The following is a 139,717-nucleotide window of genomic DNA, read 5'->3' as shown; positions in this document are numbered from 1 at the left end:
CGCTGGGCATGCTCTCTCTGTCCTGGAACAGAAGCTGCCGCTGGAACAGAAGCTGCCGCTGCAACAGAGGGTGAACGTGGACAATTTCCGGATCCACTATCTCGTACCAGTCCACTAACAGCCCGTTAGACAAATGGTCACGGGACGAGTCTGTTCCATCGGACTCTTCAAGAAGCTTGACGAGGATTTTTGAGCATGTCTTCAAGGGTAGAGACTGCTGCGGTGTCCATACCGCCGTATTCGAATCAGAATCTTTCTTAATTCTACTTGAAATAAGCGTTTTGGTGATGGCCTTAATGAAATCCTCGTAGAGCGGAGAGTTCGCTTCTTTAAGTTTCAAACAAGCTAGATTGAAGAGAAAAGGTTTCAAAATATGCAAATTTGCCAGCTTATCTTTGCCAAACAAAAGGAAAACAGGCAATTCAAGACTAACTCTAATCACCATTTCAATATGACTTTACATAAGTCAACTACTTAAAGGATATCACAAAGTTTATTAGCAGCTCTAACCTTTGACTGCCATCTCTTCATTGATAGAATCTGGCTTCACCGTGCGATGTTTACATGCAGACAGAAACTTTTTGACCAGAGAAGCATAATCAGCCTTTGCATTTGACGCAATTTGTTCGAGGACATTTCCAGCTAAAATACGGGTAAGAGGAAGAGAAAAAAAAAATGCCAATGAGATCAAGAAAAGTTTCTTTTACTATAGCCTTATCTGCCTAATGATTTTACTTAAGGAAATATGGGCAACCATGCGCGTTGTTTTCGCTGAGTATTGAAAGAAAAAGAAACCCCCAGAATTAAAATTTCTTGAATGTATTTTTCTTCTTTTGGCAACATCATCATCAGTTGAAACCCTGTAAATCTCTAACATGCACATGCAAACGTCCCGCTTATCACTGAATGTTTGAGAGTGGATGCCAAGCTGCTCCCACAAAAGTTGGTAATAACAAAGTGGAAAGCTCTGTTCTTACATGGTTGTGACTGTTCTTTAATTCCTAATTGTTTCTTGTACTGTGAAACAGCAGCACTTAGTGGCCCATCTAAAAAAGGAAAAAAGAATAAGTCCTGTTTATGTTTCATTTATTTCTGTTTTCCAACACAACTCATGTAGTTATACATCTAACACTTCCCTCCTGCACTGTTACAGTTTTCACGCGCTCGACGCTGATTATGTTTTATTTCATGATTGGCTGATTAGATGATTCGCCTTGTCGTGATTGGCCAGAGCAAAATTCGTTGAACTAATTGGTTGATCGTACATTTATTTCAAATCAATAACTCAAGTAGTAAATATGAATAACTTATAAGATCAAGTACAAATTAAGAGCGAGGATAAATTAAAATCACTCGTCAGTACGACTACCCCACAACAAGAACACCAATCGCTAGCCAATTGTTTCAACAAAAATTAAATACTTTGAGGTCAAGAATTCTTTGGACTTCTCTAATTGGAAAACGTCAGTGTTATTTTCTAAACCAGGTGCCAAACGGTCTGTTAACAAAAATTACTCAGAACCCAATTGAGTGCATGCAATCGACGTACACAGGTGTCCATAACAAAAACATCCAATCAATTACAAAAAAACTGTAATTAGAAACCAACGTTAATTGCGCCCACATCGTGAACAGAAGACGCGCGAATAACCAATCAGAATTGAGAAATTTGCCTTAAATAGCTGCCAATCATACTGACTAACCTGCAAGACTGTGGCGCGACAATTTACTGATGGTGTCAAAAAAACTACAATGAATTCCTTTCCTTGTCAATGCCATCTGGAAGACATCAAAAGTTAAATATCAGTAATAAGAATATAGACAGATGCGAGGAGCTGTAGCGGAAAGATTACAAACCTGTCTAGATCTTAAAAGCCTTAGAATGGAACAAGATAGAGCTGTCTTATTCAACATCCCATCCAGTAATCTCTGGCTATCATCAGAATCCAAAACCTACAAAGAGTACACAGGTCAGTATAACAAATACAGCTTCTTCCCATCTTAAAACATTTTGTCGACGCGATTAAGCATGGTAACACAGTTTTGAAACAGATAAAGAGTTTTTATGGAAGTTACAAAGAGCGTAAGAGAACACGAGAATTCAAGGGAAAAAGACTACTCGTATGCACATTAAAGGGAGTTGAGGGAGAAAACGGGAAACCTCACACAACAGACACACAGTAAGGAGAAAATGTACGCCAAGTCGTCGTTCGGGCTCAAATTGAAGAAAAGGGTGGTTGGAATGATTTATTATCCAAATACGACAGGTAAGGAATCTAAAGACACTTATCAACTGATTAAAAATGGGTCAAAGATGACAAAAATTGGACAAAAATTGAAAATATTATTACTGCGATAAACTTGTGCATGATTTGTTCCGCGAGTGAGTCCTCTGGAATTTCCCCTCGGTTTGAGTTAATCAGATCTTTGGTCAGTATCTGAGGGAGGAAGAAATAAATATCCAAAAACTTAGGCGAGGTTTACTCTTAACCTGGAACTATGTTTTAAGAAAGGATTACAACCTTTTTCCTCACAACTGTATCAATTTCAACAATTTAAAAATGTTGTAACTTTATCAAAGTCCTCGGTTGACTTAGGCGGTTTTGCGCGCTTGTTTCTTTGATGTGATCCATTTGCTGAAAATTGCTTTCTGATTGCCTGTAATTTTTTTAGGTAACAAGTAGACGAAATTCCTGCCAAGCATAGATTCAGGGTGACAATGATGACAAATACACACCATAGAGACACTCCCTTGTTGTCCGAACAGAGAAAACTTTCTTACCTTTTTAACACGAGTTTCAATGCTGTAATGTTCTTTTGAACTTTCGCTCTCGGGTGACAGAAAAATCTAAAAAATTTGAAGAAAAAAAAACCGAGTTTTGCATGTATTTTAGTACAAATGTTTTTCATCGTTGCCTGAAAATGCGAAGGCTTTCTGTTATTCTTACCTTGAACACCTCATCTGCAATCTGCTTGTTGGTAAAAGATTCGTCGCTACTAGGAACAAATACCAAAGAGTTATCAGAGGTGTGGCATATCTCTACTGATAAAACAATTATTCGAAGACCCGATTCGATATTCGTTACCAGTTGCGGAAAAAAAATTTGCAATATTTCCTTAAAGCTTGCATGCCGAGTAAAAGATGTATCATCAAACCTCATGTCTTCGTCTTTAGCGTGTGGTATCTCTGGCAGAGCAGCCAACGGTAATGGAGTGATTCCTCCATCGAGCGCTGCCAAATTACTGTCTGTGAGTGCAAAATGATAAGGTTACAAGGTAGTAATGACTAGGAGGGAAGATAGGGGAAAGTAAAGTTCAGTGAACCCACATTTCACCATCATTTTTCTTTCTAAAGGAGAAGTGGTTCACTACTAATATGCTGTAGAAAAAAATTCTTTCAAACCAAGTCGGTTCGAGAACTTACTTCCGTAGAATTTCCATGACACCCGTCACAATTCCCTTGTCATATTTATGTCAAGTCAACTGCACTAGTAAATACAGTCATTGGCAGGTTTCCCTTAAAAACTCTCCTTGATCAAAATTTGTTTGCCGTTTTTCGAGAAATGCGACTTAATCAGGAAAAACTTGTTGGTGATATCTTAAGAAAAGAAGCTTTAAGATAAAGGTATTAGTGTAAAACAGAGCTCAATAAGGCAGCTACTCGATAAAAATAAATAAATACTTACTGTCTTTCTTTTCTGGCGTTTCTCCGGTCAGTAAACAGCAAAACAAATCCCCACCTTTAGCTCCACGAAGTTGTTGAACCTCAACAAGCTGCACCATATAACCTGGTAGGGTAAGATACACTGTTAGTAGAGCGTTTGAACGTCCATGAGGATAGTCGAAGTCTTTTGACATAATGAGTTCAATAACTATCTGAAAGATTCCATGTAATTCTCAACCTTCTGTTCAGATCCATAATGACTTTTTGTATTAATTTCGAAGAAAAACGTGGCACGATGGCGATAAGCAAGTGTGTCACTGATTTTTCTGCTGTCCGTATTTTATTTCTTTTGTGATCTACTTGTGAACGCACCAAAACATGAAATTCAATGGCTTTGCGTTCTACAAACAAACAAATAACCAAAGAAGACATCGTAAACTTCTGTTCTCTGGGAGATCATTGGTACTTGCGGACCAATCACAACACGTGTACAGTTCATTAAATACGACACATGGCTTTGAAACAAAGGTACCGGGAACAAAGTCGGCATTAATTGGACATGCATAAGGTAGAAAAAATTAACATGAAAATAGAAAGTTGGTAATTCAAACCTTTATCCAGCACAGCTTCTTCTACACCGACAGGGTCCTCCTCAGTCGCCTTGTCCAGCTGTTGAAGAAGCTTGCTAAAATATAAAATGGGTGAGAAAAAGAAAGTTGAGGAACATCAGGACAAAGAATGTCATGCATATTCTTGAGAAATTTTTGTTTATATTTCCTTTCGGTTGCCAGCAAATTTAAGTATAGACCTGAACCCATTACTAATGGGCTCCTGGTATAGATTGTCTTTTTTCTCAATCAATAGTTTTGCTTTTACTTTTAGTTGTTCATTTTTTTGAAGCACTTGTATGGCGTGTCAGGGTCTCGGTCCGAATCATACGATAGGATATGGTATAACTTTTTCTTGCCTTACTTAGGGTCATTTGACCATTTCTGACCACATGTAATACATCATGGAACTGGAAAAGGCCGTTGTAAGACCCGTTGAATGGTTTATAAATTCTTTACAGCCCTCAGAGCGTAGCACGTGTTTGTGTTTCTCACCTCATGCTACTGACTGGGATTCCAAACGACTGAGCAAACAGCACAAGCTGCGATGGCACCAACTCACTTAAAGCTGAGAAATTACAAAGAAAAAAGACTATCACAACAAATTCCTGAAAAAGAACCAGTATTTCGGTTTCACGATCAACATTTTTTCATGAATTTGTCCACAGAATTTGGTCTTTCTGACGACATCACCCTCTCCCCCCCCCCCCTCTAGGTGCTAATTTTATCATTTAAGACCACTTGTTTAGTTGATATTGTCAGGAGTAATTACATGTGGATCACTCAAGGGCATTACGAAGGTTCAGGGTTTCTTGCTGTATCACGTGAGTTGGGCTCCTTGTCAAAAAAGGTAATGCTTACCGGCATCGACCACTCTGGAGACCTGGGACCTGATCATGCGCAGTCTGAGCCACTCCTGCAGCAGAATGGCCTCCTCTCCCGTGTCTGTCAGATAGACCTTGACCTGTCCATATTCAGGGCACCAGGCATTCAGTAAAGTGGTGTACAGACTTACATCTCCTGGAGAGACAAAAACTTCGACCGTTGATTCATTTGTGTTAAAATACGCCTTTAAATGTAAGATAACGTCAAAATCATAGTTTTAAAAAATATGATAATAATAAGCCGAAAAAGGTTCACGGATGGTAAAGGATGGCAAAAAGTTTATACGACCCTTAAAAGAGAAAAAAAAAATTGGCTACATTTTTCAAGATGAACAGACCATAATGTTGTCCCTTGTTTAAACTGAACTTATTGCATCGCGATAACTAGCATTTCTAGATGGAATATAAGTCTACTCCCCTATCTTTACTGTAGTTAAAAATTGTCAACCTTAACCTTAACACTTTGACAGCAAATTATCATCATCAGTGAAGGAAGGGAAATGAAAGTTAGGGGTCTTTGCCGAGTAAACGACACGAGGCTAACGACTTTATCTTGCCTTAAAGTCTCTCGATCAAAAAGCGCGAAATATCTTTTTGTTACATGTGTAACTCTAAAGTAAATCTGTCTGCATTAAGAGAATAATTTGTTGACTAACCTTGGGGTTCTCCGTAAGTCAGTAACACAATCATAGCGTGGATTACCAACACGTGTAGAGTAGCTGCCTTCCCAGAATACTCTGTGTCCTTGGACCACTGCACAAACAACTGGTCTTGTGTTTCCTGCTGCAAAAATACAAACCGTGAACCATAATTTTAATCTCATTCCCATCAAATGACATCTTATATAGTAGGCAGTTTACGACTACAATTATGAAGCTCTCTCGAGGACTAGCATCCCATAGAGGGGCAGTTTTTACAAGTAGTCACCTAGTGCTAAGCAGGCAGAGCTACTCGGCTCGTGTTTAGAAATAACTTGATTTTAAAGGCTAACCTTGTTCAAGCTTGTTAGCTTACCCAAGAGAAACTCCCTTCTTGCATATCAATGGCTTGTTGTAAGGCAATGGCATACAGCCTCAACAGTGCTTGGTAAGTTTCTTGTCCAGTGCGGCCTTCTCCGAGTACTGGAGTCATAATGGTCGGCCGCTCGATTATCAGCTGTGCAATGTCCTGAATTCAAAGGCAAAGGACACAATATTTTCATTATCAACTGTTAAGAAGCAGGTTTTCCTTGGTAAGCGCGCTTAATATGAAAATCTTTCTCTTTGTTCACTTTAGAAAAGACCACCGTGACTTATAAAGCGAAACTTCCTGGAATCAAATTTTGAATTTCTCTTCTACAACCATTCACAATTCCCTTGACATGTCTCCTCGTCAACCATATTCGATAGCAATTTTCGTCTCCAACAATTCTCCCTGTTTAAAGAAAGTGGATTTTGGACATAGGGAATTATCATATTTTTCTATCTGTACAGTCAAGAGAAACCTGACAGTGCTTGGACGAAAGACAAGACTTAACTGGGAATGCAACAGTACTATAGTAACTATGTGATTCAACAAGAACAAGATAACATAAGAAATAAAACAGACCAGGAAAATTCAACGACATGTTTAAAATAACAAAGTACTCACAATAACTGTGGCTAAGAACTCTTCCTCGCCATTGTCAGTGCAATGCTCGGCCAGGAACATCAGATATGCTTTTGTTCTCTCAGAGATAATCTCAACTTGACATGACTAGTGAGGGCAGAATCATGTGTTACACTTCTCATCATCTACTCCATCTACAAGTCGTCTTATTAGAAATAATTTAACAGTCACAACATTTTCTAAATATGTTGCGAGTGTTTCCCCTTTAATGGGGACGAAATAGTTTTACAAATCAGGGCTGAAAATACAGATCTTACTTCATAAAAGTAGAAGGCGGGAAAGCCTGAAATGTGTTTGACCCGACAAACAGAGCCGATCATAAGACAGCGCTAGTAGGTATTTACATGGATGAGCGCATCCCTCCTCAATATGGCATACATTTAATGACTGATATCGTTAAAAAAAAAGTTACAATGTTCCCCTCTTAGGCTGAAGAATAATATTCCCTATAGCTTACCTGTCTCAAAGCAAAACAGCAGGTGGCTCTGACAGTTTCAAAGTGCGGCAGACTGGGTAAATTCACCAACAGCCATTTATGAGTCTTGGTCATTGTGCTGGCTGTAGGAAATGGCGGCGAGAACAATTCTTCCATGGTGGTAATCATGGCATCACCCTCCAACTCCTCCTCGCACACCACAGTCACGTGATCTCCCACTTTAATTGAATCTTGGGATAGAACTAGCTCCAAGCCCTAAATTAATGGTTCAAACAACATTACAACAGTATTTTACCGCAATACCTGATAATCCGTTCTAAAGGTTCTCTTGCCGTTGAAAATGGCTTGCCTAACCATGCAGAACACTCGCATCATTGGTTCATTGTACAATTTATAAATCAAAGAAACTTCGCTTCAGTTTGTGTCTCACAAAGTAATGGAGCCATAACACTCGTTATAAAGAACAAGAAAACAAGTCTATTCTACCTTAACTGCTGAATCTCTTTCTGCTGTTTGTACAGATGACAATCTTCTCATGAAATATTCCAAAACTTCTCCTGTGGAGTCGGCATCAGCTTCAGAACCAAACAATAGTGATCTTAGGCGTCCTAAGACGTGACGCTGTATATCCTGAAACAAAAAAACCAACATACAGCAGCTCAGTGAAAAGGAATTCAAACAACTAAACACAACGAGATTCATGCAATTTTTTTCTATCCCAACCATAAGGGCTTTCATCACTGGTAGCTTTCTTGAAATGTCTATTATTTTCACTTAATAAACCCCATATGTCAGGTTGTAAATGTTTAGTGCTACAATTGTGTGTGCCCGTAAATCATCGAAACACAACATGTTGCGCTGGCTACTTACAACTCTCTTATCTTGCACTTCTTTGCTAGAACCTTCATCTTGTTCTTTGTTGTTCTCGCCTGTTTTTTCCAGGAGCAAAAATTCACACAGACATTGAACTGGAAGGACATCCAGTGAACCCTCTGAGGATTGAACAAGTTCTGCCAGCCATGGCATACTCTGTGATGTACCCTGAAATAACACAAGAATAACATGCAAAATATTGTCTGGGTTTGTATCTTTTAGTTGTCATAAAATTCCATGACTTTAGATGACCTTTTCAAGAACTTTTTCGATATTTTCCATGACCTGTGATCAAGAAGTCAGGCCATATTCTCCTAGATTACGAGTAGTCCCTCCTTTTCGGTGACGTCCGTCGCGAGTGTAAAAATAATCATAAATTGATGTTAGCACGCCGCGCGGAGGTCTAGGGAAGAGGCGCACAATGTAGCTTTTGGTAAGTAAGGTAAAGAGTAAATAATGCTTATTGCGCAATTCGACCACACAAAAATGGATTTCACAGAAAACAGTGTCTAACCTGTCTTTGGATGATTTCCAACAAAAAATCAGGCGAGCGACTGCGGCATAACATCTGACCAAGTTTGAGACTCTTGTTTGTTGCTTTTAGCTGGTCAATGACACTCTGCGGGGGACGTCGAGCAGGTCCTCTGAAGATAGAAAAAAACAAAACCCTCACCCTTCAAAATTGAGAAGTTTAACAGTTTTTGTTTGCTTGTAATTCTCTATTGCCGGTCTTGTGAAGCCGTTTCCTAAGTGTTACTCCTCTGAAAGAAAAGATTGACTTGTACTTACACAGGGTCCATGCTGATCAGCTGACTCAGTAACAGGCTGTTACTTTCCGTAATGGCCACTTTTGTTGTGGCTGCAGCCAAGTGCGACTCAAACAATAAGATCTCTTCTTTCTCTGCCTGTGCCAGCTACAAATACAGAAACAGAAATGCAGTGTATTACTTTATAGGTTATAGCTTCCATGACCCTCGCCTGCTTCTATAGAATGAAGCCAATTGCACTAAGGTTACTCGCCCTAACTGGAACGCAAATCTGTTGATAGTTACCCCCTCACTATCCCCCGTCGCCCCTAACCCCCACCCGTCCAACCCCATCCTTCCAGAATTGCATGGTGTTAAACCTCACAATCGTTTGATAGACGGAAATTGTACAGTAGTGTTTCTTCCGTAGCTAATGTAAAAGAAAGAATAAACTTTAACTCAGATCAAGCGGTTGGCTTTAAGTCCTTGTTGCATCAGGTTTAATTTTGAGAGTAAATCAAAATAATTGCTAGATCTGATGATGAAATGTTATTATGGCAAGTTCTCAAGGTAATACCTGAAGTTCTTGAGAGAGAATCTCGTCCTTTTCTTCGCTTGTCAGAGCAGCAGTTGGTGGTGGAAATGCAAAGTTGCTACAGAGCAAAACATTAACAATATTGTACATTGTACAACTCTATACGTAAATATGAGCTATTTAGAAGGGTTTTCATGTAACTTTTTCACTCCCTAGATCAAAATATAAATTCTCTGCACTGTCTCTAATACATTACTCTTGATTTTTGCTTTGGGAATTCCGTGCTCAATCAAACAAAATCGTTTCATTGATATTTTTCTTCCTTCTCATCACCCTTCTGCTTGAGAATGTGCTGATAAGGAAAGGAGAATTTGCTTTTTAGTCACTCGCGGGAGTTAGAGGATTAAACGTTGGTTTACTTACTTTGTCATCAATATTTCCATCAGGCATTTGAGCATCGGGAAGTTATCCCATCCAGATTGGCCTTCATGAAAAACAAAATAAAACAAAAATTGAAATTAAAAAAAAAACAAGATTAATGATAAAAATGTTAACAGTAAGGGTGGAGAGACGTGTAACATCACAGCTCAGGCTGCTGTAAATATTTATCAATTCATAGCTTGATAAGAACCATTAATCTTTAGGTAATTTGACTGATCTAAAATAAATGAGATTCATTAATACTCAGTGTTCTCCTTTTCAGGCAGTAAATAGTAAAATTTACCACATGTAGTACCTCCTTAACTGCCTAAAAATTGGAATTTCTTGGAATTCTTGAGAATTAAACAAAAGGATTGTTCAACTGGTTTGAAAATTTATTTGACCTTTCGTGTTTAAAACGAGGGAGACCACCCATAATACTTTAAAATACAGTTGCAAAACCCTCTGACCTATGCCCCTATGAAACCAACAATAAAAGTAACACAAATTATATTCCTAGGGATTATGTTTATGCTGTAGTATCTTTTTAAGTATCACACAATATATATTTTTCACATGATGCTTTCTCTGTGTTTTCTTTCTTTTAACAGACTAAATAAAGCTGAACCATATGTACCATTTACCTTACCATTTATTAGCTTACCTATTGAAGATGGATTGAGAGAAGCTACTATGGCAAGTAAGATCCAAGCTTTCCAGTAGAGATTAGCAATTGCTAATTTTGGAGCAGCATATCTATAAAATTGGCGAGACAATTGACTTATTTGAAAAGCAAATTGACCTCATAATATTTACAGTTCAAAAGATAACCTTTACATGTACACAAACTAACAAATGTATGGCAAATCTAGGCTTAGCTTGTACATAAGGTAATTTATTGTTATCAACTGAGTTGATAACATGGATCAATATCAGTATCTAGGCAACTGCCCGCCTACCCCTCCCCTAACCCAACATTAACTCTGACTTGTTATCAATAGACTGTTGTTGGGTTAGGGGAGGGGTAGGTGGGCAGTTGCCCAGATACTGATATCGATCCGATAACATAAATTGGCCACTGTGAAGAGTTTAAAAGCTGACGTTTCATTAGCCCTTTGTCAGAGCTCTGATGAAGGGCGAAAGCTTGAATGTCAGCCTTTAACCTCTTTGCAGTGGCCAACTATCAACTCAATTGATGATACTAAACTGCCCTGTTGTACTCTACCACCGATGCAGCACCACATTTTCTTTAGAAACTTAATCCCTTTATTCATTCAGCTTGAACATACCCTGAGGGAAGAATGATGTCCTTTGGATGGTGATAGGCACAAAGATTAAGAACAGCATCCAAGAGCTCCACACGATTCACAGATAGAGATGTGTCTCCTGATAGTGAAATATCAACCAATTGTTAAATTGTTGACCTCAAACTGACAATATCATTTAGCTAAAGGTACACTAAGAAAGAATACACACAAAGGATGGAAAAACTTGGAGGAATGAATCTCTATTAAGCAAAGAATCTCCACAGACCAGACTGTGATCCTTGCATCCAGGAAGATGGCAGCTTGATTGCTGCAACTCTCCTGACCAATGAATCTGCTATCTCCAGCGTCTCGGTTGGTGTTAGTGGCAGCTCATTAGAGAGGCCTATGATAATGGTCCTCATCAATGTATCTTCTTGTACAGGAACTTCACTGACAATACTCAGCAACAAACTAGAGAAAATACAGAAATAGAACACCTTTAGTTAATATGCATTTATTTTCCGATGGTGAGATACCAAAGAACTAACAGTCAAACTAACACACTTTCTAAACTACAAAAATAAATGGATAGAAATGAATGAACATCAGCAAATCACAACTTTCCATCCTTGACTCACTGGTCTTTCAGGAAAAAAGAAAAAAAAATTAACTCATGCTCATAGTCCAAGTTGTTTCAATTAGTAAAAATGACTGATTGAAACAACTCAATACATATCATACAACAGATACATGTACCTCAAGCTTGTAGCATTTATATATGAATGTTTTTTAAAAAGCTCTATAGATATTATTTAGTAGATATTCTTAGAAGATATTTTCACCTTCTGTCATTCTCTGGAGGCCAGTTGTCTTTTCCAGTGTAGCTCTCAGCAGAATCAAGGAAGAGCACTTTATTCATGCTTGAAAAAAATGACTCAAATTAGAAAATGAAAAGACGCAAATTAAAAAAAAATGGCTGCACCATGCATGTACAGTTACTAATTGATCACAACAAAGTTATGCTGAGATTAAAAAGATTTTAAGCATAATAAATTATATATTTGCCAGTGTATTTATTAAATTCTTCATTACTTATATATACACATGTACACCTTACCATGATAAGAAATCCTTTCCACTTGGAGTGAACATTTTAGGGACTACAATGTGCAACCACCAAACAGCGTCACGCTGGATTGTGGACACAGACTTTTGAAACTCCTCCAGTACTGATGCATCTACAATAAATTAACAACATATTACCAACAGTCAGTAAAAATAAACACTGCTGCAAAGTTTTATTGCACTTGAAAACATTGCAGCAAGGAACAAACAATTAAACTTGACCTCTCTTTTCCCCTCGTGCAGATGCACTGCTGAATGATTCCTTGACAGTGGGCGTTATACTGAGGAAAGTTGCCATAGTGATAAGATCTGCCAGGGAAAGTAGCATGCGTTCCTTGGAAGAAAAAATATAACATCAGTACAAGTTCATACATTCATGCAGCAAATTGCCTCTTCTATGAATGATTCACTGGTACAAGCCCAACTCCATTGCCCAGATGAGCACTTTTTCTTGCAACTTTTATAAAATTTCCAAACCTTGATGACAGCATCCAGATCCCTGAACTGAGTCTCCGTTCTTTCCTTCATGAATCCACGACACAATGCCACAAAGTCTATATCATGTCTGAGGGCTCTGACAACTTCTCTCAACAAGGCCCTTGAGGCTCTTAAATAATCTTCTCTGTAGATGGAAATAGAGGCAAAAACATCAAATCAAACAAAGATATATAGAGTTCAGTTGATTACGTTTGATTGCAGTTTCATGCAGTCAGTCAGTAATCAAAACCTGATATTGATGATATTTCCTGTCAACAATACATAATTGAAACAAGAACTAATGACTGCATAGACAAAGCCTGTGTTAATGACAATCACATTTCCAAACTGCTGCACAGTTCTGCCTAGAAGTTATTTTTTTTATTATTATCAATGATTACCAGTTGATGAGTCTAGAAGTACAGATCACAAACACTTCATTCTAAATTTATTTCACTTACTTGTTGGTAAGTAAGTCTTGAAACACCATAGCCAGCAACTGAAGAAAAATGCAAAAGGGTCTAAATAAAATTTTCAAATTTATTAAATTAAAAGGAGTGCTGCTAATAGAGTAACAGAACAAAATAAAATTACAGACCTTCGCCGCCTTCTCTTGGTTGCTCTGGAACAGAGTACTAAGCAAAACCATGTTGTTAGGATTGCGAACATTGGACAGTTCATTGTATATCACATGCTTCAACACTGTTCTTAAATTCTCTGTATGCTGGTTGGCTAACTCTCTACAAGAAAAAAAAGCCAAAGTTGGTATTTACAATGGGGTACTGCCAGTCAGAGGTGATTGCGTACAGGAGCTCACGATTGCCTGCTGTTAGTGTTAAATCTATAGAATTACCCCTTTAACTCTCATGAGTTAAAGGGTTAACTCATGGGAGTGTGATATCAATAAATATTGATAAATATCAATAAACACCAAGCAGACAAGTGATGAGAATAGAGAGAAATCTTAATTAGAGGATTAGAAGTTGATCCAATACCAAATTCTCCAAATTAACATCACAAAAACTATATGGCAAACAGTAAAGAGAATTAGTAATGAGAGCTTGGGAGTTAAAGGGCCAAGTGAGTAAGAATATTTTCCATGCCCCTGGATGGGATGTTAGTTCAGTGTTGCTCTAGTTACTCCAGCTCTTTTCCTCCCCCCCCTTCTCCTCCCCCCCATCTCCTCCCCCCCCTTCTCCTCCCCTCCCCCTCCCCTCCCCTCCCCCTCCCCTCCCCTCCCCCTCCCCCTCCCCTCCCCCTCCCCCCAGCCTGGCTCCTCCTATGCATTAAATAGGGTTTACACAGCAGTTTCTTAGTACATCTGGGTTGAGAAAATACTGCAAAAGTTACAACATATTGACAAATGAGTGACTAAGACTCAAAAACGAAGACTCCTCAATCTTTGATTCCCAAAATCTTGAATCTTGATTCTATCAAATCAAGTTGTGTCTTTTAAGCATGGCACAGATAGCATCTCCTATAAAACAACTCTACCACAGCCTTCCATATACTGCATTCAAGCACACTGTACTGAATATCAGCAAGGATATCTACATACTTGATACAGTTAATGTAGTGGTTTGCCAGCGGTTTTGTCTTCAGTCTCATTCTGACCAAGTTACTTATCACTTCAACATCTTCATTACTGTTTGTGTTACAGTTCAGTGCAAGAGACATCAGCAGCTCTTGAGCTGGACGAGTTAACTGATAATCAAGAAGACAATGTGATTAAATAAGAACAGCTGGAAGTTAAAATCCTGTTTGCAAATCATCTTAAGTTGTTGAACCAAATATTCATACATATTATCACTGACTTTCAACTTCACACTCCTCTAAATGACCTGACTGTTTCATCACCTAACTTAAAGTTTTTTTAGCATATACATGTTAAAAAAAAAAAATACTCTTAGCATGTCATATTCCTTGTAAGTGGCACACTTACTATGATAAGATGGCTGAGGAAGAGCATGGAACAAAGTTATCTCTGAAGGATACATGTACATATCAATACCATAATTGAGTTTAGTGCAAATGATAAACAATGTTACCAAGAACCCTAAAAACAATAAATTAGAAATAAATTCTATAGAGATATGGTTATTAAGCAGTATTCACAAACATTTGAAGCAAAAGCAAGGGTGTAATTTGGTGCCCAAATTAGTGATACACTTCAATGAGAACTTTGTCAACTTTTGTCATACTGTATTGTATTTATAGCTTTCCTCGGAACCCCATGTTCCCAACAATGCAGATTTACAGAAAAAAAGTTTTTAAGTATTTACTATATACATGTATCTCTGTGTATAAGTACTCTTTGTTGCTGGTATAGAGATATATTTAAGCATAGCCAGACTTTTTACCTTGGGATTCTGCAGCCACATCTCTAACCTCTGAGACACCAACAATCGGATATGATTGTAGCCACAAGTTACCGTCAGCAGCTTTAGAAGGTTACGTGTGACACTATCCAGTGTTTGCCGTCTTGTTAACTGATCTTGAACTAATTCTAGAATGTATGTGCGGATATTGTGCTCGACAGATGGTGACATAAACCTACAGATATATCAAGATCATGAGATTTACAATGTACAATGTAAATGAACATAAATTTTTAATCAGAATGATTAAAATCAATCATTTCATTTCACAAGATTATTCATTAAGATTGATCCTATAAAATCCTGAAGGTCAAAATCTTCATTTTACCTTGAAATAACTGGAATATCATCCTCTTCAAGTGATGTTGATGTTTCCATTTCCTCAACAACTTCTTCCTCATCTTTTGTCCCTCCAGCAGCAGTCTGTTCAGATGTCATTTGCTTTCCAGTGGGATCACTATGTTGCCGTGACAGTGTTCGTGGCACAGTTCTAGTCCCAAATGCTGTCCATATGTTCTCAACAAAACTGCGGCAATATTCATTGTCAACCCAGACCCTGTCTCCTAAAGCATCTTCAACATAAACTTTCACAAATGACTCTGGCCAGTCATCTTCCTCTTGGAAGGCATAAAGCAGGATGTTACATGCCATCATTGGTACTGAAGCATTTGATCCTTTGTTTGGTTTAATATTCAAGGAGCCACCCTCACGCTTTAAGATGCTTGTGAGTGCCTACAGTACACCACCATCTTAAGTTACATTTATAGTCTCACTAAGCATGATCATAACTTCACAATTATTATTATGCATATTTGATAGAAAGTATTTTGGTTGTACCTTGGAGTACATGCTGTTGAAATTTTGAATTTCATGTGGAAATACCCAATTCATTTTAAATGAAATTTTTCCCATCCTATGAGGGCTTATTAAAGTATGGTTGTGCCTACTGAGACCAGAAAAAAAAATTTCCCCTTTAACAAGTTGAATTAGTTATGATCATTCGGAGTTAGATCAAGATAAAAACTTCTATCTGATATCTTATTCTTGTTACCTGTTTGTTGGATATTGTATGGATATTATAAGGAGAAGTCACATGTTTAACACTTCCGAGAGTTTAAGGGTTAAGATAGATCTCTCATTTTAATCAGAATGGAATGCCAGTGGAAAATCTAGATCATGAAAATCATATATGCCTTAAAAAGGCATCAGCACGATGATGCATTTATAGGGTTGTCAAAGTCATGGTTTGCTAAATGTTTCAAAAAATTGTTCAAGTAACATGTGGTCTGGACATAGATACATATATGGGACAACTGCACTTTTATCAACTCACAAAAGAAGAAAAATGAAATATTGAACCAAGAGTAAAGTTTCACAATTAAATACTTAAAAAAAGGCTGAAACAAGTCAATCACGCCCACCTCAACAATTCTATTGGAGAGAAAATATTCAGGCCTGCTCTTTGCCAGATACATCAGATTCATGATCATGATTTGATCTGGTTTGGCTTTGTTTGATTTTAGATTCTTTATGGCCCCTAATAAAAGAGCATCTACTCTTGATTTGTTACCACTCGCATCTGCATCAAGGACCTGATCTTCAAGCTCTAATGCACTCACTGTAAGTAAAATAAACAAAATGAATATAAATTTATGTTAAAGTAAGGGTTCACTGTACATGTAATTGCAGAAGAAGAGAGTAAACTAACAAGTGAATATTCTCCAGGTCTGAATAAAACACTCATTTACTGTACATGTGGTTCAAGCTAACAAAACTTAGCTTAAAGATTCTGCAGAGTAGCCATGAATTTTTTTCAGTCTGACCTAAAGTTTCCTATACCTTATGGGGTGTAGCTTAAAGACCAGAATAAAATTTTAAAAAGGTGCAATATGCACATAATTCTAGAAAACTGATCCGGCAGAAATATCTGTTGTTATCAATTCATATAGAGAAAAATGAGGACTATACCTTCTATGGGTGTAACTTGCCCATGTGACATATATTGGACACTAGTTCCAGGTCTCTTGCTGGTCTCTCCATCTCCTCCTTTAAATGAATGAGGAGGATATGTGGGAGATGACAGCTTTGGCCTCTTAGCTCCACCCAGGGGAGCAAGAATACTAGAGGGCTCTCTCTTCCTGTCAGACACAGACGAACCAACTGGTTTCTTAGGAGGCAGAGCTTGTGATGGTTTCAGTGGCTGGAGAGGTTTCAGTGGCTGTAGAGGCTTAAGTTCACTTTCTGAGGTTCTGGAACCTCTGTTCCCTGTCAGAAACAAATATAGGAAGAAATATATATATTTCTTAAGAGTTATCTACACTTTTCTTGTAGCAATTTTAAAGGAAACTATAATACTATAGCCTTGGAGAATGGCTAAGTAAAGTAGTTAGAGGTCTTACCAAGGGCTATGAAGTCTCCTGGTGGAGGATGACCTGTAGAATCAAACATGAAAGTGCTTGCTCAGTATTCATTTCAAACTTTATTTCATACATACTTTATGTAAGGCGTGAAAAGGCAGCTGATGTTGACACGCAAATTAAAACAAATAATATTACTTTTCCATGTATTCTAAATAGATAAAAATCACCATTCTTTTTTTAAACACATAGATATGTGATGTTTGTAGCCTGTTGATTGAAAGATACTCCGGTCTCGAGCTCCATGGCTAAGTGAGTATTAAGTGCATCAAAGTTAAGAGGTAGAAGGTACATATGTTCAATTCCTGTGGGGATCACCCTGAATTTTTTCCACCAGGTCAGCTTGTAATTTTACGGTTTGAAATGAAAATGTTTTCGGATAAGATTGCAGAAATTAGCTCCCTGGCTCCTTTCGACGTCCATCGGCTTCAATCAATATGTTAGTTTGTGAGATGAATAATTGTCCAACCTCTTGGGCCTGTCTTAGGTCTTCTTGCTCCAGGTCCACCCTTATTCATCGTGACAAAGGCGAGATTCCTCAAACAACTTAACACTTCAACACCACAATAAATAACTCTAACATCGTCGTCATGTTTCTTTCGTAGCAAGCCCAGGCTTTTTGAAAGGAAAATGACTCTCCATTCTAATGAGCAGCGGTATCTCCTATTACACTACAATGTATCTTACATGAATGTTTACCTCGAAAAAAAAAAGATGGCGGACAAGTGGCGGAAAAGAGAACACAATTCCAAGTCTTCTTTCAAAGAGGATTTACCAATCAGGGATTATAGAAAAAGACTGGTACAGGAAGTGGAAGAAAATGAATTCCTAATCGTTGTCGGTGAGACAGGGAGTGGAAAAACAACCCAACTCCCACAATATCTTCTCAAAGCTGGTTTTACATCCAGAGGAAAAATGATCGGTGTAACGCAACCACGACGTATTGCAGCAATTTCAGTGGCCACGCGCGTTTCTGAAGAAATGAAATGTCATTTAGGAGGTGAGATTGTTATACTTAGCCATAAGATCTGGGAAACTGGATGGTTCATGAAGATAAATGTAGGATCCATTACACAATTCGATCAGGCTGTAAGCTAATAGTTTAATTGCTTAATGTTACATGTAGCTATAGCAGTCTACTTTAAGTGCAGGCTGGAAGTGTTCTGTATAATCTAGCCGAAGTATACAGATATATTCAAAGTTATTTGTATGAAGATTGCATTTATTATAATCTGCCATGATGGTGATGATGATGATTATTATTATCATCAATTTTATTACTTTTCTAGTTTTAATGACAGTGAATATATAAAAATCCTATATGTGAACTGCAGTTCAAGAAATAAATATGAGAGTACTCTTCGCAGTAGTGAAATTAAGGCCTGAAAAAAATTCATGCCTGAATGGGATTTGAACCCATGACCTCTGTGATACTAGAGCAGTGTTCTACCAACTGAGCTAACAAGCCAACTAGCACTGCATCAGAATTGCAGAGGTCATGGGTTCAAATCCCCTACAGGTCTGAATTTTTTTCAGGCCTTATTTTCTCTTCTGCTTAAAGTAAGTAGTGTTTATTACTGGGAAGATCGCTCTCATGTTAATTAGTTTAAATTGTTTTCTTAGTTTTAAATACTTAACTTTACCATGATATTGAATTAAGTAAATCAAGCTGTTGTCAAGTAGAGACAATATTTGTCTTACCATTGAAGACTTAAGGTTTTAATAACCTGATTCCTAAATGTAAAGGTACAAGAGTGATATACAAAAATGAATAAATAAGCTTAATAAACAAATAAACACAATAGACGTACAAGAAACTATTTTTACTAAAATTATGCAGATTCCAAGTTGGTAGCATGTCACTAAGAGAGTTCTTTGCACAAAGTGTTTTAATAGTACAGGGTATTTTCATTACAGTATTCAACACAAGCTATGATTAAGTAATAAATCCTTAATCAGCCAGTCATATATGTAGAAAGTCACAGATTAGCCAACTTTTTCTGAGTCTAGTGCATAATATAAACAAGTATCAACAATGTCCACTGAGACTTCCAGACACTTGTCCTACTTCATCAGAAATGGGAAAAATCCAGAAATAAATTGACAAAGGAAGGTGGCATTAGTGACACATGATCAAGCACCTTGTATTGTTGGTATATTTAGTTTCTATATTTCTTTGGTTTATGTCGGTTCCTTTAGAAACGGTTGGTTATCAAGTTCGGTTTGATGATAACACCAGTGATAAAACTCTGATTAAGTATATGACTGATGGCTGCCTTTTGCGGGAGTTCCTTGATGATTCTGCACTTAACAAATACAGTGTAATCATTCTGGATGAAGCTCATGAGAGAAGTTTGGATACAGTAAGTACAATGTTATAATTTATTAAAGTCCTAGTTGATTTGATTTTTTATATTGGAAAAGGTTTATTCATGCTCATTTAATTTTAACCTTTCCCTCAGAGTGATTGATGAGTAATTTGTTTTAATAAATATCAATACTTTGTCCAGGAGAAAAGTGATGAAATAAAGGGATATTTTATAATTAGCATTTACATGCACATTATTAAAGCTACAATTTTAAGACATGTATGGAGGACAGGAAAGAGAATTGATATCAAGACCTTGGGAGTGAAGGGTCACTGTGGAAAACCTAGAGGGTGCCTTTCTGCATGTTTCCTTGGACTGGATATAAGTAAATAGATATTCCCTTACAATACACTCAAAGGCACTGCAACTATTTTGAATAAATGATTTTGATTATTGCTTTAAGGTGCTTGTTACTCTTCTTTGTTTTGCAGGATATCTTATTTGGTTTAGTTAGGAAATTATTTCATGATCGGAGAAAAAATTTCAATGCAGAAGATAAACCTACAAGGCTCCCAAAAGTTATTATTATGTCAGCTACCTTAAATCATGAGAAGTTTTCAGAATTCCTTGATGGCTGTCCAGTCTTTGAAATTCCTGGGCGCTGCTTTCCTGTGAAAAATATCTTTTTGGACTATGTTGGTGTCAAGGACCTGCAGACACCAAGTTATCTGAAAAGGGTGAGTATGTAAAATTTATTCATGAAATGTACAATGGTCACTTACCTCCAATAAATTTGTTTCAGATATGATTCTTGTATCTCATGCAACACATGGTATGTAGGTTGAGTTTGCTTTTGATGGTCATGTTTAAGGCAAAATTTTTTCCATATTCTCCTGTCTTATTCCCTTCACAAAAAGTAACACTTTAAATTCCAATTTTTGACCTTGAAACTGCGAATGAAGAGCTGCCTACTTGATGTGCCTCTGATAAACTCAATTCAATATTTTGTAGGCTGTAGAGACAGTGATGAAGATTCATCTTGAGGAATGCCCAGGAGATATATTGGTTTTCCTAACAGGACAGGATGAAATTGAACATGCATGTGACAAACTGTATGAGTCAGCTGAGAAAATTGACTATAGCCACGATGTCCATTACCATGAAGTGGAAGCCATGTTGATTCTTCCCTTATATGGTTCCATGACAACTGGTTTGTGCAATTTTTTCATCTACTTAAGATTCCTTTAGTAAACTTCTCTGTGATGTTTGTTGATTTTACAATAAAACATATCTGTTTTGCAGAATTACAGAAAAGAGTGTTTGATCCTCCTAGTTCTTCTGTGAGGAAGGTAGTTGTAGCAACAAATATTGCAGCCACATCACTTACTATAGAAGGAATAAGGTAAACAGACAAAGTTAACAAATGTATAATCAGAATATTTACCTTACATATCTAATTACCAAAAAAAACAAATTTAAATTAGATTATAGGAAAAGTATAAATATTCAGAAAGTTTTATCATGTAGCTTTACATGTACAAGTTCATCATGTTGATTATTGTGTAATTTTTCTTGAATCAGATTTTGTCTGTCTTTTCTTGATAGCAACATTTGGTTCAAATTTTAGGGGTATCAGAACTACAATAATCAGACACATACATTGTGATATCACAAACCTTATAACATGTGAAAATATGAATAAGGAATAAAACTACCAACTACTCACTGTAGAAGGGCAATCCTGTGGCATGATGGTTAGTGCACTGGACTTTGGGTCATGAGGTGCAGCACCATTTTTTTAACTCGTGAATTGCGCGTATGCGCAAGAGCGAGTTATAGATACGATGTGGGGAATGGCATTCGCTCGCTCGATTGGTCGATTCCTGTAAAATTTTTTTAGATTTTAGGCTTTTGAGTGCATTTTATAGTTTTTGGCGAGCAATAAACAGACGAAATGGCGACCTTTGTTGCTAAGAATAGTGGTGGGGTGAAAAAGAAGCCAATGATAATCTTAAAAGAGTTTTTTTTTTCGTTTTAGTTTCAACAAGCGGCGCCAGCGACTGGCAGGCATGCAAGGATTCATACTGAAATAACAGAACAACCTTCGTTTTTCATAAAATTGTAATTTACAATCCTTGAACTTGAAAACAATCCGAAGATTCATTGAAAATATCACTTACTGCGAAGCGCTCGGAGTTTACAGATGTTCAAAAGCTTTTTCTGTTATAGCGTGAGATTGAGGACAAAATTGATCATTACGTTTCGTCGCGTGTGTTTTTCCTGTGTGAAGCAACAAAAGATGCCGGCGACTGACGAAATAACAAGTTAACACGAAAATCAGATAACACCTAAACAAACAATTTTAGCTACCGATTTTCAGTGAATTTTTAAAGAACAATTTTCTTTTAAGTTTCAAGACAATTTGAAGATTCAACATACATACAACGTACTAAAATGCGAAAGTTACACACCACAAAATTGATAAATAGGCCTGAAATGAAATTCTATCTTGTTATTGATCATACGTTGCCTAGCACGTGACCTAAATCTACCCAGGCGGAGATCCAAAATGACGGTGGCAGGCTTGGTTTAGTTATATCACTCAAAACTCGTTCCCGTTTGTCTCATTTGATAAAGAGGGAATCGTTAATGTTTTCATTAAGACAGTATTGCCTTGATTTTCTAATATTTACAACGAAAGACAGTAAATCTCACTTTTCACCCACATTTACTTCCAACCTTTTCTTTTGAACCAGAAACAAAAATGATAGACGTTTAAAACACATGACATCATCCACCTTGTCAAATGTAATAGCATGATTATTTCAATTGTAATGCCTTCTTATCCAAACGTTACTTTGTTTCTTTGCTACATTAGCGAACACTGAACTACTGCTCGTACTCTAGATATGACAATCAACCACAAAATTCCCTAAACCAGATAACATTAAACATATAATCTAAAAAATCATGTGTCAATTCACGAGTTTGCTCACAGAGCACTTTGATTATGTTCTCTGGGCACAACACTTAACTTTTGCAATGCTTCTCTCCACCCAGTGGTATGAGTAAGAACCAGGAAGAAAAGCCCAATGAAATATCTGGGGTAGCAACCTTGTTATGGGCTGGCATCCCATTCAGGAAGGAGTACATGTAGCTATACTCCTAGGTGTAGTTGCTTCATACTACATGGAAATAGAGATAAGTTGTAGCTGGGCAGGCCACCCAGTTCTAGTACAGACTCAACCTACATATTCCTTTACCTACTTGCTGTAATGTTATAGGTTGAAATTAAATTCAGGTTCAGTGGTTTTCAAAGGGGGTTAATCTGTAATTTTCTTTGTTTATCTTGACTTATGTTTAGATATGTTGTGGACAGTGGCTTTGTGAAGCAGTTATCATATAATCCACGCACAAGACTTGACTCCCTTACCGTTGTTTTGACATCAAGGTATTATTAGTAATGTACAATGTCATGTATTTTTAAACCTTGATTTTTAATTAATTTAATGTCTCTTCTTTGTTGTTGTAACAAAAGCTGTTTCCTTTCAGCCAGTTGATAATCAGTCACTTTGATAGTATTGTATCATGAAATGATGTATAATCTTTACATCATGTTTTTTTCTTTTTTCAGATCTGAAGCCATTCAAAGAGCAGGAAGGGCTGGTAGAACTGCACCAGGAAAATGCTTTCGACTTTATTCTAAGTAAGTAGATTTGATTATACAGTTTATGAACTAGCAATGTATAGTTGTCTGAGATTATTTTGTGTTTCTTTGTTTCAGGGAGGTCTATGAGATGGCCATGACAGAGGAAACAATTCCTGAAATTCAGAGAACAAGTTTGAGTCATGTGGTTCTCTATCTCAAGTCCATGGGAATACATGATGTTTTAGGGTAAGTACATTGTTACATCCTCTGTTAGGTCTGAAAACAAATGTTATATTTTCTCAGTTACAAGAAGATTGGAATTCAGTTTAAATACCAGAAGTTTTAGCCATGATTACTGGGATACCTGACTGTAACACTCCACAATCGCTCAATCACTCTGACGAAGGGCTAACGCTCGAAACGTCAGCTTTTTTACTCTTTACGGTGGCTAATTTACGTTTTCAACCCAGTTGTTAACACTAAATTACCTTGTAACACTCCACAATGTTGCAAGTTTACTCTGACATTCAGTGATCATCATCTAAGGACAACCTCACTTTCTCCAAACTCTCTGAGGAATGAGTGCAAAGGACTGGTAACAATCACAGATAGAGAAGGACTACTGTGAGGAGAAAGAAAACTTGTACCCCTGTTGAGTTTTCCCAAAGAAAAAGCTCTAAGGATAAACCAATCAAACAATACTGTGACCACAGGACCTTTTTTTATTGTTTGCATTTACTTTCTAACCTTTTGGATTTTGTGTTATGGCTTGGATAATTTGATTACTGGTAATCAGCAATTCACAGCAATGAAACTTTAACTGTGAATACAGATATTTTTATGTTTTCTTAGCTTTCAGTACATTGATCCACCAGAAGAGAGAATGATTCTAGAAGCATTAAAACAACTATATTATTTTGGAGCATTGGACAGGTAAATTGAATCTTCCGTCCAGAGCAGATTTTCAAGTCTGGTAATTTTTCATTAATCTTTGTATTTATGTGGCTCTGGGAACTTTTCCATTTAATAAGTCAGTGTGTGGAGAAGGGGATGGAAAGAGGGGAAGGGGTGGGAAGGAGAGAGGGAGAGGATAAAGGGGGAGGGGTGGGAAGGAGAGAGGGAGAGGATAAAGGGGGAGGGGTGGGAAGGAGAGAGGGAGAGGATAAAGGGGGAGGGGTGGGAAGGAGAGAGGGAGAGGATAAAGGGGGAGGGGTGGGAAGGAGAGAGGGAGAGGATAAAGGGGGAGGGGTGGGAAGGAGAGAGGGAGAGGATAAAGGGGGAGGGGTGGGAAGGAGAGAGGAAGAGGATAAAGGGGGAGGGGTGGGAAGGAGTGAGGGAGAGGATAAAGGGGGAGGGGTGGGAAGGAGAGAGGGAGAGGATAAAGGGGGAAGGGGAGGTGATGACCCACAAAAGACTGCCAGCCTATCAAAAGGGAAGTTGTAATACTCATTCCTTCTATGAGTGGACTCATTTGGTGAGTCTGAAAACAAGACATTGTTATGAACTCCAGTGAAAGACAAGGAAAAGGCTTTAAAATTTTCATATGTTGTGTAATTTTTTCTCGTATTGAAAAACGTAAATTTCAATTTTGTTTTCAGAGGTGGAAATGTCACCACACTAGGTCGTCAGATGACGGAATTTCCACTCTCCCCAGGCCTCTCCAGGACAGTAATATCCTCAGCTAGCCTTGGTTGTACAGAACTGGTACTTGCAGTGGCAGCCATGCTGTCTGTGGAGAATGTCTTTGTAACTCCGGGAGGGAAAAAGAATTTATCAACAGCTACACAGGTTCATAAAAAACTGGCGGAGGAAGCCGGTGGAACAAACGACTTTGCAACACTCCTGTTTGTCTACAGGCAGTGTCATTCTAGGTTAGTATTCCTGTGCTAAGTTGGTTTTTCTATGTACTATTATTAGCCAATAGTGTTAGATCCTTGTAGAGTTTTGTTCTCTCCTGTTTTTTGTAGTCCGTCACCTCCACGATGGTGTCGTGAACATTACATTCACTGGAGAGCACTGAAAATGGCGTACAACATACACCATCAGCTGGAAACCATCTTGCAAAGACAGGTGAAGAACCAACACTGATTTATCATATTCTACACTTTGTGTGCTTCCAAGAGTGAAATTGATACATGAGACATTTTATCAGATAGTTAATAAGCTTTTGTCGAATACTCTCCCGGTTCATTGCCAGCTCAAAGCTGAATACGGGCTCCTTTATTTTTGTCTTTTCAGCTTAGTAAAGACTCTGTTCCAAAGAGGAATACAGACAGTACAAAAATTAACTCGAAAGATCTGCTGAGGAGAGTATTGTGCAGTGGATATTTCTGCAATGTAGCGCGGAAGTAAGTCATCCTTTTTTCTTTGAAGTGTCCTTTACATTTCGATCGAGCAGTCTTCCTTCGATAAAACAATTCCTAATCGAATGTCAAAAGTAATTCATGATTCCATTAGTTTTGCTTTACTACGCTTTGTAATTGATCAGGAAAAGTCCCACCACTTTCCCTAACCAATAAGAAAAGACGCTAAAACAATCGTCAATTGCGCGTTTTACTGCGCCTGAAGAGTTTAAACTTTCATTCGTTCCTTAAAGCGCCTTACAATTTTATTTATTATTCGTACTGTCATGGCATCTTTTTGTGTCTTATCCTTTTTAGAAGCAGTTCGGGAAACAGTTTCCGCACTATGGACGGACATGGTACACAAGTTTATATTCACCCATCTTCAACGGTAGAGTTAGCTTTTTATATTCCGATCAACAATGGTGGTTTGCAGAGATGAAGAAGTTCAATTGAAGTTTCAATTTGCAATTGTAACTGAATCAGATGATGATTAAATTTTGACAACATGTCTGCATGCTAGGAAGGGACGTAGTGAGCGGTTTTATTAATCATTCTTTAGGATTATTGTTACACGGATGGTCGCGCTACACGATCGTAAAAAGAAAAGTGAGCTTAAAAAGTGCATAAGGTCATATGGAGCATTCACTCTCATTTATCTTCACTACTGCATTTATCTCATTGAAGAATGCCTACTGATCATTTGTATATTTTTTTAGCTATTTGGTTGCGAAGATCAGCTCGAGTGGATAATTTTTCATGACATCATCTGGACTTCAAAAATCTATGTCAGAACAGTTTGCCCAGTGAGTGTTAATTTTTTTCCTTGTCTTTCTTCTTTATTGTATGAAGAGTTTACTTTTAAAACTGAAATGTGTAGCTTACAAGATTCCTGATGACCAGCCACTTACAAAATCACGTTCGTCTTTAGATAAGGTATGAGTGGGTGGGAGAACTCCTGCCCAGGTTACATGAAGTAGACAGTTATTCCTTGTCTGGCTGGGCAGAGGGAAAAGTAACGGTCAGCAAGCATGACGGGAACTTACAAGACCAAAACGAAACCGAAACAGGTGTGTTTCTCTTTTTTGAGGACTCTGACACGTTTAGCCGTACTGTAATTTGTTCATTTTATAATTTCACCTCATTTTTGTTGGTTCAGGCACTGTTACAGACGTCGTTAAAATATCGAAACGGAACACACAAGAATCTCTCACGGCTGCTAGGCAACGCTTTCTGGAAAGAAAAAGAGCCCGCAAGAAGAACCAGGGCAGGTGACTGGATCGACAACGGCTGCCATCGTGGGATGCCCCTATGAGGAAAAACAGTGCTAAACACGTTGACAACACATGTCCTGACGCACTAGCCATAGCAAACGGCTATTTGTCACGTGAGCCTCACGTGAGACAGTTGTTTTCAAATGAAAAGCCAAATGAAAACAGGTGATGAGCGCAAAGCAGAGCGAGAACCACGTCCACAGGACGATATTATCATTTCATTATGTTCTGAAGAATTTGCTTACTAATCAGAACTGTTCATCTAGATCAGTCAATTTTTAAGTTACATCTTAAAATAAACAGGGGTTAGTGTTGAAGTAAGATCTTCCCCCACCCCCCCCCCCGAAAAGTTTATATTATTTTCTTACTCTTATTTATAAAGACCCATTTATATCTGCGCCGTTGTTCTCGACCGTTGGAAAGAGCTGTAAGTATAAGGTTGACACCTAAACGCAGTAGAGTCAGTGAAGGCTCTTCGATAAGAAGAAATTCGTTTATTTATTTTTGTTAAGTTAAGATGGTAATATTTCTGTAAAAATTATATTATGATTCAACAAAAAATGTTATATCAATTTTTAAAATTTACGTTGGTGAACTTGCTTTCATGAAAACGTTTTAACGTGGCGTGTTTCTTTTGTTAAATCATTACACGTTCTTTCTGACTAATTGCCCTTAGAGAGTCACAGCACAAACTACCGGTGGTGGAGAGAGAGCGGGACTTGAAGAGTAGAGCACTGAAAATTTACTCTCCCCAGATTCCTATCGACCAGGAACTCTTTGCAGCTTGACGGCAGCAAATTAAAGCCCTTTCGTAGAGGTACCACTCATTTTGGTATCGAATGTGAGATTTTTACATCATTTTCCTTTGGACTTAAATTATTGCGGTCATAAGGCAAAAAATTAAGGAATAATACAAATTTCCCCATAACGCGGTAAGAAAACAGCCGGGATGTCAACACTCTCACCTAACATCATGCATCAGTCTATTCAGGAAATATTTTGCAATCACGTTTGCAATCTTTTTAATTTTTAAACTGAATTGTACCAGTATGAATGTGTTTACGGAGAAATAGCCCGCTATAATCTCATTTAAGTAAAACTTGCTGTGTAGTGATGTGAACAGAAGAAGAGGGAAAAGAACGAGCGCAAGAATTGGAACCCTGCAGGGAAAAACATCCAAGAAATTACAAATGACCGAATTCTTCCGACACTGTTGTTATCCTGATCGTTTAAATGGAACCTTTAACGGTTGTCCCAATGGAAAAGCTTCCCATTGGTCGACTTGGATCCGTTAAGAATATTTCATTGAAAAAGAGGCTGAAGCGAACAAAAAATTAAGCGAGTTAACGCACTGCACACTCACCAAAAATTTCAAGTTTGATACAGGTCGAATAGGCATATCAGTCTCCCAGGTAGAGGGCGATTTCGATTGACTATTCGTACTAGAGCAGCCATTTCATGTGAAGAAAACAAGCAATAAGGAAAAATAAAACAAAACCAAAAACAATCAAAATGTCAATTAACAGACTGTTACTCTGATTTTAAGATCTAAGTGATGTATTTTCAGAGAAATTCGAATTTCGAGTCGTGCGGAAACTAAAATGCACTAACGGGTGCTTTTGTCTCGAAAATAAACTGAATAAAAAGGTTTTTATTGTCTATTGTTTTCTTAATTTAGTGGACTCAGCATATTAACATTTTATGCTTTTGATGAATACTTCAATTTATAAGAGCCACAAGACAGTCTTTCACACGATTTAGAGTTTTCAAGCGTGTCAAGTATATGGCAAAAAAACACTGTGATGATATTGAACAAGTGTCTTTTCTTAAAAGGGGCAATTAAAAAATTCAGGCCAATATATATCTTCACATCTCCAGATAAAAACAGTAAACATGAAAACAGCAAATCGGCTTTCGTCAGCATGTTTCATGAGTTTATTTCGTTCCTAAAAGAAAAGACACCGAGCGCCTCCCATCAAACTCAAATGTAGTCACCATTCCCCACAAATCGTGGTTAAATATAAGCGATATAAAAAACTATCAGCACCGCGAATATTGATAAGTTTTTTCCTTGTTTGTTTCCGTTAGGGCTCAAAAACTATTAATAGCGGGCCAATATCTTTCTTAAGCTTTGCCGAACCAAAACTTTGGTGAGTAACGGGTAGGTCTTTAAAATATGAAGCGTCTCACATACGTTCAAGACCTTTAGATCATGCTGTAATTTAATATTGTACTACTGTTTACCGAGTATCAGTGGTTATTTACTTGAATAAGAGGGTATAAATTCCTTGGTGGTCAAAGCACAAGCTCGGAATTGAAGCTGTCGACCGTAATCCTTACAAAGAGGATCAACAGATATGCGCAGAGTACAACAAAGATAAAGAAAAACGTCGATACAAGATGAGGATTTATGTCCGCGGAAAGCCAATAATAGGAATGACAGCTTTTTTTCTCGAGGACAGCATTTTTAGTCTCTAAGCGTCTGGAACTTGAAGGTAAGTCATGTAAGTGACTTGTTTGGTAACTAGAACACGCAGTTACATCGCAAAATCAGGCACATCCAAGTTTTCTTTGGAATTCTTATCATACTTTTGGCAAGGAGCTTGTCTTCCGTCTGTTTGTTTTCGGGCAAAACTCTTGAGCCCCGCTCTTGGCGGATGCAAAGCCTCGCTCGATGACGTTTTCTGTTAATTTTTTATATCCGCATGTCAGAATGGATTCGATTTCTTGAAGGTCACAAGCTTTCTCGCTAAGACAAAATAACGAGTGAACCAAACTAAAAGAAACTAAAGCTGGCATTTATTGAAAAAATCGCTGGACAAGATGAAAGGTTACAGGCGAAGCAAGTTGCTTCGCCTGTACACACAACGTAAAGTGCACGTCGGTTTGTTAATGACTCATCAATTCTTGTAAGAACACTCAACATTAATCGTCAAGAAAATGGCATTTGGCTTTCACCTGAGACAGAAAAGCTATGAAATTATCTGATTTAAGTTTTTTGTAAACTAATTAAAAGAAATGCAATCATTTTCCATATTGTTCCATTAATTCTTTTAATTTGGATTGATTTCCGATACTTGTTAGTATTGTTGAAGTCTAAGAGCACAGGGGGATTAAGTGATAATCGCTTGATGAAGTCGCTAATTAACTTTTGTGATGAAAGAACCAAAATTACCCCCCGTGGAAGAAAAAAATAGCTCTCTTAAGATTTGTGAATCTTGAACAGTCAATACTAATGTCTTTAAATGTCGTCATTTTTGTTCGTTTTTATCTTCTCTCTCACTAGCTGTCTAGGTTCCTTCTTGATTTATCGTTGCCTTTTATCTAGTAACGGCTTCCTTGTGCTGTAATTTTGCACGTCAAAAAATACAATTAATTAAAAGATAGAGGGAGAAAACACTCAAAACATGTTCATGTTAGGAGCCCATGGGCTCCTGTTTATGTAGATTCTTCAAGGCGGTTAGGTCTTTGTACACAGCTTTTCAGTAACGTGTAGTACGTTCTACACATTTAATGCGGCGGAGAGAATTAGATAATGAAAAGAAACCAAGACACCCGCGTTTGAGTAGTTTCGGTAAAGATTTCTTTTTTTCGCTTAGTACTTCTCTAAACTCCCTTCCACTTTTGCGCAACTGTTCATGTCATCATTATTTAGAGCTGGTTTTCTGTAACACAAACAAGTAATATTTATAGCCTATCATTAATTGTTTTGTTTTAATAGCCAGGTCATATGGAAGGAATAGGATCCATTCGGCATGTGCGATCAGCCGGCCGCATGGGCCAGCGGACCCATTCAGCAACAACTGTCGGTTCAACAGACGACAACATCTCTATAAGTTCGGGTTACTCTTCGAAACGTTTTTATGGATCAAAGACCAGTGCTGACTATTCGACCATTCGGGCAGCCGCCGGAATTTCCAGGATGAAGAATGCTCGTGGTCTTCGGAGAGGTTCCATATTTCCGAGTGATAACAATGGATCTTCGGAAACGTCGTCTGCGAAGGGACATCGATTGAGTATATACTCTTTGAGTGAACTAGCCGAAGTAGGGATCAAGATGCGCAGGCGTCGACGTAGTACCATGGACTCATGGGGAAAGAACAGGACACCGGGAGAAACGGAATACTTTGATAAGGTAAATATTTAGAACACAGCAGGGATGTAAGAGTGACATACAAAGATTGTAAACAGTGACGTAGAATAAAGGACACGCCTAAACAACTGGAAAGAGCTTTGTTGTGAGGCATGCAGAAACAAAGGAACCGCTTTTAATGACAGGGACCAGTTGTCTTTTCCGTGCTTTCTCTGTGGGTAGAGAGAACAGAGACGGCCGAGAACCTGTCAGTGACAGAAAAAATCCCGAATCATAAGCGGGGACAGAACTCTTTTCATCAAGTAAAGAGAAAGAGCAGTTCATCAACTTCCCGGCAACGCTAAACATTTTTACCATCTTGTTTTTCAAATAGCTTTTACCTCCATTGGAGTTATTTCGTCGAGCAGTGAAACTTGTCCAAATGACGGCATCACTATGTCAATACAAGTATGAAAAGTAAGTTGTCGTAAGAAGCGTTTGATGTAGTAACCCTTCTACTTCTAAGAAATACAATGTAAATGAAATATCGCTAAATTCAGTAACTCGAAGGGCTAAGTTTTAGAATGGTCTTTCGCACGAGAGAAAGGGTTATCAGTCAGAGTTTTGGAATTAAGTCTCAGCTCATTCAATATTCATTAAAAATAACAAGGAGCTTCCTTTCCTGAGGTATTTTTTCCGTTATGTCTGTTTTAAATTTAAGGGATAATGAAGAAGAGACCCAGATGACTCACACTGTTTTCACACAGTACATCAATGAACAAGAAAACCAAATGGAAGCGGAACTTGCTTTTGATGCTTCATTTTTCAAAGCTAACAGAAAGGTAAACTGACCTTATCCGAGTTCCATGTTCCTACCTCTTCAGTATTCGTTCTCTGTCTGTTACCCAGTCTCTATTCTTTATCGTCTGTGAAGTGTCAAAAACAAGCAATTTTGGAAAGAAGAGAAGAAGTAGGTTATTTCATTGATGTCCTTTTTCCTTTCCCAGATGCGGGTTGCCGCTGAGGTGAAGTTAATTTTATCAATTCAACCAGAACAGAGAACAGAACAGCAACTAGCAAAGGTATTTCTTTTACACCTTGCGTCGAACAGTATTGTGACAGTGTCTCGTCAAAACAAGTCACGTTAAACTACAGCAGTCTTTTCACTCGAATACTACTGACACAAACCGAATCAGAATCATCATGATTTTAAACGACCTCTAAAGAAAATACTGATGGCGTTCTTTAAGCAAAGCTTGTGCCCTTTCTAGCTATCGGTTGTTGACGAAAAAGCTTAACTTTTAAAAGAGTTTTTTTTTCATTTTGTCTCTCAGGTTCTCTTCTCCCTGCGATCAATTCGATCGTTTGCAGAATATCCTCAGAGAATTCAGCAAAAGCTCGTCAAAGTTGGTTGGTTTGAAACGTATGTGTCTGTTAATGTATATAGCAAGCAAATCATTTTTCCAATCAAAGATTTCGATTGCATTTGATTCATTTTCAGGCACCAGACAAAGAGAGCAATTCTAAGACAGGGTCACATACCACAAGCCTTCTACTTTGTTCTCTCTGGTTCAGGTCAGTTTACACTGATGTGAAGTTCAACATTCGGGGAAACTCTTCACTGTTATAAGATGAAGTGCAAGACGTCTATCTTGAAACGAGGACTCAAGGTCGGGAAAAGAAAGAAAAAAAAAGAAAAAAACGGAGAGAGACATCTACCCCAACCCTGAGTCTGCGTTTCACGGACACCCCATGTTGACTACACCATCTAAATAACATGTCGTTAAAGGTACACGATGTTAATAAGATCGCTTAAACAATCAATGGGAACAGACGAAAAGCATGAAATTTTACTTTTCAGCTGTGGTTACGGTACTGGGAGAAAATGAGAGCTTCGCAAGAACTGTTCATTTCCTCAGACGTGGTGATAGTTTTGGGGTAAGTACTTAGCTTTCATTATCAAACAACCTTCGGGGTGAAGACTTCGCAGAGCCTCTCTCCATGTCTCTCCGTGGAACGTGCCCCAAGAGAGAAATCAACAATTTGTTTGGATGTCCATATTTTCTCAGTTTTTGCGATAATTGAACTGTAGGCTAATATTTAGGTGCACTTTTTTTCCCAACCACAGGAGTTGGCTATTCTACACGACACTCGGCGCCAGTCCACCGTAATTTCGCGGGAACCTATTGAACTGTTGGTGATTTCTAAAGAGGTGCGCACAGCAAACATACGATATGTGAGATACAATTTGAAACATTTACGAGGATTTCTGACGTTTTGCCTTCAAAAATGTACATTATAGATTTAAAGGAAACCGGAATAAATTAGGGCTTTTTGGTATGTAGTTCCTTATTTTAAGGTACCACATGGATGTGATAAAGGGGATAAACACATGGTTTACTGACGAACGCGTTTTTATTTCTTTTTGCTTCTTATGTAGGACTTTGTGGACATCTTCATGTTAGCGGGTGGAATTAAGAACATAAACGACCCTGATCATCAAAAGTTCATCAAGTAAGGATAGGAAGCAATATCAGCCCTGCTGAACACGGTCATTTCTTCGCGTTTTCCAGTCGAGTAGAGTTAGGTGCGTGGCAAACGCGGAACGTGAATCACTTGCGAGAAGAGGCGCGGAATTCTCCTTCGTGCTCCCCCTACGTGTTCCTTGTGTTTTTCTCGCGTTCGCCTCGCGCTCTCCTCGTGCTTGCCTCGAACTACCTTATTTTCGCCTGAAAATCGCAAAATGAATGACACCTGTTCCGACGGCGCTGCGGCATCAAAATATCCGATCTTGTTTACCTTAATTCGTTTGTGGTTATTTTGAGTTCGCATACTAACTGATTCAAGTTCTGGCATGATTGGATGTGAAAATACATAGAAATTTTGGTCTCTAGTGTTGCGCGTACTAAATTCCAGACGACCTCTCACCCACAGCTATTCCATGTTTACTTCATAAAAACAATCATAGCCTGACTGACAAATATTTTCCGATCAGTATACAAGTCATTTTTTTCAACAGAGGCTGGAAATTCTAAAAGACTCTAAGTATTTCAGTCCACAAAAAAACCATGTCAGCAACATGTACCTAAATTGCTATAAATGACTATTATAATATTCATGTACAAATAACAAAGAAAAATTGAACACTTTTTAATGTAATCTTTCTTGCTTTAGGAGCATAGACTTCTTGAGGGGGTGGCCAGTAGAGCTTATGGCTTCAAACCCCAAAAAATGCCTTTTCCACTTTTTTAGGTGAGGAATATGCTTATATTTTGACAGATCCAACAGTGACGTGAAATCAGTGGTGAACCGTATTCCTTTCTGCTCTCAGTCAATAATTGCTCTTGTGTAACGTCTTCTGTCATCTCACCTCACGTTATAATTAACGGTGTTTTGCTCTCTTCCTCCAGGAGTGGCTCTGTCCTTGTTAGAGACAGCAATCATTCGGACTGGATATACATTATAAAATCGGTATTTGTAGTAGGTTCTTGGTTGCTGAAATTTCGAATTTGATTCGATGATTTGCAATATCACAAAACTATATCGTGTTCATTCTCCTTATTAAATACAGGGAAGCTGTCAGGTGTTGAAAAAACTAAGAGAAGTCAAGTCTTGTCTCACGCAGCACAACGACAGGGTTGTTGGATTTGAAAACGGTGATATGTCAACATTTCTCATTTCTCATATCTCATTTCATAATCTTTTCTTCTGCCTCTTTAAGAAACTACCTGGATATAAACAATGACATGAAAAATCTTTGAACATAGCCGTCTTTTTCCGCTCACAGTGAAGAGCCAGGTTCCTAAGGCCTCATCACGTGACAAGTTAGAACGTGTCAAAGCAAAGCTGTCCGTAGTTACGCTTTTGTTACCCAAGATGCGTCTCAGGTCTGGTATCATAACACACGAAAGTGACAACGATGATGACTCAGGAAACGAGGAAAAAACCGCTGATGTATTTGCAATTGATAAAGTAGCCGCGGCTCAGAATTCATTTGCAACAGGCAATAACGATAACAGCTATCGAAAACCTCCCGACGAGAAATCGATCAAGTCCGTGGGTTTTCAAGTAGCATCGCCTCCGATCTCTAGAAGAAAAGGAGTTGTTAGTGCTCCAAAGACGTCCCTCGTGAAATCAACCGATGAACAATCAAAAAATCTAAAAAATGTCATTGAATGGAAAAGAAAACTGTCAAGTGAACCCAGAGTAATTCAGAGAACTTCAAGTGAAACAAACCTTGTAGATGACGTACAATTGAGGAAACTGTCAAATACTACCATGGTATTACCTAGACGACTACAGAAACGCATGACTCCTGATTACAGAGACAAAAGCAGCAACATGCTTCCTTTACCAACAGTGGAAGAAGAAAACTCTTCTTCATCTTCGGTAAAAAACCTTGATACGGCTTCGGTACACACTGTTTTAGATTAGAATGTAATTTGACTGATTTGTAAGAGTTTCGGCCAAGTCTCTTGAAAACATAAGAACTATAGGAAGCATTCCTTTGATATCACCCGGGCAGTGTTCTAAAATTTAGATTATAACTAGATAAGTTAGATTTCTGATGTCACGAGTGAATGCCAAACCAATAAAACGCGAGAAAAATATTTTCGCGAATTTTTAAAATGTAAGCTTAATTTTTACAACATTCATGGTGCGTTTTTCTTAGTACAGCAAAGCCATGAACAAATCATATGTTTTCTTTTTTGCTAGGTGCCATCGACCCCTCCTCGTCAAAGAATCAGTTTGCAAGTTGATGCGGGTGATTACGAGCAGAGACCTAGGGCCGACTCTAACACACGACCCAGGACTCTCTCCAGCCCCTCGAGGCGTACGAGCAGAGTGAGAAAGTCCACTGTGATTCCTCCCTCTGGTAAGAATCAGCTGAAAAGTATCTCAAGTCTTTGACTAACCCTCTTTTCTTCGACGAATGAAATTTCCTTCCATGTGAGAGAAATCATAAAATAGTAGTTTGAATATGAAAAGAAAATACTAAAACATGATTCGAGGTAAATACTTCACATCAGTTTTTTAGAGACGACAGAGCATACAATAGTTCTTGTCCAACGCAGAGTCACAGAGACACCAGTTAGAGGGAGACTGACTGAATATCTTCGACTCGGTCAGAATTTGATTGTGCATTCTAAGAAACAAAAGGAAAAAAAAATTAAAAGAAAAACAAAACAGAACGTGAATCCAAAAAGACTTGACTCATTATTTGTCGAAATCAAAACTGACCAAAGTTATTGAAAACCAGTGTGTCGGACGTTTTATTATTATCTCCTTAATATAACGAGCATTTTCTCGTATTTCAGAAGAGCTGTCTGAAGAGGAAAAGAAACTTCCATTGCACAAAATTTCTGTTATTGACGAGGGGGAACAAAGGCCGGTTAGTTTATGGTATAAATTAGGTAGTTAGATCATCCATTGGGATTTTCAGTAAAGTAAACAGAGACTACTCGATAAAACTTATGACAATGAAAAAACAATTCTCTTAAAATACATCATTTGGCAGTGACTAGACCTTGTTCTCATTTCCTCTTTTTCAGACTGAGGTTCGTATCACAGAGGCAGATCTGCATCCAATGTTTGTCCAAGTTGCTCTTCTTTCAAAGGGAGATTGTTTTGTAAGGACATGACATTTTTCTTTTCTTAGTCCTCTAGTGTAGTCTCTTGTACTTTTGGGTGAATAACATACACATGTCGTAACAGTGATCTTTACCGACGTTTTTCTGGGAATCATAGGAAATTTTCTTCCATTGCGGGTTCTACTGCTTAACTGAACTCAAGTGCAAGTCGAGTAAATAGGCCGTTTAGTAATTTCTGCTTTCTTTAATGAGTAGGTAAGCAAGCCGTTTTGAGTACGACCATTTAAGTGTCTTCATCTGGGTGCAATCCTCAGTAATAATTCAAAAATGCATGATGGCAATGTTTCCTCGCTGGTCTTTTTTGTTTTTTCTCTTCAGGGTGTGTCTTCAATGGTGTTTGACGAGCAGCCCAGTCTTAGTCTGGTCAGTCGGTTAAAATGTTTTTATACACTTCGTTCATACACTTCGATCTATAAACAAACAGTTTATGCGTTTAAAGAAAGATGTTTTACCGTCTTGTCACGATCTGGGGACAAAGATGCAATTCTGAGTCCTCGTAAGGAATTGAATCTCTGACTTTTCGGACTCCACGCTCCGCGGCTCTACCATAGAGCCAAAGAGTCTCTTTGATGAGCAACTCGTAGGCCTTGACTAGGTTCATTAATGACACTCGTTCTGCATAGTGCGTGGACTACAATGAGTGGCGAATGAAGTTGGCACACCTTCCCTTAGAGTAGGTGGTCGACAACCCTGCACTCAACATTATAAACAGAAATCTACTAATTCATGTATAATAAGTGTCTTTAAAGTCCCATCTCTTTCCCAAAACAATGTTGCTTGGTTATCAGACTTACACCACTCATTGTAGCAATGTCTAAAACCTCGTTTGAGTAAATGAAATGGAGGGGAATGTTGATTTAAGCTTGATTATGAAATAAAGAAAAGTATATTTACGTCTGGTCAAGAGATTGACACAGTTGATGCACGACACTCATGCGTGCTGAATAATGAGCGTGCGCAGTAAAGATAGCCGCAAACAATGGGCGTTTTCGTTCTATGAATAACTTCATCCGTAGGGAACAAAAGGAGACTGAGGAAAAAAGAAACAATATATCCTGCTCACTTGCTTTTTGATAATTGCATCGAGTCACAGGAATCAAGCCTCAAAGAAAAGGTCCGAAAGAGTTGCTACCGAGAGAAACTTTTCCATAATTATCTGATTCCTGTTTATTTCTTTCACAGGTCAGCAATGGTGCAGAATGCATTATGATCTCTAAGAAATTTTACCTCGCTCATTGCACTGACGCCATGAAAAGAAGACTTCTTGTTACGGTAAGGGAAGCAACTCTGGGAAATCACGAGTGTCCAAGGTAAAAAAATAACAAGGGGAAAAGGTGTGTCTGGGCATCCTCGAATTTGCCACAAATGAAAAGTCACCTAACATAGCCGTTCAGGGTAATTTGGTGATACTTTTCTAGTCATAAATGACACTGTATGTCGGGTAACAGAGATACCATGCGCACTCTAATTGGTTAAAATGTATTGCTTATCGCGCTGGTAAACCTATAGCGTTTAATTGAAGCAACGGACTGCACTTTGTAAAACTTTTGAGTTCGGCCCCTGATTTCCAATCTCCTCGAGTGTTCCTCCAAAGTTCCAAGAGGCTTATCGAAGTAGTGTATAAAAAGAATGGGCGGTCTACTGCTTCAGGAAAGTTCCCCTCCCCCCTAATAGACAGAAACTGGCCAGAAAAACGACTCTTCCCTGTTTCCTGTTTGTAGGAAACACCTTATCCTAACGATGAATCACTGCAAAAGAGCCTACAAGACAAAGTAAATTGGGACGCATACCGCCGTAAAACGCTGAAAACTCACGTTCGTGAACTGCCAAGAAAACAAATGAGAATGGATGATCTATTGGTCCACAGGAGAACCAAGCGAGACATGTCCCTTGGGGAAGACTTGAAAGAAGCCCTTCGAAAAATCCAGAGGAAAGATGACGACACCTGCTGACGTCACGAAAGAGAAAAGGGTCTGGAGATGAGATTTTGGGAACGTGCAAAAATAAATGAACATTTGGGGAATAATTGATTCTAGAATTATTTAACTTGCAAATTTATTTAAGAAATAAAGTGAGTTTCTTGTCAGCAGGATGTTCTTTTGTTGGAATTGATGTTGCTAGTTGTCGTCTCCTTAGACTGGACCTTTTTCCTTCAGTAATATCCAAAGCCAATTTCTTCACGTTAAATCTGTTTGTCACGTGCGAGTGAGTACTAAAGCAGCTAAATAATTGTTGAAGGGGAGTCTGGTCAGCCAACCTCCTTCTCACCCCCACATCATCCAATCACTTTCCCTTACCCATTCGTTTTATTTATCAGTCCTCGTGCATTGCTCCTCACTTTCTTACTGTCAAGGGTTTACATGCAGCGAAAAAAGGATCAATTAATGGAGAGCAGATCCATGCAGTGCTCATGTGTTGCGGATTGTTTAATTCACTTTCTTGGGTGCTAACAAAACTTTTGGAACGACTCAGTTGGAGGAAAGGATTACATGAGAAACCTACAGCAATCACAGTTGGGGTAACTGTACCCTTATCATCTACCAGTTGAGATGACAGGTGCGTTTATTGAACTCGACTAGTCTAACGTTTACAGAACTCCTTGTGATAAACACGTAAGAAAGTTGATTAAGTTAAAGTAAATAGAAAACATTGCCTAAGTTACTTCGTGATTCATTTGACTATGTCTGTAATTGAAATATTAAAACGGAATTTTCAAGACGTTTAGTCTTTCATCTTAAGACATAAATAAACTTCGCATCGCAGGCGTTGTTAGGGACGTCACGCAACGCTCAACCCAAAGAAAGACATCCAAAGTACGTCTGCGAAGGAGAATTGGGTCTAACTTGGATGCATGAGAGTACACATGTACAGTTACGAACCCTATTGCTAAGAGACCATGTACAGGTGTCCGCTTTGCTGTTACTTAAGATAACCTTAATCTAGAAAAAGAGTGTATCAATAAAAACAGGATGAAGATACAGGATTTTCGTGTTTTAAACATTTGTGTTTGGGACTATTTTCTCACGTGAGATAACCACTTTCAAAACCAGAGAATCTTGATCCTTCAGTAAACCATGGCTTCTTGTATTAAGTCTTCTCGTTTCAATCGCCTAATTTGGTGGTTCTGAAGTCCGCTTATGTGACTAAAGTTTAAAGCTGAGGACTGAGGATGAGCTTAGACTGAAAGTAGAAGTCGCCATATTGGATCGATTGGTAACATCGACAAAGGCTTGGAGCGAGTTAAAAAAATTTGACTAAGAACCTAATGGTGAGACTAAGTAACAGCGAAACTAACTAACTAATGAAGAGGAAGGGGTTCGGCATGGAGAAGTGTTTCTTTTTATTTCTCCTTAGTCCTCCCTCCTCTCTCATTTCTTTGTTCCCCACTGAAGTGCCTCGATCTCACGCATGCAATATTGCTCCCTCAGTACTTGACCGGAATATTTATATTTCTGCTAGTTTAGCTTTCTTGTAGTTTATGTTAATTAGTCTTATATTGTGTGCTCCCTTTGTTTGATATGCCAGGTTTTATACTGCATTTTGCATGATTTGGGCTGAGTTAATTATTTTCCGCTAGTTCAGGTTTAGTTTGCGTCCATTGAAGTTGAATTCAGGTTTGGCTAAACTGCAGAATACCCGACCACTCATTTACATGTCATTGAATAAGAATAGCGTCTCTTGTGTTATGCCACGATCTCCAAAGCCTCCCGACACATGTTAGCTAGAAGGGAGCTTACATCTGGGAGTGGCTTATAATTGGATGTATTTTTCTGTTTTCAGTCATATGGGCGGGGGGGGGGGGCTTCTATGGGGCAATTTACGGTGTGCGTTTTTCTAGTTTGGCTTAATTATGTCCGAATGAGTTCAACGTATGGGGCCATGAAAGAAAGAAATGACAAGGACGCATCCAAACTTGTCGCAAGACACTTTAATCTCCCTAATCATTCTAAGCAGCATATAACAGTCTGCGGTCTTTCCCTACATCTAGGCAGTTAGTTCGGAAAGCCGGAAAACTCAAGAACAAAAATTTTTATTTCAAGTCGGCACTCTTAATCCCCACGGTATCATGAGGAGCGCCTTTCATTCAACTAATTATTCTTGTTTTCTCGTCACCATATTCCCATCAATAGCGTAGCTCAATTTTCTTCATATAAAAACAGACATTACCCACAATTCCTCCATTCACTTTGACGAAGGGTTAACGCTCGAAACGTCAACTTTTAAACTCTTTACGGTGGCCAATTTGCGTTATCAACTCAGTCGATAATACCAAATTACCCTGTTATAATCTCCCACCGACGCAACACTACAGTTTATTTCGAAACTTACCCCTTACCCGTTGAAGAAACTGGGTCACACTGGCTGTGTCATTAGTGAAAATCGATTTTGGTTTTGAGCTGACTAAGAAAAAAAGATTGACTGCATAATGGACCTTAACATGTATTCATTGACATTAAATACACAAGAATAAGAAGAGTTGACTTCACAACTGTTTCTCTACAAAATTATTACTTAGTCTTTATTGGCCATATGTTATTATTTGACCGATTATCACTAACCTCCCCCAATGCCCGCTATTTTAAGTCTAAACAATCCTGGCATTTTTATCTTCTTTATTCTATCAGCGAAAGTAATTTGTGGTTAACATTTTCCCTACCCTGAAAATTATAATCTATTATCTTGCCTCACCCTAACAGTGTATGCTTTTAACGTGCAAGAATTTGTGAATAAAAAGCTGGGATAATTTGTTGTTTATCACCTAAATATTCATGCATTCATTCATCTTTTTTTCACACGACCCCACAAGCTTTGAGCTTTAAACCCTGTCATGTTTAAATAAAGGATATTATTATTATTATTATTATTATTATTGTTATTATAATTATCATTACTACTGAGAACGTACGAGCCATGTTTAATTCATTACGCTGACGAAAATGGTTTCATTACCACCAAGCTTTCCCTGAACCTCCAGGAGTGAATACCTGGGAGTGAACCTCAAGGAGTGAACCTCTAGGAGTGAACCTCTAGGAGTGAACCTCTAGGAGTGAACCTCTGGGAGTGAACCTCTGTGAGTGAACCTCTGTGAGTGAACCTCTAGGAGTGAACCTCTGTGAGTGAACCTCTAGGAGTGAATACCTGGGAGTGGACCTCTAGGAGTGAACCTCTAGGAGTGAACCTCTAGGAGTGAACCTCTAGGAGTGAACCTCTAGGAGTGAACCTCTAGGAGTGAACCTCTGGGAGTGAACCTCTGTGAGTGAACCTCTAGGAGTGAACCTCTGTGAGTGAACCTCTAGGAGTGAACCTCTGTGAGTGAATCTCTAGGAGTGGAAATCTGGGATTGAACCTGTGGTAGGAACCTCTAGGAGTGAATCTCTGGGAGTGAACTTCTAGGAGTGAACCTTTAGGAGAGAACCTCTGGGAGTGAACCTCTGGAGATGAACCTTTAGGGGTGAATCTCTGGGAGTGAACCTATGGGAGTGAACCTCGGGGAGTGAACCTCTGGGTGTGAACCTCTAGGACTGAACCTTTGGGAGTGAACCTCTACGGCTGAATCTCTAGGAGTGAACCTCTAGGAGTGGAAATCTGGGAGTGAAACTCTGAGAGTGAACCTCTAGGAGTGAACCTTTGGTAATGAACTTGTGGTAGTGAACCTCCAGGAGTGAATCTTTGGGAGTAAACCTCTGGGAGTGAACCTCTGGAAGTGAACCTATTGGAGTGAACCTCTGAGAGTGTTAGCCGCTAAAAAGCTATGCTCATCATGCAGTACTTTCACTGAATTAATTCCTCTATTATCACAGACTGACAACCCTGTGGGTTTGAGGCAAAAAAACAAACATCAATTAGCGCTTCAAAACAGAATTACTACGACACGCTAAGGAAGGTGCTGCCATGCATTTCAGTGGAGAAATATTATGATCACTTTACCATGTCCAGCAGTTTTATAACAACATTCATTTTGCTGATTTGTTCCGTTGTTGAAAGAACCTCCCCCTCCTCCACAAGAATTATCTTTATTCGCACCTCCACTTCCCCCAGAGTACCCTCCACCTCCCCCAGGTAACTCATGGAGGTCAAGATATCCACCCCCACCTCCGAACCCACCCCGATGCATTCCACCCTCTCCTCCGTTTATAAATCCTTTACCTCCCTCTCCCTCTCCACAAGAATTCTTGGAGTTTTCTCCATTACTGTAGAAGCCGCCGCCACCACCACCTACAATCAAGAGATTTACAATTGACATTAGCAACTTAACATATCATGGCTTTTAGTAATTCTGAAAAAAATCCAAATTTGAGCAACAAGTACCATCTCTTTGTTTGAAATACTGATGGATGGCAGCAGAATGCAAAAAAAGTAATTCAGTATCCATAAGTGGGAAATTCTTCACCTACCAGAGTGCGGTTTATCAGTTTGTCCTCCTTCTCCGTTACTTCCTCCAGACAGGGGTGGCGAGTTATACCCTGCATTTCCTGTTGTGTTTATGGACGCATCACATCCTGAATATTGTTCTGTCATATTTGCAACTCCTCCTCCACCTCCGGCTATGATCAAAGGCTTTTTGTCTCCTCTTACTACAAATGTACCTCCTCCGCCTGAGCCAGTTTTTAACTCGTAAATTGCGCGCATGCGCAAGAGCGAGTTATAGGTACGATGTGGGGAATGGCATTCGCTCGCTCGCTCGCTCGCTCGCTCGATTGGTCGATTCCTGTAAACTTTTTTTAGATTTTAGGCTTTTGAGTGCATTTGATAGTTTTTGGCGAGCAATAAAAAGACGAAATGGCGACCTTTGTTGCTAAGAATAGTGGTGGGGTGAAAAAGAAGCCAATTATAATCTTTAAAGAGTTTTTTTTTTATGTTTTAGTTGCAACAAGCGGCGCCAGCGACTGGCAGGCATGCAAGGATACACACTGAAATAACAGAACAACCTTCGTTTTTCATAAAATTGTAATTTACAATCCTTGAACTTGAAAACAATCCGAAGATTCATTGAAAATATCACTTACTGCGAAGCGCTCGGAGTTTACAGATGTTCAAAAGCTTTTTCTGTTATAGCGTGAGATTGAGGACAAAATTAATCATTACGTTTCGTCGCGTGTGTTTTTCCTGTGTGAAGCAACAAAAGATGCCGGCGACTGACGAAATAACAAGTTAACACGAAAATCAAATAACACCTAAACAAACAGTTTTAGCTACCGATTTTCAGTGAATTTTAAAAGAACAATTTTCTTTTAAGTTTCAAGACAATTTGAAGATTCAACATTCATACAACGTACTAAAATGCGAAAGTTACCCACCACAAAATTGGTAAATAGGCCTGAAATGAAATTCTATCTTGTTATTGATTATACGTTGCCTAGCACGTGACTTAAATCTACCCAGGCGGAGATCCAAAATGACGGTGGCAGGCTTAGCTTAGTTATATCACTCAAAACTCGTTCCCGTTTGTCTCTTTTGATAAAGAGGGAATCGTTAATGTTTTCATTAAGACAGTATTGCCTTGATTTTCTAATATTTACAACGAAAGACAGTAAATCTCACTTTTCACTCACATTTACTTCCAACCTTTTCTCTTAAACCAGAAACAAAAATGATAGACGTTTAAAACACATGACATCATCCACCTTGTCAAATGTAATAGCATGACCATTTCAATGGTAATGCCTTCTTATCCCAACGTTACTTTGTTTCTTTGCTACATTAGCGAACACTGAACTACTGCTCGTACTCTAGATATGACAATCAACCACAAAATTCCCTAAACCAGATAACATTAAACATAATCTAAAAAATCATGTGTCAATTCACGAGTTTGCTCACAGAGCACTTTGATTTATTTTGTTATAATACGCTTTTTCCCCTCTTTGACCAACAAGTATGCTAATGTTCTCATCTTTGGTCAACATAAAGTTTCCAATCATCCGCGCCCCTCTCCCTCCGTTGATGACACTGTCCTCACTGTACCCCCCTGAGGCTCCTATTGTTTCTATTCTGTATTCACCAGTGTGTGGTACAGTCCACAGTTGAATACCGCTGGACACTGTGACTTGTCCGTCATGATCCTAACCTGTGTAGTGACTGCCAGCTGAGTCTGGACCCTGTGTTCCACTCTTACCAAGATTTGTAGAAACAACCGTAAATCCTTCGTAAAACACATACACAAAAAAATAAAAGTTATGATACTAATAAGAAATTGTCATAGTTACTTTTGTCTCTGCCAACACAGTAAAAACCCGCTTAAAAGAACAGGTTTTTTCGGGGTTCAGGCTGATTTTGTCCTTATACATTGGGTGTTTTCTGCAAAACCAACCTGAAAATGTTCTTAAGGTGTTCTTAAAATTGTTTTTAAAAATGAAATACTGCATAGATTCCCATAGATGAAATCAGTGTGCAAGCGCAACTTTTTCATTAATTCATGGGTGGAACTAACATTAACTGCATTAATTAATAATAATAATATTACATTAGGGGAGGGGTAGCATTTTTGGTGATAAAAAACTCGAAATTCAGCTAAAGTCAAGCAAATTCAAAATGCACCAGCTCCCCTCTCTCCCCCTTGCCTCCTTCCATGTAACTATTGACTGGTCCCCAATCCTACGAGCTAACTGAGAGAGCAAAATGTCAGCATTCAGTTTCCAGTCCAATTATCAGATCCGTTTAAATCTGATAATTTTCCAAACCTTGGGGGGAGATCTTTACATCATCAGAGCAATCTGCCTTTCGCGAACAGCCAGTTTTCTCACACAATCTCTCTGAAAAAAGGTCTCATCATTGCTTGACTCACTCTACCCCTCCCCAGTCCATTGGGTTATCAAGATCGTTATATCCTTTGCAGAAAGTCTATCCTGCCATTTATCGAGATTGTTCTCCTCTTCCAGCCATGTTTCCATTGCTGCACCAATTTTACTTTTCATCCTCTGACCACGTCCTGCATGAATGGGCTGGATCTTGTCAGTGTGGTTTTCAGGCAGCATGTAAATTATATGGTTGATCTGATTTCTGCTTGTTTCACGGAATTATTGAATTCGGAAGCTCACATTGTCTGCAAATAGAACTTTTTTCTTCTTTATCATTCCCAATTCCTGGAATGTGTGCCCTGGACTCATTGCATGTTGATTTCTTCCTCCATCCAGGCATTTTGCTGGAAATACACATCAACCCTCTTGTCATACTTTTCTTTCTCCTCAGTGGCCACACGCCCTTTTCCTCTGAAGATAGGAGCTGGCTTCACATTTTGTTCCCCATCAGCCCCAATACAAAGTAGTAAAGTAGCCTGTCGTTTATCAAAACCAGATGATGGTTGTGACTCGCACACTTGCTTAGCACCCAATGTATCGCAGGTTTTATCTTGCTCATTTACAAATGGGACAGAAACCTACCTGGTCGATATTGTATCTATTTTTAGGTATCCATCTTCCATACTTTGGGTCAACTGTATAGGACTTGTTTCTTCTCCTTTGTGTTTTCAAGGCTTTCCTCAAATCCCTGTGGAATTTCTGAATCGTATCCCGGCCATCATCTGCCCTGACGTTTTTCTTGTTGGTCCTTCTCCTCAGTAATATGTTGTGTCTTTCCTTGAATCTCTGGAGCCAGTTGCTGCTTCCTTCAAATTTTTCAGCTTCTTCTGCGCCATAGCATCTTCGATTTTCAATTTTTTTTTTTTTGAACCAAGGTCTGGACACATTGCTTCTTGCTGTTCTCCGTAGTTTAAACTCGGCGAGTAAAATATTGGAAGTCAGAGGATACTTATCAGTGCGTTGGAATCTGTTCTTAGCAATACTCCTTCTCTGTCTCATTGGCCCTGCACCACCTGTGTTCTTCGTTGCTTTGCTAAGAGTCAGTCCTGCAAGAAGTTTGCTTCTGTTTTTTTCACACTTAATCACCAGTGATCAGTTGACTCCTTGTTGCTTTCCAGCTGTGTTGTACTTATTAGTTGATGATTTCAGTGAATCCAAAACATCAGTGTTTTCTTTATGAAATCGACAGCGTAGGACTTTTGCTTGTTACTTCCCCTTCGATTGTTGCTTCGCCTTTGAGTTTGACCTTGCGCATGGAATACCAGCCGATTCACGTGGCACATCCTGAAGCTGTTGACTCTCAGCCATTCTGTGCATATTTGTTTCACCTGAGTGGTTGTTGATGTTTACAAAAAATGTCAATGTATTTATAGATGCTGAGCTGTTTCTGTTCTAGTTCTGTGGCTGTCCAGATATGGCTGACCTTTGAACTACCTGTCGCGGTGTTTACATGTCACTGTGGCGCTGCTCAGTTTAACTGTCTTTTCCAATGTCGACGTAATGTCCTACAGTCTGCCATCCTTCAACTCTACTGATTTTCGTAAACCACAATCGAATTAAGTACGATTCATCTTCCGCAACTCATCATAATTCCAACTAGAAGTCAATTGTTTTTCTCGCCCATGCAGTAATGTATCCCATAATACCTTGTTCATCTATTGTCTTAGAGACAATGACTGTTTTGCTGTACATCGGTTTTCTGTTTTCTTGAAAATTGTCTAGAAGTCATTTCGAGTGAGGGAAAGTGAAGCTTCCATCTTGAATTTCTCTTGGGAAAAGTCAGCTTTCTGCACAAATCAAACTATAAAATGGCAGATGAATACGAATTCTATGTTCAGGAAAGCTTGCGTGGGTACCACGCTTATTATGTAGATGCAGCGGTGTATATTGGAGAAGTTATGAATTGCGAGCAGGTGGACTCAGGCCATGTTTATTTTAACAGTCTTCCTTCGATTTAACACCGAAGTAGGTGTGCTAGGTGTAGTTTGGTGTAGTAAGTGTGGTTGATGAATGCTGGTGTAGTAGGTGTAGTTTGGTGTAGTAAGTGTGGTTGGTGAATGCTGGTGTAGTAGGTGTAGTTTGGTGTAGTAAGTGTAGTTGGTGAATGCTGGTGTAGTAGGTGTAGTTTGGTGTAGTTAGTGTAGTTGGTGAATGCTGGTGTAGTAGGTGTAGTTTGGTGTAGTAAGTGTAGTTGGTGAATGCTGGTGTAGTAGGTGTAGTTTGGTGTAGTAAGTGTAGTTGGTGAATACTGGTGTAGTAGGTGTAGTTTGGTGTAGTAAGTGTAGTTGGTGAATGCTGGTGTAGTAGGTGTAGTTTGGTGTAGTAAGTGTAGTTGGTGAATGCTGGTGTAGTAGGTGTAGTTTGGTGTAGTAAGTGTAGTTGGTGAATGCTGGTGTAGTAGGTGTAGTTTGGTGTAGTAAGTGTAGTTAGTGAATGGTGGTGCAGTAGGTGTAGTTGGTGTAGTAAGTGTAGTTAGTGAATGGTGGTGTAGTAGGTGTAGTTTGGTGTAGTAAGTGTAGTTGGTGAATGCTGGTGTAGTAGGTGTAGTTTGGTGTAGTTAGTGTAGTTGGTGAATGCTGGTGTAGTTTGGTGTAGTTTGGTGTAGTAAGTGTAGTTGGTGAATGCTGGTGTAGTAGGTGTAGTTGGTGTAGTAAGTGTAGTTGGTGAATGCTGGTGTAGTAGGTGTAGTTTGGTATGGTTTCGTGTGGTAGATGTAATTAGGCGTTGTTTGGTGCAGTAAGTGAAGTTTGGTGTAGTTTGATGTAGTAGGTACAGCTCGGTGTAGTTTGGTGCAATAGTCTTAGTAGGTCTACTTTGGGATAATGTCGCGAAGTTTGGTGTAATTCGGTGTAGTTTGGTGTAGTAGGTGTAGTTTGGTGTAGTAGATGTAGTTTGGTGTAGAAAGTGTAGTTTGGTACAGTAGGTTTTTTTTAGTGTAGTGGGTGTTTTTCAGTGTTGTGGGTGTTGTAAGTATAGTTTTGCATATTTGGTCTAGTAGGTGTCGCAAAACCCTACTTAGTTGCGCCAAACTCTTCTCAGTTTTCGCCAAACTCTCCTTAAGTGGCAAAGAACACTGGTAACTTTTCGTAAAACCCTCCTTCATTGTCGCCAAACTCTGCTCAGTTGTCGCGAAACCCTTCTTAGGTGTCGCCAAACCCTCTTTACCTGTCTGCGAACTCTCTATTGTCATCGCCAAACCCTCCTTAGCTGCCGCAATTAGTTTTCGCAAAACACTCCTTAGTTGTCGCCAAACTCTTTTTAGCTGTCGCAAACCACTTTAAAAAAATTTTTAGTTGTTGCAATACACTCCTTAGATGTGGCAAACCACTTCTTAGTTTTAGCAAAACCCTCCATAGTTGGCACCAAATTCTTCATAGTTGTCGCCAAACTCATTACACTCCCATCCCCCAACTGAATAAATGTATATCAATTTTTATTAAAAAAAATCTACCTTCCGGATATAAATTTAAAGATTTACTTTCCAAATGCATATCACAGTAAACCAGAATTCCCTTCCCAGTGCCAGATGGATCCAGCCAGTATTTGTTGCTCGCGGTGTCTTTCCCTTCGTTTGCTTTTATCTCTTGACATGAACGTGCTGGTAACTCCGGAATCGAACCCAAGGGAGCTGGTAAGGATAAAAATGTTGAAATTAAATATATGTGGGTGCACTAGTCGGAAGCCGAGAGTGAAAAACACGAGAGAATTAGAATGAGGATCTAATCCCATTCACTTAAATTTCCGCCTTTGAATGTGTTAAATTAAACGCTCTGTCAAGTACCCTTCTCTTGGGAAGTGGGCCCGCCTCACTTTTAAACCCTTCCTTTAGAGCCACCAGCTTTTTAAACTTCTTTCAAGACCCTAAGCTTTTTGCATCATTTTAAAGAAGAAATTGAAATAAATAATTTGTTGTCACTATTTCACACATGTATCAAAGCTGTTTTGTGAAGAAGTTAACTAAAAACTGAACTGAATAAAGGGGGTAAGTTTCTAAAGAAAGTGTGGTGCTGCGTTGGTGGGAGAGTATAGCAAAATAATTTGGTATTGTCAACCGAGTTGATAACGTAAGTTGGCCACCGTTCAGAGTTTCAAAGCTAACGTTTCGTTTCGTTTCCACAAGAATTGTGGGTTTTGTGTTTATCTGCAGAAGATGGAGCTACGTTATTGGTGGGAAACTACAAAGCAACTATTAAGAAAAGGGATAGAACTGATGTCGTTCATTATTAGAGTTGAGAAATGATAGAAAAATCGATACCGATGAGCGTGGGAGATCAGAAAACGCGGATTGTAAGCAAAGTCGGACGTATGATCAAAATATTGATAAGTATTATCAAACATGGCTGAATACTTACCTCTTGCGTTCAAACGGCGAATATAAAACCACGCTGGATCCGAGCGGAAGTTCTCGGGTCTTGCGTCCTTTGTGCGGTTGTTCAATTCACAGATCTGTTCTTTTCTGTTGAAATTGTAGCTCTGGCATATAATTTCCCTTTCACATAAGAAATCACAGATACGAGGAGCTGCTACCGTCATTCTCTTGAAAACGAAGCCTTTGAGAGTCATGCCACGAATGTTAATTTCTTTCCTGCATTGATCCTCGGCGGTTACAAGGTTGGTGAACGAAAGATAGACAAGAAAATAACGAAATATCCACATCATTTTTCCTGAAAAACAAAATTCATAGATAGGTAAGACGGCGTCAATGAATTACCCTTTTTTTTTTTTTTTCTCAAAGGCTGATTAAGAACAGCAGTTAATAAGAACAACTGTACCCCCCCCCCCCGGCTCTCTTCTGTAATTCTCCTTTTTAAAAGACATTTCACAAAACACACACACACACAAAAAAAACATTCAGCCTTCAAAATAAATTATGAAGAAAGTGACTGCAGGAGAAAATTCTTTCATTTCAGTGGTTCTCCGACAATTCATTTTTCCCGCTGTCTTTTTGCAGCAAAATTTGTAGTGCTTTTGTTGAGGGAAGCAGCGAATAACGAAATAAGAGCCAAATGGAAAACTATGTTTCTGTTATGGCTTCTGTGTGATTAATGTGAGGGACGATCTGGGTTAGTTTTGAATATTCACTAGGTTTCAAATGTCCACCTTATCGCATGATTTGTTTTTGAAATTTCGAAAACGATTTACACGAGAATTAACACACAAAAAAAGCAAACTTGTGGACAGCTGCATACTGAATTACGAGTCTGTTTTCAAGTTAGTAAATAAAGTCTTTTGGTTTGCAATGGGATTTCTTCACGACAGAGAATTGCATAAGTATTGAGTCAAGTCTCTCGATGTTAAAGTTTCTTCTCCCAGATGACTTTATCAGAGGTGGTGTCATTAGTGCGGATATCGGCCTGAATTTCAAAATGAGAGAACCTCTCGGCAAGGCACATCTAATCTACTCTGACACACAAAAATGTTTTGCATGGTGAGAGCATGGAACTGTAAAAACCTACCTGGCAAAAACATGTCGCATGAAGCAGCTTACATCGTCTTTGTTTGCTTTCGATTCCTCGGTAAACTCAGAGACAGATACCTAATTAATTATTTTGAATCAAACTTTCATTTTAGGCGTTTCGAAAAAACTATTTCCCTATTTACACCCGTTTGTAATCTTCTTATTGAAAAAAAGAATGGGTCCCAAAATGGGTCTCCCTGCTATGCCATAGCAGGGAGAGTAAGTAGACGAAATAACTCGTTCTACTTAATACCAAGAGAAGAATCCTGTGCGAATATTCCAAGGTTTAGTTATGTCAATAACGATAATATTCAGGTAAAAAATTGCCTCAGTAAACTTTAAAGTAGTACTAAGACTATAAGAAAGGCATCACTGTAGGAAAATCTTACCTTTTCCTTCTGGTATTATGGAAACCAAACCGGTGAGAACGAAGCAGTAGAATACAAAGAGCATGTTGTTAGAAAAAAAACCTTTATATTTCTAGCGAAAAGCGACTGTGAGATTTTTTAACTCTAAGGGAAATAACACGTAAATTAAGACAGCTGAAGTTTAATCTGCGCTCAAAACACGTCACCCTCTTTGTTAAATAATGAGTGTCTCAGCGATGGTCACGGCGGAATTAGATCCTCCTGGATTTAGTTGGTTTGTTAAACTCTATTATACTTAATGCAAAGGAAGATTTCCTCAACGTTTTTTTCTTTTTTTCTATGTGGCAAATTATTCAAAACAGTTTTTTAATAACTCGCATGTGATCTCTTCAGTGATGACAATTTAAAACTTGAATGCATGAGACTTGCCCACAGATGTTGTCTAAAAATGTATATATTTTTCTAATGTTACTTATTATAATAATACTGGCCCACGTAAATGTGTTTTATTCCGTTTACAACAAGGGATAAAAAAGTTTTTGGAATAGTTGCTTTTTTTTGTTCTTTTCTGTTTTATTTTTTTGTTCATTTTTTATTCTTTCTCGCGGTAAAACAAGTTTTTCAATCTGAACAAAGTCACAAGAAACAAGAAGCCCAAGCTATGCCTTGTTATCCTTGCGAAAAAATTAATCAGCACGAATTTTACAAAACTGATAATTACTCGCAGATAAAACGAAATGTTCTGCGTCCGAATTAATTATACATCTAGACATCTTGTCGATCTTCAGCGCACGAAGAAAACGTCAGGGTGTAAATGTTTATCTTATTTATAACTTGAAGGGTGCATCGACTCATATTAGTTATTGTTAATACTTTTATTGGTAAAATTAGAAATAACTGGAATACATAAATTGTCCTTTCTAGACTTTGAACGAACTTCAAGTCAACTTGAGAGCCAAATTTTGAATAAAAAGCCAGATTTCATTACACATGAAGGGTCCCACCCCATCGTGTGGTAACGAAAAGTAAAAAATGTTAATGGACAGCATTACAGAGACAGATACCTAATTAATTCTTTTGAATCAAACTTTCATTTTAGGCGTTTCGAAAAAACCATTTCCCTAATTACACCCGTTTGTAATCTTCTAATTGAGAAAAAAGAAAAAAATGGGTTGCAAAGTGGGTCTCCCTGCTATGCCATAGCTGGGAGAGTAAGTATTCAGACGAAATAACTCGTTATACTTAATGGTTAGAGAAGAATCCTGTGGGAATATTCCGGGGCTTAGTTATGTCAATAACGATAATATTTAGGTAAAAAATTGCCTCAGTAAACTTTAAAGTAGTACTAAGACTATAAAAAAGACATGACTGCAGGAAAATCTCACCTTGTCTTTTCAACCTTAAGTGAAATAATATCGTAACAAAACTGTAAAATGACGAACCGCGAATGTATTTACCGTACAAGAGTTTACTATAAGGCCGGGATGGCTCTTGAGAAAGACGATTTTAGAAGGGTTTCAGTCATCTGGGAATTTCGTATTACAGGAAATTGGGTCGCGGCGCGCTTAACAAAACTGTAAAATGACGAACCGTGAATGTATTTACCGTAAAACAGTTGACTATAAGGCCTGGATGGCTATTAAGAAAGACGATTTTAGAAGGGTTTCAGTAATCTGGGAATTTCGTGTTACTGGAAATTGGGTCGCGGCGCGCGTTGCGTCAAGGGTAAAAATGGGCCTTTAAATTGAAGTTAAATAAAGCCTTTTTCAATCAATGCTTTAGCTTAAGGGAAATAACACGCTAATTGAGACGGCTGAAGTCTCATCTATGCCCAAAACACGTCACCCTCTTTGTTAAATAATGAGTGTCTCGGCGATTGTCACAACAAATAGATAAATGTTCGAAACGGGACTGTGAAAAATACTCTGATGTTCGAAAAATCAGTCAGAGGTAATGTGCCCGTTTTTCAAAAAACGTGGTTGTCATGTTTCTGTCGTTCAAGCAAGCCACCACCGCGTGAAACAAATTGATCGAGCGCTACAAACGTCACAGAAAGAAAATACTAATCGCATTCCATTCACGTTCACATTTCACCCTCACAACCACGCAGTTAATTTACCTCAAAACGATTCAGAGACAGGTACTATCTTTCGCAACCTCCACTAACAGCCAACCCGCAACTTTCAAATGGGCTTGCGCTCGGTCTAAAAATTGTCCTTTCATTCATAGCGTTGAGAAAATATCGTGACCCAAAGACAAAAACCACTAAGTTTCAACCTTTGTGTATCATCATAATAAACTATCTACAAAATTGAGGAATGGATGCCAGATGCTAATGACTTTTTATCCTGAGTTAATAAGACTTTGTACAGTCTCAGCAAAAACTGTATGTATGTGTAGGTATGGAATACTGAGTGTCTAATTATAAATCGAAAATTTATCCGACACACAATTTCGAGTTCACCTGGCTGTTAGTAGGCTACACTTTAGGGTGCGATTTAATTAAATCTGTCTGATGAGTACGTAAGCACGAAACTCAGAGTTACAGGGAATCATGCGTGTTTCATTTTAGTCATTTTGAATTGTATATATATATATATATATATAACTAACTGCAGACAGTACTGTTTCGGCCTTCTGGGCCTCATCAGTGCAGTGCTGATGCTAGGATGGAGGTAAGGCTATATAGCCACCCCAAGTGATCTCACACGTGTGGTATCATCTAAGCCATGCCAGAGTGCTCAAACTAGATAAACTAGTGAGCATGCATAATGCAAGCAGCAATGACTCATCCTAGTAGAGTGCTCAATTTGGACATGAAAGCAAAGCTTTGTATGCCAAAGAGCTATATCTATATATATTCACTTTTAATTATATATACTAACATATATATATATATATATATGTTAGTATATATAATTAAAAGTGGCAGGAAGCTAATATCTATGATTTTTAGTTCTTGAGAGCAGAAACTCCTGATATCGATCGATGTCTTCTCACAAATTTTTGAGGTTCTTTTTGTGAAGATTGAAAATGTTATCACATATTCGGGAAAAAACTTTTCAGAAATTACACGAGTCGAAAAAACAATGCATTTTTCATGCTTTTATTTTAGAGAAGCCATTCTGAGAGATTTTAATTTCGTATTTGAACTACCCGAAACTACATATCTTCATGATGTCAATATGGAAGAACTTGAGTTGTTACTTTCACGACTCACATGGACATTACTTGAATGGCTTTAAAAGCGGGCCAGCAGATGATGAACCCCAGTTGTAACAGGAAGAGGAGACTTGGGATGTGCCCAGAAAATTACCTGCAATCAATTGAAACTTTTTGTGGGGTAAAATGACTTAATAGAAGCGGAGGGGGGATGCTCAAGAACTTTCGGGGACATCACTGTTTCTGCATTATTCCAAATTCTCCTAACGTTTGGAGCGTTAGCCCTTTGTCAGAGCGATTGGAGGAATTGTGGGTTGTGTGTGGGTTTATATGCAGCAAGTGGAGCTACGCTATTGGTGGGAGTATGGTGACGAGAAAACAAGAATAAATTAGTTGAATGAAAAGCGCTCGTTGATACCGTGCCGATTTGGAAGATAAATTTGTGTTCTAGTGTTGTGCGGCTTTCCGAACTGACTAGATGTAAGGAAAGGCCACAAAATGCATAAACTGTTGCCTTCAATTAAAATTTTGATGTTTAGAAAAGCTAAAGAAGTGTCGGAAATTGCTCAGGTGTATTTAAGAGCCGGGTGAAAGGAATTGACGGCGGTTATAAATTGACTGAGCTCCTCTCTGGTAGAGGAGGTAGCGCCGATGCAATCGTCAATGTAACGGCCGTAGAGTTCAGGTTTGGGGCCGTGGTACTGACTGAAAAATTGATGTTCGATAAAAACTGCGAAAGATTGGCGTAACCGGGGTCCCACTTTGATACCTATGGCCACGCCATTGAAGGCAACGGTTTATGCATTAGTGTTTCCTACAAACCTACAGATTCACATAGTTACTTGTTGTATTCATCTTCGCATCCATCACATTGTCGATCAATTTGTTGGTCACGTTTTTCGATAAACGTGGCTATCCTGTTTCTGTCGTTCAAGCAGGCCACCACTGTGCCCAACAAATTGATCGATAGTCAGCAATACAAATGGCTGAGAAGGGAAACACTTACCGCATTCCATTCACTATCACTTTTCACCCTCACAACCTTAAAACTTTAAATTACTCCAAAACGATTCAGAGACTGGTACTATCTTTTCGCAACTCCCACTTATTTCATTCAAACGTGAAAAAAACGAAGGTAACTCTTTGGTCAGAAGTTCATTTCAAATCAATTTTCAAATGCACTCGCTGACGATGCAAAACTTGTCCTTTCATTCGTAACGTAGAGAAAATAACGGGACCCAAGAGATCTATTAAGATCACTTTACGTGTACCTCCGCCAATGTTATTTACTGCATACCTTGTACTTAATTATTTCAATAAGTTATACATTGGTGAAACAGGAAGACGACTGGGTGACCGATTCCGAGAACACCTTCGCGATGTGGAAAGGAAATGATAAGGACGCATCCAAACCAGTCGCTAGACACTTAAATCGCCCTAATCATTCTAAGCAGCATACAGCAGTCTGTGGTCTTTCCCTACATCTAGGCATCTAGTTCGGAAAGCCGCAAAACTCAAGAAAAAAAATGTTTGTTTCAAATCGGCACTCTTAATCCCCACGGTATCAACGAGCGCTTTTCATTCAACTAATTAATTCTTGTTTTCTCGTCACCATATTCCCACCGATAGCTTAGCTCAATTTTCTTCCTATAAAAACAGTCACAACCCACAATTCCTCAACTTTTAAACTCTTTACGGTGGCCAATTCGCGTTATCAACTCAGTTGATAATACCAAATTGCCTTGTTATAATCTCCCACCGACGCAACACTACAGTTTCTCTGGAAACTTACCCCTTTATTTATCTGAAGAATTATGCGTTCTTAGAAATCAAATTGTGATTTCATTAGATGAAAAGCCTCGTCCAGGCTTCACTTCACCTCATATCTCACTACGTGTGAAACTTTCATGGCAAGGTATCTATCATTTCTGCTGGAAATTGTCACCATACAGCAACTGTCTCGATTCAATTGTTCTCATTTTGTGCAAGTGAATAATTAGCCTTATCTACAAGGATGAATTTTTATATAGCAACGCACAACCATTTCAGCGAATTTTACTTTGTACTTAATTGTACCTTTGTTGTTTTCCGCTGAAGTTAAGTTCAGTGAAAGAGACACTTGTAATGATCGACTAATGTCTTATCAAAAGTGTGCGTGAATTATTCATTTGATATCTTCCGATTGCTCAATCAGAAGTCCAATCAGAAACTGAGTTGGAAATCCTCAAACAATTCGCATAACTTTTTGTAGCCGTCTTTAGAAGTGTCCAGCTATACAAGGCTGTCACAGGAATAATTTGTTGTTCACTGTTTTCCATCACCTAAATATTCATGCATCATACAATTTACGATTACCCTGCAAAGACCTTTAGTCAAGGCTGGTTCCGTGTGCTGCGAAAAAACATCAAAGACAAGTTAAAATGATAAGTGAAGTTGTGGGATTCAGGAACTTTCCTGTAAGATACATGGTTATTTTTTCGTTCTTTTACAAATTAGCCTTGCTCTCAGTCGATGTGACTTACTAATTTAGGTTCAACTAACAAACGTGAAGAAAATACTGACAGCCAGATATCAATTTATTGAGTTTCACCAGAGTTTACTTTAAAATCTACACTATAGACCTACAATATAGAAAAGTGATTGCTCTTTTCTGTAACTCATAGAAACAATTCTTGGGAACTTTTAGTCAATCCACCAGCAACGAATGTTCTCGATATATTTCTATCTATTATTAAGCAGAATTGTTCTTTCCAACTACATGAAAATTACAGCGCTTTACTCCACTTTTAGTGAAAAATCACGAGAGCCTCCGGCAAAGATATTTCAGATGTTAGCAGAAAAACAAAAATATAACAAGTAAATAAAGTTTTGCGTTGACTTGAATACAGTCAGTGTTATGCGCAGCAAAATTTAGAAGGCCAACGGGCAAAAAAAATGAAGAAACTGAGTCACACTGGCTGTGTCATTAGTGAAAATCGATTTTGGTTTTGAACTGATCAAGAAAAAAACGATTGACTGCATAATAGACCTTTACATGTATTCATTGACATTAGATACACAAGAATATGAAGAGCTGAGTTCACAACTGTTTCTCTACAAAATGATTTCTCAGTTATTATTTTACCAATCATCACTAACTCCCCCCCCCCCAACCCCACATGCCCGCTACTTAAAGTCTAAACATTCCTGGCATTTGCATCTTCTTTATTCTATAAGCGAAAGCAATTTGTGGCTGACATGGTCCCCTGGATATTATTAACTGTAATCTTGCCTCACCATAACATTGTATGCTTTTAACGCGCAAGTATTTGTGTGAAGAAAGACGTGGGATAATTTGTTCATTCATCATACAACTAAGAACGTACGAGCCATGTTCCTTCCATTCTCCCCCATCCCCCCCTCCATCCCATCTTCCCTCGTTTGCATGTGACCACGGGCCTTGCTCTAAACTCTAAGCCTAAGAAAACATTACGCTTGCAAAAATGGTTTCATCACCATAAAGTTTCCCCTGAACCTCTGGGAGTGAACCTCTGGGAGTGAACCTCTGGGAGTGAACCTCTGGGAGTGAACCTCTGGGAGTGAACCTCTGGGAGTGAACCTCTGGGAGTGAACATCTGGGAGTGAACATCTGGGAGTGAACATCTGGGAGTGAACATCTGGGAGTTAACATCTGGGAGTGAACACCTGGGAGTGAACCTATGGGAGTGAACCTCTGGAAGTGAATCTCTAGGGGTGAACCTCTTGGGTGAACCTTTGAGAGTGAACCTCTGGGAGTGTTAGGCGCTAAAAAGCTATGTACGTCATGCAGTAATTTCACTGAAATAGCTTCTCTATTAGTAATGAATGCTAGTGTTCTTTGGTATCTTATCTTTGCATGTAGATGTTGAGAAGCCACTATGCTTTGAAGTGCAACGGGTTTTTGCGTTGATCTTAGATTTTTTACAATAGATAAGCAACTTTGTCCACAGCCAAAAAACTTTTAATTGGTCTCACGCTCTAAACCTTGCTTAAAACGCTTAAAGTAAAGACTTGTTTGAGTCCACTGAACTTGAGAGATGAATACAGAACTGTATGAACGGTCAAAAACATCTGATTATTTGCTCCGAAAAGAGCCGGAAAAAGAACAAATATTACAGCTTTTGCTGTCGAAAAATTTGTAAGGTCAGTAAAAATTCACAAACTCACCTGTTCTAGCAAATTTTGTTTGTGAATTTTAATTCTAACCTCAAATATAAACGCTTCTAGAACCACATGTTGCACTGTTTGTCTTACAGTAACACGGCTTAATAACAAAATCTAAATAATGATCCAAAAAAGTTAAACTATTGAGTTTAAAAACAGACATCAATTAGCGCTTCAAAACAGAATTACCACTAGACGCTAAGAAAAGTGCTGCCATGCATTTCAATGGAGAAATGTTATGATCACACTACCATGTCCAGCAGTATTATAACAACATTCATTTTGCTGATTTGTTCCGTTGTTGAAAGAACCTCCCCCTCCCCCACAGGAAATATTTTTATTCGCACCTCCACTTCCCCCAGAGTACCCTCCACCTCCCCCAGGTAACTCACTATCTAGACGATAACCACCCCCACCTCCAAACCCACCCCGATATGCCCCCCCCTCTCCCTTTTCCTTGGCTAGAAATCCTTTACCTCCCTTTCCCCCTCCCTCAGAAATATCTGTGTTTTCTCCACAACTGTAGAAGCCACCGCCACCACCGCCACCTACAATCAAGAGATTTACAGTTGACATTAGCTACTGAAAAGATCATGGCTTTTAGTAATTCTCAAAAAAATCCAAATTTAAGCGACCAGTACCACCTCTTTGTTCGAAATATAGATGGATGGCAGTAGAATGCAAAAAAAAAAACAAAACAACAAAAACAAAAACAAAAGCAAAAACAAAAAAATTCAGTAATTATAAATAGAAAATTGTTCACCTACCAGAGTTCGGTTCATCAGTTTGTCCTCCATATCCGTTCATTCCTCCTGACAGGAATGGCGAGTTATACCCTGCATTCCCTGTTGTGTTTAAGGACGCATCACATCCTGAATATTGTTCTGTCATATTTACAACTCCTCCTCCACCTCCGGCTATGATCAAAGGCTTGTTGTTTCCTCTTACTACAAATGTACCTCCTCCGCCTGAGCCAGTGTTTTTGTTAGCATACGCTTTTTGCCCTCTTTGACCAACAAGTATACTAATGTTCTCACCTTTGGTCAACATGAAGTTTCCAATGATCCGCGCCCCTCTCCCTCCGTTGATGACACTGTCCTCACTGTACCCCCCTGAGGCTCCTATTGTTTCTATTCTGTATTCACCAGTGTGTGGCACAATCCACAGTTGAATACCGTTGGACAGTGTGACTTGTCCGTCATGATCCTGACCTGTGTAGTGACTGCCAATTGAGTCTGGACCCTTTGCTCCACTCTTACCAAGATTTGTAAAAACAGCTGTAAATCCTTCGTAAAACACATACACAAAAAACAAAAGTTATAATACTAGTAAGAAATTGTCATAGTTACTTTTGGCTCTGCCAACACAGTCAAAACTCGCTTAAAAGAACTGTTGTTTTGGTGGTTCAGACTGATTTTGTTCTTATACATTGGGTGTTTTCTGCAAAACCAACCTGAAAATGTTCTTAAGGTGTTCTTAAAATTGTTTTTAAAAATGAAATACTGCATAGACTACCAACAGATGAAATCAGCATGCAAGCACAACTTTTCCGTCAATTCATGGATGGAACTAACCTTAACTGCATCAATCAAGGCAATAATATTACATTGGGGGAGGGGTAGCAGTTCTGGTGATAAACGACTCGAAACTCAGCAAAAGTCAAACAAATTCAAAATGCATTAGCCCCCCCCCCCTCCCTCTTTCCATGTAACTATGGTCCCCAATCTTACAAGCAAACTGAGAGAGAAATGAGAGAGCAAAATGTCAGCATTCAGTTTCTTACATTTCCAGTCCAATTATCAGATCCATTTAAATCTGATAATCTTCCAAACCTTGTGGTGAGATCTTTACATCATTAGAGCCATCTGCGTTTTGCAAACAGCCAGTTTTCTCACGCAATCTCTCAGAAAAAAGGTCTCATCATTACCTCACTCACTCCACGCCTCCCTAGTCCATTTAACAAATAGATTCCTTGAGAGATGAATACAGAACATCAGTGACACATTCGGCTGCGCCTCGTGTGCCATTTTTTTGTTCTTACCACATTTTGACGTTCTCTGTGATCTATTACTGAACAGACGCACGGCAACTTGGAATCTATTTGTTTTATGTACTCAAGAATTAAAAAAGTTTTAATGATGACGTCATATATACGTCTGTCCTCCAATAGATCATAAGTGAGAACCAATCAGAATGCGTGCATAACTGAGCCTATTATATAATGGGTTATATTACATTGTATCTATTTTTAGGTATCCATCTTCCATACTTTGGGTCAACTGTATAGCACTTGTTTCTTCTCCTTTGTGTTTTCAAGGCTTTCCTCAAATCCCTGTGGAATTTCTGGATCGTATCGCGGCCATCATCTGCCCCGACTTTTTCCTTGGTGGTCCTTCTCCTCAGTAATATGTTGTGTCTTTCCTTGAATCTCTGGAGCCAGTTGCTGCTTCCTTTAAATTTTGCAGCTTCTTCTGCGCCATAGCTTGCTTCGATTTTCGATTTTATCATTTTTTTTGAACCAAGGTTTGGACACTTTGCTTCCTGCTGATGTCCGTAGTTTAAACTCGGCGAGTAAAAGATTGGAAGTCAGAGGATATTTATCAGTGCGTTGGGATATGTTCCTAGCGATACTCCTTTGTCTCATTGGCCTTGCACTACCTGTGTTCTTCTTTGTCTTGTTCAGAGTCAGTTCTGCAAGAAGTTTGCTTCTGTTTTTTTCCCACTCAATCACCAGCGATCTTTTGACTCCTTGTTGCTTTGCAACTGTGTTGTACTTATTAGTTGATGATTTCAGTGAATCCAAAAGATCAGTGTTTTCTTTATGAAATCAACGGTGTATGACTTTTGCTCGTTACTTCCCCTTCGATTGTTGCTTCGCCTTTGAGTTTGACCTTGCGCAACACCGGCCGATTTATGTGGCACATCCTCAAGCTGTTGACTCTCAGCCATTCTCTGCATGTTTGTTTCACCTAAGTGGTTGTTGATGTTTACAAAAATAGTCAATGTATTTCTAGGTGCTGAGCTGATGCTGTTCAAGTTCTGTGCGGCAGAGGCCGGGTGCTTGAATTGTATATGGCTGTTCAGACATGGCTGACCTTTGAACGACCTGTCGCAGTGTTTGCATTTAACAGTAATGTGGCCCATAATACCTTGTTCGTCTATTGTCTTATAGACAATGACTGTTTTGCTGTACAGCGGTTTTCTGTTTTCCTGAAAATTGTCTAGAAGTCATTTGGAGTGAGGGAAAGTGAAGCTTCCATCTTGAATTTCTCTTGGGAAAAGTCAGCTTTCTGCACAAATCCAACTATAAAATGGCAGATGAATACGAACTCTATGTTCAGGAAAGCTTGCGTGGGTACCACGCTTATTTTGTATATGCAACGGTGTATATTGGATAAGTTATGAACTGCGAGCAGTTAGACTCAGGCCATGTTTCTTTTAACAGTCTTCCTTCGATTTAACACCGAAGTAGGTGTGATAGGTGTAGTTTGGTGTAGTAAGTGTAGTTGGTGAATGCTGGTGTAGTAGGTGTAGTTTGGTATGGTTTCGTTTAGTAGATTTAATTACGCGTTGTTTGGTGTAGTAAGTGAAGTTTGATGTAGTAGGTACAGTTCGATGTAGTTGGTGTAATTCGGTTTAGTTTGTTGTAGTAGATGTGGTTTGCTGTAGAAAGTGTAGTTTGGTATAATAGGTTTTTTTTCGGGTGTAGTAGGTGTTTTTTGGTGTTGTGGGTGTTGCAAGTATAGTTTCGTGTATTTGGTTGCGCCAAACTCTCCTCAGTTTTCGCCAAACACTCCTTTGTTGCGGCCAAACTTTCCTTAAATGGCAAAGAACACTGCTAACTTGTCGCAAAACCCTCCTTAATTATCGCCAAACTCTGCTCAGTTGTTACCAAATCCTTCTTAGGTGTCGCCAAACCCTCTTTACCTGTCGCCAAACTCTCCATAGTCATCGCCAAAACCTCCTTAGCTGCCGTAATTAGTTGTCGCAAAACACTCCCTTGTTGTCGCCAAACTCTTTTTAGTTGTTGCAATACACTCTTTAGTTGTGGCAAACCACTTCTTAGTTTTAGCAAAACCCTCCTTAGTTGCCACCAAATTCTTCTTAGTTGTCGCTAAACTCATTACACTCCCATCCCCAGACCGAGTAAATGTATATCATTTTTTATTTAAAAGAATTTACCTTCCGAAGGTAAATTTAAAGATTTACCTTCCAAATGCATATTACAGTAAACCAGAATTCCCTTCCCAGTGCCAGATGTATCCAGCCAGTATTTGTTGCTCGCGGTGTCTTTCCCTTCGTTTGCTTTTATCTCTCGACATGAACGTGCTGGTAACTCCGGAATCGAACCCAAGGGAGCTGGTAAGGGTAAAAATGTTGAAATTAAATATATGTATGTGCACTAGTCGGAAGCCGAGAGTGAAAAACACGAGAGAATTAGAATGAGGATCTAATCCCATTCACTTAAATTCCGCCTTTGAATGTGTTAAATTAAATGCTCTGTCAAGCACCCCTCTCTTGGGAAGTGGGCCCCCTACACTTTTAAACCCTTCCTTTAGAGCCACCAGCTTTTTTATCTTCTTTCAAGACCCTAAGCTTTTTGTATCATTTTAAAGAAGAAATTGAAATAAAAAATTTGTTGTCACTATTTCACACATGTATCAAAGCTGTTTTGTGAAGAAGTTAACTAAAAGTTGAATTGAATATAGGGGGTAAGTTTCTAAAAAAACTGTGGTGCTGCGTCGGTGGGAGAGTATAACAAGGTTATTTGGTGCTATCAACCGAGTTGATAAGTCAAAGTGAATGGAAGAAATGTGGGTTTTGCGTTTATCTGCGGAGGATGGAGCTACGTTATTGGTGGGAAACGACAAAGCAACTACAAAGAAAAGGATAAAACTGATGTCATTCATTATTAGAATTGAGAAATGGTAGAAAAATCGATACCGATGAGCGTGGGAGATCAGAAAACGCGGACTGTAAGCAAAGTGGAACGTATGACCAAAATATTGATAATTATTATCCAACATTATTGGCTGAATAGTTACCTCTTCCGCTCAAACGGCGAATATAAAACCACGCTGGATCCGAGCGGAAATTCTCGGGCCTTGCGTCCTTTGTGCGGTTGTTCAACTCACAGATCTGTTCTTTTCTGTTGAAATTATAGCTCTGGCATATAATTTCCCTTTCACATAAGATATCACAAATATGAGGAGCTTCTACTGTCATTCTCTTGAAAACGAAACCTTTGAGAGCCATGCCATGAATACTAATTTCTATCCTGCATTGATCCCCAGCGGTTACAAGGTTGGTGAACGAAACACAGGCAAGAAAATAACGAAATATCCACAGCATTTTTCCTGAAAAACAAAATTCATAGATAGGTATTACAGCATCAATGAATTAACCTTTTTTCTCAAATGCTGACTATGAACAGCAGATAATAAGAACAACTGTTCCCCTTCCCGCTCCCTTCTATGACTCTCTTTTTTTAAAGACATTTCCCAAAAAAAGGAAAACATTCAGCCTTCAAAATAAATTATGATGAGAGTGACTGTAGGAGAAATTCTTTGATTTTACTGATGGTTCTCCGACAATTCATTTTTACCGCTGTCTTTTTGCAGCAAAATTTGTAGCGCTTTTGTTGAGGGAAGCAGTGAACAACGAAATAAGAGCCAAAAGGAAAATGTTTCTGTCAATCCTTTATTCTATAGCCTTTAATTCATCCTAATAAAACGTAACTCAATGGATAACTTTATCTCTCGTTCAGCACTAGTAGATGATTTGCTCGAGAAATGAGAGAGTTTTCGAAACAAAGTTAAACCTTATTTAAGGAATCCGTTTTGAGTAAGATGTTGTCTTTTGTATGAACTGGAAGTGTCGTTGACTGGTAGACACCTATCACATTAATTTGCCATCAGTTGAGTTGGATTCTCTTCGTATTTTTAAGCGAAGGAAGGCCTAGTATATCAGTGTTACCGTATTGGCTTCTGTGCGATTAATTTGAGGGACGATCTGGGTTAGTTCTGAATATCCACAAGGTTTCAAATGTTTTCAAAATGTCTATCTTATCGTCTAATTTTTTTGGGGGGATTTCGAAAACGATTTACACGAGAATTAGCACACACAAAAAAAGCAAACTTGTGGATAGCTACATACTAAATTACGAGTCTGTTTTCGAGTTAGTAAATTAAGTCTTTTGGTTTGCAATGGCATTTCTTCAAGATAGAGAATTGCATGAGTATTGAGTTAAATCTCGATCTCGGTGCTAAATTTTCTTTTCGCAGATGATTTTACCAGAGGTGGTGTCGTTGGTACGGATATCGGCCTGAACTGCAAAATGAGAGAACCTCTAGGCAAGGTACATCTAGTCTACTCCGACACGACGAAATGTTTTGCATGGTGATAGATGGAACTTTGAAAACATGATAACTGGTAAAAATATGTCGCATGAAGCAGTTTTGAAAATAGTGGTCAAAGATATTATCGCCTCTGATTGCATTCAATTCCTCGGTAAACTTGTGGTTGTCAGGGAAAATTATCTCTTAGATTATACCTAAAGACGATGCTATCTATGTCAGTCTTGTAAATTCTTATTTATCTACAGGTGCATTAAGGTAAGACGAAGTGACGTGACGTTTCAGATTGGCGCCTATTTTTTGAGACAATTAATTTTAAATACTTTTTAAAACTAAAAGGAGACTTTTTAGTGAACTTCATAGCCTCATCCAAACACCAGGGAGAATTTTGAAAGTTAAGCAACCCCGAGAGATATTCGAAGGTTTGTATAACAGGCTCCACGAATACCTCCAACTTCCTTCGTGTTTAGATGAACTTAATATCAATCTTTTACAGTTCGAAGAAATAGAGCTACTTTCCCCCTTTTTTTTACCTTTTAAACCCCAGCTGAAAGTCAATGTTCTTATTCATTAGGCTTTTTGTTGATACTTTCAAGGCTTTTATTGCGTTTTTGCAATGCAGTACTTTGAATTGTTGTTTCTTTTTTAACTTTCTTCATCCAAAATTTTAAGGACTAAAAACACGAGTGAAAATATTTTTGTCCTTAGCTTCTAAGACTAAATTTAATTTTCTTTGCTACGAATTGATCGCGCTACCCTTACAATTGATTTTTGTATCATCCAGTGTGGTCATGAAAGTCTTAGATTTTTCTGGGCTCCTGGTGGTCCCTAATTGAAGACATGTTTTTCCTACACGGACCTGTTTCAGTTCGTCTCATTGTAACCCCAAGTGTCAATCATGACCAAGCATTTTTCGTAATATTAAGTGACCATAAGACCACCCTTTAGTTATGACAACTTTCACTGATTGTGTAGCAAACAAAGCTCCTCAGTTGCGACTCATAGTCTTAATTCAAAAACTAATCTTCCCAACCTAAAAAGACTACAGTACCAAATAACATAGAAGATAATCACCCTTACCAGGTGCTTTTAATAGAGTGATTTCATTCCTACTGTCATGGCCCAGTTGTAGATCACATTTGTAAAGAACTCTTACTTATGTGGCAAATTATTCATAACAGTTTTTCAATAACTTGCATGTGATCTGTTGAAGGCCTAAATGTAATAGCTGTCCTAAATGTAATAACATTTGGTCCCAAATTTGTATTTAACCAAGTTGAAGTGCCGAATGTTAGAGGGCAACAGATGGACTTCAACTATGCAAATTCACAACAGCAGATATATATGAATGGAAGTTAACTAAACGTTGAGATTGTTCCATTCAACAGCGTCCCAAGCTATCAGTTATAAAGCATATTGTCAAAACAATTCTCTAAAGAGCACGCAACACCTACAGTAGCCGAGTGAAAATATAAAAAAAACAAAGACTGATGGAATTCAGGGCACATCGAACCTGTATCCAGATTCTGAGTTGAATTACTATGAATTAAATGAATTAGACCAACATCAGTGTTCTAACACTGATAGCAATAAGAGACACGATGCAAACGTATCTTACAAACCTTGTGAAAAGGCTGCATCTGGAATTAGCGCAGAGAGTTCAAATAGAAGGGGATAAGGAAGACTAAAGCACATGTTGAGAGGAGATCTCGTCGCTGGTGTGAGATATTTAGCCTTGCTTCTGATGCGACTTGTAAGCAACTGAAATGTTGACTACAACCAATAGAATTCGAGCGATTCCAGCTGCTCCCAGTTTTCTGACGTACAAACGAGCACATTCTTTTGTTTTTGCGACAATAATTGCCTTAGTGCTATGTTTGTTTGTCAAACATTTCTCCTTATTTCAGCTCACCGCAGGTGGCCCAAGCTCCAGCTTGAGGCGATCATCTTGCGAAGTAAGTCTTAGCGAAATTATTAGAGTTTGCATAGGAATATTTACGACCACTCTTAGGAATAAAAAAATACAGTCAAATTCTCACCTTACTTCCACGGTGCATCGCTTGTTATCTGACTGCTTCTTAAGTTGAAAGAACCCATTTCAGCGAGTTATCCATTTCTAGGTTTATTATGTACGTAAGAGAAGCCCTCAGGGCTTCTCTTATATGAGGTGAGGTGTTTTTATTGAGAATTTGACTTACTTTTTTTATTCCTAAGAGCGATCGTAAGTAGTCTTTTATAATTTGGCTATGACTCTCATTTCGCATGATGATTATTTCACAGCTGGAGCTTGGGCCGCCCGTGTTCAGCTGTGACATTTTAGCGTTAAAACAAACAAAATCGTTCACTTCCAATCTTCCTTTCTCTTCGTCGCTTATTTTCCTTGAAAATTGATGAAACTACGAGTTAGAGTGCGAGGAAATAGTAACTAATAATAAAGGAAGTGTAACTTATAAGTTCTCCCGTTGACAAGTTTGCGACTACAGTGTCAATGAAAAAAATTTGGAGTATATCAATGCCAGTTTTGGAGTGGGGGAAGTTGCTTTTTAACGAAAAACGTGCCTTCGAAAAATCAATTGACATTACAGATGACTTGGCAAGAAGGAAAATCAGAAGATTTTCGTGAAATTCTGCGCTGTGACAAAAGAAACAAAATGCTATATGTGGGTTATGAAGGTGTTGAAAACCTACAAATATCATTAAAAATTGATACCAAAAAACCCTTTCAAAGAGTGTTTTGGTATAAATTTTTAATAAATTGTGAAAATGGGTTCCTGTTTACGTGTTTAAGAGAGGTTCGAAATAAACGCACTATGTCCGTGATTATTCAGTGTGGTTGAAGGCCTAATGTAGTAACTGTCCTAAATGTAATAAAGTCCTAAATGTACAAACGTTTGGTTCTAAATGTAATAAAGTCCTAAATGTAATAAGCTCTGATGCAATCGTTTAACTGCGTTAGTGCATTGTTGTCATAGCGGACATCCACATTGAGATGTTAACACTGGACGAAAAAACGGATTTGCACCATATTTGCGCAGTGCAAATGTGAGCAAGTCTGGTCCAAAGCCGTAGCAAATGTGGTGCAAATGGGGTAAATGCCACATTTGCACCAGGATTTGCCAACCCGTGTAAATCTAAAGCAAATGTGGCATTTACCCCATTTGCACCACATTTGCTACGGCTTTGGACCAGACTTGCTCACATTTGCACTGCGCAAATATGGTGCAAATCCGTTTTTTCGTCCAGTGTAAAGTGACAGCTGTTGCACCAAAGAATCCTAAGACCAATATTCATGGCATATTGCAGGCTTGCTGATATTAATCAGCGTCTTTTTATTTGTTTAAGACAAAGGTTGAGAAGCATTGGCTACAAATCCTTATACTGATGTCCTTTTGGCATCAAATTGACAGACGTAAAAACAATTAGAAAGCTGACCAATGGCCACGATGCCCATGGCCACGCCATTAGTTTGTTTGTAGTAGTTACCGCCGAATGAAAAGCAATTGAGCGTGAGTACTAGTTCGGCCAAACGGAGTAGTGTTTCAGAGCTAGGTTCCTTAACAGTGCGATGATCGAAAAAAAGTTTGAGGGCCCGGAGACCTTCGTCATCGGGAATGACAGTATAAAGAGATGTTTATATCCATAGTGAAATAATGTTGTTTTGGCCGAGGAAATTGAAGTCACGAAAAATTTCAGGTGCGTGTTTCCTTAATGTAAGATGGTGAAGTTTTGACGATAGGTGCCATTATTTTGCCTAAATAGCATTCACTCTTACATTTCACCCTCACAACCACGCGGTTGGTGTTCTCGGAATCGGTCGTTAATCCCCAACGAGCGCCTTTCATTGAACTAAATTTATTCTTGTTTTCTCGTCACCATACTCCCACCGATGGCGTAGCTCCACTTAAACCTTCACACAACCCACAATTCCTTCAATAACTCTGACAAAGTGCTAACGCTCGAAACGTCAGCATTTTTACTCTTTACGGTGGCTAATTTACGTTTTCAACTCAGTTGTTAACACTAAATTACAGTGTTAGGAGAATTTGGAATAATGCAGAAACAGTGATGTCCCCGAAAGTTCTTCAGCATCCCCCTCCGCTTCTGTTAAGTCATTTTACCCCACAAAAATTTTTAGTTAATTGCAGGTAAATTTTCGGGGCACATCCCTAGTCTCCTCTTCCTTTTATAGCTGGAGTTCACCATCCGCTGGCCCGCTGAGCCATTCAAGTAAAGCGGTCCATGGGAGTCTTAGGGCGTGGCCTCAATATATAGCTTCATATCGAATAGATCAACGCTGAGAGGCTCAGCACAGTGAAGTAGGAAAATGGATTCAAAATATGGACAAATACACAAAGACAAATGGTGGTTTGGAGATCAATACACTAGATTTTGGGATTCTCCTATTTCCGGTGAAAAACATTTCCTCTCTCTTTTACGAAGTAAACTTTGCTCTTAAACAGTGTGACTTAATAGTAAAGTCCAATTAACCAACAAGAAGTAAATGCTGACAACTAGGAATCATTTATTAACTTCAACCAAACTCTTTGTTAAAAATTAAACTTCAGACCGATGATTCATGAAAATCGAGGGCACTTTTCTCTAACTTAATGCAGTTACTTACAAACCTTCTTTCCAGCGACATGCTAGTTACAGCGTTTTTCTCCTCCTTTTTTATGTGGAATAGCTCGAGAACCTCGATAAAAAGTTATTCTAAATGCTGACAAAAACATAACAATCTGACAAGTAAATAAAGCTCTGCGTAAAATTGAACGTGCCATCACCTTGCCTTATATAACCTCTTTTGTGCCCTGATGAAAAAAAGAACGTTAACCAGCTTCTAAACGATTCATTCTGAAACTGTAATGATGATTTAATTGATCTCGTTTTAAAATATTTTCTGAATCAAACCCTCACCCCCTCCCAGTATGCACCAACACCTGAACACGGCCTGAGTCATTGCCACATTTGTGGGTTGGTTTCAATGCTGGAGGAGAGATCGAATGCTTTTCAATTGACTGGGAATCGTGAAACCAAAATCAAAATATTCACTAATTGTGGATTCTGGTGCATGATATTAACCAAAGGACAAAATACGAAGTAGAATCTTAAAAACATATTTTGAGGATAAATTTGCAACCGACTTCAATAGGCGCAACTTGAAATGCTTTCTACGTCATGCGAAAAGTGAAATCTGCGAAAACTCAATCGGCCCAAAGAGCGGAAAAACAAAGATACTGGGTTGGACTGGTTTGACGAAAATTGAAAATCGATTTTGGTTTTGAACTGGTCAAGAAAACAAAGTAACTGCTTAATGAACTTTCACAGTCAGTTGAAAACCAGTCTTAGATATGTCATTGTTAATATAATGTTACGATATGTAGATTAATTATTATGTGGATTTACCTTGCTAAAATAGCCAAAGGCTCGGGTCAGCGGACTTAACCGCGTATATAAATTATTTTACATAAGTGACCTGGCAGTTGGTGTTTTGTTGTAAATACACAGGAATATGAAGAACTGACTTCTCAACAGTTTCTCTTCAAAATACTTCCTATAGTCCTATTTCCCACAGCTTAATTAATGACCAACTTCAAGCGACAAAATTTTCGAGCCTTTGCAATAAATATTTGGGTCAGCCATACAGCAAGGAGTTGCAATAATCAATCTTTGAAGTAAGAAAGGTATGTCCAAGGTTTTTCGTTAACCACCTCACCAACAATGGTCAGATTACCGATGTTTGGTCCTGGATGATAACAAGAGGAAAAAACCAGCACCTCCGTTTTATAGAAGCAACGGTCTGCACTTTATAAAACTTTTTCCTTCGGCCACTGATTTCCAAGCTCCTCGAGTGTTCCTCAAAGGTCGCAAAAGGCTTATCAAGACGGCACATTGAAGGAGTGGGCGGTCTACCGCTTCAGGAAACTCTCGTATCTATTTTTCGAGCTCATTGTGGCACTTTAGTCTCTGTTTGAGTAATACGCGTGTAGGCAGTAGCTGGCCATAAAAACGACTCTTCCTTGTTTATAGGAAACACCTCATCCTATCGATGAATCACTGCAAAAGAAGAGTCTACAAGACGAAGTAAACTGGGACGGGAAGGGAAGTCTGGTCATCCAATCCTCTCCCCTCCCCCCACATCCCCCAATCTCTTTCCCCAACACTTCCGTTTTACTTATCGGCTCTCGTGCACTGCTTCTCAGTTTCTTATTGTAAATTGAAATAACCACTTTCATAACCAGAGAATCTTGATCCTTCAGTAAACCTTGGCTTCTTGTACTAAGTCTTCTCGTCTCAATCGCCTAATTTGAAAGTTCCAAAGTCCGCTTATGTGACTAAAGGTTAGAGCTGAGGAATGAGGACGAACTTAGACCGGATGTAGAAGTCGCTATATTGGATCGATCGGTAAGATCGACGAAGGCTTGGAGCTTGGCAATATTGCGTCGTTGGTACTTGATCGGAATATTTATAGTTCTTGCTAGTTTAGCGTTCTTGTAGTTTATGTCAATTAGTCTTAGATTGTGTGCTCCCTTTATTTAATGTGTCAAATTTTATATTACATTTTGCGTATTTTGAATTAAGCTAATTATCTTCGGTTAGTTCAGGTTTAGTTTGCGTCTGTTGAAGTTAAGTTCAGGTTTGGCTAAACTGCAGAATACCCTGCCACTCATTTACATGTCATTGAATAAGAATAGCGTCTCTTGTGCTAGGCCTCGATCTTCAAAGCCTCCCGACACAGGTAAATGAAGTGGACCAAAGTGGCAGGGTATCCTGCAGTTACCTCATTTCAATACATTTGGAACAAAATTAAAGCTAACGACACGAGCAAAACTGAAACATAACGAAAGGAAGGTTCATCCTTAATAATCAAAAGGAAGTGATAAACTTATTGTTCCGCGCGCCATGATTTATTTTTAAACTGCACAGAGCTCCTATCTATCAAAACAGGAAAAACTAGGGGAGCCTACATTGTTTTCTATCAGATGGACCGGGAAGAGGCTTATATGCGGCAATTTATGGTATGCGTTTTTCTAGTTTGGCTTAATTATGTCCGAACGAGTTCAATGTATGGGGCCACGAAAGAAAGAAATGACAAGGAAGCATCCAAACTAGTCGCGAGACACTTTAATCTCTCCAATCATTGTAAGCAGAATATAGCAGTCTGCAGTCTTTCCCTACATCTAGGGAATTAGTTCGGAAAGCTGCAAAGCTGCAAAAAAGGGAGTGAACCTCTGGGAGTGAACCTCTGGGAGTGAACCTCTGGGAGTGAACCTCTGGGAGTGAACCTCTGGGAGTTAACCTCTGGGAGTGAACATCTGGGAGTGAACATCTGGGAGTGAACATCTGGGAGTGAACACCTGGGAGTGAACACCTGGGAGTGAATCTCTGGGGTGAACCTTTGAGAGTGAACCTCTGGGAGTATTAGGCGCTAAAAAGCTATGTACATCATACAGTAATTTCGCTGAAATAGCTTCTCTATTAGTAATGAATGCCAGTGTTCTTTGGTATCTTATCTTTGCATGTAGATGTTGAGAAGCCTCTATGCTTTGAAGTGCAACATGTTTTTGCGTTGATCTTAGATTTTTTACAATAGATAAGGAACTTTGTCCACTGCCAAAAAATTTTTAATTGGTCTCACGCTCTAAACCTTGCTTAAAACGCTTAAAGTAAAGACTTGTTTGAGTCCACTGAACTTGAGAGATGAATACAGAACTGTATGAACAGTCAAAAACATCTGATTATTTGCTCCGAAAAGAGCCGGAAAAAGAACAAATATTACAGCTTTTGCTGTCGAAAAATTTGTAAGGTCAGTAAAAATTCACAAACTCATCTGTTCGAGCAAATTTTGTTTGTGAATTTTAATTCTAACCTCAAATATAAACACCTCTAGAACCACATGTTGCACTGTTTGTCTTAAAGTAACACGGCTTAATAACAAAATCTAAATAATGATCCAAAAAAGTTAAACTATTGAGTTTAAAAACAGACATCAATTAGCGCTTCAAAACAGAATAACCACTAGACGCTAAGAAAAGTGCTGCCATGCATTTCAATGGAGAAGCGTTATGATCACACTACCATGTCCAGCAGTATTATAACAACATTCATTTTGCTGATTTGTTCCGTTGTTGAAAGAACCTCCCCCTCCCCCACAGGAAATATTTTTATTCGCACCTCCACTTCCCCCAGAGTACCCTCCACCTCCCCCAGGTAACTCACTATCTAGTCTATAACCACCCCCACCTCCAAACCCACCCCGATATGCTCCCCCCAATCCCTTTCCCTTGGCTAGAAATCCTTTACCTCCCTTTCCCCCTCTCTTAGAAATATCTGTGTTTTCTCCATCACTGTAGAAGCCACCGCCACCGCCACCACCTAAAATCAAGAGGTTTACAGTTGACATTAGCTACTGAAAAGATCATGGCTTTTAGTAATTCTCAAAAAAATTCAAATTTAAGCGACCAGTACCGCCTCTTTGTTCGAAATATTGATGGACGGTAGTAGAATGCGAAAAAAAAAAACAAAAACAAAAACAAAAACAAAAAAATTCAGTATTTATAAATAGAAAATTGTTCACCTACCAGAGTTCGGTTCATCAGTTTGTCCTCCATATCCGTTCATTCCTCCTGACAGGAATGGCGAGTTATACCCTGCATTCCCTGTTGTGTTTATGGACGCATCACATCCTGAATATTGTTCTGTCATATTTGCAACTCCTCCTCCACCTCCGGCTATGATTAAAGGCTTGTTGTCTCCTCTTACTACAAATGTACCTCCTCCGCCTGAGCCAGTTTTTTTGTTAGAATACGCTTTTTGCCCTCTTTGACCAACAAGTATACTAATGTTATCACCTTTGGTCAACATAAAGTTTCCAATCATCCGCGCCCCTCTCCCTCCGTTGATGACACTGTCCTCACTGTACCCCCCTGAGGCTCCTATTGTTTCTATTCTGTATTCACCAGTGTGTGGCACAGTCCACAGTTGAATACCGTTGGACACTGTGACTTGTCCGTCATGATCCTGACCTGTATAGTGACTGCCAACTGAGTCTGGACCCTTTGTTCCACTCTTACCAAGATTTGTAAAAACAGCTGTAAATCCTTCATAAAACACATACACAAAAAAATAAAAGTTATGATACTAGTGAGAAATTGTCATAGTTACTTTTGTCTCTGACAACACAGTGAAAACTCGCTTAAAAGAACAAGTGTTTTGGGGGTTCAGGCTGATTTTGTCTTTATACATTGGGTGTTTGCTGCAAAACCAACCCGAAAATGCTCTTAAGGTGTTCTTAAAATTGTTTTTAAAAATTAAATACTGCATAGACTACCAACAGATGAAATCAGCATGTAAGCACAACTTTTACGTTAGTTCATGGATGGAACTAACCTTAACTGCATCAATCAAGGCAATAATATTACATTGGGGGAGGGGTAGCAGTTCTGGCGATAAACGACTCGAAACTCAGCAAAAGTCAAGCAAATTCAAAATGCACCAGCCCTCCCCCCCTCCCTCTTTCCATGTAACTATTGACTGGTCCCTAATCTTACAAGCAAACTGAGAGAGAACTGAGAGAGCAAAATGTCAGAATTCAGTTTCTTACATTTCCAGTCCAATTATCAGATCCATTTAAATCTGATAATCTTCCTAACCTTGTGGTGAGATCTTTACATCATTGGAGCCATCTGCTTTTCGCAAACAGCCAGTTTTCTCACACAATCTCTCTGAAAAAATGTCTCATCATTACTTAACTCACTCCACGCCTCCCCAGTCTATTTAACAAATAGATTCCTTGAGAGATGAATAAAGAACATCAGTGACACACTCGGCTGCGCTTCGTGTGCCATTTTTTTGTTCTTACCACATTTTGACGTTCTCTGTGATCTATTACTGAACAGACGCACGGCAATTTGGAATCTATTTGTTTTATATACTAAAGAATTAAAAAAGTTTTAATGATGACGTCATCTATACGTCTGTCCTCCAATAGATCATAAGTGAGAACCAATCAGAATGCGTGCATAACTGAGCCTATTATATAATGGGTTATATTACATTGTATCTATTTTTAGGTATCCATCTTCCATACTTTGGGTCAACTGTATAGCACTTGTTTCTTCTCCTTTGTGTTTTCAAGGCTTTCCTCAAATCCCTGTGGAATTTCTGGATCGTATCCTGGCCATCATCTGCCCAAACTTTTTACTTGTTGGTCCTTCTTCTCTGTGTTGTGTCTAGTACTATGTTGTGTCTTTCCTTGAATCTCTGGAGCCAGTTGCTGCTTCCTTTAAATTTAGCTTGGCTTGCTTCGATTTTCGATTTTATTTTTTTTTTTGAACCAAGGTTTGGACACTTTGCTTCCTGCTGATGTCCGTAGTTTAAACTCGGCGAGTAAAAGATTGGAAGTCAGAGGATATTTATCAGTGCGTTGGGATCTGTTCCAACCAAACCTCTCTTGTCTCATTGGCCTCGCACCACCTGTGTTCCTCTTTGTCCTGTTCAGAGTCAGTTCTGCAAGAATTTTGCTTCCGTTTTAGCGTCCGATTAGTGTTTTCTTTATGAAATCAACGGTGTATGACTTTTGCTAGTTGCTTCCCCTTCGATTGTTGCCTCGCCTCTGAGTTTGACCTTTCGCAACACCGGCCGATTCATGTGGCACCTCCTCAAGCTGTTGACTCTCAGCCATTCTCTGCATGTTTGTTTCACCTGAGTAGTTGTTGATGTTTACAAACATAGTCAATGTATTTCTAGGTGCTGAGCTGATGCTATTCGAGTTCTGTGCGGCAGAGGCCGGGTGCTTGAATTGTACATGGCTGTCCAGATATGGCTGACCTTTGAACGACCTGTCGCAGTGTTTCATTTAAAAGTAATGTGGCCCATAATACCTTGTTCATCTATTGTCTTAGAGACAATGACTGTTTTGCTGTACAGCGGTTTTCTGTTGTCTTGAAAATTTTCTAGAAGTCATTTCGAGTGAAGGAAAGTGAAGCTTCCATCCTGAATTTCTCTTGGGAAAAGTCTGCTTTCAGCACAAATCAAACTATAAAATGGCAGATGAATACAAATTCTATGTTCAGGAAAGCTTGCGTGGGTACCACGCTTATTTTGTATATGCAGCGGTGCATATTGGATAAGTTATGAACTGCGAGCAGGTAGACTCAGGCCATGTTTCTTTTAACAGTCTTCCTTCGATTTAACACCGAAGTAGATGTGCTAGGTGTAGTTTGGTGTAGTAAGTGTGGTTGGTGAATGCTGGTGTAGTAGGTGTAGTTTTGTGTAGTTTGGTGTAGTAAGTGTAGTTAGTGAATGCTGGTGTAGTAGGTGTAGTTTGGTGTAGTAAGTGTAGTTAGTGAATGCTGGTGTAGTAGGTGTAGTTTGGTGTAGTAAGTGTAGTTAGTGAATGCTGGTGTAGTAATTGTAGTTTGGTGTAGTAAGTGTAGTTAGTGAATGCTGGTGTAGTAGGTGTTGTTTGGTGTAGTAAGTGTAGTCAGTGAATGGTGGTGTAGTAGGTGTAGTAAGTGTAGTTGGTGAATGCTGGTGTAGTAGGTGTTGTTTGGTGTAGTAAGTGTAGTTAGTGAATGGTGGTGTAGTAGGTGTTGTTTGGTGTAGCAAGTGTAGTTAGTGAATGGTGGTGTAGTTTGGTGTAGTAAGTGTAGTAAGTGTAGTTAGTGAATGCTGGTGTAGTAGGTGTTGTTTGGTGTAGTAAGTGTAGTTAGTGAATGGTGGTGTAGTAGGTGTAGTTTGGTGTAGTAAGTGTAGTTAGTGAATGCTGGTGTAGTAGGTTTAGTTTGGTGTAGTAAGTGTAGTTAGTGAATGGTGGTGTAGTAGGTGTTGTTTGGTGTAGTAAGTGTAGTTAGTGAATGGTGGTGTAGTAGGTGTAGTTTGGTGTAGTAAGTGTAGTTAGTGAATGGTGGTGTAGTAGGTGTAGTTTGGTGTAGTAAGTGTAGTTGGTGAATGCTGGTGTAGTAGGTGTAGTTTGGTGTAGTAAGTGTAGTTGGTAAATGCTGGTGTAGTAGGTGTAGTTTGGTGTAGTAAGTGTAGTTAGTGAATGCTGGTGTAGTAGGTGTAGTTTGGTGTAGTAAGTGTAGTTGGTGAATGGTGGTGTAGTAGGTGTAGTTTGGTGTAGAAAGTGTAGTTGGTGAATGCTGGTGTAGTAGGTGTAGTTTGGTGTAGTAAGTGTATGTATTTGGTGAATGCTGGAGTAGTAGGTGTAGTTTGGTGTAGTAAGTGTAGTTAGTTAATGCTGGTGTAGTAGGTGTAGTTTGGTGTAGTAAGTGTAGTTGGTGAATGCTGGTGTAGTAGGTGTAGTTTGGTGTGGGAAGTGAAGTTTGGTCTAGTTTGATGTAGTAGGTACAGCGCGGTGTAGTTTGGTGTAATAGTTGTAGTAGGTCTACTTTGGTATAGTGTTGCGAAGTTTGGTGTAATTCGGTGTAGTTTGGTGTAGAAAGTGTAGTTTGGTATAGTAGGTTTTTTTCGGGTGTTTTTCAGTGTAGTGGGTGTTGTAAGTATAGTTTTGCACATTTGGTCCAGTAGGTGTCGCAAAACTCTACTTAGTTGCGTCAAACTCTCCTCAGTTTTCGCCAAACTCTCCTTAAGTGGCAAAGAACACTGCTAACTTGTCGCAAAACCCTCCTTTATTGTCGCCAAACTCTGCTCAGCTGTTACGAAACTCTTCTTAGTTGTCAGCAAACCCTCTTTACCTGTCGCCAAACTCTCCATTGTCATCGCCAAACCCTCCTTAGCTGCCGCAATAAGTTGTCGCAAAGCACTCCTTAGTTGTCGCCAAACTCTTTTTAGTTGTCGCAAACCACTTGTTAGTTGTCGCAAACTCTTTAGTTGTGACAAACTACTACTTAGTTTTAGCAAAATCCTCCTTAGTTGGCACCAAATTCTTCATAGTTGTCGCCAAACTCATTACGCTCCCATCCCCCAACCGAATAAATGTATATGACTTTTTTATATAAAAAATTTACCTTCCGAATGTAAATTTAATAATTTACCTTCCAAATGCATATCACAGTAAACCAGAATTCCCTTCCCAGTGCCAGATGGATCCAGCCAGTATTTGTTGCTTGCAGTGTTTTTTCCTTCGCTTGCTGTTATTTCCCGGCATGAACGTGCTGGTAACTCCGGAATCGAACCCAAGGGAGCTGGTAAGGGTAAAAATGTTGAAAATTAAATATATGTGGGTGCACACGTCGAAAGCCGAGAGTGAAAAACACGAGAGAATTAGAATGAGGATCTAATCCCATTCACTTAAATTTCCGCCTTTGAATGTGTTAAATTAAATGCTCTGTCAAGCACCCTTCTCATGGGAAGTGGGGCCCCACACTTATAAACCTTTCCTTTAGAACCACCAGCTTTTTTATCTTCTTGCAAGACCCTAAGCTTTTTGTATCATTTTAAAGAAGAAATTGAAATAAACAATTTGTTGTCACTATTTCACACATTCATCAAAGCTGTTTTGTGAAGAAGTTGAATAAAAGCTGAACTGAATAAAGGGGGTAAGTTTCTAAAGAAAGTGTGGTGCTGCGTCGGTGAGAGAGTATAACAAGGTTATTTGGTATTGTCAACCGAGTTGATAACGTAAGTTGGCCACCGTTCAGAGTTTCAAAGTTAACGTTTCGTTTCGTTTCCACACGAATTGTGGGTTTTGTGTTTATCTGCAGAAGATGGAGCTACGTTATTGGTGGGAAACTACAAAGCAACTACAAAGAAAAGGGATAGAACTGATGTCGTTCATTATTAGAATTGAGAAATGATAGAAAAATCAATACCGATGAGCGTGGGAGATCAGAAAACGCGGACTGTAAGCAAAGTCGAGCGTATGACCAAAATATTGATAATTAGTATCAAATATTATGGGCTGAATACTTACCTCTTGCGTTCAAACGGCGAATATAAAACCACGCTGGATCCGAGCGGAAGTTCTCGGGTCTTGCGTCCTTTGTGCGGTTGTTCAATTCACAGATCTGTTCTTTTCTGTTGAAATTGTAGCTCTGGCATATAATTTCCCTTTCACATAAGAAATCACAGAAATGAGGAGCTGCTACTGACATTCTCTTGAAAACGAAACCTTTGAGAATCATGCCACGAATGTTAATTTCTATCCTGCATTGATCCTCAGCGGTTACAAGGTTGGTGAACAAAACACAGACAAGAAAATAACGAAATATCCACAGCATTTTTCCTGAAAAACAAATTTCATAGATAGGTAAGACGGCGTCAATGAATTAACCTTTTTTTCTCAAAGGCTTAGCAGCAACAGCAGTTAATAAGTACAACTGCCCTTTTTAAAATACATTTCACCAAAAAAAAAACATTCAGCCTTCAAAATAAATTATTAAGAAAGTGACAGGAGGAGAAAATTCTTTCATTTCACTGGTGGTTCTCCTACAATTCATTTTTTCGGCTGTCTTTTTGCAAAAAAATTTATACTTTATACTAAGAGGAGAATCCTGTGCGAATATTCCAAGGTTTAGTCATGTCGATAACGATAATAAACAGGTAAAAAATTGCCTCAGTAAACTTTAAAGTAGTACTATGACTATTAGGAAGGCATTACTGTAGGAAAATCTTACCTTTTCCTTCTGGTATTATGGAAACCAAACCGGTGAGAACGAAGCAGTAGGATAAATAGAGCATGTTGTTATAAAAAAAACCTTTATATTTCTAGCGAAAAGCGACTGTGAGACTTTCAGCTCTAAGGGAAATAACACGTAAATTAAGACAGCTGAAGTTTAATCTGCGCTCAAAACAAGTCATCCTCTTTGTTAAATAATGAGTGTCTCAGCGATTGTTACAACGGAGATAGAACCTCCTGGATTTAGTTGGTTTGTTAAACTCGATTATACTTAAATCATACCAATGACCTTCAATTTCAATTCATAAGGAAGATTTCCTCAATGTTTTTTCCTTTTTTTGTGGCAAATTATTCAAAACAGTTTTTTAATAACTCGCATGTGATCTCACCAGTGATGACAATTTAAAACTTGAATGCATGAGACTTGCCCACAGATGTTTTCTAATTTTTTTAATGTTACTTACTATAATAATACCGGCCCAGGTAAATGTGTTTTATTCCGTTTACAACAAGGGATAAAAAAGTTTTTGGAATAGTTTCTTTTTTTTCTGTTCTTGTCGATCTTCAGCGCACGAAGAAAACGTCAGGGTGTACAACGCTTATCTTATTCATAACTTGAAGGGTGCATCGACTCATATTAGTTATTGATAATACTTTTATTGGTAAAATTAGAAATAACTGGAATACATAAATTGTCCTTTCTAGACTTTGTGAATTTGAACGAACTTCAAGTCAACTTTAGAGCCAAATTTTGAACAAAAAGCCAGATTTCATTACACATGACAGGTCTCACCCCATCGTATGGTAACGAAAAGTAATAAATGTTAATGGGCAGCATTACAGAGACAGATACCTAATTAATTCTTTTGAATCAAACTTTCATTTTATGCGTTTGGAAAAACCATTTCCCTAATTACACCCGTTTGTAATCTTCTAATTGAGAAAAAAATGGTTCGCAAAGTGGGCCTCCCTGCTATGCCATAGCAGGGAGAGTAAGTATTTAGACGAAATAACTCGTTATACTTAATGCTTAGAGAAGAATCCTGTGCGAATATTCCAAGGCTTAGTTATGTCAATAACGATAATATTCAGGTAAAAAAATTGCCTCAATAAACTATAAAGTAGTACTAAGACTATAAAAAAGGCATTACTGTAGGAAAATCTCACCTTGTCTTTTCAACCTTAAGGGAAATAATATCGTAACAAAACTGTAAAATGACGAACCACGAATGTATTTACCGTAAAACAGTTGACTATAGGGCCGGGATAGCTTTTGAGAAAGACCTTTAAATTGAAGTTAAATAAAGCCTTTTTCAATCAATGCTTTAGCTTAAGGGAAATAACACGCAAATTGAGACAGCTGAAGTTTCATCTGCGCCCCAAACAGGTCACCCTCTTTGTTAAATGATGAGCGTCTCAGCGATTGTTACAACGGGATTAGATAAATGTTCGAAACGGGACTGCGAAAAATACTCTGATGTTCGAAAAGTCAGTTAGAGGTAATTTGCCAGTTTTTCAAAAAACGTGGTTGTCATGTTTCTGTCGTTCAAGCAGGCCACCACCGCGTGAAACAAATTGATCGAGCACTACAAACGTCACAGAAGAAAAATGCTAATCGTATTCCATTCACGTTCACGTTTCACCCTCACAACCACGCAGTTAATTTACTTCAAAATGATTCAGAGACAGGTACTATCTTTCGCAACCTCCACTAATAGCCAGCCCGCAACTTTCAAATGGGCTCGCGCTCGGTCTAAAAATTGTCCTTTCAATCATAGCGTTGAGAAAATATCGTGACCCAAAGACAAAAACCACTAAGTTTCAATCTTCGTGTAGCATCATAATAAACTGTCTACAAAATTGAGGAATGGATGCCATATGCTATGTTTTATCCTGAGTTAATAAGACTTTGTACAGTCTCAACAAAAACTGTTATTGACATTCTCGATGGCCACTAGAAGTATGGAATACTGAGTGTCTAATTATAAATCGATAATTTATCCGACACACAATTTCCGGTTCACCTGGCTGTTAGTAGGATACACTTTAGGCTGCATAATCCACGATTCCTCCATTCGCTTTTTTTTCGACAAAAACATAGGCAAATTTTTCGTCAGAAGTTAATTTCAAACCAATGACCAATCTGGAACTTTCAAATGCGCTCGCTCACGATGCAAAACTTGTCCTTTCATTGATAACGTAGAGAAAATGTCGGAACCCAGGAGATTCATTAAAATCACTGATCACTTTACGTGTACCTCCGCCAACGTCATTTACTGCATAACTTGTACTTATTGCAATAAGTTATACATTGGTGAAACATGAAGACGACTAGGTGAACGATTCCGAGAATACCTTCGCGACGTGGAAAGAAATGACAAGGACGCATCCAAACCAGTCGCTAGACACTTCAATCTCCCTAATCATTCCAAACAACATATGGCAGTTTGCGGCCTTTCCTTACATCTAGGCAGTTCGGAAAGCTGCAAAACACAAGAACAAAAATTTTAACTTCCAAATCGGCACTCTTAATCCCCACGGTATCAACGAGCACTTTTCATTCAACTAAGTTATTCTTGTTTTCTCATCACCATACTCCCACCAATAGCGTAGCTCCACTTTCTGCATATAAACCCTCACACAACCCACAATTCCTCCAATCGCTCTGACAAAGGGATAACGCTCGAAACGTCAGCTTTTCACTCATTACGGTGGCCAATTTGCGTTTTCAACTCAGTTAACACTAAATTACAGTGTTAGGAGAATTTGGAATAATGCAGAAACAGTGATGTCCTCGAAAGTTCTTCAGCATCCCCCTCCGCTTTTTTTAAGTTATTTTACCCTACAAAAAGGTTTCAATTGATTGCAGGTAAATTTTCTGGGCACATCCCAAGTCTCCTCTTCCTGGAGTTCACAATCCTCTGGCCCGCTTTTAAAGCCATTCAAGTAATGTCCATGTGAGTCTTAAGGCGTAGCCTCAATATAGCTTCATATCAAATAGTTCAACGCTGAGAGGCTCAGCACAGTAGAGCAGGAAAAGGCATTCGAAATATGGACAAATATACAGAGAAAATGGTGCATGGTTTAGAGATCAATACACTAGATTTTGGGATTCTCCTGTTTCTGGTGAAAAACATTTCCTCTTTCTTTTAAAAAGTAAACTTTGCTCTCAAACATTGTGACTTTACTGTGATGTCCAATAAACCAACAAGAAGCAAATGCTTACAACTAGGAATCAATCTATTAACTTCAACTAAACTCTTTGTTAAAACTTAAACTTCAGACCGACGATTCATGAAAACTGAGGGCACTTTTCTCCAACTTATTAAGATGTTAATGCATTTACCAACAAAGTTTCTTTCCAGCTACATGCTAATTACAGCGTTTATCTCCTCTTTTTTATGTGGAAGAGCTCGAAAACCTCCTAAAAGTTATTCTAAATGTTGACAAAAACATAACAGTCTGACAAGTAAATAAAGTTTTGCGCAAAGTGTCATCACCTTTCCTTATATAACCACTTTTGTACCCTGATGAAAAAAGAACTTTAACCACCTGAACACGGCCTGAGTCATGGCCACATTTGTTAGTTGGTTTCAATGCTGGGGGAGAGGTCGAATGCTTTTCAATTGACTGGGAATCGTGTAACCAAAATCAAAATATTCGCTAATTGTGGATTCTGGTGCATGATATTAACCAAAGGACAAAATACGAAGTAGAATCTTAAAAACATATTTTGAGGATAATTTGAAATCGACTCCAATAGGCGCAACTTGAAATACATTCTACGTCATGCAAAAAGTGAAATCTGGGAAAACTCAATCGGCCCAAATGGCGAAACAAAGATACCGGTTTGACGAAAATTGGAAATCGATTTTGGTTTTTAACTGATCAATAAAACAAAGTGACTGCCTAATGAACTTTCACAGTCAGTTGAAAACCAGTCTTAGATATGTCATTGTTAATAGAGTGTTACGATATGTAGATTAATTATTATGTGGATTTACCTCGCTAAAATAGCTAAAGGCTCGGGTCAGCGGACTTAACCGCGTATATAGATTATTTCACATAAATGACGCGGCAGTTGGTGTTTTGTCGTAAATACACAGGAATATAAAGAACTGACTTCTTAACAGTTTCTCTTCATAATACTTCCTATTGTTCTATTTCCTACAGGTTAATTAATGACCAACTTTAAGCGACAAAATTTTCGAGCCTTTGCAATAAATATTTGGGTCAGCCATACAGCAAGGAGTTGCAATAATCAACCTTTGAAGTAAGAAAGGTATGTCCAAGGGTTTTCGTTAACCACCTCATCAACAATGGTCAGATTACCGATGTTTGGTCCTGGATGATAACAAGAGGAAAAAACCAGCACCTCCGTTTTATAGAAGCAACGGTCTGCACTTTATAAAACTTTTTCCTTCGGCCACTGATTTCCAAGCTCCTCGAGTGTTCCTCAAAGATCGCAAAAGGCTTATCAAGACGGCACATTGAAGGAATGGGCGGTCAACCGCTTCAGGAAACTCTCGTATCTATTTTTCGAGCTCATTGTGGCACTTTAGTCTCTGTTTGAGTAATACGCGTGTAGGCAGTAGCTGGCCATAAAAACGACTCTTCCTTGTTTATAGGAAACACCTTATCCTATCGATGAATCACTGCAAAAGAAGAGCCTACAAGACGAAGTAAACTGGGACGGGAAGGGAAGTCTGGTCATCCAACCCTCTCCCCTCCCCCCACATCCTCCAATCTCTTTCCCCAACTCTTCCGTTTTACTTATCGGCTCTCGTGCACTGCTTCTCAATTTCTTATTGTAAATTGAGATAAACACCTTCAAAACCAGAGAATCTTGATCCTTCAGTAAACCTTGGCTTCTTGTGGTAAGTCTTCTCGTTTCAAACGCCTAGTTTGAAAGTTCCAAAGTCCGCTTATGTGACTAAAGGTTAGAGCTGAGGAATGAGGACGAACTTAAACCGAATGTAGAAGTCGCCATATTGGATCGATCTGTAAGATCGACGAAGGCTTGGAGCTTAGTAATATGGCGTCGTCGGTACTTGACCGGAATATTTGTAGTTCTTGCTAGTTTAGCGTTCTTGTAGTTTATGTCAATTAGTCTTAGATTGTGTGCTCCCTTTATTTAATGTGTCAAATTTTATATTACATTTTGCGTATTTTGAATTAAGCTAATTATCTTCGGTTAGTTCAGGTTTAGTGTGCGTCTGTTGAAGTTAAGTTCAGGTTTGGCTAAACTGCAGAATACCCTGCCACTCATTTACATGTCATTGAATAAGAATAGCGTCTTTTGTGTTATGCCTCGATCTTCAAAGCCTCCCGACACAGGTAAATGAGGTGGACCAAAGTGGCAGGGTATCCTGCAGTTACCTCATTTCAATACATTTGGAACAGAATTAAAGCTAACAACACGAACAAAACTGAAACAGAACGAAAGGAAGGTTCATCCTTAATAATCAAAAGGAAGCGATAAACTTATTGTTCCGCGCGCCATGATTTATTTTTAAACTGCACAGAGTTCCTATCTATCAAAACAGGAAAAACTAGGGGAGCCTACATTGTTTTCTGTCAGATGGACCGGGAAGAGGCTTATATGCGGCAATTTATGGTATGCGTTTTTCTAGTTTGGCTTAATTATGTCCGAACGAGTTCAATGTATGGGGCCACGAAAGAAAGAAATGACAAGGAAACATCCAAACTAGTCGCGAGACACTTTAATCTCCACAATCATTGTAAGCAGAATATAGCAGTCTGCAGTCTTTCCCTACATCTAGGCAATTAGTTCGGAAAGCTGCAAAACTCAAGAAGAAAAATTGTTGTTTCAAGTCGGTACTCTTGATCCCCACGGTATCAAAGAGCGCCTTTCATTTAACTAATTTATTATTGTTTTCTCGTCACCATATTCCCACCAATAGCGTAGCTCAATTTTCTTCATATAAAAACAGACACAACCCACAATTCCTCCACTCGCTTTGACGAAGGGCTAAAGCTCGAAACGTCAACTTTTAAACTTTTTACGGTGGCCAATTCACGTTATTAACTCAGTTACCAAATTACCCTGTTATAATCTCCCACCGACGCAACACTACAGTTTATTTAGAAACTTACCCCTTTATTTATCTGAAGAATTATCCGTTTTTAGAAATTCAATTGTAATTTTATTGGCTGAGGAGCTCCGTCCAGGCTTCAATTCACGTCATATTTCAGTACATGTAAAACTTTCATGGCAAGGTATTTATCATTTCTGCTGGAAATTGTCACCATGCAGCAACTGTCTCGATTCAATTGTTTTCACTTTGTGCAAGTGAATAAGTAGCCGTATCTACAAGGATGAGTTTTTATATAGCAACTCACAACCATTTCAGCGAATTTTACTTTGTACTTAATTGTATCTTTGTTGTTTTCCGCTGAAGTTAAGTTCAGTGAAAGAGACACTTGTAATGAGTGACTAATTTCTTATCAAAAGTGTGCGTGAATTATTCATTTAATATCTTCCGATTGCTCAATCAGAAGTCCAATCAGAAACTGAGTTGGAAATCCTCAAACAATTCGCATCGCTTTTTGTAGCCGTCTTTAGGAATGTCCAGCTATACAAGGCTGTCACAGGAATAATTTGTTGTTCACTGTTTTCCATCACCTAAATATTTATGCATCATACAATTTTCAATTACCCTGCAAAGACCTTTAGTCAAGGCTGGTTTCGTGTGCTGCGAAAAAACATCGAAGACGAGTTAAAATGATAAGTGAAGTTGTGGGATTCAGGAACTTTCCTGTAAGATACATGGTTATTTTTTCGTTCGTTTACAAATTAGCCTTGCTCTCAGTCGGTGTGACTAACTAATTTATGTTCAACTAACAAACGTGTAGAAAATACCGACAGCCAGATATCAATTTATTGAGTTTCACCAGAGTTTACCTTAAAATCTACACTATAGACCTACAATATAGGAAAGTGATTGCTCTTCTGTAACTCCTAGAAACAATTCTTGGGAACTTTTAGTCAATCCACCAGCAACGAATGTTCTCAATATATTTCTATCTATTATAAGTAGAATCGTTCTTTCCAACTACATAAAAATTACAGTGCTTTACTCCACTTTGAGTGAAAGAGCACGCTACTTAAAGTCTAAACATTCCTGGCATTTGCACCTTCTTTATTCTATAAGCGAAAGCAATTTGTGGCTGACATTGTCCCTGGATATTATAAACTATAATCTTGCCTCACCATAACATTGTACGCTTTTAACGCGGAAAAATTTGAGTGAAGAAAGACGTGGGATAATTTGTTGTTCACTGTTTTTATCACCAACATATTCATTCATCATACAACTAAGGACGTACGAGCCATGTTTAATTCTCCCCCATCCCCCCCCCCTCCTACCTTCCCTCGTTTGCATGTGACCACAGGCCTTGCTCTAAGCTCTAAGCCTAAGAAAACATTACGCTGACAAAAATGGTTTCATCACCATAAAGTTTCCCCTGAACCTCTGGGAGTGAACCTCTGGGAGTGAACCTCTGGGAGTGAACCTCTGGGAGTGAACCTCTGGGAGTGAACAGCTGGGAGTGAACATCTGGGAATGAACACCTGGGAGTGAACACCTGGGAGTGAACCCATGGGAGTGAACCTCTGGGAGTGAACCTCTGGAAGTGAATCTCTAGGAGTGAACCTCTGGGGTGAACCTTTGAGAGTGAACCTCTGGGAGTAAGCTCTAAGCCTAATAAAACATTACGCTGACAAAAATGGTTTCATCACCATAAAGTTTCCCCTGAACCTCTGGGAGTGAACCTCTGGGAGTGAACCTCTGGGAGTGAACCTCTGGGAGTGAACCTCTGGGAGTGAACCTCTGGGAGTGAATCTCTGGGAGTGAACCTCTGGGAGTGAACCTCTGGGAGTGAACCTCTGGGAGTGAACATCTGGGAATGAACATCTGGGAGTGAACACCTGGGAGTGAACACCTGGGAGTGAACACGAACCTCTGGGGTGAACCTTTGAGAGTGAACCTCTGAGAGTATTAGGCGCTAAAAAGCTATGCTCATCATACAGTAATTTCGCTGAAATAGCTTCTCTATTAGTAATGAATGCCAGTGTTCTTTGGTATCTTATCTTTGCATGTAGATGTTGAGAAGCCACTATGCTTTGAAGTGCAACGGGTTTTTGCATTGATCTTAGATTTTTTACAATAGATAAGCAACTTTGTCCACAGCCAAAAAACTTTTAATTGGTCGCACGCTCTAAACCTTGCTTAAAACGCTTAAAGTAAAGACTTGTTTGAGTCCACTGAACTTGAGAGATGAATACAGAACTGTATGAACAGTAAAAAACATCTGATTATTTGCTCCGAAAAGAGCCGGAAAAAGAACAAATATTACAGCTTTTGCTGTCGAAAAATTTGTAAGGTCAGTAAAAATTCACAAACTCATCTGTTCTAGCAAATTTTGTCTGTGAATTTTAATTCTAACCTCAAATATAAACACCTCTAGAACCACATGTTGCACTGTTTGTCTTACAGTAACACGGCTTAATAACAAAATCTAAATAATGATCCAAAAAAGTTAAACTATTGAGTTTAAAAACAGACATCAATTAGCGCTTCAAAACAGAATAACCACTAGACGCTAAGAAAAGTGCTGCCATGCATTTCAATGGAGAAGCGTTATGATCACACTACCATGTCCAGCAGTATTATAACAACATTCATTTTGCTGATTTGTTCCGTTGTTGAAAGAACCTCCCCCTCCCCCACAGGAAATATTTTTATTCGCACCTCCACTTCCCCCAGAGTACCCTCCACCTCCCCCAGGTAACTCACTATCTAGACTATAACCACCCCCACCTCCAAACCCACCCCGATATGCTCCCCCCAATCCCTTTCCCCTGGCTAGAAATCGTTTACCTCCCTTTCCCCCTCTCTTAGAAATATGTGTGTTTTCTCTATCACTGTAGAAGCCTCCGCCACCGCCACCACCTAAAATCAAGAGATTTACAGTTGACATTAGCTACTGAAAAGATCATGGCTTTTAGTAATTCTCAAAAAAATTCAAATTTAAGCGACCAGTACCGCCTCTTTGTTCGAAATATTGATGGATGGTAGTAGAATGCGAAAAAAAAAAAACAAAAACAAAAACAAAAAAATTCAGTATTTATAAATAGAAAATTGTTCACCTACCAGAGTTCGGTTCATCAGTTTGTCCTCCATATCCGTTCATTCCTCCTGACAGGAATGGCGAGTTATACCCTGCATTCCCTGTTGTGTTTATGGACGCATCACATCCTGAATATTGTTCTGTCATATTTGCAACTCCTCCTCCACCTCCGGCTATGATTAAAGGCTTGTTGTCTCCTCTTACTACAAATGTACCTCCTCCGCCTGAGCCAGTTTTTTTGTTAGAATACGCTTTTTGCCCTCTTTGACCAACAAGTATACTAATGTTATCACCTTTGGTCAACATAAAGTTTCCAATCATCCGCGCCCTTCTCCCTCCGTTGATGACACTGTCCTCACTGTACCCCCCTGAGGCTCCTATTGTTTCTATTCTGTATTCACCAGTGTGTGGCACAGTCCACAGTTGAATACCGTTGGACACTGTGACTTGTCCGTCATGATCCTGACCTGTATAGTGACTGCCAACTGAGTCTGGACCCTTTGTTCCACTCTTACCAAGATTTGTAAAAACAGCTGTAAATCCTTCATAAAACACATACACAAAAAAATAAAAGTTATGATACTAGTGAGAAATTGTCATAGTTACTTTTGTCTCTGACAACACAGTGAAAACTCGCTTAAAAGAACAAGTGTTTTGGGGGTTCAGGCTGATTTTGTCTTTATACATTGGGTGTTTGCTGCAAAACCAACCCGAAAATGCTCTTAAGGTTTTCTTAAAATTGTTTTTAAAAATTAAATACTGCATAGACTACCAACAGATGAAATCAGCATGTAAGCACAACTTTTACGTTAATTCATGGATGGAACTAACCTTAACTGCATCAATCAAGGCAATAATATTACATTGGGGGAGGGGTAGCAGTTCTGGCGATAAACGACTCGAAACTCAGCAAAAGTCAAGCAAATTCAAAATGCACCAGCCCTCCCCCCCTCCCTCTTTCCGTGTAACTATTGACTGTTCCCTAATCTTACAAGCAAACTGAGAGAGAACTGAGAGAGCAAAATGTCAGAATTCAGTTTCTTACATTTCCAGTCCAATTATCAGATCCATTTAAATCTGATAATCTTCCTAACCTTGAGGTGAGATCTTTACATCATTGGAGCCATCTGCTTTTCGCAAACAGCCAGTTTTCTCACACAATCTCTCTGAAAAAATGTCTCATCATTAATTAACTCACTCCACGCCTCCCCAGTCTATTTAACAAATAGATTCCTTGAGAGATGAATACAGAACATCAGTGACACACTCGGCTGCGCTTCGTGTGCCATTTTTTTGTTCTTACCACATTTTGACGTTCTCTGTGATCTATTACTGAACAGACGCACGGCAATTTGGAATCTATTTGTTTTATATACTAAAGAATTAAAAAAGTTTTAATGATGACGTCATCTATACGTCTGTCCTCCAATAGATCATAAGTGAGAACCAATCAGAATGCGTGCATAACTGAGCCTATTATATAATGGGTTACATTACATTGTATCTATTTTTAGGTATCCATCTTCCATACTTTGGGTCAACTGTATAGCACTTGTTTCTTCTCCTTTGTGTTTTCAAGGCTTTCCTCAAATCCCTGTGGAATTTCTGGATCGTATCCTGGCCATCATCTGCCCAAACTTTTTACTTGTTGGTCCTTCTTCTCTGTGTTGTGTCTAGTACTATGTTGTGTCTTTCCTTGAATCTCTGGAACCAGTTGCTGCTTCCTTTAAATTTAGCTTGGGTTGCTTCGATTTTCGATTTTATTTTTTTTTTGAACCAAGGTTTGGACACTTTGCTTCCTGCTGATGTCCGTAGTTTAAACTCGGCGAGTAAAAGATTGGAAGTCAGAGGATATTTATCAGTGCGTTGGGATCTGTTCCAACCAAACCTCTCTTGTCTCATTGGCCTCGCACCACCTGTGTTCCTCTTTGTCCTGTTCAGAGTCAGTTCTGCAAGAATTTTGCTTCCGTTTTAGCGTCCGATTAGTGTTTTCTTTATGAAATCAACGGTGTATGACTTTTGCTAGTTGCTTCCCCTTCGATTGTTGCCTCGCCTCTGAGTTTGACCTTTCGCAACACCGGCCGATTCATGTGGCACCTCCTCAAGCTGTTGACTCTCAGCCATTCTCTGCATGTTTGTTTCACCTGAGTAGTTGTTGATGTTTACAAACATAGTCAATGTATTTCTAGGTTCTGAGTTGATGCTGTTCGAGTTCTGTGCGGCAGAGGCCGGGTGCTTGAATTGTGCATGGCTGTCCAGATATGGCTGACCTTTGAACGACCTGTCGCAGTGTTTCATTTAAAAGTAATGTGGCCCATAATACCTTGTTCATCTATTGTCTTAGAGACAATGACTGTTTTGCTGTACAGCGGTTTTCTGTTGTCTTGAAAATTTTCTAGAAGTCATTTCGAGTGAAGGAAAGTGAAGCTTCCATCCTGAATTTCTCTTGGGAAAAGTCTGCTTTCAGCACAAATCAAACTATAAAATGGCAGATGAATACAAATTCTATGTTCAGGAAGGCTTGCGTGGGTACCACGCTTATTTTGTATATGCAGTGGTGTATATTGGATAAGTTATGAACTGCGAGCAGGTAGACTCAGGCCATGTTTCTTTTAACAGTTTTCCTTCGATTTAACACCGAAGTAGATGTGCTAGGTGTAGTTTGGTGTAGTAAGTGTGGTTGGTGAATGCTGGTGTAGTAGGTGTAGTTTGGTGTAGTTTGGTGTAGTTTGGTGTAGTTTGGTGTAGTAAGTGTAGTCAGTGAATGCTGGTGTAGTAGGTGTAGTTTGGTGTAGTAAGTGTAGTTAGTGAATGCTTGTGTAGTAGGTGTAGTTTGGTGTAGTAAGTGTAGTTAGTGAATGCTGGTGTAGTAGGTGTAGTAAGTGTAGTTGGTAAATGCTGGTGTAGTAGGTGTAGATTGGTGTAGTAAGTGTAGTTGGTGAATGCTGGTGTAGTAGGTGTAGTTTGGTGTAGTAGGTGTAGTTAGTGAATGCTGGTGTAGTAGGTGTAGTTTGGTGTAGTAAGTGTAGTTGGTGAATACTGGTGTAGTAGGTGTAGGTTGGTGTAGTAAGTGTAGTTAGTGAATGCTGGTGTAGTAGGTGTTGTTTGGTGTAGTAAGTGTAGTTTGTGAATGGCGGTGTAGTAGGTGTAGTTTGGTGTAGTAAGTGTAGTTAGTGAATGCTGGTGTAGTAGGTGTAGTTTGGTGTAGTAAGTGTAGTTGGTGAATGGTGGTGTAGTAGGTGTAGTTTGGTGTGGTAAGTGTAGTTGGTGAATGGTGGTGTAGTTTGGTGTAGTTTGGTGTAGTAAGTGTAGTTGGTGAATGCTGGTTTAGTAGGTTAGTTTGGTGTAGTAAGTGTAGTTGGTGAATGCTGGTGTAGTTTGGTGTAGTTTGGTGTAGAAAGTGTTGTTAGTGAATGCTGGTGTAATAGGTGTAGTTTGGTGTAGTAAGTGTAGTTAGTGAATGCTGGTGTAGTAGGTGTTGTTTGGTGTAGTAAGTGTAGTTAGTGAATGCTGGTGTAGTAGGTGTTGTTTGGTGTAGTAAGTGCCACAGGACGAAATTGCAAGAATCCGTAAACGGAAACGCGGCAGAAACATGTTAAACCGTTCCGGAAACACGACGGATAACCTGTGTTTCCATTACCGGTTTCGTGACGTTTTCTCGCGTTTCCGTTGCTGCGTATACAACGGAACCGGACCACTTTTACGTAAACATAACGGAAACATGGAGTTGCATGTTTCCGTCACGTTTCAGAAATACGGAAACGTATGATTTCGTCCTGTGTGTATTTGGTGAATGCTGGAGTAGTAGGTGTAGTTTGGTGTATAAGTGTAGTTAGTGAATGCTGGTGTAGTAGGTGTAGTTTGGTGTAGTAGGTGTAGTTGGTGAATGCTGGTGTAGTAGGTGTAGTTTGGTGTGGTAAGTGAAGTTTGGTGTAGTTTGATGTAGTAGGTACAGCGCGGTGTAGTTTGGTGTAATAGTTGTAGTAGGTTTACTTTGGTATAGTGTCGCGAAGTTTGGTGTAATTCGGTGTAGTTTGGTGTAGAAAGTGTAGTTTGGTATAGTAGGTTTTTTCGGGTGTTTTTCAGTATAGTGGGTGTTGTAAGTATAGTTTTGCACATTTGGTCCAGTAGGTGTCGCAAAACTCTACTTAGTTGCGTCAAACTCTCCTCAGTTTTCGCCAAACTCTCCTTAAGTGGCAAAGAACACTGCTAACTTGTCGCAAAACCCTCCTTTATTGTCGCCAAACTCTGCTCAGCTGTTACGAAACTCTTCTTAGTTGTCAGAAAACCCTCTTTACCTGTCGCCAAACTCTCCATTGTCATCGCCAAACCCTCCTTAGCTGCCGCGATAAGTTGTCGCAAAGCACTCCTTAGTTGTCGCCAAACTCTTTTTAGTTGTCGCAAGCCACTTGTTAGTTGTCGCAAACTCTTTAGTTGTGGCAAACCACTACTTAGTTTTAGCAAAATCCTCCTTAGTTGGCACCAAATTCTTCATGGTTGTCGCCAAACTCATTACACTCCCATCCCCCAACCGAATAAATGTATATGACTTTTTTAAATAAAAAATTTACCTTCCGAATGTAAATTTAATAAGTTACCTTCCAAATGCATATCACAGTAAACCAGAATTCCCTTCCCAGTGCCAGATGGATCCAGCCAGTATTTGTTGCTTGCAGTGTTTTTTCCTTCGCTTGCTGTTATTTCCCGGCATGAACGTGCTGGTAACTCCGGAATTGAACCCAAGGGAGCTGGTAAGGGTAAAGATGTTGAAAATTAAATATATGTGGATGCACACGTCGAAAGCCGAGAGTGAAAAACACGAGAGAATTAGAATGAGGATCTAATCCCATTCACTCAAATTTCCGCCTTTGAATGTGTTAAATTAAATGTTCTGTCAAGCACCCTTCTCTTGGGAAGTGGGCCCCCTCACTTTTAAACCCTTCCTTTAGAGCCACCAGCTTTTTTATCTTCTTTCAAGACCCTAAGCTTTTTGTATCATTTTAAAGAAGAAATTGAAATAAACAATTTGTTGTCACTATTTCACACATTCATCAAAGCTGTTTTGTGAAGAAGTTGAATAAAAGCTGAACTGAATAAAGGGGGTAAGTTTCTAAAGAAAGTGTGGTGCTGCGTCGGTGAGAGAGTATAACAAGGTTATTTGGTATTGTCAACCGAGTTGATAACGTAAGTTGGCCACCGTTCAGAGTTTCAAAGTTAACGTTTCGTTTCGTTTCCACACGAATTGTGGGTTTTGTGTTTATCTGCAGAAGATGGAGCTACGTTATTGGTGGGAAACTACAAAGCAACTACAAAGAAAAGGGATAGAACTGATGTCGTTCATTATTAGAATTGAGAAATGATAGAAAAATCAATACCGATGAGCGTGGGAGATCAGAAAACGCGGACTGTAAGCAAAGTCGAGCGTATGACCAAAATATTGATAATTAGTATCAAATATTATGGGCTGAATACTTACCTCTTGCGTTCAAACGGCGAATATAAAACCACGCTGGATCCGAGCGGAAGTTCTCGGGTCTTGCGTCCTTTGTGCGGTTGTTCAATTCACAGATCTGTTCTTTTCTGTTGAAATTGTAGCTCTGGCATATAATTTCCCTTTCACATAAGAAATCACAGAAATGAGGAGCTGCTACTGACATTCTCTTGAAAACGAAACCTTTGAGAATCATGCCACGAATGTTAATTTCTATCCTGCATTGATCCTCAGCGGTTACAAGGTTGGTGAACAAAACACAGACAAGAAAATAACGAAATATCCACAGCATTTTTCCTGAAAAACAAATTTCATAGATAGGTAAGACGGCGTCAATGAATTAACCTTTTTTTCTCAAAGGCTTAGAACAGCAGTTAATAAGTACAACTGTCCTTTTTAAAATACATTCCACAAAAAAAAAACATTCAGCCTTCAAAATAAATTATTAAGAAAGTGACAGGAGGAGAAAATTCTTTCATTTCACTGGTGGTTCTCCTACAATTCATTTTTTCGGCTGTCTTTTTGCAAAAAAATTTATACTTTATACTAAGAGAAGAATCCTGTGCGAATATTCCAAGGTTTAGTCATGTCGATAACGATAATAAACAGGTAAAAAATTGCCTCAGTAAACTTTAAAGTAGTACTATGACTATAAGAAAGGCATTACTGTAGGAAAATCTTACCTTTTCCTTCTGGTATTATGGAAACCAAACCGGTGAGAACGAAGCAGTAGGATAGCATGTTGTTAGAAAAAAAACCTTTTTATTTCTAGCGAAAAGCGACTGTGAGACTTTCAGCTCTAAGGGAAATAACACGTAAATTAAGACAGCTGAAGTTTAATCTGCGCTCAAAACACGTCATCCTCTTTGTTAAATAATGAGTGTCTCAGCGATTGTTACAACGGAGATAGAACCTCCTGGATTTAGTTGGTTTGTTAAACTCTATTATACTTAATGCAAAGGAAGATTTCCTCAACGTTTTTTTCTTTTTTTCTATGTGGCAAATTATTCAAAACAGTTTTTTAATAACTCGCATGTGATCTCTCCAGTGATGACAATTTAAAACTTGAATGCATGAGACTTGCCAGATGTTTTCTAAAAATGTGTATATTTTTTTAATGTTACTTACTATAATAATACCGGCCCAGGTAAATGTGTTTTATTCCGTTTACAACAAGGGATAAAAAAGTTTTTGGAATAGTTTCTTTTTTTTCTGTTCTTGTCGATCTTCAGCGCACGAAGAAAACGTCAGGGTGTACAACGCTTATCTTATTCATAACTTGAAGGGTGCATCGACTCATATTAGTTATTGATAATACTTTTATTGGTAATATGTCAATAACGATAATATTCGAAAAAAATTGCCTCAATAAACTATAAAGTAGTACTAAGATTATAAAAAAGGCATTACTGTAGGAAAATCTTTTCAACCTTAAGGGAAATAATATCGTAACAAAACTGTAAAATGACGAACCGCGAATGTATTTACCGTAAAACAGTTGACTATAGGGCCGGGATAGCTTTTGAGAAAGACCTTTAAATTGAAGTTAAATAAAGCCTTTTTCAATCAATGCTTTAGCTTAAGGGAAATAACACGCAAATTGAGACAGCTGAAGTTTCATCTGCGCCCAAAACAGGTCACCCTCTTTGTTAAATAATGAACGTCTCAGCGATTGTCACAACGGGATTAGATAAATGTTTGAAACGGGACTGCGAAAAATACTCTGATGTTCGAAAAGTCAGTTAGAGGTAATTTGCCAGTTTTTCAAAAAACGTGGTTGTCATGTTTCTGTCGTTCAAGCAGGCCACCACCGCGTGAAACAAATTGATCGAGCACTACAAACGTCACAGAAGAAAAATGCTAATCGTATTCCATTCACGTTCACGTTTCATTCTCACAACCACGCAGTTAATTTACTTCAAAATGATTCAGAGATAGGTACTATCTTTCGCAACCTCCACTAATAGCCAGCCCGCAACTTTCAAATGGGCTCGCGCTCGGTCTAAAAATTGTCCTTTCATTCATAGCGTTGAGAAAATATCGTGACCCAAAGACAAAAACCACTAAGTTTCAATCTTCGTGTAGCATCATAATAAACTGTCTACAAAATCGAGGAATGGATGAGTTAATAAGACTTTGTACAGTCTCAACAAAAACTGTTATTGACATTCTCGATGGCCACTAGAGGTATGGAATACTGAGTGTCTAATTATAAATCGATAATTTATCCGACACACAATTTCCGGTTGACCTGGCTGTTAGTAGGATACACTTTAGGCTGCATAATCCACGATTTCTCCATTCGCTTTTTTTTCGACAAAAACATGGGCAACTTTTTGGTCAGAAGTTAATTTCAATCAATGACCAATCTGGAACTTTCAAATGCGCTCGCTCACGATGCAAAACTTGTCCTTTTATTGATAACGTAGAGAAAATGTCGGAACCCAGGAGATCCATTAAAATCACTGATCACTTTACGTGTACCTCCGCCAACGTCATTTACTGCTTAACTTGTACTTATTGCAATAAGTTATACATTGGTGAAACATAAAGACGACTAGGTAAACGATTCCGAGAATACCTTCGCGACGTGGAAAGAAATGACAAGGACGCATCCAAACCAGTCGCTAGACACTTCAATCTCCCTAATCATTCCAAACAACATATGGCAGTTTGCGGCCTTTCCTTACATCTAGGCAGTTCGGAAAGCTGCAAAACACAAGAACAAAAATTTTAACTTCCAAATCGGCACTCTTAATCCCCACGGTATCAACGAGCACTCTTCATTCAACTAATTTATTCTTGTTTTCTCGTCACCATACTCCCACCAATAGCGTAGCTCCACTTCTGCATATAAACCCTCACATAACCCACAATTCCTCCAATCGCTCTGACAAAGGGATAACGCTCGAAACGTCAGCTTTTCACTCATTACGGTGGCCAATTTGCGTTTTCAACTCAGTTAACACTAAATTACAGTGTTAGGAGAATTTGGAATAATGCAGAAACAGTGATGTCCTCGAAAGTTCTTCAGCATCCCCCCTCCGCTTTTGTTAAGTTATTTTACCCCACAAAAAGGTTTCAATTGATTGCAGGTAAATTTTCTGGGCACATCCCAAGTCTCCTCTTCGTGGAGTTCACAATCCTCTGGCCCGCTTTTAAAGCCATTCAAGTAATGTCCATGTGAGTCTTAAGGCGTAGCCTCAATATAGCTTCATATCAAATAGTTCAACGCTGAATGGCTCAGCACAGTAGAGCAGGAAAAGGCATTCGAAATATGGACAAATATACAGAGAAAATGGTGCATGGTTTAGAGATCAATACACTAGATTTTGGGATTCTCCTGCTTCTGGTGAAAAACATTTCCTCTTTCTTTTAAAAAGTAAACTTTGCTCTCAAACATTGTGACTTTACTCTAAAGTCCAATTAACCAACAAGAAGCAAATGCTTACAACTAGGAATCAATCTATTAACTTCAACTAAACTCTTTGTTAAAACTTAAACTTCAGACCGATGATTCAGGAAAACTGAGGGCACTTTTCTCCAACTTATTAAGATGTTAATGCATTTACCAACAAAGTTTCTTTCCAGCTACATGCTAATTACAGCGTTTATCTCCTCTTTTTTATGTGGAAGAGCTCGAAAACCTCCTAAAAGTTATTCTAAATGTTGACAAAAACATAACAGTCTGACAAGTAAATAAAGTTTTGCGCAAAGTGTCATCACCTTTCCTTATATAACCACTTTTGTACCCTGATGAAAAAAGAACTTTAACCACCTGAACACGGCCTGAGTCATGGCCACATTTGTAAGTTGGTTTCAGTGCTGGGGGAGAGGTCGAATGCTTTTCAATTGACTGGGAATCGTGTAACCAAAATCAAAATATTCACTAATTGTGGATTCTGGTGCATGATATTAACCAAAGGACACAATACGAAGTAGAATCTTAAAAACATATTTTGAGGATAATTTGAAATCGACTCCAATAGGCGCAACTTGAAATACATTCTACGTCATGCAAAAAGTGAAATCTGGGAAAACTCAATCGGCCCAAATGGCGGAAAAACAAAGATACCGGTTTGGACTGGTTTGACGAAAATTGGAAATCGATTTTGGTTTTGAACTGATCAATAAAACAAAGTGACTGCCTAATGAACTTTCACAGTCAATTGAAAACCAGTCTTAGATATGTCATTGTTAATAGAGTGTTAGGATACGTAGATTAATTATTATGTGGATTTACCTCGCTAAAATAGCTAAAGGCTCGGGTCAGCGGCAATTTATGGTATGCGTTTTCCTAGTTTGGCTTAATTATGTCCGAACGAGTTCAATGTATGGGGCCACGAAAGAAAGAAATGACAAGGAAGCATCCAAACTTGTCGCGAGACACTTTAATCTCCCCAATCTTTCTAAGCAGAATATAGCAGTCTGCGGTCTTTCCCTACATCTAGGTAATTAGTTCGGAAAGCCGTAAAACTCAAGAACAAAAATTTTCGTTTCAAGTCGGCACTCTTAATCCCCACGGTATTAACGAGCGTCTTTCATTTAACGAATTTATTTTTGTTTTCTCGTCACCATATTCCCACCAATAGCGTAGCTTAATTTTCTTCATATAAAAACAGACACAACCCACAATTCCTCCACTCGCTTTGACGAAGGGCTAACGCTCGAAACGTCAACTTTTAGACTCTTTATGGTGGCCAATTTACGTTATTAACTCAGTTACCAAATTACCTTGTTATAATCTCTCACTGACGCAACACTACAGTTTATTTAGAAACTTACCCCTTTATTTATCTGAAGAATTATGCGTTTTTAGAAATTGAATTGTAATTTTATTGGGTGAGGAGCCCCGTCATGTGAAACTTTCATGGCAAAGTATTTATCATTTCTTCTGGAAACTGTCACCATGCAGCATCTGTGTCGATTCAATTGTTTTCACTTTGTGCCAGTGAATAATTAGCCGTATCTACAAGGATGAGTTTTTATATAGCAACTCACAACCATTTCAGCGAATTTTACTCTGTACTTAATTGTACCTTTGTTGTTTTCCGCTGAAGTTAAGTTCAGTAAAGGAGACACTTGTAATGAGCGACTAATGTCTAATCAAAAGTGAGCGTGAATCATCCAGTCAATATCTTCCGATTGCTCAATCAGAAGTCCAGTCAGAAACTGAGTTGGAAATCCTCAAACAATTCGCACCGCTTTTTTGTAGCCGTCTTTAGGAATGTCCTGCTACACAAGGCTGTCACAGGAATAATTTGCTGTTCACTGTTTTCCATCACCTAAATATTCATGCATCATACAATTTTCGATTTTCCTGCAAAGACCTTTAGTCAAGGCTGGTTCCGTGTGCCGCGAAAAAAACATCAAAGACGAGTGAAAATGATAAGTAAAGTTGGGGGATCCGCGAACTTTCCTGTAAGATACATGGACATTTTTTCGTTCTTTTACAAATTTACCTTGCTCTCAGTTGATGTGACTTACTAATTTAGGTTCAACTAACAAACATGAAGTAAATACTGACAGCCAGATATCAATTTAATGAGTTTCACCAGAGTTTACTTTAAAATCTAAACTATAGACCGACAATATAAGGATGGTGATTGTTCTTTTCTGTAACCCATAGAAACAATTCTTGGAAACTTTTAGTCAATTCATTAGCAAAGAATGTTCTCAACATAGTATCTATTATTGGCAGAATCGTTCTTTCCAACTGCGTGAAAATTACAGCGCTTTACTCCACTTTGAGTGAAAGAGCACGAGAGCCTCCTGAAAAGACATTCCAGATGTTAGCAGGAAAACAAAAATATTACAAGTAAATTAAGTTTTGCGTGAACTTCAATGTGCCATCGCCTACTATCAATGTCATGCGCAGCAAAAGTTAGAGGGTCAACGGGCAAAAAATTGAAGAAACTGGGTCACACTGGCTGTGTTCAGTGTTAGTGAAAATCGATTTGGTTTTGAGCTGACCAAGAAAAAAAGATTGACTGCATAATGGACCTTTACATGCATTCATTGACATTTAATAGACAAGAATATGAAGAGCTGACTTCACAACTGTTTCTCTACAAAATTATTACTTAGTCTTTATTGCCCATATGTTATTATTTGACCAATTATCCCTAACTTCCCTCCATGCCCGCTATTTAGAGTCTAAACAATCCTGGCATTTTTCTTACCCTGGAAATTATAATCTATCATCTTGCCTCACCCTAACATTGTATGATTTTACCGTGCAAGAATTTGTGTGAATAAAGAGCTGGGATAATTTGTTGTTTATCACCTAAATATTCATGCATTCATCCATCTTTTCTTCACACGACCCCACAAGCTTTAAGCTTTAAACCCTATCGTGTTTAAATAAAGGATACTATTATTATTATTACTGAGAACGTGCGAGCCATGTTTAATTCATTACGTTAAAAAAATGATTTCATTACCACCAAGCTTTCCCTGAACTTCTAGGAGTGAACCTCTGTGAGTGAACCTCTAGGAGTGAACCTCTGTGAGTGAACCTCTAGGAGTGAACCTCTGTGAGTGAACCTCAAGGAGTGAACCTCTGTGAGTGAACCTCTAGGAGTGGAAATCTGGGATTGAAACTCTGGGAGTGAACCTGTGATTGTGAACCTCTAGGAGTGAATCTCTGGGAGTGAACGTCTGCGAGTGAACCTCTATGAGAGAACCTCTGGGAGTGAACCTCTGGAGGTGAAAATCTAGGGGTGAATCTCTGGGAGTGAATCTATGGGAGTGAACCTCTGGGAGTGAACCTCTAGGAGTGAACCTCTAGGAGTGAACCTTTGGGAGTGAACCTCTACGGGTGAATCTCTGGGAGTGAACCTCTGGAAGTGAACCTTCAGGAGTGGAAATCTGGGAGTGAAACTCTGAGAGTGAACCTCTAGGAGTGAACCTTTGGTAGTGAACTCGTGGTAGTGAACCTCCAGGAGAGTGAACCTCTAGGAGTGAAACTCTAGGATTGAACCTTTGGGAGTGAACCTCTACGGTTGAATCTCTGAGAGTGAACCTCTGGAAGTGAACCTTTAGGAGTGGAAATCTGGGAGAGGACCTCTGGAAGTGAACCTTTGGAGGTGGACCTCTAGGGGTGAATCTCTGGGATTGAATCTATGGGAGTGAACCTCTAAGAGTGAACATCTGTGAGTGAACCTCTGGGAGTAAACCTCTGGGAGTGAACCTGTAGGGGTGAACCTCTGGAAGTGAACCTATTGGAGTGAACCTCTGAGAGTGTTAGGCGCTAAAAAGCTATGTACATCATGCAGTACTTTCACTGAAATAGTTCCTCTATTAGCACAGGCTGACAACCCTGTGGGTTTGAGGCAAAAAAATGAACATCAATGAGCGCTTCAAAACAGAATTACCACTACACGCTAAGGAAAGTGCCGCCATGCATTTCAGTGGAGAAATGTTATGATCACTTTACCATGTCCAACAGTTTTATAACAACATTCATTTTGCTGATTTGTTCCGTTGTTGAAAGAACCTCCCCCTCCCCCACAAGAAATATCTTTATTCGCACCTCCACTTCCCCCAGAGTACCCTCCACCTCCCCCAGGTAACTCTTTAGCTGCATGATAACCACCCCCACTTCCGAACCCACCCCAATGTAAACCACCCTCTCCCCCGTTCAGAAATCCTTTACCTCCCTTTCCCCCTCCACCAGAATTCCTAGAGTTTTCTCCATTACTGTAAAAGCCGCCACCACCACCACCTACAATCAAGAGATTTACAATTGACATTAGCAACTTAACATATCATGGCTTTTAGTAATTCTGCAAAAATTCCAAATTTGAGCAACAAGTACCATCTCTTTGTTTGAAATATTGATGGATGGCAGCAGAATGCAAAAAAAGTAATTCAGTATCCATAGGTGGGAAATTCTTCACTTACCAGAGGGCGGTTTATCAGTTTGTCCTCCATTTCCGTTACTTCCTCCAGACAGGGGTGGCGAGTTATACCCTGCATTCCCTGTTGTGTTTATGGACGCATCACATCCTGGATGTTGTTCTGTCATTTTAGCAACTCCTCCTCCACCTCCGGCTATGATCAAAGGCTTGTTGTCTCCTCTTACTACAAATGTACCTCCTCCGCCTGAGCCAGTTTTTTTGTTATGATACGCTTTTTCCCCTCTTTGACCAACAAGTATACGAATGTTATCACCTTTGGTCAACATAAAGTTTCCAATCATCTGCGCCCCTCTCCCTCCGTTGATGACACTGTCCTCACTGTACCCCCCTGAGGCTCCTATTGTTTCTATTCTGTATTCACCAGTGTGTGGCACAGTCCACAGTTGAATACCGCTGGACACTGTGACTTGTCCGTCATGATCCTGACCTGTATAGTGACTGCCAACAGAGTCTGGACCCTTTTCTCCACTCTTGCCAAGATTTGTAAAAACAGCCGTAAATCCTTCATAAAACACATACACAAAAAAATAAAAGTTATGATACTAGTGAGAAATTGTCATAGTTACTTTTGGCTCTGACAACACAGTAAAAACCCACTTAAAAGAACAAGTGTTTTGGGGGTTCAGGCTGACTTTGTCTTCATACATTGGGTGTTTGCTGCAAAACCAACCTGAAAATGCTCTTAAGGTGTTCTTAAAATTGTTTTTAAAAATTAAATACTGTATAGACTACCAATAGATGAAATCAATGTGCAAGCGCGACTTTTCATTAATTCACGGGTGGAACTAACATTAACTGCATTACATTAGGGGTTATAATAATATTACATTAGGGGAGGGGTAGCAGTTCTGGTGATAAACAACTCGAAACTCAGCTAAAGTCAAGCAAATTCAAAATGTACCAGAATCACGGAATTATTGAATTCGGAAGCTGACATTGTCTGCAAATAGAACTTTTTTCTTCTTTGTCATTCCCAATTCCTGGAATGTGTGTCCTGGACTCGTTGCATGTTGATTTCTTCATCCATCCTGGCATTTTGCTGGAAATACACATCAACTCTCTTGTCGTACTTTTCTTTCTCCTCAGTGGCCACACGCCCTTTTCCTCTGAAGATAAGAGCTGGCTTCACATTTTGTTCCCCATCAGCCCCAATACAAAGTTGTAAAGTGGTCTGTCGTTTATCTAAACCAGAAGATGGTTGTGACACGCACACTTCCTTAGCACCCAATGTGTCGCAGGTTTTATCTTGCTCATTTACAAATGGGACAGGAACCTACCTGGTCGATATTGTATGTATTTTTAGGTATCCATCTTCCATACTTTGGGTCAACTGTATAGGACTTGTTTCTTCTCCTTTGTGTTTTCAAAGCTTTCCTAAAATCCCTGTGGAATTTCTGGATCGTATCCCGGCCATCATCTGCCCCGACTTTTTTCATGTTTGTCCTTCTCCTCAGTACTATGTTGTGTCTTTCCTTGAATCTGTGGAACCAATTGCTGCTTCCTTTAAATTTTGCAGCTTCTTCTGCGCCACAGCATGCTTCGATTTGCGATTTCATTTTTTTTTTTTTAATCAAAGTTTGGACGCTTTGCTTCCTGCTGCTCTCCGTAGTTTAAACTCAGCAAGTAAAAGATTGGAAGTCAGAGGATATTTATCAGTGTGTTGGGATATGTTCCCAGCGATCTTTCTCCTTTGTCTCATTGGCCTTGTTATTCTTCGTCATGGTCAGAGTCAGTTCTGCAAGAATTTTGTATTTGTTTTTTCCCGCTTAATCACCAGCGATCTGTTGACTCCTTGTTGTTTTGCAACTGTTTTGTATTTATCATCCAAAAGATCCAGTGTTTTTTTTTTATGAAATCGACGGTGTAGGACTTTCGCTTGTTTCTTCCCCTTGGATTGCTTCTTTGCCTTTGAGTCTGACCTTGCACAACACCGGCTGATTCACGCTGTTGACTCTCAGCCATTCTCTGCGTGTTTGCTTCACCTGACTGGTTGTTGATGTTTACAAAAATAGTCAATGTATTTCTAGATGCTGAGCTGATGCTGTTCGAGTTCTGTGCGGCAGAGGTGCACCAGTCGAAAGCCGAGATTGAAAAACACGAGAGAATTAAAATGAGGATCTAATTCCATTCACTTAAATTTCCGCCTTTGAATGTGTTAAATTAAACGCTCTGTCAAGCACCTTTCTCTTGGGAAGTGAGACCCCCTCACTTTTAAACCCTTCCTTTAAGGCCACCAGCTTTTTTATCTCCTTTCCCTAAGCTTTTTGTATCATTTTAAATAATACATTGAAATAAATAATTTGTTATCAGTTTTTCACACATACATCAAAGCTGTTTAGTGAAGAAGTTAACTAAAAAGTCAAACTGTATGGTGGAGGTGAGTTTCTAAGGAAACTGTGGAGTTGCATCGGTGGGAGAGTAAAACAAGGTAATTTGGTGCTATCAACTGAGTTGATAACGCAAGTTGGCCACCGTTAAGAGTTTCAAAGCTAACGTTTCGAGCGTTAGCTCTTCGTCAAATTGAGTGGGAGAATTTTGGGTTGTGTGTTTATCTGCAGAACTTGGAGCTACGCTTTTGGTGGGAAACTACAAAGCAACTACAAAGAAAAGAGATAGAGGGATATTAATTTCGTTCATTATTACAATGAAGAGATGATAGAAAAATCAATACCGATGAGCGCGGGAGATCAGAAAACGCAGACTGTAAGCAAAGTCGAGAGTATGACCAAAATATTGATAATTATTATCCAACATTATTGGCTGAATAGTTACCTCTTCCGTTGAAACGGCGAATATAAAACCACTCTGGATCCGAGAGGAAATTCTCGGGTCTTGCGTCCTTTGTGCGGTTGTTCAATTCACAGATCTGTTCTTTTCTATTGAAATTATAGCTCTGGCAGGTAATTTCCCTTTCACATAAGATATCACAAATATGAAGAGCTGCTACTGTCATTCTTTTGAAAACGAAACCTTTGAGAGCCATGCCACGAATATTAATTTCTATCCTGCATTGATCCGCAGCGGTTACAAAGTTGGTGGATGAAACACAGACAAGAAAATAACGAAACATCCACAGCATTTTTCCTGAAAAACAAAATTCATAGAGAGGTCCGGGTAATACGAAAGCAATGAATAAACTTTTTTTCTCAAGGCTGACTAAGAACGGTGGATAATAAGAACAACAGGACCCCCAACCCCCGCCGACCTTCTGTTATACTCTTTTTTAAAAGACATCGCAAAAGAGAAACATGTAGCCTTAAAATTAAATTATGACGAAAATGACTGGAAGAGGAAATTCTTTCATTTTACAGGTGGTTCTGGAAATGAGGTGCAGGGAGAATTAGAGCTGAATGTACCGTAATAAGACTTGAAGGTTTGGGAAATTATGAGCTTTTCAAGGTCTGGACAATTTCGAATGAATGAGCGGACGAGAAATTGATCGAGTAGAGATACCGCCGACAATTCATTTTTCCCGATGCAGAGGCGGTCATTCGTTTAATTTGTTTCGGGTTCGGTGTAATATCTTCATGAATGCACACTTGTGCTGGAGTGTGCACTATAAAGACTTAAGGTATATTTTGAACCTAAAATATCCTAAGGAGCTCAATGAATCGATCATTGCCATCAATCTCGGTCACGATCACACGAGGCTGCTTAAAGTTTGTTTAACAAATTTTTCTGTCGAAACCACCTGTTTTGGTTGGGTGAATTGAAATTGTTCCGCAGGCTAATCTTAAACTTTCTTTTTGCGGTTTGATCGGTAATAACTTATTCCTTTCATCTGCCCACTCATTAAAGTACATGAGCCCCTCGATTTTCGTTCAATAAAAAACGCAACCAGCTTTTACATCAACTTTGAAGCCGAACTGTACCAAACAGCCAAACAGCGCGAAAATTAAGGTGCTCATTTTTTTAAGGTCTGCCAGTAGTCATTTTATCCATTGTGCAGGATCAAAGAGTAGAAAATCAAACGCGGTTCACGGACAACATTGTAGAGACAGTGACTGTTTATTCAAAGTAAACCTTCCCTTTTGGCTCAGTCTAGAAACCATGTTCCCTAAAATTTTGTCATTTTCAAAATATTGCAAAATAAAATAAAAGACCTCCTTTGAGATATTTGGTTGTCTTATGCCACTCCAGGTATGTAGATGAATAAAATAATTATTGTTTTTAGTACTAATAGGAGATGCTTATGTGAATATTTCAAGGCTTAGTTATGTAGATAAAGGTAATAAAAAGTTATATGATGATAGAGAAAACTTTAATAATACCCCATTCACAACATCAACCGGGTTAAATTAAAACAGATATGTGAAAAACTGAATTTTCCATAAGTTTCAGGTAAACACTAATTTTTATTTTCCTTCTGCTAAATTTGAAGCTGAAAAACATCGGTTTAAGCAGCTGCTAAGAAGAAGACAATTTTCAACCAAATTTAACAAAACAGCTCTAAAACATGTTTAAGCATTGGTGTGAACTGGTTATAGCAAAATCTTACCTCCTCCTTCTGGTCTTAGGGAAGCCAAAACGGTGAGAACGAAATAATAGAAAACAGACAGCATGTCTTCAGAAAGAACGCCCGTTCTTGCAGCGAACAGTTATGGTGAGCTTTTCCTCCTTAAAGGAAACATTAGGCGAAATGAGACAGCTGCATTTTACCTCCTTTTTCTGATTATGAGGTTCTCAGTGGTTGTCACAAACACGACTGAATGAGTTTCCCTGGGAAATAGTTGGTTGGTGGAACTCGATTATCCTTAATGCATGTCAATAGCCTTTAATTTGATGCGTTATTTTTATGCGTTGTTTTATTGTGGCTTAATTATGTCCATATGAGTGCGACGTATGAGGTAGACAATAATACTCTTTACAAACTGTTTACACTCATTCCTCGTTCACCCAATCTTGAGCGTAAAATAAAGACGAACGTTTTACCAAAACACTTTGATGTTCCGAAATTTTGGGGTTGGCTCTGATGGAGAATTTGTTTCTTATTGACTTATATTTATTTCTCATTCTTTGATTGTGAGGTGAAACCAGTTTTTCATGTAATAAGTCTGTTTTCAAGTTAGTAAATAAAGCCTTCTGGTTTGCAATAGCATTTCTTCAAGACAGAGAATCGAGTATTGAGTTAAATCTCTCGGTGATAAATTTTCTTCTCGCAGATGACTTTAATTAATCGGAGGCGGTGTCGTTGATAAGAATGTCGGCCTGAACTGCAAAATGGGAGAACCTTTTAGTAATGCACATCTAGTCAACTCCGACACAAAAAAGTGTTCTGCATGGTGAGAGTATGGAACTGTAAAAACCTGCCTGGCAAAAACATGTCACATGAAGCAGTTAAAGAGTGGTCAAAGATATCATCGTCTCTGATTCCATTCTAGAACTAATTTCTCCATTCTCTTACTTTTTAAGCCCCAGATGAAAATCGACGTTCTAATTCATTGTGCACTCGACGTTTTGACACTTTCAAGGCTTTTATTGCGTTTTTGCAGTGCAGTACTTTAAATTGTTGTTTCTTTTTTCAACTTTCTTCGTCCAAAATTTTAAGGACTAAAAACACGAGTGAAAATATTTTTGTCCTTAGCTTCTAAGATTAAATTTCATTTCCTTTGCTACGAATTGGTTGCGCTACCCTTACAATTGATATTTGTATCATTCAGTATGGTCATGGTCTTAGAATTTTCTGGGCTCCTGGTGGTCCCTAATTGAAGACATGTTTTTCCTACACGGACCTATTTCCGTTCGTCTCATTATAATCCCAAGTGTTAATCATAATCAAGCATTTTTCGTAATATCAACCAACCAACTAATTATGGAGCGAACAAAGCTCCCTGCGACTCCTAGTCTTTATTCGAAAACTAATCTGCCCAACCTAAAAAGACTACAGTACCAAATAACATAGAAGATAATTACCCTTACCAGGTGCTTTTAATAAAGTGATTTCATTCCTACTGTCATGGCCCAGTTGTAGATCACGTTGGTAAAGAACCCATACTTAGTAGCCGAGAAACAAACCACCCATGTGGCAAATTATTCATAACAGTTTTTTCAATAACTCGCATGTGATCTCTCCAGTGATGACAATCTAAAACCATTGAATGTATGAGACTTGCCGACAGATGTCTAAAAATGTGAATATTTTTCTCATATTACTTACTATAATAATACTGGCTTAGGTAAATGTGTTTTATTCCTTTCAAAACAAGGGATAAAAAAGTCTTTGGAATAGTTGCTTTTGTGGTTCTATTCTGTTTTATTTTTTTGTTAATTTTTTTACACGAGAATTAACACACACAAAAAAACACTGGGGTACGAGTCTGTTTTCAAGTTAGTAAATAAAGCCTTATGGTTTGAAATGGCATTTCTTCAAGACAGAGAAATGTATGAGTATTGAGTTAAATCTCTCGGTGCTAAAGTTTCTTCTCCCAGATGACTTTATCAGATGGTGTCGTTGGTACGGATATCGGCCTGAATTACAAAATGAGAGAACCTCTTGGCAAGGCACATCTAGTCTGCTATGACACAAAAAATTGTTTTACATAGTGAGGGCATGGAACTGTGAAAACCTGGTCAAAGATATCATCGTCTCTGATTCCATTCGATTCCTCGGTAAACCTGGGGTTGTCGGGGTAAATTACTTCTTAGAGTATACCTAAAGACGATACTATCTTGGTCAGTCTTGTACATTCTTATTTATCCATATGTGCGTTAAGATGGGAGGACGTGACGTTTCAGATTCGCCCCTGTTTTGAAAGAATTACCTTTCAAAAGTTATAGGAGACTTTTCAGTGAACTTCATAGCCTCATCTAAACACCAGGGGGAAATTTTTAAAATTAAGCAACCCCGAGACTGATTCGAAGGTTTGTATAACAGGCTCCACGAATACCTCCAACTTCCTTCCTGTTTAGATGAACTTAATTTCTATCTTTAACAGTTTGATGAAATAGAACTACTTTCTCCATTCTTTTACCTTTTAAACCGCGGATGAAAGTCAACGTTCTTACTCATTGTGCAATAGACGTTTTGACACTTTCAAGACTTTAATTGCGTTTTTGCAGTGTAGTACTTTAAATTGTTGTTTCTTTTTTTAACTTTCTTCATCCAAAATCTCAAGGACTCATACCACGAGAGTCCTTAGCTCTTTAGCTCTTTAGACTAAATTTCATTTCCTTTCCTCCGAAGAATTGATCACGCTACCCTTAAAATTGATATGTGCATCACCACTGTGATGATGAAAGTCTTAGAATTTTCTGAGCCCCAGGCGGTCCCTAATTGAAGACATGTTTTCCTACACAGACCTTTTTTTCGTTCGTCTCACTAATAACCCCAAGTGCTAATCCTAATCAGGTATTTTTCATAACAATAACTGACTTCAAGACCACCCTTTAGTTATGACAACTTTATTGTGGAGCGGACAGAGCTCCCTGCGACTCCTAGTCTTTATTAAAAAACTAATCTACTCAACCTAAAAGCACTTCAGAACCAAATAGCGTAGAAGATAATTGGCCTTACCAGGTGCTTTTAATAAAGTGATTTCATTCCTACTATCATGGCCCAGTTGCAGATCACGTTGGTAAAGAACCCTTACTTGGTGGCTGTGAAACAAGCCACCCATGTGGCAAATTATTCATAACAGTTTTTTTAAGAACTTGCATATGATCTCTTCAGTGATGACAATCTAAAACCATTGAATGTATGAGACTAACCGACAGATGTTGTCTAAAAATGTGAATATTTTTCTCATGTTACTTCCTATGATAATACTGGCCCAGGTAAATGTGTTTTATTCCTTTTACAACAAGGGATAAAAAAATTTTAAAAAAATTGGAATAGTGGCTTTTTTGGTTCTATTCTGTTTAATTTTTTGGTTAATTTTTGCTCTTTCTCACGAAGCCTAGGCTATGCCTTGTTATCTTCACGAAAAATATAATCGATACGTATTTTACAAAACTGATAATTACTCGCAGATAAAACGAAAAGTTCTTCGTCCGAATCAATCTAGTAGACATCTCATGGATATTCGGCGCACGAAGAAAACGTCAGGGTGTAAAACACTCATCTTATTCATAACTTAAAGGGTGCATCGATTCATATTAATTATTATAAATTATTTTTGGTGATGAAAACCGGAAATAACTGGAACACAAAATTCTGGTATTAGTGAAGCCAAAACGGTGAGAAAGAAGCAGTGGAATACAAAGAGCATGTTCTCAGAAGAACAACCTCTATATTTCTAGCGAAAAACGACCGTGAGATTTTCAACCTTACGAAAAATAACACGCAAATTGAGACAGCTGAAGTTTCATCTGCACTCAAAACACGTTACCCTCTTTGTTAAATTATGAGTGTCTCAGCGATTGTCACAACTGAATCAGATAAATGTTCGAAACAGGACTGCGAAAAATACTCTGATGTTCGAAAAATCAGTTAGAGGTAATGTGCCAGTTTTTCAAAAAAACGTGGTTGTCATGTTTCTGTCGTTCAAGCAGGCCACCACCGCGTGAAAGAAATTGATCAAGTATTACATACGTCACAGAAGAAAAATGATTATCGTATTCCATTCACGTTCACGTTTCTCCCTCACAACCACGCAGTTAATTTACTTCAGAATGATTCAGAGACTGGTACTATCTTTCGCAACCTCCACTAACAGCCAACCCGGAACTTTCAAATGCGCTCGCGCTCGGTCTAAAAATTGTGCTTTCGTTCGTAACGTTGAGAAAATATCGTGACCCAAAGACAAAAACCTCTAAGTTTCAATCCTCGTATCATAATAAACTGTCTACAAAATCGAGGAATGGATGCCTATGTGCTAATGACTTTTATCCTGAGTTAATAAGACTTTGTACAGTCTCAACAAAAACTGTTATTGACATTCTCGATGGCCCCTAGAGGTATGGAATACTGAGTGTCTAATTATGAGTCGAAAATTTATCCGACACACAATTTCGAGTTCACGTAGCTGTTAGTTGGCTACACCTTAGGCTACATAATTCACGATTCCTCCATTTGCTGTTTTTCGACAAAAACAAAGGCAACTTTCTGGTCAGAAGTTCATTTCAATGCGCTCGCTCACGGTGCAAAACTTGTCCTTTCATTCATAACGTAGAGAAAATATCGGGACCCAAGAGATCCATTAAGATCACTAATCACTTTACGTGTACCTCCGCCAACGTCATTTACTGCACAACTTGCACTTATTGCAATAAGTTATACATTGGCGAAACAGGAAGACGACTAGGTGACCGATTTCGAGAACACCTTCGCGACGTGGAAAGAAATGACAAGGACGTCGACGCATCCAAACCAGTCGCTAGACACTTTAATCTCCCCAATCATTCTAAGCAATATATGGCAGTTTGTGGACTTTCCTTACATCTGGGCAGTTCGGAAAGCCGCAAAACACTGGAACAAAAATTTATCTTCCAAATGGGCACTCTTAATCCCCATGGTATCAACGAGCGCTTTTCCTTCAACTAATTTATTCTTGTTTTCTCGTCACCATACTCCCACCAATAGCTTAGCTCCACTTTCTGCATACTAAACCCACACACAACTCACAATTCTTCCAATCGCTCTGACAAAGGGTTAACGCTCGAAACGTCAGCTTTTCACTCATAACGGTGGCCATGTGAGTCGTAAGGCGTTGCCTCAATATAGCTTCAAACAGTGTGACTTTACCGTAAAGTCCAATTAACCAACAAGAAGCAAATGCTTACAACTAGGAATCAATCTATTAACTTCAAGAAAACTCTTTGTTAAAACTTAAACTTCAGACCGATGATTCAGGAAAACTGAGGGCACTTTTCTCTAACTTATTAAGATGTTAATGCATTTACTAACAAACTTCTTTCCAGCTACATGCTAACTACAGCGTTTATCTCCTCCTTTTTTGTGTGGAAGAGCTCGAAAACCTCCTAAAAGTTATTCTAAATGTTGACAAAAACATAACAGTCTGACAAGTAAATAAAGTTTTGCGTAAAATTGAAAGTGCCATCACCTTTCCTTATAGAACCGCTTTTGTACCCTGATGAAAAAAGGACGTTCACCAGCTGAACACGGCCTGAGTGATGGCCACATTTGTTAGTTGGTTTCAGTGCTGGAGGAGAGGTCGAATGCTTTTCAGTTTACTAGGAACCGTGAAACCAGAATCAAAATATTCAGTTATTGTGGATTCAGGTGCATGATATTAACCACCTCATCAACAATGGTCCGATTACCAATGTTTGGTCCTGGATGATAACAAGAGGAAAAGAGCAGCACCTCCGTTTTATAGAAGCAACGGTCCGCACTTAATAAAACTTTTTCCTTCGGCCACTGATTTCCAAGCTCCTCGAGTGTTCCTCAAAAGTTGCAAGAGGCTTATCAAAGTGACGCATTGAAGGAATGGGCGGTCTACTGCTTCTATTTGAGTAATACGCGTATAGGCAGTAGCTGGCCAGAAAAACGACTCTTCCCTGTTTATAGGAAACACCTTATCCTATCAATGAATCACTACAAAAGAAGAGCCTACAAGACGAAGTAAACTGGGACGGGAAGGGAAGTCTGGTCATCCAACTCTCTCCTCTCCCCCCCCCATCTTCCAATCTCTTTCCTCCACTCTTCCGTTTTACTTATCGGCTCTCCCGCACTGCTTCTCAGTTTCTTACTGTAAATTGAAATAACCACTTTCAAAACCAGAGAATCTTGATCCTTCAGTAAACCTTGGCTTCTTGTACTAAGTCTTCTCGTCTCAATCGCCTAATTTGAAAGTTCCAAAGTCCGCTTATGTGACTAAAGTTTAAAGCTGAGGAATGAGGACGAACTTAGACCGAATGTAGAAGTCGCCATATTGGATCGATCGGTAAGATCGACGAAGGCTTGGACCGAGTGAGGACCTGACAGTGAGACGAAGTAACAGTGAAACTAACTAACTAATGAAGAGGAAGGGGTTCGGCATGGAGAAGTGTTTCTTTTTATTTCTCCTTAGTCCTCCCTCCTCTCTCATTTTTTTGTTCCCCGCAGAAGTGCAGCGATCTTACACATCCAATATTGCGTCGTCGGTACTTGACCGGAATATTTATTGTTCTTGCTAGTTTGGCGTTCTTGTAGTTTATGTCAATTAGATTGTGTGCTCTCTTTATTTAATGTCCCAAATTGTATATTATATTTTGCGTACTTTGGACTAAGTTAGTCAATTTCCGTTAGTTAAGGTTTGGTTTGCGTCTGTTAAGTTCAGAAGAAGTTAAGTTCAGGTTTGGCTAAACTGCAGAATACCCGGCCACTCATTTACATGTCATTGAATAAGAATTGCGTCTCTTGTGTTATGCCACGATCTTCAAAACCCCCCGACACATGTAAATGAGGGGGAACAAAGTGGCAGGGTATTCTGCAGTTGCTCCCATTTCAATACATTTGGAACAGAATTAAAACTAACAACACGAACAGAAACATAACAAAACGAAGGTTCATCCTTAATAATCAAAAGGAAGTAATAAACCTATTGTTCCGCGCGCCATGATTTTTCAAACTGCACAGATTTCCAATCTATCATACAGGAAAAGCTAGAAGGGAGCTTACATCTGGGGGTGGGGGGGAGGGGGGGGGCTTATAATTGGATGTATTGTTTTGTCTATAGTCAGATGGGCCGGGGGGGGGCTTATGATTGGATGTATTGTTTTGTCTATAGTCAGATGGGCCGGGGGGGGGGGGCTTATGATTGGATGTATTGTTTTGTCTATAGTCAGATGGGCCGGGGGGGGGGCTTATAATTGGATGTATTGTTTTGTCTATAGTCAGATGGGCCGGGGGGGGGGCTTATGATTGGATGTATTGTTTTGTCTATAGTCAGATGGGCCGGGGGGGGGCTTATAATTGGATGTATTGTTTTGTCTACAGTTACATGGGCCGGGGGGGGGCTTATAATTGGATGTATTGTTTTGTCTATAGTCAGATGGGCCGGGGGGGGCTTATAATTGGATGTATTGTTTTGTCTATAGTCAGATGGGCCGGGGGGGGGCTTATAATTGGATGTATTGTTTTGTCTATAGTCAGATGGGCCGGGGGGGGGCTTATAATTGGATGTATTGTTTTGTCTATAGTCAGATGGGCCGGGGGGGCTTATAATTGGATGTATTGTTTTGTCTATAGTCAGATGGGCCGGGGGGGGCTTATAATTGGATGTATTGTTTTGTCTATAGTCAGATGGGCCGGCGGGGGGGCTTATAATTGGATGTATTGTTTTGTCTATAGTCAGATGGGCCGGGGGGGGGCTTATAATTGGATGTATTGTTTTGTCTATAGTCAGATGGGCCGGCGGGGGGGCTTATAATTGGATGTATTGTTTTGTCTATAGTCAGATGGGCCGGGGGGGGCTTATAATTGGATGTATTGTTTTGTCTATAGTCAGATGGGCCGGGGGGGGCTTATAATTGGATGTATTGTTTTGTCTATAGTCAGATGGGCCGGGGGGGGCTTATAATTGGATGTATTGTTTTGTCTATAGTCAGATGGGCCGGGGGGGGGCTTATAATTGGATGTATTGTTTTGTCTATAGTCAGATGGGCCGGGGGGGGCTTATAATTGGATGTATTGTTTTGTCTACAGTTACATGGGCCGGGGGGGGGCTTCTATGCGGCAATTTACGGTATGTGTTTTTCTAGTTTGGCGTTATTATGTCCGAAGGAGTTCAACGTATGGAGCCATGAAAGAAAGAAATGACAAGGACGCGTCCAAACTTGTCGCAAGACACTTTAATCTCCTTAATCCCTTCTAAGTAGCACATAACAGTCTGCGGTCTTTCCCTACATCTAGGCAGTTAGTTCAGAAAGCCGGAAAACTCAAGAACAAAAATTTTGTTTCAAGCCGGCACCCCTAATCGCCTTTCATTCAACTAATTTCTTCTTGTTTTCTCGTCACCATATTCTCAGTAATAGCGTAGCCCAATTTTCTTCTTATAAAAACAGACATAACCCACAATTCCTCCATTCGCTCTGACAAAGGGGCTAACGCTCAAAACGCCAACTTTTAAACTCTTTACGGTGGTCAATTCACGTTATCAACTCAGTTGATAAGACCAAATTACCCTGTTATAATTTCCCACCGACGCAACACTACAGTTTCTTTAGAAACTTATCCCTTTATATATCTGAAGAATTATGCGTTCTTAGAAATTAAATTGTGATTTTATTGGATGAAAAGCCTCGTCCAGGCTTCACTTCACATCATATTTCGGTGCATGCGAAACTTTCATGGCAAAGTGTTCATCATTTCTGCTGGAAATTGTCACCATGCAGCAACTGTCTCGATTCAATTGTTTTCATTTTGTGCAAGTGAATAATTAGCCGTATCTACAAGGATGAGTTTTTATATAACAACTCACGACCATTTCAGCGAATTTGACTTTGTACTTAATAGTACCTTCGTTGTATTCCGCTGCAGTTACGCTCAGTAAAGGAGATACTTGTTATGAGTGACTAATGTCTTATTAAAAGTGTGCGTGAATCATTCAGTTAATATCTTCCGATTGCTCAATCAGGAGTCCAATCAGAAACCGTGTTTGAAATCGTCAAACAATTCGCAGCGCTTTTTATAGCTTTCTTTAGGAATGTCCTGCTGTACAAAGCTATTACAGAAGACAATTTGCTTGTCACTGTTTTCCATCACCTAAATATTCATACATCATACAATTTTCGATTACCCGGCTGCAAAGACCTTCAGTCAAGGCTGGTTTTACGAATGCCGCGAAAAAAATATCAAAGACGAGTGAAAATGATAAGTAAAGTTGGAGGATTCAGGAACTTTCCTGTGAGATACATGGACATTTTTCGTTTTTTTAGAAATTAACCTTCGCTCTCAGTTGATGTGACTTAGGTAATATGTAATTGAGGTTTAACTAACAAACATGAAGAAAATACTGACAGCCAGATATCAATCTATTGAGTTTCACTAGAGTTTACTTTAAAATCTACATTATAGACCGACAATATAGGGATAGTGATTGTTCTCTTCTATAACTCATAGAAACAATTCTTAGGGAACTTTTAGTAAATCCACTTGCAAAGAATGTTCTCAACATATTTCTGACTATTATTAAGCAGAATCGTTCTTTTAAACTACTGGAAAATTACAGCAGTTTACTTCACTTTGAGTGAAAGAGTATGAGAGCCTCCTGAAAAGATATTCCAGATGTATATTCCAAAAATATAACAAGTAAATAAAGTCTTGCGTTGACTTGAATACAGTCAGTGTTACGCGCAGCAAAATTTAGAAGGTCAACGGGCAAAAAAATTGAAGAAACTGAGTCACACTGGCTGTATCATTATTAAAAATCGATTTTGGTTTTGAACTGATCAAGAAAAAACGATTGACTGCATAATAGACCTTTACATGTATTCATTGACACTAGATACACAAGAATATGAGGAGCTGAGTTCACAATTGTTTCTCTACAAAATTATTTCTCAGTTATTGTTTGACCAATTATCACTAACTCCCCCCCTCCCATGCCCGCTCTTTAATGTCTAAACATTCCTGACAATTGTATCTTCTTTATTCTATAAGCGAACTGAAGTAATTTGTGGCTAACATTTTCCTTACTCTAGAGATTAAACTATTATCTTGCCTCGCCCTAATATTGTATGCTTTTAACGCGCAAGAATTTGTGTGAATAAAGAGGTGGGATCATTTGTTGTTCATTGTTTTTTATTATCTTAATATTAATGCATCATACAACTGAGAACGTGCGCGCCATGTTTAATTCTCCCCCATCCCTCCCCCTCCCCCTCCCCACCTCCCTCGTTTGCATGTGACAACGGGCCTTACGATAAGCCCTAAGCCTAAGAAAACCTTACGCTGACAAAAATGGTTTCATTATACCATAAAGCTTCCCCTGAATCTCTGGGACTGAACTTCTGGGAGTGAACCTCTGGGAGTGAACCTCTGAGGGTGAAAATCTGGGAGTGAACCCCTAAAATTGAACCTTTGGGAGTAAACCTCTCGAAGTGAACCTCTAGGAGTGAACCCCTGGGAGTATTAGGCGCTAAAAAGCTATGCAAATCATGCAGTAATTTCACTGATATAGCTTCTCCATTAGTAATGAATACCAGTGTTCTTTGGTGTCTTATCTTTACACGTATATTATTTGCTCCGAAAAGGGCCGGTAAAAGAACAAATATTACAGCTTTTGATGTCGACAAATTTATAAGGTTAGTAAAAAATTCACAAACTCACCTATTCTGGCAAATGTTGTTTGTGAATTTTAATTCTAACCTCAAATATAAACGGCTCTAGAACCACATGTTGTGCTATTTGTCTTACAGTAACACGGACTTATTACAAAATCTAAATAATGAACTAAAAAAATTAAAAGCAACTGAGTTTAAAAACAAACATCTATTAGCGCTTCAAAGCAGAACTACCACTTCACGCTAAGTAAAGTGGTGCCATGCATTTCAATGGAGAAATGTTATGATCACTTTACCATGTCCAGCAGTATTATAACAACATTCATTTTGCTGATTTGTTCCGTTGTTGAAAGAACCTCCCCCTCCCCCACAGGAAATATCTTTATTCGCACCTCCACTTCCCCCAGAGTACCCTCCACCCCCCCCAGGTATCTCATCATCGTTACGATAACCACCCCCACCTCCGAACCCACCCGAATGTGCTCCTCCCTTTCCCCCGGCTAAAAATCCTTTACCTCCCTTTCCCCCTCCACCAGCAATCTTTGAGTCTTCTCCATTACTGTAAAAGCCACCGCCGCCACCACCTACAATCAAGAGATTTACAGTTGACATTAGCAACTTAACAGATCATGGCTTTTAGTAACTCTGAAAAAAATCAAATTTGAGCAACAAGTTCCACCTCTTTTTTCGAAATACTGATGGATGGCAACAGAATGGAAAAAAACCAAAAAGAAAAAATTCAGTAGTTATAAATAGGAAATTCTTCACCCACCAGAGTTAGGTTTATCGGCTTGTCCTCCATCTCCGTTCATTCCTCCTGACAGGAATGGCGAGTTATACCCTGCATTTCCTGTTGTGTTTACGGACGCATCACATCCGGAATGTTGTTCTGTAATTTTTGCAATTCCTCCTCCACCTCCGGCAATGATCAAAGGCTTGTTGTCTCCTCTTACTACAAATGTAGCTCCTCCACCTGAGCCAGGTTTTTCGTTAGAATTCGGTCTTCCCCCTCTTTGACCAACAAGTATACGAATGATCTCATCTTTGGTCAACATAAAGTTTCCAATCATCCGCGCCCCTCTTCCTCCGTTGATGACACTGTCCTTAATGTACCCCCCTGAGGCTCCTATTGTTTCTATTTTGTATTCACCAGTGTTTGGCACAGTCCACAGTTGAATACCGCTTGACACTGTAACCTGTCCGTCATGATCCTGACCTTTGTATTGACTGCCAACTGAGTCTGGACCCTCTGTTCCACTCTTACCAAGAGTTGTAAAAACAGCTGTAAATCCTTCATAAAACACATTAAATAAAAGTCAAAGTTATGATACAAGTAAGAAATTGTTATAAATAAATTACTTTTGATTCTGCCAATACAGGAAAACCCGCTAAAAAGATCTGTTGTTTTGGGGGTTCAAGTTGATTTTGCTCTTGTATATCGGGTATTTTCTGCAAAACCAGCCTGAAAATGTTCTGCAGGTGTTTTTAAAATTGTTCTAAAGATTAAATACTGCATAGACTATCAACACATGAAATCAATGTACAAGCACAACATTTTCATTAATCCATAGATGGAACTGACCTTCACTACATTAATCAAGGCAATAATATTACATTGGGGGAGGGGTAGCCGTTCTGGTGATAAACAACTCGAAACTCAGCTAAAGTCAAAAAAATTCAAAATGCGCCAGCCCCCCCTCTCTCTTTCGATGTAACTTTTGACTGGTCCCTAATCCTACAAGCAAACTGAGAGAGCAAAACAGTCAATATTCAGTTTCTTAAATTCCCAGTCTAATTATCAGTCTAATTATCAGATCCATTGAACCAATACTTGGGGTGAGATCTTTGCATCATCAGAGCCATCTGCTGTTGGCAAACAGTCAGTTTTCTAAAACAGTCTCTGGAAAAAGGTCTCATCATTACTAAACTCACTTCACGCCTCCCCAGTCCATTGGTTCATCAAGATCCTTCTATTCTTTGCTGAAAGTCTATCCTGCCATTTATCGAGATTGTTCTCCTCTTCCAGCCATATTTCCATTGCTGCACCAATTTTACCTTTCATCATCCGACCACATCCTGCATCAATGGACTGGATTTTGTCAGTGTGGTTTTCAGGAAGCATGTAAACTGTAGTGTTGATCTGATTTCTTCATGTTTCAATGAATTGTTGACTTTGCTGGAAGCCGACATTGTTTGCAAATAGGACTTTTTCTTGTTTGTCTTTCTCTATTTCTGGAATAAGTGTTCCCTGGACCCACTGCATGTTGATCTCTTCATCCATCCAGGCATTTTGCTGGAAATACACATCAACCCCCTTGTCATACTTTTCTTTCTCCTCAGTGGCCACACGCCCTTTTCCTCTGAAGATAAGAGCTGGCTTCACGTTTTGTTCCCCATCAGCCCCAATACAAAGTTGTAGAGTAGCCTGTCGTTTATCTAAACCAGATGATGGTGGGGACACGCACAACTGCTTAGCACCCAAACTTGCTTATTAAAAAATGGGAGAGGAACGTAGTCGATATTGTATCTATTTTTAGATATCCATCTTCCATACTTTGGGTCAACAGTATAGGACTTGTTTCTTCTCCTCTGTGTTTTCAAGGCTTCAATCCCTGTGGAATTTCTGGATCGCATCCCAGCCATCATCTGCCCAGACTTTTTTCTTGTTGGTCCTTCTCCTCAGTACTATGTTGTGTCTTTCCTTGAATCTATGGAATCAGTTGTTGCTTCCTTTAAATTTTGCAGCTTCTGCTACGCCACAGCATGCTTCGATTTTCGATTTCATTTTTTTTTTAACCAAAGTTTGGACACTTTGCTTCCTGCTGCTCTCCGTAGTTTAAACTCGGCAAGTAAAAGATTGGAAGGCAGAGGACATTAATCAGTGCGTTGGGATCTGTTCCCAGCGATCCTTCTCCTTTGTCTCATTGGCCTTGTTTTTCTTCGTCATGGTCAGAGTCAGTTCTGCAAGAATTTTGCTTTTGTTTTTTTCCCGCTTAATCACCAGCGATCTGTTGACTCCTTGTTGCTTTGCAACTGTTTTGTATTTATCATCCAAAAGATCTGGTGCTTTTTTATGAAATCGACGGTGTAGGACTTTCGCTTGTTTCTTCCCCTTCGATTGCTTCCTTGCCTTTGAGTCTGACCTTGCACAACACCGGCTGATTCACGCTGTTGACTCTTAGCCATTCTCTGCATGTTTGCTTCACCTGACTGGTTGTTGATGTTTACAAAAATAGTCAATGTATTTCTAGATGCTGAGCTGATGCTGTTCGAGTTCTGTGCGGCAGAGATGCACCAGTCGAAAGCCGAGATTGAAAAACACGAGAGAATTAAAATGAGGATCTAATCCCATTCACTTAAATTTCCGCCTTTGAATGTGTTAAATTAAACGCTCTGTCAAGCACCTTTCTCTGGGGAAGTGAGACCCCCTCACTTTTAAACCCTTCCTTTAGGGCCACCAACTTTTTTATCTCCTTACTCTCGGCTTTTTGTATCATTTTAAATAATACATTGAAATAAATAATTCGTTATCAGTTTTTCACACATGCATCAAAACTGTTTAGTGAAGAAGTTAACTAAAAGTCAAACAGTATGATGGAGGTAAGTTTCTAAAGAAACTGTGGTGTTGCATCGGTGAGAGAGTAAAACAAGGTAATTTGGTGCTATCAACTGAGTTGATAACGTAAGTTGGCCACCGTTAAGAGTTTCAAAGCTAACGTTTCGAGCGTTAGCTCTTCGTCAAATTGAATGGGAGAATTGTGGGTTGTGTGTTTATCTGCAGAACTTGGAGCTACGCTTTTAGTGGGAAACTACAAAGCAACTACAAAGAAAAGGGATAGAACTAATATCGTTCATTATTACAATTAAGAGATGATAGAAAAATCAATACCGATGAGCGCGGGAGATCAGAAAACGCAGACTGTAAGCAAAGTCGAGCGTATGACCAAAATATTGATAATTATTATCCAGCATTATTGGCTGAATAGTTACCTCTTCCTTTGAAACGGCGAATATAAAACCACTCTGGATCTGAGAGGAAATTCTCGGGTCTTGCGTCCTTTGTGCGGTTGTTCAATTCACAGATCTGTTCTTTTCTGTTGAAATTATAGCTCTGGCAGGTAATTTCCCTTTCACATAAGATATCACAGATATGAAGAGCTGCTACTGTCATTCTCTTGAAAACGAAACCTTTGAGAGCCATACCACGAATGTTAATTTCTATCCTGCATTGATCCCCAGCAGTTACAAGGTTGGTGAACGAAACACAGAGAAGAAAATAACGAAACATCCTCAGCGCTTTTCCTAAAAAACAAAATTCATAGAGAGGTTCGGGTAATACGAAAGCAATGAATAAACTTTTTTTCTCAAGGCTGACTAAGAACGGTGGATAGTAAGAACAACAGGGACCCCAACCCCCCGCCCTTCTGTTATACTCTTTTTAAAAAGACATCGCAAAAGAGAAACATGTAGCCTTAAAACTAAATTATAAAGAAAATGACTGGAAGAGGAAATTCTTTCATTTTACAGATGATTCTGCAAATGAGGTGCAGGGAGAATTAGAGCTGAATGTACCGTAATAGGACTTGAAAGTTTTAGGAAATTATGAGCTTTGCAAGGTCTGGACAATTTCGAATGAATGAGCGGACGAGAAATTGATCAAGTAGAGATACCGCCGACAATTCATTTTTCCCGATGCAGAGGCGGTCATTCGTTTAATTTGTTTCGGGTTCGGTGTAATATCTTCATAAATGCACACTTGTGCTGGAGTGTGCACTATAAAGACTGAAGGTATATTTTCGAACCTAAAATATCTTAAGGAGCTCAATGACTCGATCATTGCCATCAATCTCGGTTACGATCACACAAGACTGCGTAGAGTTTGTTTAACAAAATTTTCTGTCGAAATCACCTGTTTTGGTTTGGTGAAGTGAAATTGTTCCACAGGCTAATCTTAAACTTTCTTTCTGCGGTGGATCGGTAATAACTTATTCCTTTCATCTGCCCACTCATTAAAGTACACGAGCCTCTCGATTTACGTTTAATAAAAAACGGAACCAGCTTTTACATCAACTTTGAAGCCGAACTGTACCAAACAGCCAAACAGCGCGAAAATTAAGGTGCTCATTTTTTTTCAAGGTCTGCCAGTAGTCATTTTATCCATTGTGCAGAATCAAAGAGTCGAAAGTTAAACGCGGTTCACGGACAACATTGTAGAGACAGTAACTGTTTATTCAAAGTAAACCTTCCCTTTTGGCTCAGTCTAGAAACCAAGTTCCCTAAAATTTTGTCATTTTCAAAAATATTGCAAAACAAAGTAAAAGACCTCCTTTGAAATATTTGGTTGTCTTATGCCACTCCAGGTATGTAGATGAATAAAATAATTATTGCTTTTAGTACTAATAGGAGATGCTTATGTGAATATTTCAAGGCTTAGTTATGTAGATAAAGATAATAAAAAAGTTATATGATGATAGAGAAAACTTGGAAATAGTTCTCAGACAATAAATAATACCCCATTCACAACATCAGCCGGATTGAATCAAAACAGAGATGTGAATAATTGGATTTTCCATAAGTTTCAAGTAAACGCTAATTTTTATTTTCATTCTGCTAAATTTGAAGCTGAAAAACATCGGATTAAGCAGCTGCTAAGAAGAAGACAATTTTCAACCAAATTTAACAAAACAGCTCTAAAACATATTTAAGCATTGGTGTGAACTGGGCATAACAAAATCTTACCTTGTCCTTCTGGTCGTAGGGAAGCCAAAACGGTGAGAACGAAACGACAGAAAACAGACAGCATGTCCTCAGAAAAAAACGCCCGTTCTAATTGCAGCGAACAGCTATGGTGAGCTTTTCCTCCTTAAGGGAAACATTAGGCGAAATGAGACAGCTGCATTTTAATTTGTTCGAATACATCACCTCCTTTGTCCGATTATGAGGTTCTCAGTGGTTGTCACAAACACAACTGAATGAGTTTCCCCGGGAAATAGTTGTTTGGTGAAACTGGATTATACTTAATGCATGTCAATAGCCTTTAATTTGAAGTCCTTTATGCGTTCTCTTATTGTGGCTTAAGTATGTCCGTATGAGTGCGACGTATGAGGCAGACAATAATACTCTTTACCAACTGTTTACACGCATTCCTCGTTCGCCCAATCTTGAGCGTAAAATAAAGACGATCGTTTTACCAAAACACGTTGATGTTCCGAAATTTTGGGGTTGGCTCTGATGGAGAATTTGTTTCTTATTCTTATATTTATTTCTCATCCTTTGATTGTGAGGTGAAGCTCGTTTTTCATGTAATAAGTCTGTTTTCAAGTTAGTAAATAAAGCCTTCTGGTTTGCAATAGCATTTCTTCAAGACAGAGAATTGAGTATTGAGTTAAATCTCTCGGTGATAAATTTTCTTCTCGCAGATGACTTTAATTAATCGGAGGCGGTGTCGTTGATAAGAATGTCGGCCTGAACTGCAAAATGGGAGAACCTTTTGGTAATGCTAGTCAACTCCGACACAAACAAATGTTCTGCATGGTGAGAGTATGGAACTGTATAAACTTGCCTGCAAAAACATGTCGCATGAAGTAGTTAAACAGTGGTCAAAGATATCATCGTCTCTGTTTCCATTCTAGAACTAATTTCTCCATTCTTCTACCTCTAAAGCCCAAGATGAAATTCGACGATCTTATTCATAGTGCAATCGACGTTTTGACACTTTCAAGGCTTTTATTGCGTTTTTGCAGTACAGTACTTTAAATTGTTGGTTCTTTTTTTTAACTTTCTTCGTCCAAAATTTTAAGGACTAATAATACGAGTGAAAATATTTTTGTCCTTAGCTTCTAAGACTAAATTTCATTTCCTTTGCGACGAATTGAGCGCACTTTCTTTACAATTGATATCTGTATCATCCAGCGCGGTCATGGTCTTAGAATTTTCTGGGCTCCTGGCGGTCCCTTAAAGACATGTTTTTCCTACACGGACCTATTTCCGTTCGTCTCATTATAATCCCAAGTGTAAATCATAATCAAGCATTTTTCGTAATATCAACTGACCACAAGCCCACCCTTTAGTTATGACAATTTTCACTGATTGTGGAGCGAACAAAGCTCCCTGCAACTTATAGTCTTTATTCAAAATCTAATGTGCGCAACCTAAAAAGACTACAGTACCGAATAACATAGAAGATTATTACCCTTACCAGGTGCTTTTAATAAAGTGATTTCATTCCTACTGTTACAGCCCAGTTGTAGATCACGTTGGCAAAGAACCCTTACTTAGTAGCCGAGAAACAAGCCACCCGTGTGGCAAATTATTCATAACAGTTTTTTCAATGACAGGCATGTGATCTGAATGCACCACTGAATGCAGACTGGCCGACAAATGTTTTCTAAAAATGTGAATATTTTTCTTATGTTACTTACTATAATAATACTGGCCCAGGTATATATGTTTTATTCCTTTTACAACAAGGGATAACAAAATTTTTTGGAATAGTTGCTTTTTTGTCCTATTCTGTTTTATCTTTTTGTTCATTTTTTATTCTTTCTCGCGATAAAACAAGTTTTTCACTCTGAACAAAGACATAATATTCAGGTAAAAATTGCCTCAGTAAACTTTAAATAGTACTAAAGCGATAAAAAAGACATTAATGTAGGAAAATCTCACCTTGTACTTCTGGTATTAGGGCAGCCAAAATGGTGAGGACGAGGCAGTAGGATACAAAGAGTTTGCTCTCAGAAAAAAAAAACCGTTATATTTCTGGCGAACAGCGACCGCGATATTTTCAACTTTCAGGGAAATATCAGGCAAATTGAGACAGTTGAGGTTTCATCTGCGCTCGAAACACGTCACCCTCTTTATCAAATTTTAAGTGTCTCTGCGATTGTCACAACTGAATTAGATCCTCTTGGATGTGGTTGGTTGGTGAAACTCGATTGTACTTCATGCATATCAATGGCCCCCTTTTTTAATTCATAGAGGAAGATTTCCTCTGTGTGTTTTTCAATTCTAGTGTCATTATCCTTTCATTCATAACGTTGAGAAAATATCGTGACCCAAAGACAAAAACCACTAAGTTTCAATCTTCGTGTAGCATCATGATATGCTGTCTACAAAATCGGGGAATGGATGGCTATATGCTAAAGACTTTACATACTGAGTTAATAAGACTTTGTGCAGTCTCAACAAAAACTGTTATTGACATTCCAGACTGCCCCTAGAGGTATGGAATACTGAGGAATACAACTATGTGTTGAAGTTTATCCAAGACACAATCTCGAGTTCACCTGGCTGTTAGTAGGCTACATTTGAGGCTACATTACCCACAATTCCTCCATTCGCTCTGACGAAGGGTTAACGCCAAAAGCGTTAGATTTGAATTCTTCTTCTTTTTCAGCATGAGACCCTGACCGTCAGGGATTCTTGGGAACCAATCAGGATTGTTTACTGCATTATTCCTTTGCCTTAAATTCTAATGATTGCAGGTGGTCGAACTTTCAAGATAAATGTAAACTTTCATTTTGACTGACGATGACGTCAGTGACAATCTGAGCTCGTAAATAATATTTGGTTCTTGGATGCAGCGATGCTAAATGCAATCTCGAGAGAATCTGGACGGTGTGGAAACACCGATAGCCCTGATTATGCGACATTTGATCAGACTAGTAAATATCAGTCAAGCAAAAATCAGTAAAGCCTTTGACATACATTGCAGGACCCACTGTTAACTGCAGTGCTTTTTTATTAACACTAACAAACAAATCTCGACGGCTAAGAAAGAATTTATTGATGTAAATTAAACCGACTGTACCTCGTAACAAGTCACCATGACTAGTACGATTAACAATTATTCACCACAGTGGAGGGAAATAGTTCCGACTAGCCAATCAGCACTTTAGAGCAGAATTACCACTATACGTTAAGGAACTGAGGAGCTGCCAAGTACATTTCTCTGAAGTAATGTGATGAACACCCTTCCATGACCATCGCTATTATGACAACATTTATTTTGCTGATGTGTTCCATCGTTAAAAGATCCCCCACCTCCACCACAGGAAAACTCTTCATTAGCTGCACCATTCCCCCCAGAATAACCTCCTCCGCCGCCTACTCCTCTTTTGTCGATAAGAAAACCACCAGCACCTCCAAATCCACCATAATTCTGTCCACCCATTCCCCCGTGGAGATATCCTTTACCTCCTTTCCCTGTTTCGTGAGGATGATTCGGTGCATTTTGTCCATCACTAAAGAAGCCGCCGCCGCCACCTACCATGATCAAAACATGATCAGCGGTCTCTTTTAAAGAGGGACGTTTTAAACTAATTAACTTGAAAGCGATTAGACAACGATTCGCAATACTCTTCAACTAATTTTACTTCTTGAGTTTTGGAAGTTTATCAAAAAAATTTTTGTAAACGGTTAGAAACAAAAAAGAAAAAGCTTTTGAGGTAGAGGTGAGGCCATATTGTTGCGTTTGACTCGCTGTTTAGTACTTCTGTTTCATTCAAATCCGCGATTAGCGAACAAGAAGTCTTGTCAACTTTTCCAAAAAAACTGTGGGATCTCAGTTCACGAAGAGAACAGATCATTTACATCTTCGTATGAAAAGTAACGGTGTCCTCATGGTAACCAGCTTATAACAACATGGCGGTTCAAGTGACTTTTACGAGGTGCTCTCATTGTAATGATATCTTTAAAGTTTAATTAAACCATTTTAGAGGAAAAAGAAGTCGTAATGTGCTTGATAACATGTAGTTGATCATCGCAGACCATACTCTTGAAACGCGCATATGAAAAGTTTTTAAGGAAGCGTTCTCATTGGTCGCTCAATGTGTTTAGATGAGAGTATGTAAAATAAAAGTGATGAAAAATTTTCCCGTGTTTACACAGCCTCCTACATAACACTCGAGAGTTGCGAAAACCTTCGACTACGTAGACACAACCTGAGAAGCAGCCAGCGATAGTCTCGATCTCCTATACGCGATCCGATTTCTTTCTCTCTTCCTTTACTTTTATCTTTTCCTCTCATTTTGTACACTCATTTCCAAGCCTGAAGCTTTCCACCCATTCCCTTAAGGTCAAGAGTCGAAGTTAGGTCAAGGTTAGGATTCACTATTACCCAGTTCTCATCCTCTTGTATCATGCAGGGTAGTATGGGTAATTACCAACATGGCTGAAGAAACAGGTGTTGTCTGCATGATTCTTGTGCGGTTAAATTGATCCCCTAAAGCTCTTCGTGGATATGTTTAAAACCAATGGGAGACATCTTAGAATGGCGAGGAGATGCATACCAAGTTCTTGCATGTTGTGGAGTTTTCATTTTACTTTCTTGGGTACTAACAAAATTGTTAGGTCTGACTTGGAAGAGAGGACTACGAGTGGGAGACCCTCAGAAGGGCCATCGATGGTTTATGACAGAAATACTTGACAAGCCCACGTATTGTAACTTCTGCGAGCGTCCTCTTGTAAGAGGCGGTTATTGTGAAAACTGTGGGATCTCAGTTCACGAAGAATGCATCGACGGAGCAACCAAGAGATTTGCTTGCAAAGTTCTCGTTCTTTCGAAGAGAGAATACATGAACCACCAATGGGTTCGTGGGAATCTACCTCTATGTAGCACTTGCAGTGTCTGCGGTTTTCATTGTGGTACTGAACCGAGATTATGCGATCTCAGATGTGTATGGTGTCAGGATAAAACACATGATTACTGCCTTCGAAGCAAGTCAAATGTGTGTGATTTTGGAAAGTACAAGACTATGATGTTACCTCCACATTGCATTAGTTTGACTGTGGAAAATTGGAGAAGTAAAAAGAGATTTGTGGTTCGAGAAGTCAGCACACCGCCCATCAAAAATTGGAGTCCACTGCTTGTGTTTGCTAATCGTAAGAGTGGGGACAATGAAGGTGAAAGATTATTAATGGCGTTTAAAAATCTTTTAAACCCAGTACAGGTAAGTGCGAGTGGTAGCATTCAAAAATTGGAAGTGATCTCCAAACAGTTGATAGAGAAATGTAATGATTCAAAATTTTCTCTTGATTCAATTTTTGTTTCCAATTGAATTTTTCTATTTTTTCCCAGTAATTGTTAATTTCTCATAATTTGAAACAAAGGAAATAAAAGTCATATCAGTGGGCATAGATTTTTTTTAGCACTAAGCTAAATGTCTGCACATTTAGAGCTACATGTCAACTTGACAGAATCCTAGTTTATGCCATGCCATAGCTTGTGTTTGGTGATTTTCCAATAAGGCAATGCACTTATATAAGTTAAGAAGGAGAATGCTCACTTTCTACGACATGAAGCCACTATGAGTTTTGCTACTACTCCACGGATAGGAAGATAGCTAATTGCCAGGTAGTAATTTGCTAGCATTCATTTATGATAATGATGCATAAGCAGTCACTTTTGACAGAACTCCTTTCTTTCTGGTGTCTACTAATGATCACCAGAGTGCTTACTATGATGGCTGATCAAGACTATTGGAGGATGGCAGACTCTTTACTAACCTTTCAGTACAGATATTAATCAGTGTTTGAACCTGCCAGTGGACCTCTTGTTCTGGAGTCTAACTTGCTATCCATTCTTCCATCACAAGTCCCTTATCATTAACAGCAAATTTAAACAGCTGCTGAATGTTTAATGATATTTTCAGGTAGTAGACCTTCATGAGGTTCCTCCTGAATCTGCATTAGAATTTTGTAAGCTTCTGCCAAACCACAGGACTCGTATACTGGTGTGTGGAGGGGACGGCAGTGTTGGATGGGTTCTTGGTGCTTTGGATAAAGTCAAGTTAAAGGTCAGTCAGGTTATGGTTGCACCAGTAGCTGAAAATAATCAATACATGTTGTAGTCAAAGCTCTTCTAAGGGATAAAACTAGGCACAGAGCTTTGTTTTCACAGTTTTATCTTTACAGTTTGAAGTATTATTTGTTAACTGTTCTCAAAATTATAGGGTGACAGTTATGAAATATTTTAGTCAATCTATATTAACCTCTTTGCCATATCTTAAGTTTGATCATTAAATTAACTTGCAAAGTAACTGGCTGCATACAGGTTGGCCAGTGGCCAGATCTTATTTACAACTCTGAAAATGGTTTCTGCATATATTATCCATTTTCATAAATTGCAAGCTTATATTGTACCACATTTTTGTTGTGTTGAATCAATGATTGATGTATACAGTATTCTTTTGGTGCAGTCTTCATGCACTAATCTCTTCATGCTGTGAACTTCTACTAAGCAACTTTAATATTATTTTCATCACTCAATACATGTAAATGAATAACTGTGTTAACACAGAATTTTGTCTACATCATGTGCCTGGACACCAAGTGCAACACAGGAGAAAAATGATATTGAATTGAAAAAGAAAACAATGAAAAAATTAAGATTGTTAGCTAAAGAAACTTGCCATGTACAATTTTTTTTCAAGAAACTTATACTCTATTTTCTTTGTTACTAGGTGCCACCATACATTGGAATTCTTCCTCTAGGTACTGGGAATGACCTGGCGCGAGTTCTGGGATGGGGGAGTGGTTACACTGGTGAGGAAGATGTTAATGAAGTTTTGACATCTGTAATGATGGCTAATGTCACTCCTTTGGACAGGTATGGAATACAAGGCATGGATGAGAGCAGCATTAATTAAGAATTTTAACTGTAAATATTGATTTTTACCAACAAGACTTTTTTTTTATTCTAATATTCTACCCTTCTGTTTATAGATGGAAAATAACTATCGAGAGTAACCGACGGTACTTTGATGTAAGGAGGCGTAAGAAGGTAATACCAGATTCTAAGCCATTCATATGTATCTCCTGAATTTATTCTGTGAATGGTTCACTGTGTATTCCTTTCAAGTCAGGCAGTTTGTTAACTAAGTCTTAGTTTTATTTGAAAATTCATTTTTATCATGTGGGGTTTGAGACACTTAGTCCATATTGCACAATGAGAAATATCGTGAGTCTTGGCTATTTCCTTCCACTCTTTCATTAGGTGTTTTGGATGAATAATTACTTTTCTATTGGCTGCGATGCCAAAGTAGTTCTGAATTTCCACCTTCATCGTGAGAGTCAGCCATCTTTGTTTACCAGTCGCATTATTAATAAGGTAAATACTGATTTTTTTCCAGTTTTGTTTTCTTTTGTTTTACTCTAAGTTTGATTGCACAGACTAAGCCTTACTGAACTCATTACTACATTGTTTTGGTTACTTGGCTTTATACAGGTATCTACTTTTTTTTTCTTTCTCTTCAGGCCGTGTATGGATTGTATGGTGCCAGAGATGTCCTTGAACAAGACTGCAAAAACTTACATGAAGTTGTTGAGGTATGAAAGGGACCATTGTCTTGTATTCAGACCACCTATCTAGCTCAGATTGCATTTACTTAAAGTTAGTATCATGCCCTTTAACTTTTGAACATTACTTTTTTTCAGCTGGAAATGGATGGAAGAAAAATGGAACTACCAGAGCTGGAGGGAATTGTTTTTCTGAACATTAACAGTTGGTGTGGAGGCTGTGAATTGTGGGTTAATGGTGATGAGGAACACTCTTCACCACCAAGGTCAGTTTATTGTAACTGCTCAATAAAATTGAACACCATTTCTTTTAACATGAAATTCAAAATAAAAGTACTGAGAGATTTACAAAATAAAAAAAATTCAAAACAAAAGTACTGCTAGTTGGGGTCACAGCTGTGACCTTTAAAAGGAGAGGTCATCAGAAGGAACTTAAATAAGAGAAGAAAGAAAGTTAGATGAGAGCAAAATTTTTCCTCTGCAAAATAACTTTGCCCCCTGAAAATGGCACTCAAACGCTTACTGGTTTGAGTTAGTGTGAGGAGATGAGTGACAATTACATATGTTAGAAGCAGTACGCCTGGAGTCATTTTGTACGAGACCTGTTGTTAATAGTAGTGACTTGTTACCAACTATATAACATGATCCATTCCTTATCCATGAACAATATAAATTTAAGAAAGCAACAAAATACAGGTAACTGGTAATTCTGTTTACAGGAAAGATCTATTTTGTTCTTTTGGCAGCATTAATGATGGAATCCTGGAGGTAGCAGGGCTTTATTCCGCTCTTCACATTGCAAGGTTACAAGTCAATATGGCTGATCCACTACGGCTTGGTCAAGCACGATCAATAAAAGTAAGTACTGGAGACCAAAGGTTTTCTGTGCACCAGTCTTCTTTTGTTTGCTGAATATAATCGAGAGAACAGTAACTCTGGTTAGATGATGTTACAATAATATTTATTTATATAAAACAATAGTTTTATTTGATTTTGGATTAATCTGCTAATTAAAAATAAAAAAATCCTTTTTATCACTTCCTCTGGGATGGTATTTATTGGAATGTTACTGGTAGAGTGGAAAGTCAAGAAATAAGGCATTATTTTATGGAAAAAAAAACAAAAACGTGATGCCAGTGACTTCAACATTATTATGTGGCAGTTGGGACTGTAAAGTAGAATATCAATCTGACAATTGGGAAGGTTATATTGTAATTCTTTTACTCCAAGGGCTGGTTAAAATTTGACTTCTCCTGTCAAAAAAAGGGAATTTATGACTTAAGATGGAGGATTTTGTCGTGATATATAAATGCATTTTCTTAACTTTTTTGCAAAGAAAGAATTGCAGCAAGAGGTGAGATTTACTTATCTGATCAAGGGAGTTACAATAAACACTATAGCTATCACCTTAAGATTTTCCTTTTTGGAACAAATGAAAACATTGTGACTTAAGGGTAGGAATCAATAAACTAAATGATCAGTTGTATCCCAGTTTACATTCTTTGATCTCAGCCAGTGCATTTTGATCTCTTCTCGACAGCTTACACTGAAGGACACCAGGTCTCTCCCGGTTCAAGTAGATGGGGAACCCTGGGAAGAAGGCCCGTGTGTGATTACAATTACTCATCATAACCAAGCCCTCATGCTGGCGAAAGGAGAGAAACAGGACTTGATATTATGATTGACCTAAGTGCCTTCGTTATGACGGTTGGAGCTGTAAGAAGATATACAAGGCATTACAGAATTCAGGAAAAGAAGAAAGAATTCAACCTTTATGATACAGCTGGTTTATAGCTTATTATACCCAGGAGTATAGAGAGGATGTTCCGGTTGGAAACTCTTACACCGGCGTCTTACAGTAGAATAAAGAGCATCTTTATGAAGGGACGTCAGACAGGGGCAAGCGAGTCGTTGGTTGGGATGTTCGATTTTATTTAACTTATTTTTCGTTTTAATTTGTAAAGATAGTTTGTTTTCCGAGACGTTCACGCAGTGCCCTATTGTTGTTTTTGCTTCAGAAATATAAATTCCCTTCATTTTGAAGTCGTTTTCATCAACAAATCCTTTACCGCCATTGTAAAGCTTTCACACACGTAGTTAATGTAAACCTTTGATGCAGACTTCTGGAACAATTGATTTCTGTTCGAGTAATCAAAACCGTGAATTAGAAATCTCTTTATTAGCCTTGAGAGTCAGAGAGTTTATTACTTCTATCATCTTAGCCCTGAAAATTCTCCATACAGTATCTGTACTGAAGGGCAAACAGAGGAAGAAAATGTCCACCCACTCAAGACTCTCTTGATCGTTAAACAACTTCTTCTTGTCAATACAACAAGAAATGAATTGTAGGAAGAATATGCCTACTGATGTCAAAGTGTAACTTGGTGATAACATAGTGGTTAACATGATGATAGTACGCTGCGTAAGAAAGTACAACTGTTATTGACTGCAAGGAAGCATTCCATGGAAGAGTCTTATTACTGCTTATAAGCATTTCAGGGTTTCATCATTGTTGATAATTGAATTATGACTTCTTATTAAAATGGTTACATGATTATACTGTTCTTAAACCTGAAATCTTTAAATTAGATGTCATTGATTATAAAGTGTTCTAAGACGTTGTTTTGGTATAAAGCTAACCATACTTTAAATCGCCTACAACACAAAATAGAGTCTAATCAATTCAGTGGTCGCGACTTCCCGACTGTCGTGGCATAACCCCTTCGCTGGGACGAATTACTCCTGGGATATATCATAACCCTCCCCTGGGATGAATTATCCTTTGGATAAATTCGCAAAAAAAAGTTCAAAACCTGGCTAAGGGAGATCTGAAAAGCCCTGTGCTTCTCTGGTGAAGTGTTCCAGCGAGCTAACTTAATGCTCTTGGGTAGTGCCGGAAGGAGCGAAACGACTCTTCTCGATTGTTAGGAAAAACGGCTGTGCCGACAATCTAGCCATTTTCGGCCCGCCTCTGACTAAGAGCCTGTCACAGACGATTCTCCCGCGCATAATAGAGTCAGTCGTAAAAGACTGACAGTGCGGCATCGGGATTCGAGGTTTTTAATTAATTTTTTCAAACAATGTACCGTAGAACTTCATACAACGCGCGATGTACGGTTTCATTGTTATATGCTGACTAAATTTGATTTTCAATGGTGAAGGGTTAGTTGAATACCTTGTCAAACTTGTAGGAAGTCATAATTAACGGATTAATCCACCTTAGACAATAAATAACAAGACAAATCACCATGGGCTTTTGCTATTGAACGAGCGAACCAATATTGTCGGCTTGTTAGCGACAATGCAAATTAGTTTAGTCCAGCGGCAATGAAAAGAGGGGTTGAACTGGTAAAGTGAATAGATACACAGGAACATCTTTGGCTAAAGCTTTTCATTCTTTACAATGTGAAGGTTTGTAACTTCGTATTTTTTCGGGAAAGGGGTGCAATTAAGATAAGTGTATGATTATATACAGTGTAGATATTCAACGCTCACTTGTCGCTAGGTGTTCGACTACAAGCTATTCGTTATTAACTATTTTTTACTCATTTCTCATAAACAGTCGATACAAGACGGCAGTCAAGGAAAGATTTAGCGGCGCAAACTTAAACAGGACCAGTATCTTAAAGATTTTAAAGTTTAACCAGTTTTGGAGAGGTTTGGGCCAAAATGCGACATAGCAACTTAGTTTATAAGAATGGGTGCGATGTTGTTAAATCAAGAGCTTTTCAGGCATCCAGAAGTTATTTTGTCAAAATTTTGGATTAGCACTTTAATCTGGATTCATTAAACCAACAACAAAAGCAAACATCCAGCTAATATCTTATAATTGTCAGTTTGATTTGTTGATTTATTCCCGCGGAAATACCTTCCGTTGCTGCATGTATATACATAAATACACCCTAGCTACAACCATTTGGGGTTCAACACCATTTTCAAGCTTTGAAAAAAGCTAATACTGTATCATTTTGAATCGATTGATGTTTTTCTTGCTAATTGGTAGGATGGGGAGAGAAAAATTTTTGTCACTCAAAGGCGTTAAAACGTGCCATGTAATGCCGGTGAGAACGTTTTCTTTTCAGCTTTTAACTCCATGGTTTCTTTATAATTTTTCATGAATTTGTGCCACTCAAGGGTAAGGATGAATTTGCGCCATATGTAAAAAAATATGACTCTCAACTTCCCAGCAGGGTTTATCAGTTTCCAAAATTCTCTTCCGGAGGATTGATTTAGCCTCTTTAAAAGTTGGTTTTAAGCAAATTTGTTTTTTGACGATTGCTGCAATTGATAAACTGAACGAACTCTTTGCTGGCGACAATTCAACGAATTGAAATGTGCAAATGAATACCAACAATTGAAGATCGCAACGGAACGAAAACTTCGACGAACTCGTAACAACATCAATAAAAACAACAAGCAGAGGGAAATTTGACAAAATTTGTCAAAAGCGTTAAGTTTCTCAATCTCCCCTTCCGTCTTTAAACGGTTCTCTTTCAAATCATTACACAGAGCCACGATTGTCTTTAGGTAAAGACATTCTCATATTCAATTTCTGATATGATCACCTGTACGTACACTACTTACAACAAAGCCTATTAACCGAGACAGAGAGCAATTAATAGCGTCAAAAAGCAACTCAAATTATTAAAGTGATCTAGAAAACATCAGTAAAACTGTTTGCAATTCTTACTTCTACATTAAAAATTCCTAGTCACTGATATTAAAAAAAAATTCAATGACCCAAGCGATAATTTCATTCATTCCTTGGGGTTAAGTTGTTCATTCAAAAGACAATTTTAAAGACGACAATCGAAACAATAAAAACAAAAGGGGATTATTGGGATTGGAACGCAAATGGTTCTCGCATAAACCAATTATGACATTTTTGTATTGACCGAGACATGTTTCAGCCATTGAAATTAATTTATCGCAGTGTGAAACTAGATTCCATAGTACTTTGACCTCTGTGGGATGCAAAAATGTTGCTTTTGTGCTGGGAACCATCAAGAAGATTGTCGTTTGTAGACTGAAAGTGCGTCTATGCTAGGTACGTTAGTCTTATCTCATTTTGTTTTCTAAAGTTTATTAGTTTAACTTATATTATGTGCAAACGTTCATTCAATGAGCGGTTGTTTACAACTTTAAAATTAGAGGACGAAAGTAACTTCTGCCCAAAGTTCATGACGCAAAATATCCATAAAAATCGACTAAGCTGAACAAATTATTCATAAAATAGTTTTGCCAAGACGATAAAAGCGAAAAACTATTTCTTTAAGGATTGCAAGCGTCTCAAATGTGATTACAAACTACGGAAATACTGGTAGAAATTAATGTATGTGTTTATCCTGTTTAACTGACAAGATAACCAGTTTATCTTGGGACGAGCAGGTAATTTAGTGTTAACAACTGGGTTGAAAAGGTAAATTAGCCACCGTAAAGGGTAAAAATGTCGACGTTTTGAGCGTTAGTCCTTCGTCAGAGCGATTGAATCGATTGAATCGCTCTGACGAAGGGCTAACGCTCGAAACGTCAGCTTTTTTACCCTTTACGGTGGCTAATTTACGTTTTCAACCCAGTTGTTAACACTAAATTACCTGCTATACTCTCCCACCGACGCAGCACCACGGTTTCTATAGAAACTCACCCCTTTATCTTGGGACGAGTTTGAAAGATCTAAGCATGAGCAAAATGTGGCTTGCACATGCAAGAAAAATCTCTTTAGGAATGAATATCTAAGGTCACTTAGTGGTCACCGAGGCCGATAAAAACTTCACCTGCATTTGAAAAGGGATATATAAACGATTTAACTAAGCCTTTGCCTAAAATCGCATTTTTGTTACCACTGTACTAATGGCGAGTTTATCACATAGAACGAGCGTTTCGGGAATCTGGGCCGTGAAGTAGAGAGACAACCTTCTCGAAATTATGCGCATACAAGTATTTAGTACCTCAACACGATTTGACGTGTGCAAATCACTAAATTCTAACGGTATAATTCAAACTAGAATTCAGACGGCTATTTACATAATAAGCTATAATTAGAAAAAATACAAGGTGGTTTAGAAAAGCGAAGTGTTTCTTTTGTTTTCTTCGGTTCTTTTTTTTTTGGCGCCAAGCTTCTACAATGCATACTCGTCCTTATCACCAGGGTCTCTCTTCTTCATGTTCTCAGAGAGCCTGGGGTCCTGGTTCTGATGAGCTTCCTTTTTTTGTTCGGTCGTTTGCCGCGAACTCATACATTTGCTCGTTTTTAAATTTAGCGTTGAGTACACTTGACGAAATCGATGAAGAGAAAACTAGTTTATCCGTGTTGGAAAACAGAATGGAATAGAATACCCAGTTCTAGTGAGAGATTTTTGTAGCCCCAAAAACCCGACCCAAAGTTCACTCTGTTCACAGCTTTCTATGTATCTTTTAAACGTTTAACGCCTGGAGAATATAACTAATTAACTAAATGAATGGATAGATAAATAAATAGGTAATTAATGTTATAAATAAGAAAGAAAATTAACTGATGAAATTAATATCAAAAGATACGAAAAAACGCTAGTGACAAGGAAAAATTGACATGAGTAATATCTTTCGTTCTGGTCTGGCGGTCGCGTCAATGTTATCGATTACATGATGGTTGGTCTCGTCCACCTTGTGAACACGAGAACAGCTGTAAACCGCCCTCCGCCTTGTTGTAAACAGTGCAGCGAAGGGCGCGTAACCTTGCCTTTTCCAGGTGGGCGAAATGAAAACCGAAACAAGTTTGCATAGAGAGATAAGTGATGGATTCCTCTATCTCGCAATTAATGGCTTCCGTGTTTAGGCAGAAAAAACCTGTAATAAAATAGTCGAAGTCTGAGGTTTACTGAAAGAGTATTATGGCTCTCGCTGGTTCAATTAAGGTCTCCTTTTCGAAGTCCGATTGTTATTTTAGAAAAACTTAATTTTACCCGGCAGTGTTCATTGCACAATTGACATAGCCTGAGGTATCGATTTTTTTCTGTGAAATGTTAGGCGCTGTTTAACTTAGCTGTTAAAAGTGCTTGCAAATCAAATTGTTGACTTTTTTGTCTTTTGAATGCCTTTTCTTAAAATTTGCACCCGTAAACCATTCAACCTACCGGAAACATTAAAAAAACTAATTCCTTTGTTGAAAATTCAAAACATGATTGTTGCTCGTGTGTAAGCGAATTTAACATATTACTGGAATTAAATAAAATACTTCAAAAAATTGTTACTTTTTCAGTTCGCGTTACAGAACTAAGAAGAATGTCACTGAATAATATAAACTCCATACTGCTTGAAAAAAAATCAAAGTAATTACGGGTAATCAATGGGATGAATACAGCACAACATAAGTTGGCAAACACGTGTTTATGCTTATTATATGCGATGCCCTCTTATCAATATTCATAACAGCATGTTGCTATACATCAGCAGATGTTATCCACGTGTAACAGAAGGTAGAGATTTGAAAATAGCATGTGCTGAAAACAGTAGAATACCTGACTTGGAGCTGTTAGTGATATAACAGTACGTATTCTTGGCGGATGTGATTTGGGAACGTAGTTTTTGGGTCAAAAGCACTAACTTGACTTGGTGATAACCCTGGCGGTAAGATAAATTTTGTCTCAATTTCATCTGCAACAAATTCATTTTCTCTCAAATTAGGTTGAAAGATTGCCGTTTATCATTGCATTTCAAAAACAAAACTGATGTTAAAAAAGCTTTGTTCGGTTGAATTTGAGGTTACGCCGAAAGAGCTAAAACTCGCTGCATAATAATAGAAATAAAGATTAAAACAGCCTGTTCTTTACGTTGATGTTGAATCAACGAAAAATGCTTCAGAATTTTTTTCTCACTTCTTTATAAAGTCGGTGAACTGGTGGTTTTTGAAAATTTCCAATGAAGACTACTTGATCGGAAGTTATGGTAAATTCTTGAAAAAAAAAAACTGAAATTAAAAGAAAAAATTGAAATTTTCACATTTCTCCAAAAATTAATTCAGTTTTTGTATTAGCGGAAACTTGGTATTCTTTCTAATAATTGAGAATTACACAAAACTCATTTTTGATAAATTTCAGTTTTTTTGGAGTGTTTGTTTTTATAACACACAATAAAGTTGCAGATTTTTAGGTAAAAAGAAGACAACAATAGAATTTTTCCAAAACTGAATAATCAGTTGAGGATACACTATACACTATGTTAAACTCTCACTGCGTCTTTCAGTTATATATATTGTGACTTAAGTTCGGTTTTTTTTTTCAGCAATCTTTACTGTAACCTCTAAGTATAATGCAGGCTTTGAGATTTCTTTATTCAATCAGAGCACCTTTAGGTCTTGTAATAGTTCGTATGATATCCACTTTTCTGATACGAAAAAAGATCCTAAAACAACTTCACGGGTGAAAATCATATGAAACCTGTTTCCCAATGCAGCATGCGATCTAAAATAAAACCGATTAAGTCTCATCGCACGTGCGCCAAAGAGCTCCGGTCGATTTCCAGTCCAGAGGGCGTTGTCTTGCGGCTGGTTGATCAGTTTTCTTTTCTTTATTCAAATTTTAGCCGGTTTAGATCCACGCAAATAGAAACACTCTTTACTTAATGGAAAAATTGTTTCTTTCCTGTGTAAACAATCTTCAGTAAAAATTTATTAAAATTCATCAGACTTCTTTGCCATGGAAGTTAAAAATAGATACATTAATTCTGTTGGTTATGATACCAAGGGAAGCCCTCAAAAACGCTATTCAAAGCAAGGAAACCATCCCAGAAGCCGCGATGTAAAGTTTTAGTTTACCATAGGCTCAATTTGACACATAGCTGAACTAATCAGGATTTCTTGTGAATTGAGTCAACCTTGTTTATCTTTAGAGCGACATGGTAAGTTAACCACATGTAATGAAAAATATTTTAACGGGAGTACCTGCTTTGCCTCGGCAACGAGTTGATATATATCTTTGTAAAGATATAGAAAAGTGTCAGTTGCCGAAACTTTGTTTTCAAATGCAAATTGGTTTTCAACAAGTCTTGGCTTGTAGCC

At 38.7% G+C, this 139,717-nt stretch overlaps 12 protein-coding genes and 3 pseudogenes across 17 annotated transcripts in view; 4 read left to right on the top strand and 11 right to left on the bottom strand.

The window, feature by feature from the left end:
- The window catches only part of LOC113674393 (integrator complex subunit 1), a 24,792-nt gene extending 6,679 nt beyond the window's left edge, over window positions 1-18,113 (bottom strand). For 2 of the 3 annotated variants that reach the window (XR_016180593.1, XM_027190877.2), the window contains exons 1-39: window positions 17,927-18,113; window positions 17,440-17,472; window positions 17,009-17,305; window positions 16,462-16,658; window positions 15,369-15,772; window positions 15,023-15,215; window positions 14,221-14,366; window positions 13,261-13,402; window positions 13,124-13,161; window positions 12,663-12,807; window positions 12,408-12,519; window positions 12,178-12,298; window positions 11,903-11,980; window positions 11,347-11,531; window positions 11,103-11,199; window positions 10,478-10,569; window positions 9,817-9,877; window positions 9,436-9,511; window positions 8,902-9,026; window positions 8,627-8,756; window positions 8,110-8,280; window positions 7,726-7,869; window positions 7,261-7,494; window positions 6,786-6,890; window positions 6,171-6,323; window positions 5,813-5,939; window positions 5,134-5,292; window positions 4,768-4,840; window positions 4,276-4,349; window positions 3,687-3,788; window positions 3,157-3,247; window positions 2,949-2,997; window positions 2,783-2,848; window positions 2,352-2,438; window positions 1,858-1,953; window positions 1,704-1,779; window positions 978-1,046; window positions 511-642; window positions 1-345 (exon numbers count right to left, since the gene is read on the bottom strand). The exon at window positions 1-345 is cut by the window's left edge and continues 136 nt beyond it. Coding sequence is in view for 2 of the 3 variants with exons in the window: in XM_027190877.2 (XP_027046678.2) it covers window positions 1-345; window positions 511-642; window positions 978-1,046; window positions 1,704-1,779; window positions 1,858-1,953; window positions 2,352-2,438; window positions 2,783-2,848; window positions 2,949-2,997; window positions 3,157-3,247; window positions 3,687-3,788; window positions 4,276-4,349; window positions 4,768-4,840; window positions 5,134-5,292; window positions 5,813-5,939; window positions 6,171-6,323; window positions 6,786-6,890; window positions 7,261-7,494; window positions 7,726-7,869; window positions 8,110-8,280; window positions 8,627-8,756; window positions 8,902-9,026; window positions 9,436-9,511; window positions 9,817-9,877; window positions 10,478-10,569; window positions 11,103-11,199; window positions 11,347-11,531; window positions 11,903-11,980; window positions 12,178-12,298; window positions 12,408-12,519; window positions 12,663-12,807; window positions 13,124-13,161; window positions 13,261-13,402; window positions 14,221-14,366; window positions 15,023-15,215; window positions 15,369-15,772; window positions 16,462-16,658; window positions 17,009-17,305; window positions 17,440-17,472; window positions 17,927-17,975 (5,074 nt within the window). In the remaining variant the exon portion in view is untranslated. The remainder of the gene's footprint in view (window positions 346-510; window positions 643-977; window positions 1,047-1,703; window positions 1,780-1,857; window positions 1,954-2,351; window positions 2,439-2,782; window positions 2,849-2,948; window positions 2,998-3,156; window positions 3,248-3,686; window positions 3,789-4,275; window positions 4,350-4,767; window positions 4,841-5,133; window positions 5,293-5,812; window positions 5,940-6,170; window positions 6,324-6,785; window positions 6,891-7,260; window positions 7,495-7,725; window positions 7,870-8,109; window positions 8,281-8,626; window positions 8,757-8,901; window positions 9,027-9,435; window positions 9,512-9,816; window positions 9,878-10,477; window positions 10,570-11,102; window positions 11,200-11,346; window positions 11,532-11,902; window positions 11,981-12,177; window positions 12,299-12,407; window positions 12,520-12,662; window positions 12,808-13,123; window positions 13,162-13,260; window positions 13,403-14,220; window positions 14,367-15,022; window positions 15,216-15,368; window positions 15,773-16,461; window positions 16,659-17,008; window positions 17,306-17,439; window positions 17,473-17,926) is intronic. The other variant, XM_089185464.1, reaches the window with a different exon arrangement.
- Window positions 17,299-27,650, top strand: LOC113674366 (putative ATP-dependent RNA helicase DHX40). Its single transcript, XM_089185466.1, has 17 exons — window positions 17,299-17,709; window positions 18,063-18,457; window positions 19,657-19,820; window positions 20,258-20,503; window positions 20,778-20,976; window positions 21,069-21,168; window positions 23,131-23,217; window positions 23,401-23,472; window positions 23,551-23,661; window positions 24,268-24,348; window positions 25,014-25,286; window positions 25,383-25,485; window positions 25,654-25,763; window positions 26,076-26,148; window positions 26,477-26,563; window positions 26,689-26,827; window positions 26,917-27,650. The coding sequence occupies exons 1-17, from the start codon at window positions 17,702-17,704 to the stop codon at window positions 27,030-27,032; spliced, it is 2,364 nt and encodes a 787-aa protein (XP_089041592.1). The 5' UTR covers window positions 17,299-17,701; the 3' UTR covers window positions 27,033-27,650.
- A 1,441-nt stretch (window positions 27,651-29,091) lies between these two features.
- LOC113674834 (uncharacterized) lies at window positions 29,092-38,843 on the top strand. The gene is made up of 20 exons (XM_089185465.1): window positions 29,092-29,526; window positions 30,753-31,166; window positions 31,498-31,580; window positions 31,825-31,945; window positions 32,111-32,185; window positions 32,438-32,526; window positions 32,605-32,678; window positions 32,965-33,041; window positions 33,232-33,315; window positions 33,544-33,617; window positions 34,278-34,355; window positions 34,514-34,574; window positions 34,675-34,759; window positions 34,891-35,492; window positions 35,820-35,979; window positions 36,422-36,495; window positions 36,656-36,733; window positions 37,073-37,117; window positions 37,937-38,026; window positions 38,476-38,843. The coding sequence occupies exons 2-20, from the start codon at window positions 30,762-30,764 to the stop codon at window positions 38,704-38,706; spliced, it is 2,586 nt and encodes an 861-aa protein (XP_089041591.1). The 5' UTR covers window positions 29,092-29,526; window positions 30,753-30,761; the 3' UTR covers window positions 38,707-38,843.
- Window positions 38,844-42,059: 3,216 nt separating this feature from the next.
- LOC113674729 (uncharacterized) lies at window positions 42,060-44,895 on the bottom strand. Its single transcript, XM_089183651.1, has 3 exons — window positions 44,599-44,895; window positions 43,150-43,363; window positions 42,060-42,970 (listed from the first exon to the last, which is right to left on the bottom strand). Exons 1-3 carry the CDS (start codon window positions 44,674-44,676, stop codon window positions 42,654-42,656), a joined length of 609 nt encoding a protein of 202 aa, XP_089039777.1. The 5' UTR covers window positions 44,677-44,895; the 3' UTR covers window positions 42,060-42,653.
- A 517-nt stretch (window positions 44,896-45,412) lies between these two features.
- LOC149039380 (uncharacterized) lies at window positions 45,413-46,860 on the bottom strand (annotated as a pseudogene).
- A 1,694-nt stretch (window positions 46,861-48,554) lies between these two features.
- LOC149039379 (uncharacterized) lies at window positions 48,555-50,274 on the bottom strand. Its single transcript, XM_089185463.1, has 2 exons — window positions 49,905-50,274; window positions 48,555-49,180 (listed from the first exon to the last, which is right to left on the bottom strand). The coding sequence occupies exons 1-2, from the start codon at window positions 50,209-50,211 to the stop codon at window positions 48,945-48,947; spliced, it is 543 nt and encodes a 180-aa protein (XP_089041589.1). The 5' UTR covers window positions 50,212-50,274; the 3' UTR covers window positions 48,555-48,944.
- A 5,498-nt stretch (window positions 50,275-55,772) lies between these two features.
- On the bottom strand, window positions 55,773-66,817 carry LOC149039378 (uncharacterized). Its single transcript, XM_089185460.1, has 5 exons — window positions 66,701-66,817; window positions 63,768-64,079; window positions 62,932-63,081; window positions 59,490-60,008; window positions 55,773-59,270 (listed from the first exon to the last, which is right to left on the bottom strand). Exons 1-5 carry the CDS (start codon window positions 66,771-66,773, stop codon window positions 58,945-58,947), a joined length of 1,380 nt encoding a protein of 459 aa, XP_089041586.1. The 5' UTR covers window positions 66,774-66,817; the 3' UTR covers window positions 55,773-58,944.
- Window positions 66,818-71,270: 4,453 nt separating this feature from the next.
- On the bottom strand, window positions 71,271-79,810 carry LOC149039377 (uncharacterized). The gene is made up of 5 exons (XM_089185461.1): window positions 79,655-79,810; window positions 78,952-79,263; window positions 78,074-78,223; window positions 73,658-74,176; window positions 71,271-73,451 (listed from the first exon to the last, which is right to left on the bottom strand). Exons 1-5 carry the CDS (start codon window positions 79,716-79,718, stop codon window positions 73,126-73,128), a joined length of 1,371 nt encoding a protein of 456 aa, XP_089041587.1. The 5' UTR covers window positions 79,719-79,810; the 3' UTR covers window positions 71,271-73,125.
- Window positions 79,811-84,873: 5,063 nt separating this feature from the next.
- On the bottom strand, window positions 84,874-123,450 carry LOC149039372 (uncharacterized). Its single transcript, XM_089185459.1, has 5 exons — window positions 123,127-123,450; window positions 94,286-94,597; window positions 93,408-93,557; window positions 88,833-89,351; window positions 84,874-88,631 (listed from the first exon to the last, which is right to left on the bottom strand). The coding sequence occupies exons 1-5, from the start codon at window positions 123,188-123,190 to the stop codon at window positions 88,306-88,308; spliced, it is 1,371 nt and encodes a 456-aa protein (XP_089041585.1). The 5' UTR covers window positions 123,191-123,450; the 3' UTR covers window positions 84,874-88,305.
- Window positions 99,817-105,739, bottom strand: LOC149039375 (uncharacterized). Of its 3 annotated transcripts, none has more exons than XR_016180592.1 (4): window positions 104,995-105,739; window positions 102,206-102,724; window positions 100,587-102,026; window positions 99,817-100,072 (listed from the first exon to the last, which is right to left on the bottom strand). XR_016180592.1 is itself a non-coding variant. In XM_089185457.1 (3 exons), the coding sequence occupies exons 1-3, from the start codon at window positions 105,299-105,301 to the stop codon at window positions 101,710-101,712; spliced, it is 1,143 nt and encodes a 380-aa protein (XP_089041583.1). In that variant the 5' UTR covers window positions 105,302-105,739; the 3' UTR covers window positions 99,817-101,709. The 3 variants fall into 3 exon arrangements, 1 of the variants encoding a protein (XP_089041583.1); XR_016180591.1 differs by having other exon boundaries at window positions 99,817-100,790; window positions 100,875-102,026; XM_089185457.1 differs by having other exon boundaries at window positions 99,817-102,026.
- LOC149039376 (uncharacterized) lies at window positions 102,779-104,460 on the bottom strand (annotated as a pseudogene).
- On the bottom strand, window positions 116,893-118,543 carry LOC149039374 (uncharacterized). The gene is made up of 2 exons (XM_089185458.1): window positions 118,160-118,543; window positions 116,893-117,971 (listed from the first exon to the last, which is right to left on the bottom strand). The coding sequence occupies exons 1-2, from the start codon at window positions 118,455-118,457 to the stop codon at window positions 117,655-117,657; spliced, it is 615 nt and encodes a 204-aa protein (XP_089041584.1). The 5' UTR covers window positions 118,458-118,543; the 3' UTR covers window positions 116,893-117,654.
- Window positions 119,321-120,582, bottom strand: LOC149039373 (uncharacterized; annotated as a pseudogene).
- Window positions 123,451-127,521: 4,071 nt separating the features above from the next.
- On the top strand, window positions 127,522-133,238 carry LOC113674682 (diacylglycerol kinase epsilon). Its single transcript, XM_027191168.2, has 9 exons — window positions 127,522-128,336; window positions 129,039-129,182; window positions 129,849-129,994; window positions 130,111-130,168; window positions 130,382-130,495; window positions 130,642-130,713; window positions 130,822-130,949; window positions 131,430-131,541; window positions 132,224-133,238. Exons 1-9 carry the CDS (start codon window positions 127,641-127,643, stop codon window positions 132,362-132,364), a joined length of 1,611 nt encoding a protein of 536 aa, XP_027046969.2. The 5' UTR covers window positions 127,522-127,640; the 3' UTR covers window positions 132,365-133,238.
- Window positions 133,239-138,079: 4,841 nt separating this feature from the next.
- Window positions 138,080-139,717, top strand: part of LOC113674788 (meteorin-like protein) — a 6,715-nt gene continuing 5,077 nt past the window's right edge. The window contains exon 1 of one of the 2 annotated variants that reach the window (XM_027191285.2): window positions 138,080-138,288. The gene's annotated coding sequence lies outside the window, so the exon portion shown is untranslated. Of the gene's footprint in view, window positions 138,289-139,318; window positions 139,558-139,717 lie in introns of those variants that run through there. The other variant, XM_089185455.1, reaches the window with a different exon arrangement.

The sequence above is a fragment of the Pocillopora damicornis genome, chromosome 10 (assembly GCF_964200805.1).
Source record: "Pocillopora damicornis chromosome 10, jaPocDami1.2, whole genome shotgun sequence".
NCBI lineage: Eukaryota > Metazoa > Cnidaria > Anthozoa > Scleractinia > Pocilloporidae > Pocillopora > Pocillopora damicornis.
Note: the sequence above shows the minus strand (reverse complement) of the source record. Positions and strands in the feature narration are given on the sequence as shown.

Excerpts from the sequence above, each read along its gene's own strand:
- LOC113674366 (XM_089185466.1), top strand. Across the intron at positions 18,458-19,656 it reads AATGAAATGTCATTTAGGAG|AAACGGTTGGTTATCAAGTT; the intron begins GTGAGATTGTTA and ends CGGTTCCTTTAG. Across the intron at positions 23,473-23,550 it reads TGCTTTCGACTTTATTCTAA|GGAGGTCTATGAGATGGCCA; the intron begins GTAAGTAGATTT and ends TCTTTGTTTCAG.
- LOC113674834 (XM_089185465.1), top strand. The coding sequence starts at position 30,762 with ATGGAAGGAATAGGATCCATTCGGCATGTGCGATCAGCCGGCCGCATG. Across the intron at positions 33,316-33,543 it reads TGTTGGTGATTTCTAAAGAG|GACTTTGTGGACATCTTCAT; the intron begins GTGCGCACAGCA and ends CTTCTTATGTAG. Across the intron at positions 34,356-34,513 it reads TGCCTTTTCCACTTTTTTAG|GAGTGGCTCTGTCCTTGTTA; the intron begins GTGAGGAATATG and ends CTCTTCCTCCAG.
- LOC113674729 (XM_089183651.1), bottom strand. The coding sequence starts at position 44,676 with ATGATTGGAAACTTTATGTTGACCAAAGATGAGAACATTAGCATACTT. Across the intron at positions 43,364-44,598 it reads GAGGGGAAAAAGCGTATTAT|AAAACTGGCTCAGGCGGAGG; the intron begins AACAAAATAAAT and ends ATTTACGAGTTA. Across the intron at positions 42,971-43,149 it reads AACTGATAAACCGCACTCTG|GTGGTGGTGGCGGCGGCTTC; the intron begins GTAGGTGAAGAA and ends TCTTGATTGTAG.
- LOC149039379 (XM_089185463.1), bottom strand. The coding sequence starts at position 50,211 with ATGATGTGGATATTTCGTTATTTTCTTGTCTATCTTTCGTTCACCAAC. Across the intron at positions 49,181-49,904 it reads TCGCCGTTTGAACGCAAGAG|CTCCCTTGGGTTCGATTCCG; the intron begins GTAAGTATTCAG and ends TATCCTTACCAG.
- LOC149039378 (XM_089185460.1), bottom strand. The coding sequence starts at position 66,773 with ATGTGCTTTAGTCTTCCTTATCCCCTTCTATTTGAACTCTCTGCGCTA. Across the intron at positions 60,009-62,931 it reads CTGTAATATGCATTTGGAAG|GATTTACAGCTGTTTTTACA; the intron begins GTAAATCTTTAA and ends TGTTTTACGAAG. Across the intron at positions 59,271-59,489 it reads AACTGATGAACCGAACTCTG|GTGGCGGTGGTGGCGGTGGC; the intron begins GTAGGTGAACAA and ends TCTTGATTGTAG.
- LOC149039377 (XM_089185461.1), bottom strand. The coding sequence starts at position 79,718 with ATGCTCTATTTATCCTACTGCTTCGTTCTCACCGGTTTGGTTTCCATA. Across the intron at positions 78,224-78,951 it reads TCGCCGTTTGAACGCAAGAG|CTCCCTTGGGTTCGATTCCG; the intron begins GTAAGTATTCAG and ends TACCCTTACCAG. Across the intron at positions 74,177-78,073 it reads CTGTGATATGCATTTGGAAG|GATTTACAGCTGTTTTTACA; the intron begins GTAAATTATTAA and ends TGTTTTATGAAG.
- LOC149039375 (XM_089185457.1), bottom strand. The coding sequence starts at position 105,301 with ATGCTGTGGATGTTTCGTTATTTTCTTGTCTGTGTTTCATCCACCAAC. Across the intron at positions 102,725-104,994 it reads TCGCCGTTTCAACGGAAGAG|GATTTACGGCTGTTTTTACA; the intron begins GTAACTATTCAG and ends TGTTTTATGAAG. Across the intron at positions 102,027-102,205 it reads AACTGATAAACCGCCCTCTG|GTGGTGGTGGTGGCGGCTTT; the intron begins GTAAGTGAAGAA and ends TCTTGATTGTAG.
- LOC149039374 (XM_089185458.1), bottom strand. The coding sequence starts at position 118,457 with ATGATTGGAAACTTTATGTTGACCAAAGATGAGATCATTCGTATACTT. Across the intron at positions 117,972-118,159 it reads AGCCGATAAACCTAACTCTG|GTGGTGGCGGCGGTGGCTTT; the intron begins GTGGGTGAAGAA and ends TCTTGATTGTAG.
- LOC149039372 (XM_089185459.1), bottom strand. The coding sequence starts at position 123,190 with ATGCTGTCTGTTTTCTGTCGTTTCGTTCTCACCGTTTTGGCTTCCCTA. Across the intron at positions 94,598-123,126 it reads CCTACGACCAGAAGGACAAG|GAAAAATGCTGTGGATATTT; the intron begins GTAAGATTTTGT and ends TTTGTTTTTCAG. Across the intron at positions 89,352-93,407 it reads CTGTGATATGCATTTGGAAG|GATTTACAGCTGTTTTTACA; the intron begins GTAACTTATTAA and ends TGTTTTATGAAG.
- LOC113674682 (XM_027191168.2), top strand. The coding sequence starts at position 127,641 with ATGGGAGACATCTTAGAATGGCGAGGAGATGCATACCAAGTTCTTGCA. Across the intron at positions 129,183-129,848 it reads TGGATAAAGTCAAGTTAAAG|GTGCCACCATACATTGGAAT; the intron begins GTCAGTCAGGTT and ends CTTTGTTACTAG. Across the intron at positions 130,950-131,429 it reads GAACACTCTTCACCACCAAG|CATTAATGATGGAATCCTGG; the intron begins GTCAGTTTATTG and ends TTCTTTTGGCAG.